The sequence below is a fragment of the Carcharhinus amblyrhynchos genome, chromosome 3, assembly GCF_965287045.1.
Source record: "Carcharhinus amblyrhynchos chromosome 3, sCarAmb.v2.hapA, whole genome shotgun sequence".
NCBI classification, from domain to species: Eukaryota; Metazoa; Chordata; class Chondrichthyes; order Carcharhiniformes; family Carcharhinidae; genus Carcharhinus; species Carcharhinus amblyrhynchos.
In genome coordinates, this window is record NC_137326.1 from 121,285,905 (window position 1) to 121,427,873 (window position 141,969).

A 141,969-nucleotide genomic window follows, 5' to 3' on the forward strand; every position below is an offset into this window, starting at 1 on the left:
CCGTGCTTGATGCAGAGTGGTGCCCTCTCAGCTAAAAGCCTCTGGCGACAGGCTAGCAATCGGTTCCAGAAAAAACTAACAAAAGAAACAATGAAAGTCTGCCTTTTGCATCACTACATGGAGGAAGAGAAACAACACAGCACCAGAACAGTTGGCAGCATATCATCTCGGGTACCCTCCAATCAATCTGGAGTTTAGAAGAATGAGGGGAGATCAAATTGAGGAAAGCAAGATGATAGGCTTTTTCCACTTAGGCTAGGAGAGAAAAAAAATAGAGGACATTGGTTAAGGGTGAAGGGGGAAAAGTTTAAAGGGAATGTCACTAATTTTCCGAGGGATGTCATTTCCCCAAGTTCATCCAAAGGAACTCACCTGCCAGCAGTGCATATTGGAAAATTTAGGACAAGATTCTTCACCACCTGCATGGACTTGGTAAACAACATTCACGCTGTCTTCACAGAAATTGTCACCCCTTCATTTGCTTGTGGTGGAAGTAGAAGCAAGAGAAGTGTACGCTATTTCTATTAGTGTATTTTCATGATTTTATAGACCTCCATAAGATCACGCCTAAATGTCCTACGCTCCAAGGGAAAAAAACGTCCCAGTCTATCCAGCCTCCCCATAGAATTCAAACAATCAAGTCCCGGTAGCATCCTAGTAAATTTTTTCTGCATTCTTTCTAGTTTATGAAATGAAGAAAACAGGAGAGAAGTGACAAATACGGCCTAGGAATTGAGCTAAAAACATCAGTCCATACTTTTTGCATATGCGTTTATGGCAGATCAGGCTCAAGGGGCTAGGTTGCTTAATCTTCTTCCTAAATTCCTATCATCAACCTTCAATTTTTCATCCATTAAATCACACAGTAAATGGGAATGGATACATTCTTACTGACCGTTCACATCTCACTGCCGTTGCAGTGAGGACTGAGAATTTGGCGCTCAGCCAAATCTCTGTTCACTGCAGCAAGATCGGAAAACCCTGCCAGATGGAAAGATAAGGAAGATCCCAGGTTTGATGTCCAAGAGTTAACTGATCACAAGAGGAGGATGAGTGCAGGTCTCAAGATTAGCCTTGGAAAGGAAGAAAGAAGCAGCTAAATCGATCTGGCAATTTCTGATGAGTTGCATAGATAGATGTTGAATGAGAATACTTGGTTGTGAAGTCCTCCACAGGTAAATAGCTGTAAATACTCACAGTGTGTATTTGCATGAACAATCATGACTTGTTGAGGTACAGGGTGCAACTACTGACTAAGGAACCATAATTGGGAAAAAGACTCGTTGAATCATAGAATCTCTACGGTGCAGAAGGAGGCTGTTTGGCACATTGAGTCTGCAGTGACCACAATCCCACCCAGACCTTATTCCATAACCCCTTACATTTACCCTGCTAATCCTCCTGACACAAAGGGGGCAATTTAGCACAGCCAATCAACCCAACCTGCACATCTTAGGAATGTGAGAGGAAACCGGAGCACCCAGAGGAAACCCACGCAGACACAAGGAGAATGTGCAAACTCCAAACAGACAGTGACCCAAGGCCAGAATTGAACCCGGGTCCCTGGCGGTGTGAGGCAGCAGCGCTAACCCACTGTGTCACCGTGCCGCTGGGATTGAACCCGGGTCCCTGGCGCTGTGAGGCAGCAGTGCTAACCACTGAAAAGTCTGTTTATATCCCACTCGCTTTTCACCTGGTAGAAAGCTTGGGGTAGGGGGTGGGGAAGGGGGGGACTTTTCCTTGTTTCTTGATTAATTGTAAACTAGTTTTTTAAAATTCAGTTGAGGATATATAAATATTTGGGCTCCAGATCTGAAGGGAGAATTTTCCTTTCTGTTTTCTATGCTAATATTATCAGTAGAGAGAAGTGGGTAAAATCAGCCAAAGCAATGCAAAACTTTAGGGAATTTTAAATATCAGCTGCCTCCAGAATAAAATGAATTACCATGAACCTTTATATAGATAAACAAATTATGCATGCTCCCTTCCACAAAATTGGCCAGAATCCCAGATCAGCTGAATGATCACAGCAAGTTTCCTCTGATTTCAGCTGGTTATGGCCATTCGAGGTGGTCCTTGGTATTTTTAGGCGCACGGGCACTAGTAGGCATATGTTTAAAGCTTTTTATAAGCATTTCATTTACTAAGAAGCAGACTCGTGTACACCAATGAAACTAGCAAATGGTTCATGATATTTAAGAGCAAAATACTGCAGATGCTGGACAACTGAGGTAAAAACAGAAAATGCTGGGTAAATTCAGCAGGTCTGGCAGTGTCTGGAGAGAGAAACAGGGTTAACATTTCAAGTCTCTACCACCGAAGAAGTCATACTGCCTCAAAACATTAACTCTATTTGTCTCTCCATAGATAAGGAGGCGATGGCCTAGTGGTATTATCGCTAGACTATTCATTCAGAAACTCAACTAACATTCTGGGATCCAACTTCAATCCCACCATGGCAGATGGTGGAATTTGAATTCACTACAAAATAAACCTGGAATTAAGAATCTATTGATGACCATGAAACCATTGTTGATTGTCAGAAAAACCCATCTGGTTCACTAATGTCCTTTAGGGAAGGAAATCTGCTGTCCTTACCTGGTCTGGCCTACATGTGACTCCAGAGCCACAGCAATGTGGTTGAGTCTTAGCTGCCCTCGGGCAACTAGGGATGGGCAGTAAATGCTGGTCAGTACCTGTCCCATGAATGAATAATAAAAAGATGCTGCCAGACCTGCTGAGCTCATCCAGCATTTTCAAAGTTTTGATTTCAGTGTATTTAAGACATTTTTCAGTCATTTAAAACCAGGTTTGTTACAGGTGGTGGACTAACTGCTCTTATTAAAGTGCTTATTTTCAGTTGCATTTATAAAAATGGAACTCTCAAATGTATTGATGAATATTTTTAAATGCAAAAGAAATTTAAAAACTATTATATTGTATTATGCTGTCCTGCACTGGATCACGGAAGATTTTATGTTTGTGATTAAGTGAATAAGCTTGCCCCAAACTTGAACCAGAACTTCATTTGGAAGAACAGCACAATTACAAGCGCTGTTTGCGTCAAGTTCCCCAACTGCATCTAAGTAGGAACTCGACCCAGTATCTCTAAAGAAAAAAACATTGCGTTCTGATCTGACCTTTCGACCTTACTTTGAACTCTGCTGATCTATATATTCAGTAACCTATTTCTGCCTTCATCATGCTGCTGTTCGAAATGTGATGACAGGAACTTTGAGCACACTTCTAATGCGTTTAAAGTCCATGTTTAAGTAATAAGGAATTCAGTCAGCTGTAGAACTGCGGCTGTAAACTTGAGGAGTTGGTACAGACTGTGAAAGGATTAGTTCCTGCTCAGGACAATGTTGACATGCTGTAAAGGTGCGGGTTGCTGCAGCCCAGCTGCAGACAATGGATGGCGGTCTCCCACTCTGCTTCTGTGTGCCTTTGGATTTTTCTCCATGATGAGACCCTCAGAGCCTTTTTTAACACCTTACCTTGTTGGACCTGCTAAAAACCTAACTGCTGAACAGGTATTTGTCTGAAAGCATGTCCAAGTGCAAAAAACAAACATGGGGGCGATTCCCCCAGCGGGGTGGGGGTGCCTATAGTGGGACTCGCGACTGCAGTGAATGTCGCCATGTTCACTGTTGATTGTATTGCTAAATCCCTAACCTTCATGATGTACCATAACTCCCAAGAGAAAAAGCTGGTCCGACAGCACAAATAGTTTCTGAATTCCGTTTTGTTGGCGTAATTTGTGTGATGCTGCAGCAGGAGATCAGGAGAAATGTTTGCTTTTACATGTTTTATATTATTTTTTGTATTCCTATGCTTCATTTTGTGTTTTTTTTTTACTTAATTTGCCACTAAACTTATTTTCTCATTCATTTTCAGGTTACTAATGCAATACTTCCAGTGTGGACATACTCTTACTTGGCAATGCTGTTCCCTGTCTTCTTGGTGACAGATTATCTAAGATATAAACCCATTATTGTTTTACAAGGACTTAGCTTTATTGTCACTTGGCTGATGCTCCTGTTTGCACAAGGGGTCCTGGCCATGCAGTTTTTAGAATTTGTCTTTGGCATTGTATCTGCCACTGAAGTGGCATATTACTCCTACATTTACAGTGTTGTTAGTTCCGACCACTATCAAAAAGTCACCAGTTACTGTCGGAGCATCACTTTAGTTGCATACACTCTGGGTTCCATTTTGGGACAAGTTTTAGTCTCTGTTTGGAATGTCCCTTATTTCTATCTGAATGTGATTTCACTGGTTTCAGTGTCTGTAGCTTTCCTTTCTTCCATTCCCTTGCCAATGCCCAAGGCAAGCATGTTTTTCCACAGGAAAGAGACTGGAAAGGTTCAAGTTCTGCCACCAACTGAAGATGTCATGCCAAAGTTTGAAAATAATCATCTCCAAAATAATCCTGATGGAGCAAACTGTTCGCAGTTACCTGCAATGTCAGATGGAAAAGTCCATGATCTGGCGAAAGCAAAAGAGCAAAAAAATGCAGTAAATGTCTTCCTTAAACTGTGGTCTGACTTCAAAGAGTGTTACTCCTCTCCACAAATCTTGTACTGGTCTATCTGGTGGGCGTTGGCCAGCTGTGGATATTATCAAGTTACAAATTACATACAAGTGCTATGGGATCACGTTGAACCATCGCAAAATGCCACAGTGTACAATGGTGGTGTTGAAGCAGTGTCGACTTTTATGAGTAAGTTCAGTTACGCTAGTTATCTAATTTACCACCAGTGATAGCAACTATGTCTGATGTCACCATAAGTGGAAAGATTGAGAGATTTTTGATGAAGTGATAAAAGACAGAATCAGTTAACATCCTATGAAACATCATAGGATGTTAACATCAGTTAGTCCCTCAGACAATCCGGCAGCAATACCAGATGAGGATTACACTGGGAGAGTGTTGGTAGAGTGTCAGTTGAGTGGCAGGTGCTATAATCCATGTCAGGAGCTCCAAGGTATTTTATGAAGTCAGCTACGCCACAAGTTTTTCAGTTTGAATTTGGCTAGGATAAACATGAGATGTTTCACTTCAGATATGGTTCAAATGACCCACTAGGGAGCTTTTATCAAAAAAATTTATTTAAGAATACAGTTAACACAAAGAAAGAAAATTAGCAATAACTTTTATCAGTTACAAACAAGAAAAAAAATGATACTGCATATACCTTAACAGCTAAATACTGTTCCAACCAAATAAATCCCATAAACAAGCACCTTTTTTGGGATTAGCACAAGAAATAAGGATGCTCATGTGATTTTGCCACTTAGTCTTTTGGTTGGAGAATTGAAACTCTGACTTCCTGGCCTTGTAACTTCCAGCAGACTTTGAGTCAAAGATAATGCCACTGCTGGCCACTGGCTTTTAGTCAGCAAACCACTGCATGAGAGAGGTAATTCTTACCTCAAGGTACTAGCTAGCAAACCACCAACAGCAAAATTCTCACTCCAGGAAGACAAGAAGGCCTGCTTCCAGCTAGCCAGCAGGATTCACAATACCAGGGAGAGAGACACAAAACCTGCCGCTTGAAAACCAAGACAGCATCTGACTCTGAACTAAACTCAAAGGAAAAGAACTCTCGTCACTTCACCTGTCAATCATGCCCTCCCCCCCACCAGCAATTCAATAGGTCATAAACACCCAGAAAGATCCAGAGTAAAAATAAACAAAACCCCATTTGAACCATTTAAGCAGCAATAAGAGGACGTCTAAGCAGTCAGGTCGGCAACAATGAAAAAAACCCAAAGCTGCTTATAACTGCAGAGAACATCATTAAAAAAACATTCTTAAAGGCATAGTAATGTCACACAGGTAAATGTCAAGTGAGTTATATCAATCTACAGAATTGAATAAGGGAAACATCCACAGTTAGCCAGTGGTAGCACACACAGCAATGGAAAACGTCACAAATCCTTTAACACCAGCAACAATCAACAATAAATCTAGAAAGGACTTCAATAATTTCAAGAAATAAGAATTCCTTGATCATTGGGTGTTTCATTGTTCTGAGTTGATTGATGAAGACTAAAATAAAGTACAGTAAGCACTAGAGTTGAGTTTGAATGAGTTCTCAAGTGGATGATTAGTTGATGACGAGTTTTTGTGGTTCTTCTACACTTCATTGTTCTATAACCCCTCCTGCTTCCACTATTTTGTCCTCTTAACTGTTAAGTACTTTAAAATGCACTTTCTGCATCTGAAAAAAAATGCTACAGAAAAATCACGCTGTTGTAGAATTCCAAGTAAAACTAAAGTAGCAGCATTATCCCATCGTATGACAAATTAGCCTGCTCAAGTCCATGTAATTAATGCAGTTATACTCGTATAATCAATATTGCATAGTTAACCAAATGTGTGACAAGAGAAGGACAAGTTCGTGGAAAAAGCATCATTAAAACATTACAAAGCTAGCCAACAGTTTTGAACTTCTGTGCAATAATTAAGCCCCATCCTAATGTAAATTGAAGATAGTCAAATCACTAATATGCGTGTTCCACTGTAGAATTTTTTGGTACTGTGCTAAGCTAATTATACGCAAGGCTCATTCTTTTTTCCATGAATGAGGCTTTATCATCTTCATAGAATCATACAGTGCAGAAAAGGCCCTTCAGTCCATCAAGTCTGCACCGACAATATCTAGCATGACAGTTTTTTTTTACTGGTTGTCCCCTCCAAAGGCAGGTCAAATTGCTTTCTCAACTTTTCTGATCAATAATGTTGCTGGTTCGATCACAGATAACACTTTGCATTGTTATTTGTAAATTACATAAAATGAAAACATGTTAATGATCATTTAAACAGTTTGATTATCTATTGCTAATTGTGTGACCTCAGAAAATTGAGTTCTTTGTTATTCTGAATCTAGGTGCTGCCACCTCCTTTGTTGTGGGCTATGTAACGCTGGATTGGGCAATCTGGGGAGAAATGGCACTGGGTATCTTTTCAACAGTGAGCAGCGCTGCTTTATTTACCATTGATCTGTCAAACAATATCTGGGCTTGTTATGCTGGTTATGTTGTGTTCAAAGCCACATACATGTTGCTGATTACCATAGCGACGTGAGTATAACCTACCCGAAAAATATTTCAAAACTGTAGTGGTGTTTTGTTTTTAAAGATAGCATTAAATCAATGAAATTTGGATCAATAAATTCTTTAGTGAATTGCCTTTTACCTATACTGACCCTAATTAATAATCTAATTAATAATCTCAAATGTCGATCCATCATTTTCCTGTATTGATTTCCTTGTTTTTTTTATTTCTGTTGCTGCAAAAAAAAACACTTCCAAAAGTAGAAACATGGCAGTTTCAAATCATAATCAAGTACATGGAAATAAGTGGACGTATTAGTGAGAGACAACATGGTTTTGTGAAGGGTAGGTCATGTCTCATGAGCTTGATTGAGTTTTTCGAGGAAGTGATGAAGGTGATTGATGAGGCTACAGCAGTGGATGTTGTCTACATGGACTTTTCAGTAAGGCCTTTGACAAGGGCCGTCATGGCAGACTGTTGCAGAAGGTGAAGTTGCCTGGGATCAGAGGTGAGCTGGCAAGGTGGATACAAAACTGGCTCAGTCAAAGAAGACGGAGGGTAGCAGTGAAGGCTGCTTTCTGATTGGAGGGCTGTGACAAGTGACGTTCCTCAGGGATCAGTGCTGGGACCTTTGCCGCTTGTAACATATACAAATGATTTGGAGGAAAATATAACTGGTTTGTTAAGTAAGTTTGTGGATGATGCAAAGGTTGGTGGATCTGCAGATAGTGATGGGGACCATCAGAGGATACCCAGGATATAAACTGATTGGAGACTTGGGCGGAGAGATGGCAGATGGAATTTAATCTGGACAAATGTGAGATAATGCATTTTGAAAGATCTAATGTAGATAGGAAATGTACAGTAAATGGCAGAGTCCTTATGAGTATTGATAGGCAAAGGGATCTGAGTGTACAGGTACACAGGTCACCTGTGGCAATGTGGGTAGAGAAGATAATCAAGAAGGCATACGGCATGCTTGCCTTCATCAGCCAAGGGATTGAGTTTAAAAAGTGGCAAGTCATGTCGCAGTTTAACCTTACTTAGGTTGCACTTAGAATATAATGTTCAATTCTGGTTGCCACACTACCAGAAGGATGTGGAGGCTTTGGAGAGGATACAGAAAAGATTTACCAGGATGTTGCCTGGTATGGAGGGCATTACCTATGAGCAGAGGTTGGAGAAACTTGGTTTGTTTTAATTGGAACCTTGGAGGTTGAGGTGTGACCTGATAGAAATCTACAAGATTATGAGAGGCATGGATAGAGTGGATAGTTAAAAGCGTTTTCCCATGGTGGAAGAGTCAATTACTAGGGGGCACAGGTTTAAGGTGCGAGGGGCAAGGCTTAAAGGAGATGTACGAAGCAGATGTTTTACACAGAGGGTGGTGGATGCCTGGAGCTTGTTGCCGGGGGACGTAGTGGAAGTGGACACGGTCGTGACATTTAAGGGGCATCTTGACAAAGACATCAGTAGGATGGGAATAGAGGAATATGGTCCCCAGAAGTGTAGGGGGTTTTAGTTAAGTGGGGCAGCATGGTCAGTGCAGGCGTGGAGGGCTGATAGGCCTATTCTTGTGCTGTCATTTTCATTGTTCTTTGTTTTTTGTTCTTTGCACAATAAATGATTTATAATTCCTGTCACAAATGGGGCATTGGCACCTGATTGTCTACTTGTTAGAACTCTAAGAAACTGATGGGCCTATCTTGGACCCTTATTACTCCACTTGCACTTAACAATGGAGATAATGTGGATGGAAAATAAAAGAATTATTATTATTTGGAGCAATATGCATGTAGGTGGTGGTATTGTGTGTCTGGGTGTAGGGTGGGTATTGTGGATGTGTACAGAGGTGGATATTGTGGGTGTGAATGTGTGTAAGGGTGGGTATGTAGTAGTAGGGTCTTGTACATTCAGGACTGAGTGCAGTATTGCCACACAGTTATGTAAGAAGGCACATAACCCAGAGCCAGGGTCAGTATATAGATGGACAGAGGTGGGTAAAGATTGTAGTCAGCTCCATACCCATTTCCTCTACTACATAGCTATGAGTTGTTAATAAAGACTTGCTGTCATTATACTCAGGAATATTACGCCTACTTCCTGGTGTCCAAACAAGATTCTTCAGATATTGTGGGTGTGGATATTTTGTGTGAGACTCTAATGGGTGGGTGTTGTGTGTATTGAGGGGGTGGGTATTTTACGTGTGTAGGGAATGTGTGTTGGTGTATGATGTGGAGTATTGGTAGTATGTACATTTGTTTCTGTGCATTTATGGGACTGATAACATGTATGTGGGGGTTGGGTACTGCATGTCAGATTTGGTATCATGTTTCTGTTGGTATGTGTGGAATGACAGGGTCTAGCCATGAGATAAGAACTGTTGGCCTCAAACAGACACCTTTACGAAGTTATCAGAAGGTGAGTCTCAGAGCTATGTCTGAGAGTATAGATGAGAATAAATCCACTTAGTGTATTGTGATACCACATGACACCATAGGATATTTTAATTTATTATTGACGTGTATTGGGATATAGTGAAAACTGTTGTTTCTTGCATGCTATACAGACAAAACATAATGTTCAAGGAGTATATAGGGGAGAAGGAAAGGAGAGGGTGAAGAACATAGTGTTACAGTCATAGGTAAGGTGCAGAGAAAGATCAACCTGATATATGGAGGTCCCCCCATTCAAAAATCTCATGGCAGCAAGGAAGAAGCTGTTCTTGAGTCGGTTGGTAACAACCTCAGATTTTTTAATCTTTTTTCCCGACAGAAGAAGGAGTACATGGGGTCCTTGATTATGCTGGCTGTTTTCCTGGGCCAGGAAGTGTAGACAGAGTCAATGGATGAGAGGCTGGTTTATGGGATGGATTGGACTACGTTCATGACCCTTTTTATTTTCTTGCTGCCTTGGTCAGAGAAGGAGCCATACCAAACTGTGATACATCCAGAAAGGATGTTTTCTATGATGCATCTGTAAAAATTGGTGAGAGTTATAGAGGACATAACGAATTTTCTTAGCCTCCTGAGAAAGTGGAGGAGTTGCTGGATTTTCTTAACAATAGTGTCAGCATGGAGGGACCAGGACAGATTGTTGATGATCTGGTCACCTAAAAACTTGAAGCTCACAATCATTTCCACTTTATCACCTTGATGTAGGCAGGGGCATGTCCTCCACTGCACTTCCTGAAGTCACTGACTATCTCCTTCATTTTATTGACATTGAGGGAGAGATCCTTGTTGTCACACCATTTCACCAGATTCTCTCTTTCCTGAACTCCATCTCGTCATTGTTTGAGATCCAACCTACTACGGTGGAGTCATCAGCAAACTTGAAAATGGAGTTGGAATGGAATTGGGCCACATAGATCTGTGCATAAGGAGTATAGTAAGGGGCTGATCACACAGTCTTGCGGAGCACCCAGTGTTGAGGATAATTGTGGAGATGTCATTGTCTATCCTTACTGATTGTAGGCTGTGGGTTAGGAAGTCTAGGATTCAGTCACAGAGGGAGGAGCCAAGCCCCAGATCATGGAGTTTGGAGATGAGTTTTGTTGAGATAATAGTGGTGAAGGCTGAGCTGTAGTCAATAAATAGAGACTGACATAAGCATCCTTGTTGTCCAGGTATTCCAGGGTTGAGTGTAAGGCCAGGGAGATGAAGTCTGCTGTGGACCTGTTGCAGCAATAAGTGAACTGTAGTGGATCCAGGCAATCTGAGAGACCGGAATTGATGCATGCCATGATTAATCTTTCGAAACAATTCATAATGATGGATGTCAGAGCCACTGGGCAATAGTCATTAAGGCACTCTGCCTGGCTTTTCTTTGGTACAGGGGTGATGGTTGTCTTCTTGAAGCAGATAGGGATCTCCAATTTCTGTAAAGAGAAACTAAAGATGGCTGCAAATACTCCCACCAGCTGGTCCTTGCAAAATCTGAGTCCTCGTCTGGGTATCCCATCCAGGAAGAAGAACCCTGAGACCCCGAAAACTTGTGCTGCCAAACAAACCTGTTGGACTTTAACCTAGTGTTGTGAGACTTCTTACTGTGCTTACCTCAGTCCACTGCTGGCATCTCCACATCATGCATTCAAACTGAACTAGTCATTTTCCAAGGGGTTAACTTTCTGCGATACCGGTTCAGCCGAGGCTTCTGGGGCAGATGAAGCCCTTTCGCTGACCTCTTGCTTAAAAGGGGCATAGAATGCGTTGAGGTAATTGCAGAGGGAAGTAATGTTGCCGGTGATTCTATACGACTCTAAATCTTGGGAAAGATTTAAAAAACAACAAAGAATGACTAAGAAAGTGATAAAGAAAGGAAAGATAGAGTATGAAGCTAAACTAGCTCTAAATATAAAAAATGATAGTATAAGTTTTTACAAATATATAAAGAAGAAGAGTGAATGTTGGACCCTTGGAGGATGAGAGGGGGCATTTAGCGGTGGGTGATGAGGAAATGGCTGAGGCTTTAAATAAGTTTTTTGTGTCGGTCTTCACGGAGGAGGACACAAATAGCTTGCCGGATATTAAAGATAGAAGAATGGTAGGAGAGGAGGTCCTTAGTGCGTTTACTAGAGAGGTAGTGCTTGATAGACTAACGGGACTGAAGGTAGACAAGTCCCCAGGACCGGATGGAATGCATCCCAGGGTTCTGAAAGAAATGGCAGAGGTGATAGCGGATGCCTTAGTAATTATTTATCAAAATTCGCTGGACTCCGGGGAAGTGCCAGAAGATTGGAAAACAGGTAATGTTACACCGCTGTTTAAAAAAGGTAGCAGACAAAAGGCAGGGAATTATAGGCTGGTTAGTTTAATGTCCGTAGTTGGAAAAATGCTTGAATCCGTCATCAAAGAAGAAATAGCGAGGTACCTAGAAAAGAACGGTTTGATCAAGCAGACGCAGCACGGATTCGTTAAGGGGAAGTCGTGTTTAACAAATTTATTGGATTTCTATGAGGATGTGATTAGTGCAGTAGACAGAGGGGAACCGGTGATTGTGGTGTTTTTAGATTTCCAAAAGGCATTTGATAAGGTGCCGCACAAAAGGTTGCTGCAAAAGGTTAGGGTGCACGGAGTTGGGGATAAGGTGTTAGTGTGGATAGAGGATTGGTTGTCTAATAGGAAGCAGAGAGTTGGAATCAATGGGTGCTATTCTGGTTGGCAGTTGGTGACTAGTGGAGTGCCGCAGGGATCAGTGCTGGGGCCTCAACTGTTTATCATTTACATAGATGATCTGAAGGAGGGGGCTGCGTGTAGGGTAACGAAATTTGCTGATGACATGAAGATGAGTGGAAAAGCAAATTGCGTGGAAGGTGCGGAAAGTTTGCAGAGCGATCTAGATAGGCTGAGCGAGTGGGCGAGGACCTGGCAGATGGAGTATAATGTTAGCAAATGTGAGGTTATCCACTTTGGTAGAAATAATAGTAGGAGGGATTATTATTTAAAAGGCGAAAAGCTGCGGCATGCTAATGGTGCAGAGGGACCTGGGGCTCCTTGTGCACGAATCGCAAAAACCCAGTCTGCAGGTGCAGCAGGTGATCAAGAAGGCGAATGGAATGTTGGCCTTTATAGCGAGGGGGATAGAATATAAAAGCAGGGAGGTCTTGCTGCAACTGTACAGGGTACTGGTGAGGCCGCAACTGGAGTACTGTGTCCAGTTTTGGTTGCCGCGTTTGCGCAAGGATATATTGGCCTTGGAGGGAGTGCAGAGAAGGTTCACCAGGCTGATACTGGAGATGAGGGGGTTAGCCTATGAAGAGAGATTGAATAGACTGGGTCTGTACTTGTTGGAGTTTAGAAGGCTGAGGGGGGATCTTATAGAGACATATAAGATAATGAAGGGGATGGATAGGCTAGAGGTAGAGAGATTCTTCCCACTTAGAAAGGATAGCAGAACTAGAGGGCACAGCCTCAAGATAAGGTGGGGGGGGGTGCAGTTTAGATCAGAGTTGAGGAGGAACTTCTTCACTCAAAGGATGGTGAGTCTCTGGAATTCTCTGCCCATTGATGTGGTAGAGGCTACCTCGCTAAATATATTTAAGTCATGGGTAGATAGGTTTCTGATAAACAAGGGAATTAAGGGTTATGGGGAGAAAGCGGGAAAGTGGAACTGATCCACTTCAGATCGGCCATGATCTTGTTGAGTGGCGGGGCAGGCTCGAGGGGCTAGATGGCCTACTCCTGCTCCTATTTCTTATGTTCTATCTTGTAGCCTGTTGTGTAGACCTTGCCACAATTAGTGGGTGTTTGTGTGGCTAGCCTGGGGTTCTAGCTTCATCTAGTATTGTCACTTGGCATCTATGATGATTCTCTGTAGATCATAACTGGATTTCTGGTATAGGTCAGGGTCACCCGATTTGAATGCTTTCAACCTGGACTTCAGCAAGCTGGGGAAATCCCTGCTCATCCATGGTTTGCAGTTGTGAAACACATAGATTTGTTTCTTTGGCACACAGTCTTCTATGCATTATTAATGAAGCCTGTTACTGTCGTCGTTCAGGCTGGTTTCACATCTTTTTTAAATTTGGAGATTGAGAATTACTTTTGCCACAATTTTGCCCTAATCCCAACATCTTTATTGAGAATTTTAAATAAAACAGTTTCAATGAGGAACTTGCCTGTGGCAATGCAAATGAGACCTGGGCCTCAAGATACCTCGTGCAATACAGAGATTACATTGAGCAGGTGGTGGGTACATGCCTTGTGCACCAAATGTTAAAATTGTCTTTTATGACCTTTGTTAAATATGAATATTTGAGTCAGTTATCAAAGTCTAACTAGTTATTGCTTCTTCATCAAGGTTCCAAATAGCAGCCAACCTGAGCATGGAGCGTTATGCACTTTTGTTTGGAGTAAATACCTTTGTAGCTCTCTTACTTCAGACCATTCTGACTATTGTTGTAGTTGATTCAAGAGGTCTCGGTTTGGATATTATCACCCAGGTGAGTTCAAGGCTAAATTCAACAGATAACTTAACATCAGTATGAGATTTCATCTAGATGATATGTTTGATTTATGGAGCGATTACTTACCATCAATTTGTTAATTCTGTTTCTAAACATTTGTGATTTATTTGGCAACCTTGGACATCTCCAAAGCCTTTGAGAGAATCTGATGCTACATACGCTTAAACACGTTAACCAAGATATTCCACTCATGTTCCCAGCCTACACTGAAATGAACAGGAGGAAAACTGCAGGCTGAGGAGCACAAAGTGGAAAATCCCAGGCATCATCATTGTATTACCACACAACAAGGTTATTTTGTGACTTCCAGGTTGCCATCAACTTGTTTGATGGCTCTGCTACAGTTTAAGGTTCTGACTTCTTTCTTATCAATTCAATAATTTTGCAGGGCTCCATTCTCCCTTCCAAGCTGTTCTTTCTCCATAAAAATCACCTCAACCCTCAACCTATCATTTAACTAATGATTCCACAATATGTGTTTCATTGTCCTTCAGGTTGCATGTGTCCAATATGTCATTGTTGCCAACTGTCCTGTGATTCGAGCATGAAGTTGCTCAGGGTCGTAGGTTCCTGCTATGAGTCTTCATGTGGCTGAACAGGCCAAGTCTCGACCTGCACATCTTTGAGCATTAGGGGCAGTCATCCCATGAGGAAATGGGATCTGGAGTGCAGGATTTGCTTCTTTTTCCAGCCTTCTCTGCTTCTGCTCTGTTTCATCATTCTACCTACACTCTAGCAGTGCAATGGTTGGATACCCTACATTTTCAGTCATGCTGAATTGCACCAAAATTTAAGATGGTTTTTGCACCAATCTTGGGAAATTGCGGCAAAATTTCCCCCAAAGTTCATCTGCCTATACCGGAATGTAAAAACCAAACTGTAGGAACATTTTCAGAGATGATATATTAAGCTCACTTTCATGTGAGGAATTTCCTTTCTTAATTACAGCTCAGCTAACATAAAGACTTGTGGACACAAGTACTCTGGTCAAAGATATTTATTTATTTTCCAAGCTTGGTCAATGTACAAGGGAGGGAGATTTGGGGCAATTCCAAATCTATTTTGAGATTACATCGCTCTCAGCACTACAATTATACAATTTTTAAAAATTATTTGCCCACCTCATGCTCACCCCAGCTGGGTATGAGCCAGTCATTATTAATATAGATTACTTACCTTGGCCAATAACATTTACCCTCTGACAGCATGGGCTCACGTGATCAGTTTGTGGATCTTAAGAGTCTCCTGATACTTTTCAGATCCTCTTATCTGGTGCAATGTTTGTCCCATTCATTTGGACTGTCAAACCTCTGGTGTGTCCTTGGTTCAATGTGTATCCTATTCATTAGGACTATCTGGCCCTTGAGAAGAGTTGCTCTTCCCTTTGCTCAGTAACTGCATTGTTCCAAAAAACGTGGTTCTTTTTACTTAACTACATCCCATCATGCCTTATGAGCATTGTTAATAACTAAGGTATATGCTTTTAATACAGAATATGTTTCCAAAAATACATGTCTAAATTCTCCAACAGTGGTTATAGGTGCCGCTATGCAAATAGTATTTTTTGGGCACTTTATAACTTCTCTATTTAGTCTGGTCTAATCTGTCTTGATCTGTTAGTCTTTTAACCCTATGTTATTCTAAATTCTCCCTTACACAAACCGAACGGAAATATAGCACCGCTAATAGGGAAAACAGAATATGGGCTTTTGGTCACTTGGCATGGCACCTTGCCCTATTGTGCTTTTTCCATCATTATACAGGACAGGATTTTCCATTGTGAAGGCCACTCCAGTTACATAGTCATCTTGAACATGTTGTGGGGTTGGGTCTGATTAACTTGGCTAAATATAGCGTATGGATCTCAGCAAGAAAAATATAACAAAAACGTTACCCTTTTACAATACGTTTTATTGTAAAAATGGCATAACTCAAATTTAAATTTCTTGGGAAAAAACTGGTATGGTTCAGCTTTTATTCCATAGTTACACTGAAAAGTTCCAGGAAATTCCAGGCCAAAGTCCAAATTAAAAGTGGGTCTTCCTTCTGAGTCAGAAGACCATGGGTTCAAAACGCCCTATATGCAAGACTTGAGCACATGATCTAGATTGACATTTCTGTGCATTACTGAAACAGAGCTGCAACATGGAGTATGCCATTGTTCAGATGAGATGTTAAACCCCGACCCTATTAATCTTTTCAGGAGGATGGGAGGTCCTATGGAAGCCTTTGAAAAAAGGATAAGGATGATGGCCAACAGTGTCTTATTAAATTACAGATTATTTCATTGCTGTTTGTGAGATGTTGTAATGTGCAAATTGACTGCAAGTCATATAAAGACTGTATTGTTACAAAAGATAATGAAGCATTAAATACGAGCAATTGAGACTTTATAATTGGCGAATGTTGGCAAAGTAATATTGAAATTTATATTGAAGGCAATTAACTTTTCAAGATCCAGGTTAACTAGCAGCAAACTGAATGCTTGGTTTTATTTTGCAGTTCCTTATCTATGGGAGCTACTTTGCAGCAATATCAGGAATTTTCTTCATCAGAGGTATTTACACTTTGATTCAACATGGGCAGAAAAGAAAGAAGAAAATGGAGTCAGAGATTATCATAGAAAACACATTAACACCTGGAAATGAGAAATGTGCAGAAGTGTTTTGAGGATTTGAAAAAGTCTGCAAATGTTAAAATTGACTTTTGTTATTATAATTCCTTGTCAGAACCTACTGGTCAGAGAGGTGGAGTATGTGCCCACCGTTATTCAATTGGCCAGAATGCATGTTTTAGAGGGATGGTAAAAGACCTCTGATCATGTGCCATGCAAACGTGGTAATGCAGCAAACCATGACATCAGAATTTTTTAAAATGATTGCGTTCTTCGTGTTACACTTATCTGACATACAATGGTGATAAGAAGAAATTTCCTCCAGTTAAATATTAGGAAGACTGATCATTTTCAGTCCCTGCTCCAAACTCAATCCCATCACTACCAACTCCATTCCTCTCTTGTCTAACAGTCTGAAATACACCCACTATTCTTAACCTTGGTATCATGTTTGAACCTGAGATGAGTTTTGTGCCATAACCAAGACCACCCACTGCTATCTCCATAACATTGCCCAACTTGGTCCTATCTCAGCTCATCCACTGCTGAAACATTCATTTGTGCCTTTTTATAGCCACAGTTGACTAATCTAATGCACTCCTGGCTGGCCTTCCTCATTCTCCTCTCCATAAACTAGATGCCATCCAAATCTATGTTGGCATGTTTTAACTTGCTCCAAGTCCTGTTTCACATTTCACCTTATGCGTACTGACCTACATTGGCTCCCAGTCAAGCAAACGCCTTGATTATAAAATTCTCACTCTTGTTTCAATTCCCTCCATAGCCTTGCCCTCCCCTCCCTCGATAATTTCCTCCACAACCTTCCAGGATCATCTAATTCTGGCCTTTTGAACATCCCAGATTTTAATTGCTTCACCCTTGGTAGCCATGCCTTCAGCAACCCTGGCCCTGAAATTACCTCCTGTTTGTTCATCTCACTTTCTTCCTTAAAGCTCATTCTCTTTGACCAAGTTTTTGTAGTTGTCTGACCTAATATCATGTGGCTCAGTTTTATATTTTATTTTAATATAAAATTTTATAATGCTTTATGAAGAGCCTTAGATTAAAGGTGCTATATAAATATAAGTTATTGTTACATATTTTCCTACTTTGTTTGATTAATCATCGTTATTATTGTAAATTATTATAACAGTGAATGCTAAAATTGTGCCTGTGATTTCCTTTATGCTGAATTCTTGCTCTTAACCATTTTAATTAAGTATGTAAGGAAATTACTGCCTCAGACTAAGAATGTAAATGTACAACAAACATAAAATACTGGAGATGCAAATGACAAAAGAATCAGATAGCATCTGTGGAGAGAGAAACAGAGTTAATGTTTCAAATCAATGACCTATTATTAGAACTGGGAAAGGTTAGAAATGTAATAGGTTTTGAGCAAGGTTAGAGGTGGGGAAAGGGGGAAAAGAACAAAAGGAAAGATCTTTGCTGTGATAGAAGGCAGAGATTAAATAACAAAATGGATATTTCTCAATATTGAAGTAGCCCATTGTGATGATACTTTGCCTTTAAGGAATGTATTTGTCATTTTTTTTGTGCAGGATCTGTTTTAATAGTCTCTTCTAACCAGTGCTGCTTGGACTGTAACTGGCAGCCTGTATTGTTACTGCAGCAGCATAATTGCTCCTAATTGCTAGAATGTTGGTTTTAATCTGAACTAATGCTGCTCTGTTGTTCTTAGTGTTTCCCTGGGGTTTTGCAGAGTAGGAGTTGATTGAATTGATTAACAGGTAAGGTTATATGACTGGGTGGAGCTGGGCTTACACAGAGAACTCAAACTTAAATGCTGCTTGAGTTGTTCGAGAGCAGTGCCTCTCTTTTCCTCTCTAAAGTCTGGAGACTGGGATCTGCTGGAGACTTCTCTGAAGTTCTGCTGTTTGACAATATATTTTTCTCTGAGATTCTACTTTATGAGAGTCAGAAGACTGGTGTTTGTCTGAATCTTTGTCCAGCTTTGTTAAAGGGCTGAAAATCCCACATCCACTTAGGCATATCTGTTTTTGGTGCTAACTTGTTCTGAAGAAGAAATTTATGTCTATGGGGATACTGCTAAATGGGAACAATAGAGATAGATAGTTGTTAAGAATTATGCTTTACCAGGTACTTTAAGTATTTTAATTGATAAAGGTAATGCTAATTCTTCTGGTCATATTCTAACTGTTCTTAAATAAAGTTTGTTTTGATAAAAGCTTCCTCATGGTCAGCTGAATAATTCCTGGAGCAAAATGCCTATTGCTCACCCTAATGCCAAAATTAAAAGGAAAAGTTGGTGTCTAGGTTAATTGCACAACCTACCTTGGAGTCTCTGATGTGGTCCCTAACACCATGTCCATATGCAGTAAGACCTGAACAACATTCAGCTTGGACTGATGAGAGTTGAGTAACATTTGAGCCACAAACATGCCAGGCAATGACCATCTCCAACAAGGCATTACCATCCCTGAATATTCCACTATCAACATCCCAAATTTTACCATTGACAGAAACTGAACTGGACCACCAGTGTCTATAAGATCAGGTTAGAGGTTAGGAATTCTGGAGCAAGTAACTCGTCTCCTGACCTCCCAAAGCCTGTCTGCCATCTACAAGGCACACGTCAGGAGTGTGACGGAAGACTTGTCAGTTTGATATTTTGTTCATCAATGATCAAGGATCAGATCATGTGACAGATAAGGAAAATGGATTAAGTTTAACATGGTAAGCACAAAAATGTAATATTTACCAAAGGTGTTGGTATACAATCATGTCATTCAGGCATTCGTTTCTGCTTCCAGAATGACTGTGGCTTGTGTCTCTCTGTGTTGCTCCACTGACCAAAGATCTTGATGGTTGGTCTTATGTCTTCTTCTTCCCAAATATGTGTGTCAAATGTTATTAGATTTACGCCTTCCTTCTGTACCCTTTTTGGCCATTGCATATGTGACTGTCCCCTAGCCCCTTTGCTCAGTGTTGCCCTGTCAGGTAAAACTCATTCAAGCAAACTGATTGGGTTAATACTACTTCATTGTCCACCCAGAATCACAAAGTGGGCCTGCATGTTCCTCATATCTTTTTAACAGGTATTTCTGATCAACCAGAAGTACCAGTTGTTTGTCCCAAGACAACACATGAAGGTTGTAATTTCACATCTGATAATAAGTTACAGTTACATTTTAACATGCACTTTAACAAACATATTCTGAATAATTATTAATCAAGTGAAAGAATTAAGATACAATAAAAGAATTAAAACAAGGTAAACACAAGAATATTAGTGATTTTAAATTAATATTTACACCTTGTGACTTGGCCTTATTACTTTATACCCCAAATAAACTGATACATCAAACGTCTTAGCCTACTCTACATCCTCGTCCCTTGCCTGGATGAGTGTAGCTCTAATGGCACTCAAGAAGCTCCATGCCATCCAGGCCAAAGCAGCCTACTTGATTGGCATGCCATGCACCACCTTAAACATTCAATCACTCCATCACAGCGCAGCAGTGTGTACCATCTGCAAGATATACTGCAGAATTCGCAAGGCATCTTCAACAGCACTTTCCAAACCGGTGGCATCCACCACTTAGGAGGATAAAGACAGTGGATGCATGGAAATACCACCAACTGTAAGTTATCCTCCAAGCCACACACCATCCTGCTTTGGAATTATATTGACATTTCGTCAGTGTTTCTGGATCAAAATCTTGGAACATCCCCCCCCACCAACAGCACTGTGGGTGCACTTGGACTCAGTAGTTTGAAAAGGTGTCTCACCACCACCTTCTCAAGGACAACAAATGCTGGCCTACCCAGCAACGTCAACATCTTACAAACAAATACATTTATATAAGGATGATAATGCAAGGCAAAAGGAGAGGGTAAGAGGACAACAAAAGAAGGAAAAGTTGGAGAATAGCAGTGTCATCAGCAATAGATGTTGCCTGAAAAAGTAGGAGAGCAGTTATGATCTAAAATTGTTAAACCTAATGTTGCATCCGGAAGGCTGTAGAGTGCCTAATTAAAAGATGATATGCCCGTTTAGCGAGCTTCACTGGAACAACGTGGGAAGTTGAGGACAGGGAGATCAGAGTGGGAATGGGATGAAAAACTAAAATGACAAGCAAACAGAAACTTGTGGTCACCTTTTCAGACTAAACAGAAGCACTCCTTCACCAATGATGGCCATTTATCCAGCTGCCTAGGCCCTAAGCTGGGATCAAGTCCTTAAAACATTCTGTCTATCTTGTTTTCCTTCCTTTAAGACATGCCTCAAAACCTAGTTCTTTGACTAAAATTGTGGTCATCTGCTCTAATACCTCCTGAGAGGGTCCAGCACCACATTTTGTTTAAAATGCCTCTAATAAGTACCTTTACATTACATCAAAGGTGCTATATAAATATAGGTTGCTTTTGTTGGGTACGTCAGGGAATTTTCTTAATCTAATTTTGTGTCTTATCTCAGCTACCCACATTGTTAGGTTTAGAAACTTTTCGTATCCAGTAAACCCCACCCTGGAGTTAGCTGTGGGCAATAGTTACACAAAAATATTTTGTACAACAGTCTTCAGACATAGATTAAATATATACTAAATTAATCATAGTCATTTCTAACCATTTTTTGATTTGTTCTTTATCTGACACTTAGGCATTTTGCTGAACCACTAATTTAAATGCATGTTTCAGTTAATATTTAATCCTTGTACTATGAACATTGATTATTGATATAAAATGCATTCATCTGGACTTCCTACTCCTCACTGCACAAAAGCCACCTCGTGGCAATTTCATCAAAGGCTTTAGGCTAAGAGCCAACTTACAAGAATTTGTTTATAGGAACAAGCCACAGCCACTGATGCTGTCAGTAGATAAATACTACAACGAACCCTTTTTTCACCTGTTCTGAGTCCATATGTACTGAATTATTTCATTGCTTAACCATAATAAAACAATGAAAGAACAGGCCTAATAGGTTGAATTGCTTTACAAGACTCATTTTGTACCACCAAGCTAATCATTATATCATATTAGCTACATTACTGCTCTTTGTACAAGTTAACCTCATTGCACCACTGAACCTCAGACTTTAACATTGGTCTCTGATATACAAAAGGAGGCCATTTGGCTGTTTGTGTCTGTGTTGGTTCTCTGCAACAGCTAGTCTCAAGCCCACTCTTTTTAGTCAAACAGTTCACAAACACAAAATACATTACAAGTACGAGATACTTCCAAATCACAGACCAGAATACAAATCACAATGATAAATTATAAAAGTAACACCTGATATAACACAATATTAACAAAAAGCAGGCCATCTTTAATACAACAGCACAAACCAACATAGCACAATAACAAACAGCTAGTGTGCATTGGGAGTTATCCACAACCAGCCTTCCAAGGTTGCAAACAATTCACAATGACTGTAAACCAGCAAGTTATAATATAAACACAGTACTGACAGCTAACACGCCATCCTTTAACCAATAACAAACAATTCCCTTTGTATAAGAATGGGATTTGTTGTTAGTTATCTACAACTTTCCAGGACTTTCCCCTGCTCGTCCCACTCCCTGCTTATTATATATTTAAATGGCTGCAGATTGCTTTAAGAGCTGATCACATGATGGTGCTGTCATTAGAGTCTTTCAGAGTCCGCTGTCAGTTTCTCTAGACAGGCAAGACCTGCTAGAATAAATCTGTTGTTATTAGTGTGAATCTATGTGTGGAAACCACAGCTTTTCTTGTTTAAAACTCATAATCCTTAACATAGTTAGGATGTCACACAAAAAGAAGACTGGCGATGAGAAAAGATCCTAAGTAGAAGACAAAATCATTGTGGGTCCTTACATTTGAATATTAGAAAGCTGGGGAGAAGCAACAATAGGATTAAGGGTTGAAGTGCCAATGAAGGAAGTCTCAAGTAAGAAAAAGCTCTCTGTGTGGTTTTATAGAGGGTTCATTTTCCAACTAAGGGAAGGATGGGATCCCAGGCAATATCTGGCATATTTGAAAAGACTGGATGCTTTACTGAACAGCTGGGGACATTTAACAAAACTACATCAAGTCAATGGTCTCTAAGGTAAAGTACTGAGAAGAAAGTAAAAAGAAATATATTGAGCGGTCATGAGTGACTAGTGCCTGCAATGTGAGAGAATTAGAATCCATGGGCATTTTCAATGAAGAAAATGGATCATGGCTCTCCTATGCAGTGTGTTTCCAGTATTTGGTATAAGCATATAAAATTGCAATGGAGTTGCTTGTATCAGCTTTTCTCAGTACATTAGGATGTAAGACTTCAAATTTGCTCCAGAACTTGGTTCATCCAGCAAAGCCAGGAACCATAACTTACAAAGACTTGACAAAAATCCTTGAAGACCATTACTCTCCAAAGCCACTGATTATTAGGGAATGATTAGGTTCCACCGAAGGAATCAAGTGGAAGTTGAAAGCATTGTTCAGCTGTTGGTAACCTTGACATTGAGAGTTTGGTGGGTCATTAGAAGGTACTCTTTGAGATTGTTTAATTTATGGTCTCCAAAATGAAGCTATCCAAAAAAGATTGTTTACCAAACATGCTTTGACTTTAAAGACAGCAGTAGAAATTGCAGTGGTGATGGAAATGGCTACCAAAGAGGCTTCACAATTTGGTGCAGGAATGATGACCCACAAGTTGGAAATTGCCCATAAGAAGTCAAAACAGCAACAAGCTTACAGGCCCTTCCAACATCTTGGCTACGATACTGAAGACTTCTGCTCCCAAATTAGTTGCACCCCTGGCCAAGCTGTTTCAGTACATTTATACATTGACATCCACCCAACAATTTGTAAAATTGCCCAGCTACAACCTGTCTAAAATAGCAACACAAATCCAATCCAGACAATTACCTCCCCCTCAGACTACTCTCAATCATAAGCAAAGTGATGGAAGGTGTTGTCAACAATGCTATCAAGTAGCATTTACTCAGCAATAACTTATTTATCAATGCACAGTTTGGGTTCCAGCAGGGCCACTTGACTCCAGACCTTTGGCTGGGTTTTGTGAGGGAGGGGGGGAACATATTCCCTGTAACCCCCCCAGTGAGCTGCCAAGTAATTGGATTGGCCAGCAGTTCTGTAGTTATAGCGGCAGCAGGATTCTGTATGGACCACAGATAGTTTGGGGGGCTCAATTTTAGAGGCTGTGGGGATGACAGGAGACTTAAAATGGGGCTATGATCATGGGGGGGTGGGGTGTGGTGCCTTGGGGAGCACAAGCATCCCTGAAGGAGGTACCCCCCTTTTCCTACCCACAGCGATCCATGAAATGAAAGCTGGACTGAATGCCTTGCCTCCATCTCCTCCTGCTGAGCCCTTTGATTTATTATTGTCACACGTATTAACATACAGTGAAAAGTATTGTTTCTGGTCCACTATACAGATAAAACATACCATTCGTAAAGAAGTGAGAGAGTGTAGAATGTAGTGTTACAGTTATAGCTAGGGTGTAGAGAAAGATCAACTTAATGCAAGGTAAGTCTATTCAAAAGTCTGACAGCAACAGGGAAGAAGCTGTTCTTGAGTTGGTTGGTATGTGACCTCAGACTTTTGTATCTTTTTCCTGAAGGGAGATGGTGGAAGAGAGAATGTCTGAGGTGCGTGGGATCCTTAATTATGCTGGCTGCTTGTCAAGACAGCAGGAAGTGTAGACAGAATCAATGGATGGGAGGCTAGTTTGCATGGTGGATTGGGCTTCATTCATGACCTTTTGTAGTCTTGGGCAGAGCAGGAGTCATACCAAGCTGTGATACAAACCAGAAAGAATGCTTTCTATGGTACATCTGTAAAAGTTGGTGAGAGTTGTAGCTGACATGCAAAATTTCCTTTCTTCTGAGAAAGTAAGAGTTGGTGGGCTTTCTTAACTATAGTGTCGGCATGGAGGGACCAGGACAGATTGTTGGTGATCTGGACACCTAAAAACTTGAAGCTCTTGACCTTTTCTACTTCATCCCCATTCATGTAGACAGGATCATGTTCTCCTTTATGCTTCCTGAAGTCCATGACAATCTCTTCCATTTTGTTGACATTGATGGAGAGATTATTGTTGCCACACCAGTTCACCAGATTCTCTATCTCTTTCCTGTACTCTGACTTGTCATTGTTTGAGATCTGACCTGTTATGATGGTGTCATCAGCAAACTTGAAAATTGAATTGGAGGGGTATTTGACCACACAGTCATAGGTGTACAAGGAGTATAATAGGGGGCTGAGAACACAGCCTTGTGGGGCACTGGTGTTGAGGATGATCGTGGAGGAGATGTTGTTGCCTGTCCTTACTGATTGTGGTCTGTGAATTAGGAAGTTCAGGATACACTGGCAGGGGTCAGTAAAATCTAGCCCCTTGGGCAAGATGAGTAACTTTATTTTGTGAAAAGAAAACCTGAAATCCTAGTTATTTACTAAAAGAATTAAGCCACAAGATTCCATGGTTTAAACAAAAGAATTCTAACTATATAATAGTATCTTAGCTAGTGCATTATACTTAAAAATCCAGAATCAATGTAAGTTAAACATAAATTGTAATTGCTCAAACTATAAGTTACACTATAAGTTACATATTAAATGACAGGTATAGTTAGGACAGATCTTACAAATTGACTTGGTAATCCATTGATCTGTCACAAAGCCCTTCGGATCTCTACCTTCCTCATGAGGAATTTCAGCTCCCTTTTTTTGTAGGATTTCACTTGATTCTCAGCTGACTACAGTGCACAACCAATCAAATTGCATGTGCACAAGCTTCACCAAAAATGACACACATCTACAGAATCTCCTCAACTCTGCTTATGGTGGTCTAGATCCACAAATGATATCTTTAAGTGTGGAAGTATCCACAGCATCTACATCTTTGCATCTCAGTTTCTGGATCTAGCCTCCATCTTTTTTAATCTACCTGTACTGCACCACTGAATGCTCTAAAACTGAGCTTTGAGAGTTCTGTGTGTCCTTTTATATGTTTCAACCAGGTTCAGTCACTCCAGAGGTTTGGTTTCCAATCTGTTTTGGTCTTTGTTTTCTTTGAGACTTTAAAGGTTAGCTTCCTTTTTCCGTTTCCCTTTTTAATAAGGGTCTAAGCAAAGAAAAAGTTTTCAAACCATGGATCCTAACACCACCTCATTACAGATTTGGTCCAAACAGTGAATGACCATCCTTGACTTTGAGGCAGCATTTGACCAAGCACAGTATCAAGGAGCTCAGGCAAAATTGGAGTCAATGGGAAAAAGAAAGACTTTCCACTGGCTGGAGTCATACGTAGCACAAGGAACATGAGAAACAGTAAGAGTACACCTTACGCACGTCAACTCTGCTCTGCCATTCAATCGCATCAGAGATGAACATCAGTTTCAACTCCACTTTTCCACTACTCCCCATATCTCTTGATTCCCTGAGAAACTAAAAATCAGTCTTAAATATACTTAACTATGAACACAATCTTCTGAAATAGAGAACTCAGGAATTTGCATCCATTTGAATGAAGAAATTTCTCCCTATCTCAGGTTAAGATGAAGATGTTTGTGATTGTTCGAGGCTTATCATTTCAGCCTCCAGGGCACTGCTGCAGGAGTTTCTCAGGGTAGTTATCCTAGACCCAACCATCTTCAGCTGCTTCATCAATTACTTTGTCCTCAACATAAGGTCAAAAGCAGAAATGTTTGCTGATGAAGTAGTTGAGGCAGGAACACTGACAACATTTAAAAGGCATTTGGACAGACACATAAGAACATAAGAAATAGGAGCAGGAGTAGGCCAACTGGCCCTTCGAGCCTGCCCCGCCATTCAATAAGATCATGGCTGATCTGTCGTGGCTCAGTTCCACATTCCCGCCCTCTCCCCATAACCCTTAATCCCCTCTCTTATCAAAAACCCATCAACCCTCTTCTTAAAAATATTTAGCGAGGCAGCTTCCACCACTTCAACAGGCAGAGAATTCCGGAGATTCACCACCCTTTGAGTGAAGAAGTTCCTCCTCAACTCCATTCTAAACCGCCCCCCCTTTATCTTGAGGCTGTGCCCCCTAGTCCTACTGTCCTTTCTAAGCGGGAAGAGTCTCTCCACCTCTATCCTATCCATCCCATTCATCATCTTATACGTCTCAATGAGATCTCCCCTCATTCTTCTAAACTCTAACGAGTACAAGCCTAGTTTATTCAGCCTCTCCTCATAGTTCAACCCCCTCAACTCCAGCATCAGCCTAGTAAACCTCCTCTGCACTCCCTCCAAGGCCAAAATATCCTTGCGTAAGTACGGCGCCCAAAACTGCACACAGTCCTCCAGCTGCGGCCTCACCAATGCCCTATACAGCCGCAGAAAGACCTCCCTACTTTTATATTCAATCCCCCTCGTTATGAAGGTCAGCATCCCATTTGCCTTCCTGACCACCTGCTGCACCTGCAAGCTGGGTTTTTGCGACTCATGCACAAGGACCCCGAGGTCCCTCTGCACCGTCGCCTGCTGCAGTTTTTCTCCACGTAAGTAATAATCCTTCTTACCATTATTCCTACCAAAGTGGACCACCTCGCACTTGCCAACATTAAATTCCATTTGCCAGTTCCTGGCCCATTCGCCCAGCCTATCTAGATCCTTCTGCAGACTCTCCACACCATCCGCACAATTTGCCTTTCCACCAATCTTGGTGTCATCAGCAAATTTCGACACCATACACTCGGTTCCCTCCTCCAGATCATCGATATAAATGGTAAGTAGCTGAGGCCCCAGCACCGACCCCTGAGGCACTCCACTAGTCACCAACCGCCAATCCGAATAGCACCCATTGACCCCCACTCTCTGCCTCCTATTTGACAACCAGTCCTCTATCCACGCTAACACCCTACCCCCAACTCCATGTCCCCGACCTTCTGCAATAACCTCTTGTGAGGTACCTTGTCAAACGCCTTCTGAAAATCAAGAAAGACCACATCCACCAGCTCTCCTCTATCCACCGCCCAAGACACATCCTCATAGAACTCAAGTAAATTTGTCAGACACGACTTCCCCTTAACGAAACCGTGCTGCGTCTGCTCTATCAAGCAATTCCCCTCAAGATGCCTCGCTATTTCCTCCTTGATGACGGATTCTAACATTTTACCTACAACAGACGTTAAACTAACCGGCCTATAATTCCCCGCCTTTTGCCTGGCACCCTTCTTAAACAACGGCGTAACATTAGCCGCTTTCCAATCTTCCGGCACTTCCCCGGAATCCAGCGACGTCTGGAAAATAATCACCAAGGCATCCACTATCACCTCCGCCATTTCTTTCAGAACCCTCGGATGCATTCCATCTGGTCCTGGGGACTTGTCCACATAGATAGAACATAGAACATTACAGCGCAGAACAGGCCCTTCGGCCCACGATGTTGTGCCGACCAGTTAAAAAGCAATGACCCTTTAACCTAAACCAAACCCTTTCCATCCATAAACCTATCCACGGATCTCTTAAACGCCCCCAAACTAGGCGCATTTACAACTGCAGGCAGGGCATTCCAATCCCTCACCACCCTCTGGGTAAAGAACCTACCCCTGACATCCGTCCTATAACTACCACCCCTTAATTTAAAGCTATGCCCCCTCGTGCTAGCTTTCTCCATCCGAGGAAAAAGGCTATCACTGTCCACCCTATCTAAGCCTCTAATCATCTTATATGTTTCAATAAGGTCCCCTCGTAGCCGCCTTCTTTCTAACAAAAACAACCTCAAATCCCTCAGTCTCTCCTCATAGGACCTCCCCTCCATACCAGGCAACATCCTGGTAAACCTCCTCTGCACCCTCTCCAAAGCCTCCACATCCTTCCTATAATGTGGGGACCAGAACTGCACACAATACTCCAAGTGCGGCCGCACCAGGGTTTTGTACAGTTGCAACATGACGCTGCGGCTCCTAAATTCAATCATAAGAACATAAGAACATAAGAAATAGGAGCAGGAGTAGGCCATCTGGCCCTTCGAGCCTGCCCCGCCATTCAATAAGATCATGGCTGATCTGTCGTGGCTCAGTTCCACTTTCCCGCCCTCTCCCCATAACCCTTAATCCCCTCTCTTATCAAAAACCCATCAACCCGCTTCTTAAAAATATTTAGCGAGGCAGCCTCCACCACTTCAACGGGCAGAGAATTCCAGAGATTCACCACCCTTTGAGTGAAGAAGTTCCTCCTCAACTCCGTTCTAAACCGCCCCCCCTTTATCTTGAGGCTGTGCCCCCTAGTCCTACTGTCTTTTTTGAGCGGGAAGAGTCTTTCCACCTCTATCCTATCCATCCCATTCATCATCTTATACGTCTCAATGAGATCTCCCCTCATTCTTCTAAACTCTAACGAGTACAAGCCTAGTTTATTCAGCCTCTCCTCATAGCTCAACCCCCTCAACTCCGGTATCAGCCTAGTAAACCTCCTCTGCACTCCCTCCAAGGCCAAAATATCCTTGCGCAGGTGCGGCGCCCAAAACTGCACACAGTACTCCAGTTGCGGCCTCACCAATGCCCTATACCAATCCCTCTACCAATAAACGCCAAGACACCGTATGCCTTCCTAACAACCCTATCTACTTGATTCCCAACTTCCAGGGATCTATGTACACATACACCTAGATCCCTCTGTTCATCCACACTAGATAGGAAAGATTTAGAGGGATATGGCCAAATGCAGACAAATGGGGTTACCTTAGATGGACTTTTTGGTCGGCATGGAGCAGGTTGGGCTGAAGAGCCTGTCTCCGTGCCCCAGAATCTGTGATTGCTCATAGTTCTGTACCATATGAGACACCTCAGATACTGAAACAATCAGTGCAGCAGAACCTGGGCAACCCTCAGGCTTAGTGGAAAGTAACATTCAAATCACAAAAGTTCAAGCAATTACCATCAGCACAAGAGGGAACCTAACTACTTCCCTTTGAAATGCTGTTACCTTTACTGAAACTGCCACCACCCTGGAGGTTACCATTGACCATAAACTTAACTGGACCACCCACATAAATACTGTGGCTACAAGAGAGTCCTATACTGGTGTTTAGGGAAAATGAAGAAGTAATCTTGTTGAACATACACCTTTATGAAGGGACTTGACATGGTAGACACAGAAAAGCTGCTTTCTCTAGCTAGGGAATTTACAGAGGCAGCAAGATGCATTGCAGCAACTCACCAAGGCTCATTCAACACCTTCCAAACCCACAACCGTCACCATCCAGAAACACCAGACTATCTGGTGCATGGGAAACACATCTGCAAATTTCCCTCCATGTCACATGTCCTCCTGACATGATGAAGTAGTACATTGCTGTTCCTTCATTGTTGCAGGGTCAAAATCCCTCCTAACAGCACCAGGGGTGTACCTGCACCAGATGAACTGCAGCGGTTCAAAAAAGATCACTACCACCTTTTCAAGACAGAAGCGGAGTCAGGCAAAGTTACAGCAGTGGAAATGAATTGTCTGTGTGATTGCTCAGATATGTGCGCTCACCTAGGGGGGAGGGGTGTTAAATATGATACCAAGGTTATAAACAGTCTGGTTTAGCTCCATAATTGCCAGGAACAGTGATGAAATGGGTAGCTAGAGAGCTGAGTTTAGAGTAAGGAACAATGACAATGATTTTGATCTTCTCAATTGGAGGAAATTTCAGCTCACCTAGAGCTAGAGGTCAGATAAGCCTACTGATATTTAAGCAGCAGTTCAGGAGCTGAGGGAGGTGGTGGTGAGATAGAGTTGGATATCATCAACGTATATCCAAAAACTAATGCTTTGTTAGGAGGCCAGGAATTTATCCAAGGGGGATACTGAGGTAATGGTGTGGGAATGGGAAGTTAAGTCATTGCAGATGATTTTCTGCTTACAATTAGATAAGTAACAATGGAACAGTGAGTGCCTGATCAGATAGAACTATTACAATATCAGCTAACATGGGAGCTAGGAATAGGATCGAGGTTGTGTGTCTCATGGATGAACTTTGAGAGGAGAAACAAGAAAAATTAGTGAAGGTTGTGAACTCGGAGTTGGGGGGGCAGGCTGGGGGTGGGCAGAGAGATGCTTGGAGGATGTTAGGCCCAATGGACAAGGAAAAATAAGGAAAGCAGCCAAGACAACTGACCACGTGGTCTCAATCTTAGTGATAAACAAATCCATGAGCTTTTTGCATTTGCTGTTGGATATGAAGGGACAAGAGACAGGGGAGAATGGTTTCAGAATATGTTTTGCAGTCAAGAAAAAATGGAGGTTATCTTTTCATTCCAGGTTGATCCTGAACAGCTTTAGCAGACAAGAGTGAGATCCGATGATGCTTTATAACATCCAGGTTACCACAAAAAAAAGATGAAATGGTAATGAATGACCAAACCCAGTTCAAGACCAATCCATTCATGTGGACCTCAGGAGGTGAAGATGGAGGCCAAAAGGGAACTTCCAAGGTGAGTATGAGCAATGGGTACCCAGGCATCAAAGGTGGAAATGGAGGTCTGATTGAATAGATGGGTAGCTGCCAAGTGACCTGTATTTTACAGGATTGTGCCATAATTGAGCCCACTTGTCTCATGCTGCATGCATCCAGGATGCTGTTTTTCTTGTAATTTGCACCTATAAATCTTAGGCCTGTGCAGTACCCACTCTCCCTCCTCCTTTCACAACTCTGGCACATCATCACCCCCTGCCAGGCTGTCACTCAGAACTTAAGAAGTGTCACCCAGACTCAAAATGTTGGCTCTACACTCTCTCTCTCGACAGATGCTGTCAGACCTGCTGAGATTTTCCAGCATTTTCTGCTTTTGTTTCAGTTTCCAACATCTGCAGCATTTTGCCCTTATTTGTCCCTTAATTTGCTCTAAAATAGTTGGCCATTCTGGCAGCTGCCGAAACATTGTGAACAAGAAGACCAGCGATTACACAAGTTGGGATTTTTAAAAGTGCAATCTCCCCCTTGCAGTAACAGATTGTGGTACAAATCCATCTGAAACACTTGACAGGTTTTGCCCGTGTGAATTTTGTTTAAACCTGGACAGACAGGGCCAAGGTGTAGAATAAGTGGCTTTCACGATGGCACAGCATTGCTGCCTCACAGCACCAGGGACCCGGGTTCGATTCCTGGCTTGGGTCACTGTCTGTGAGGAGTCTGCACATTCTCCCCATGTCTGTGTGGGTTTCCTCCGGCTGCTCCAGTTATTTTTCCCCACGGTCCAAAAGACGTGCTTGGATAGGAGCATTGGCTGTGCTAAGTTCTCCCTCAGTGTACCCGAACAGGCACTGGAGTGTGGGGATTTTCACAGTGACTTCATTGCGGTGTTAATGTAAGCCTAATTGCGACAATAAAATAACCTTTGAAAAGCGAGGAGGGCTAACTGTCTGAGCCTTGAAATTAACGTTAGAAATCGCTTTAGATAGGTTTGATTTTTTTAAAAAAGCAGCGCATCTCTATCAGAATTCTCTGGGTGACAGCGAGGGACAGGGAGGGTGAGCTGAGCGGGCCACGTCCAGGCGTGAGGCCCAGGCCGGGACCAGCTCTAGGCCGAGGCCTACTACCACCGCCTCAGCCTGCCGCCAGGGGCACTCCGGGAAACCCCGCCAGTGCGGAGCGCTCGCGACCTCCTCCCCCCCACCCCCTCGACCGTATCCATCCGCCGCGAGAAAATAGGGCGAGTGCCGTTGGGCGCCGGAGAGCGGCGGCGCTGGGCCAGAAGCGGCTGCGGCGAGGTGGGGAGAGCCGGGCTGGCGGCGGGCGGGCAGCGGCCCGCGCTGCTAGGGGCCGCCGGTGGGCTTTGAGCGGGCACCGGAAGTGGAGGTGCGGGCAGGGTATAAATAGGCGCGGGGCGCAGGCAGCGCTTCCTTTCCGTGAGGAGGTGTCGGCGGTGGCGGGCGGACGGAGAAGATGTCGTGTGGCTCTGCGGATTACAGGTTAGCGGCGGCAGTGGGTGTCATATTTCCCCCCTCCCAAATAAACCCCAATAAAATAATTCCCCCCCTCTCCCCAAACAGAATCAATAAGCCCCCCCTCCACCGCACGGGGAGGGGAGGGCCGCCGGATCAGCCCAGTCCGGTAGAGAGGGCCGGTGGTGCCGCCGCCACCGAAATGGCGGCCGTGTGAGAGCGGCCGAGGGCCGCTTCTGCCTCCGGGGCTGCGATGATGTGGAGATGCCGGCGTTGGACTGGGGTAAACAGAATAAGACGGCTGACAACACCAGGTTTAAGTCCAACCGATTTATTTGTTAGTAAACGCGCCGGGGCTGCCTCCAGGGTCGCCTCCGGCCCTGGCCTCCCCTCTACCCGAGTAGGGGAGGGGTTGATGGCGCTGGGATAGGTGTTGTTGACGTCCTGTCTCCTGGGTGGGTCGGGTTGGGTTGATGGACGGACGGGGAGAGCTGGCGGATTTGATCCGTGGAAGCGGCTTCTCCCCGCCGCCGCGGGTACGGGACACGTGGATAGGGTGGTGTCGGGGCCTGAAACTAAGACGCTGTTCATTAACAAAACTTCTTAACTTTTTTTAAAATATGTTTTTAAACTTGGGTCACATCGACATTTCCTGACCTTATTTCTTCACCCGAACCTGTTTTCATCTTTTGTTTAAGAGCCCAAATTGAGAAGGATTTTATGGCGCCTCTCTGGCAAAGGGAACGTTCTTTTGTTTGTGGCAACTTTATACTACCGCTGGTAACTTGGTGGTATTCTCCTTATAGTTAAATAAAAGAATCAGTTTTGTTAACGAAGGGATGCTTTGGAGAAAACCATTAAAGTGGAAACTGATTTGTAAGTGCAATTTAGAAATATTCTGTTTTAATTTTTTTTGCAGCTCTAAAGAACATGGCCCAGATGGAATGGACCCAGATGGTGTCATTGAAGTGAGTATCATATTCAACGTTGAGAAAACTTCAAGATTTAAATTTTATGTTTGAAGCAAGTTAAAATCAGATTCTACTTCACTGTAAACCCAGAGTGAAATGATGCTTTTCCATCTTTCGGGACTGATGTGCAATGGTGATAAACTTCTTTTACTGATCACTCATAGGCCCTCACTGAGTTCTACCTTTCAAGATAAGGGATCTGCCTGAATGGATATCTGTCTGATCATGGTCTTAGCCTTGTCTGTTAAAGTATTTTCTCTTTTTCCACCCCATCAGAGCAACTGGAATGAAATTGTTGATAACTTTGATGACATGAACCTGAAGGAGACTCTTCTTAGGGGAATTTATGCATATGGATTTGAAAAACCTTCTGCCATTCAGCAGAGGGCAATTATGCCATGCATTAAAGGTGAATGTTTAATATTATTTCTAGTGGCTTGGATTTGTTTGAGAGAGCTAGCACTACCATTATAATGTATTTTTTTGGTAATTCCCTAGATAATATCTTATGTGACTTGGTTCATCAGATCCTACTTCAGTGTAAACCTAGAGTGAAATGATGTTTTTCCATCTTTCGGGACTGATATGCAATGGTGATAAACTTTTTACTGATCACTCATGAGACCTCACTAATAGTTCTGTGCTTCAAGATAAGGGAACTGTCTGAATAGCTATATGCTTGTATGATCATGATCTCAATCATATATGTTTCTGGACTCGTGTTGTCTTTAAACATTAATACATTTAATGTACCCATTTGTCAACATTTGGGATTGTTAGTTGATAAAAGCTTGTAGGGATCGACTCCTTGAGTGTATTTTTTTTAAATTGAACAAAATTAAAGGGTCAAATGCCATTTCTATTTTGTTCAAAGTTAACTTCTGATTTCTTTGATTCAGGTTTTGATGTCATTGCCCAAGCCCAGTCTGGAACTGGCAAAACAGCCACATTTGCAATCTCGATCCTGCAACAGTTAGAGCTGGATATGAAAGAATCACAGGCCTTGGTGCTGGCTCCTACCAGAGAACTGGCACAGCAGGTACAAAATGGCCTGTCAATGAGGTTTGAGCTCTGATTATCACCTTAATACTGCAAGATCCAATTTAGATACGTTCTGGTGTTGTTGAATAGGGTCAAATGTAGTTACAACTGTCACTTGAATCTGCACTGTACTCTTTCCAATGCCCTTTATTTAAAGTTTCAGTGCCCAAACTGAATGAAATACTCAAGATGCAGTTTCACTAGCCTCCTGAAAATAAGTCAGCACTCTATTAGCCTTTTTGACTTAATGTACCTATGCCTTAATGTTTATTGACTTCTGTACCATTAGAAGCTTCTGATCAGTTTGTCACCATGAGGTTCTTTTGCTGGTCCAAAATTCAGCACTATTTGCTTCCTTTTTTTTTCAGTCATTCGTGGGACGTGGTGTTGCTGGCTGGCCAGCATTTATTGCCTGTCCCTCGTTGCCCTTGAGAAGGTGGTCCCCTTCAATCGCTGCAGCCCATGTGCTGTTAGGGAAGGAATTCCCAGATTTTGACCCAGCGACTGCAAAGGAATTGGATTTCCGTCTATCATTTAATGTTGATAAACGGTGTAAACGGATGACAAGGGAACGCAAATCGTCAATTCTTACTGTCTATTCCCTTATCTGCACCTTTCAACCAATACGTCACATCTATGTCGCAAGGTACCTCCTGCACTCTACTGCTAATATGTGTACCACCTAATGAATGCCTTTGAATAATTTATGTTGGCATATCCATGGATTCCTCATCATGTATAGAGTGATTTACTTCAATGCAAAATGTGGCTGTAAAACCTGAGCTTTGTGTAAGCAATTAAGCTACTCTTCCTTATCCATCCAGCCATCTATAAACAACAGATCAAAATACTTGCCAAATGGTAAAAAGCCAGAAACAGCAACCCAAGGAGAGTTGGAGGCTTCAGTGCATAGCTAATTAAAACATCGTGCAGAGGTACAGAAAATAAGCAAAAAGTCTAGTGGGGTGCTATACTTTCTATCTGGAGAAAGAGAAATCAGGGAGAAAGTTTACTGCAGCTGTACAAAACCCAAGTTAGACCATGCCTTTGAAAATGATACGTTGGCTTTGGAGGGAGCTTGGTATAGATTTAGAAAGTTACCTAACCTCTTAGATTAAATTGCATGAGGAAATTTGCATTCCATGGAAGATGATTAAGGCGTAGGTTGTAAAAGTTTCATGATACTATGGGAAAGTGATGGGGCAGATAGGAATTATTTTCACTGAGGGATTCTAGAACTAGAGGGCTAAAATAGCTTTAAAAATTTGAAGAGGATCTGATTGAAGTGAGATTAAGCAGTTCTTGCAGAGCCTGATACCAGTTTGGAATTCTGTTCTGCAAATGGCAATTAACATTTCAGTCAGATTTTTCTTGGTATGAAGAATAGGAAGTTAGGGCAGACTGGCATGATGTTAGAATGCAGGAATGGGCTGGGAGGAGCTAAGTGGCCTACCCCTGTTCCTATCCATGTAAATTTTAAGCAGAGGAAATGGGGAGTGCTTTTTCCATTTTTTTTTAAATGGATGCAATTCCAAGCAAATGTGGGCCAAGACTGGAAATAGATTCCACAATTCCTAGTTGAATCTTGTATCAATTGCTTTTGGCCTAATCCTAACCGGCAGTCCGCAGCTTTGTTTTCCCATTATTTGCTGGAGAAGATGGCAGCACAATGGTTAGTACTGCTGCCTCACAGCATCAGGGATCTGGGTTCAATTGCAGTCTTGGGTCACCATCTGTGTGGAGTTTGCACATTCTCCCCATGTCTGTGGGATTCCTCTGGGTGCTCTGGTTTTCTCTCTGTCCACCGATGTGCAGAGTAGGTTGGCCATGCTAAATTGACCTTAGTGTCTGGGGATTAGCAGGGTACATGTGTAGAGTTACAGAAATAGGACCTGGGTTGTGGTCAGTGCAGACTCGATGGACCAAATGGCTGCCTCCTGCACTACAGGGATTCTGTAGGTCTGATTTGTGAAAGATTGAAAGGGAAAGTGGTGGTATTGTTGGACTAGTAATCCAGAGATCTAGGGTAATGCTCATGGGACCCGAGTTCACATCTCACCGTGGCAGTTGGTGAAATTTGAATTGAGTAAAAAAAGTCTGGAATTAATAGTCTAATGATGACTTCTAATGATGATTTCCTCCCACACCCCAAAGATGTGCTCTTAGGCTGATTGGTTTACCAAATTGACACTATTCTCCCCTGAATCTGGCTAAGTTAGGGGTTCCATTCGTAGACACGCAGGGTAGAATAGGTGTAGGGTGATGCGGCGGCGTGGGTTTGTTGGGCCAAAGGGCCTGTTTCCTGTGCTGGGTTGTTCTTTGTTCTTTGATGACTATGAAACAATTGTCACTGGGGCACCATGGTGACAGTGGTTAGCACTGCTGCCTCACAGTGCCAGGGACCCAGGTTCAGTTCTCAGCTTGGATAACTGTGGAGTCTGCACGTTCTCCCTGTGTCTGGGTTTCCTCCAGGTATTCTGATTTCCTCCCAAGTCCAAAGATGGGCTGATAAGGTGCATTGGTCAAAAGCTAATTTGCCTCTAGCATCCTGGTATGCATAAGTTAGAGAGATTAGCAAATATGTGGGGTTACGGGGATTGGCTATTTAAGAGGAAGCAGAGAGTTGGAAAAAATGGGTGCTTTTCTGGTTGGCAGTTGGTGACTAGTGGCGTGCTGCAGGGATCGGTGCTGGGGCCTCAACTGTTTACCATATACATAGACAATCTGGAGGAAGGGACTGCATGTAAGTAACAATTTGTTGATGACATGAAGATGAGTGGAAAAGGGAATTGCGTGGAGGACATGGAAAGTCTGCAGAGAGATTTGGATAAGCTGAGTGGGTGAGGATCTGGCAGATGAAGTATAACTTTTCCAAATTTGGAAGAAATAATAGTAAAATGGAATATTATTTAAATGGTGAAAAATTACAACATGCCACTGTGCAGAGGGACCTGGCGGTCCTTGTGCATGAATTGCAAAAACTCAGTCTGCAGGCGATCAAGGCGGCGAATGGAATGTTAGAACATAGAACACTACAGCACAAACAGGCCCTTTGGTCCACAAGTTGTGCTGATCATATCCCTACCTACCAGGCCTATCTATAACCCTCAATCCCATTAATTCTCATGTACTCATCAGTACATGGCCTTTTATCGTGAGGGAGATAGAATATAAAAGCAGGGAGGTCTTGCTGCAACTGTACAAGGCACTGATGAGGCTGCAACTAGAGTACTGTGTGCAATTTTGGTCCCCTTATTTGCAAAAGGAAATATTGGCCTTGGAGGGAGTACAGAGAAGGTTCACCAGGTTGATACCAGAGGTGAGGGGTTAGCTTATAAGGAGAGATTGAGTCGATTGGGCCTATACTTGTTGGAGTTTAGAAGGCTGAGGGGTGATCTTATAGAGATGTATAAGATAATGAAGGGGCTAGATAGGGTAGAGGTAGAGATTCTTCACACTTAGAAAGGAAACAACTAGCAGGCACAGCCTTAAAATAAGGGGGGGGGGTGTCAGTTTAAAACAGAGTTGAGGAGGAACTTCTTTTCTCAGAGGGTAGTGAATCTCTGGAATTCTCTGCCCATTGACGTGGTGGAGGCTACCTTGTTGAATATGTTTAAGTCACAGGTACATAGATTTCTGATCAATAAGGGAATTAAGCGTTATGGGAAGCAGGCGGGTAAGTGAAACTGATCCACTTCAGATCAGCTATGATCTTACTGAATGGCAGGCTTGAGGGGCTAGATGGCCTACTGCTCCTATTTCTTCTGTTCTTACGTATGGGGATATGGCCTAGATGGGATTGTGGTCAGTGCAATCTCTGGGCCGAATGGCCGCCTTCTGCACTGTTGGGTTTCAATAATTCTGTTTGCACATAGAGTTGACTGGCGTGGATATCTTCAAGATTAGCACCAAGCTTAAGGGACTTCAAATGGGTTTCTCCCCATAAAAAATGGGAGATGGTTTACTTTTAAAGTATTGTCTTTGTTTCTCTCCCCAGAGATACAGGATTCATGCTGGCTTCTAACTTTCTGGTTTTATTCTTGGGCTACTGCTGGCCTCTGAATAATGGCAAGCTAAAATAAATGCCAAATAGTTATGCCAGGAATAAATCTTTCACTTTAATATTTCACTATCTTGCTTATTGAGTGTTTCACTTGGTAAATGTTAAATGATCAGTATTTAAGTACAGCACCAAATTAATAAATAGCAGTTTTTGTGCAATCAAGTCTATTTTAACAAAAGGGTTAAGTGAATCTATACCCTTTTTTAGATCCAGAAGGTAATCCTGGCCTTGGGGGATTACATGGGTGCTACTTGTCATGCCTGCATTGGTGGTACCAATGTACGAAGTGAGATGCAGAAACTGAACGCAGAAGCTCCCAACATTGTTGTAGGAACTCCAGGGCGAGTGTTCGACATGTTGAACAGGGGATATATATGTGAGTACTGATCTTAAGATCCAAAGCCGTTCAGACTGAAATGATTTTTCTCATCTTTTGGAACTGATCTGAAATGGAGACAAACTTCTGAACTGATCACTCTTTTATGGTTAGGTGTGCACATGTTCTTACTCAAAAAAAACTTCTAATTGGCTGCAAGGTTAGTCGGAAACTGTGATTTAGAATTCACATTGTTAGGGTCCCTTTTGTCTTAGATTGCTCTGCAGGTTTTATGTGGACATGTACCAGGTTATTAGATGCTTTTCCACAAAACACTGCTCTAACTTAGTCTAAATAATTTTTGCAGCTTCTAGGTGGATCAAGATGTTTGTTTTAGATGAAGCTGATGAAATGTTGAGTCGTGGATTCAAAGATCAAATCTACGAGATTTTTCAGAAGCTGAGCACAAACATTCAGGTATGCTTGTCTGTTTTTCAAACTAGGAAATGGCTTCTAATAGTACAGGGGTAGCAGTGAACTGCCCATGATGTTACCAACTTGCCTTCCTCTCAAAGCACTCTGCTAAAATTACAAAATTCAGGTACCCCTGTCTTTTGTAATAATGCTAGTAGAGTACACTGAGGAAGAAGAGCAAATGCACAGTGTTGCAAATGAGGCCAGGGTGGACCTCTTTCTTAATGTCCAGTATCCTTTGTCTCAAGATTCTGTGCTACAGGTTTTATGTGTATCCAGTTGGTTGGATCCTGTTGCACATTGAGGTATGGGATGAAATGAAATATTCTGGATGACGAGCGGTTAGAGAATGGGAAGTATTTGAGCTGAACGTGCAAGTATTTTTTTGGTTCGTATTCCATCCTTTGTTTTTGTATGTTTGATTGTATAGCAATGAGAGCAGTAATTTTTAAAGACGTGATTGCTGGAACAAAAAGAATCTTTACATTACAGACTGAATAATTGGGATATTCAGTTAATATTGTCAAGACTCTAATTACAGAATGGAGAGCTAACATAAATATATTTAATGAAAAATGCTGAAATGTGTGCAGAGGCAAGATTTCTAATTAAGGATTGGTGTGAGGAGCTGACTGGGAAGAACATTAAAGCACTGCTAATTTTTTTCTTTAGGTGGTTTTGTTGTCGGCTACCATGCCCAGTGATGTCTTGGAGGTCACCAAAAAGTTTATGCGTGATCCAATCCGTATCCTTGTGAAAAAAGAGGAGCTGACCCTTGAGGGTATCAAGCAGTTCTACATAAATGTGGAGAGAGAGGTGTGTTGAACAAAGTTAAAAGCCCTTTTCAGGGTTGAACTAGAAATGAAAATAGCAGTTATTGGAGGATCGATTCAAATTTAGGATTTTATTCTGACAGGAATGGAAGTTGGATACGCTGTGTGACCTGTACGAAACTCTAACAATAACGCAGGCTGTGATTTTCCTTAACACTAGGAGGAAGGTCGATTGGCTAACTGAAAAAATGCATGCAAGGGACTTCACCGTCTCTGCGTTGGTAAGGTTTCTGTAGTTCTACCTTCTGTCTTTGGTAATGATTCTCAGTTGGAGCATAGTTCTACCTTGTACCTTGCTGAAGTTGCTGTTTTTCCAATTAAGATGAACATAATCTGGTTGTTGCAATATTTTGCATAAATCGGGAATCTAAACCTGGTATCCACGGGCACTCCTGCTCTATTGAGGCAAGAGTTTTAACTGTAAAGATTGATATTGCAGAAGAACTAGTTGGAGGCACTTAGAGTAAGTGGTTTATCTGCTTTGCAGCTTTTTGCAAGATTCTTCTGTCATTGGTTAACTAATGCAAACAGTGGTCAGTTGTTGCCAGTTAAATTAGACTAGAGCAGTGCTTTTTGACAACATGATATAATACAGTATCTTTCTGTGACTTTTGTAGCATGGTGATATGGATCAGAAGGAACGTGATGTGATTATGAGGGAATTCCGTTCAGGATCTAGCCGTGTACTTATCACTACTGACTTGCTGGTAGGTAAAATTGACATGCACCAGAATCTGGCAGCTGAAAATTATATTTTCACTTATTTTGAAATTGCTGCACCAAGTTGGTAATGCCAGAAAATTCTGACATGTCAGCATGTTCCTCATGCTGCTTGGCACAGAAGTTTGCTTTTTTGTTTTAAGGCAGAAGAAAGAAAATTACTTGCTCGTCAAGATTTTGATATAAAATGTATTTCTGTAGAAATCAGATATCAACCAGTTTTATAACCAAATTTGAATATTCTCTTAAAGGCTCGTGGCATTGATGTGCAGCAGGTGTCTCTAGTTATTAACTATGACTTGCCTACAAATCGTGAGAACTATATCCACAGGTTAGTATTTTTCAAATTCATCTAAACTAAGCTTGAGTGGCTCAAACTTGTCACATTTTGTCCAGTGTGTGAGATGCAAATGTGGCATGGTCTATATTGCATTATGCAACTTTAATTTTGGGAAGGGAATGCAGAGTAAGAAAAGAGACAGCTTCACATTAGAATTTTTATAAATCCTTTTTGTTCCAGGATGTTATCTTGCACTATAGTTTGCGGTAGTTTGAATGTATAACTCGTTTTATTATTTGCACAGAATTGGTCGTGGGGGTCGCTTTGGAAGGAAAGGTGTTGCTATTAACTTTGTTACTGAAGAGGATAAAAGAATTCTTCGTGATATTGAGACATTCTACAATACAACTGTGGAAGAGATGCCTATGAATGTGGCTGACCTGATCTAATGATGGCATGAGAATTTGCATTTGCAGCTGCTGAATTATCAGACTACATGGTGCGTTGTGCTGCTTCACGAGTTGTTGAATCTCTTCTCCCATGTGCAGACAGGATCAGAAATCCAGCATTGTGATAAGTGACTTGAGGAACGCCATCCTTTTGCGGTGTTGACTGCTGGGGTGGGAAGTTTAATTCATGGGGTGTTTAAATGTATATGCCCTTCAGTGTTTTGAACGTTCTGTAGTAGCATTTCTGTTTGATATTCTTTATCACTTAATAGTTTACTTATGGACTAAAAAATTCAAGTGCTGTGTTAAATCAGCCAATTATGTCAAACTGGCATATCTACAACTATTTTAAAATGAAGCTTGCCAATCAATTGGTAAAATGTATGTGCACTTTTTTTCTAGAGTAATCTAACTACATGTATTTGTATTTAATAAAAAGTTGAGTTGTGCTGTGATCTGCACAGTTTTGGCTTCCTAGTGGATGGTTGCTAATAATTCCTTGTGTACAAATGTGAGAAATTTGGCATTAGTTTTGGGGGAAACCAGATGTTGTAACTGCATTCCTGTATTGCATCTTTATTTTTGTAACTTTGTAGTTATTTTGTTTATTGTACATGGGCTGTTCTAATTTATGCAATCTGTTGCTATCTGTCTTCCTATTCTAAATATTTATTTTTGTTTTCTTTAGAAAACAACCTACTAGGAGATTGTATAGACTCTGCTCAATAGTAAAATTCAGATCTTTCAAACCATGTTGATCTAACATGCTTCTGCAGAGAGTAAATGTATGAGGAAAAACTACTTGTAAATTTGCAATGGTGGTGCATGTTTGACCTGAGCAATATAAAATGCAGCAAACCTAAGCAAATGTATTACAGGCTTATTCCTGTGGTGCTTTCAATAAGAAACACTAATTGGAGGTTTACACTCAATAAACCTACTTTTAAAAGAGGTTTTTGTATATAAAAAAATCCACAGCTTTATATAACTTGCCTTTAATCAGTAAGATTTAAGCTATGCATGCACAGCAGTGGTTCAGTATGCAGTGGTGGCTAGTTAAAATTTGCAGTATGCTAGCCCCTGTGAGGCTAACCTTCACATTGAAAGGCAACAAGTTCTATAAAATTTGCAGGTTTAGACAAGTGATTTGGGTATGATTTCTGCATTTTCTTCTTCATATGGCTTCCAAATAATCAATACCCAGGTTGATTTGAACCCACATTGAGGTATTTATGGTAATGTTTTGTGCCTATTAGATTCTACCTAATTGCAACTTGTAAGGTGGAATTTGAGAAGTTAGCATGTAAAGCTATTAAAGTTAATTTGAACTTGAATGCTTTTCTTTGTTAGGAGGAACAAAAACTACAAAGTGGTTGTTTTGATCTGTCATTCCTCCTGAAGAGTAACTAATTTCCAACTTTCTTGCTGGTGCACAGTTGTTCAGACAGTATTAAGAATTGTTTGAGTTGCAGAAAGGGTGGTAAATATATAACTGGGCTTAATTAGGAAGAAATTTTGAACTGAACATTTGATGTATTGTGTGAGGCATATTTCCTTAGCTAATGCTGTTGCTATTTGGTAATTAATTCCATAGCCTGATGGTATGTGACAGATATTTTTGTTTGTTCAAGTCACTCCTATTGCACTGTCACTAGTTTTGTGCTGGTGTTTAAAATGTAAGATACAGCCAAACCTTGAAGGTGAATCCTATTTTGTAAACTGTTGGAAATTCCTGGTCAAATTCACTAACTCTGAATTGACCTGTGAAATAGCATCCCAGGCCCTACATGTAGTACAAAAAGGTGGTTTAATGAGTGATGTGCAGTGAGCAACGCACAGTGATTGTGTAACAGGAATTAGGATTCAGCAATCACTTTGTGCATTGTTCATTGCACATCACTCATTAAACCACCTTTTTGTACTATATATAGGGCCTGGGATGCTATTTCACAGGTCAGTTCAGAGTTGAATGAATTTGGAGGCAAAAGCCAGACTTGATGAGATAGCTTTCCTTTTGTGAGGTACATCAGTAAATTGAATGGATTTTAAGCTAACAAAATGGTGGCTTGCAGATTTACATTACTGTCATGATGGGTTTGAGCCACTGCAGTTTCTGGATTTTGATTAGTGCCTAAGTGACCATTTCCAAACAAGGTTATTTATCCTAGCTGTGATTTCTTGCCCTGTCTAGCTGGAAGTGATGTTGAAGCCTTTAAGTTGCTGTAGTATGTTCTATTGCCAGGTACCAGTTACTTTAGTTGGAACTACATTAATCATGGAACTATGGAGAGTTCTGTTACAGTCCTGATTTGCAGACATAAAAACTCTGGGGTATCCACCTGTACTTGTTAAGCTTCTAGTCTGTCTTAGTATAAGATCAGAGAATATATGAATTACAAAATTAGGCCATATACTCCTGTGCTCCTAAATCTTTGACTACATTTTTGTCTACTAAAGTAACAACATGGTTGCTCAAAGCAGCAGTTGATTGGAGCAAATGATTTAAGGGTTATTCAACTGCTTTATAGCAAAAATTCTAGCAGTTTCATAAATGAGGATGAAACTGGCCTACTCAAACAAAATTGATTACCTTACCCTCAGCCATTCATCTTACAGAGCTTGGGCCAGGACTGGGGGCTAAGAAGTGGGACAATTGGAAGAGATATAGAACTAAGATTATTGTCCATGTGCATTAATACAAAAGGACACTGCAGCTATTGTTTCAGTGCACGTTTGAAATAGAATTCAGCAGCATGTATGCAAAATAATAACTTCCAAAACAGTCAAAATTGGTTGTTTGTGCACCAAGTAGATTTGCTGAAATATTCAAGACCAACCCATAGGCTTAGAAACACTTTTATTTTGTATGAAGAATTGATTTTTTTTTTAAAAGCATTAGGAAACAACACTTGAACAAAGTGTCTTTAGATTGTAAATTTGGTGCTATTGGAATTCAATAAATGTAAAAGTAATTCTGTTCACCAGCTACCTGGTTCAAACAGTGTGTGTAAACTGTTGCATCATAACAGCAGAAAGGCTGATCAGTTGCAGGTACTCATCAGCACCATCAGCTAAGCACTTATCAACTTCCTGGAAAGGAAAGAAAAGAACCATTTTTAGAATTCTTTAAAGCTAATTAGCTACTGCCAGAGATGGACTAAGAAGTAAAATGTTAATATCAAATCCTGAAATCAGGATTGCACCCAACCACCTCAGGAATGTTGTACTTAAATATCATCAAACTGGAACAGTTCCTCCTTGCAGAAGTTCTTTAAATAGTAACAATAAATTTAAACTAAAATCAGCAATACAAGCAACATAATTCAAGATAGAAAATACAGCAAAACCACAGTTTGCAAATTTTGCAGAACCATGAGAATTGGCTGAATTCAGAAATGTGAACAAATGACAAGTTGATGGAGATCAAAGTTACTTACAGGGCAGTGATGGTCTAGTGGTACTATTGCTAGATTATTAATCCAGAAACTCAGCTAATGTTCTGGGGACCCAGGTTTGAATCCTGCCATGGCAGATGATGGAATTTGAATTCAATTAAAAATAATCTGGAATTAAGAATACTCATGACCAAGAAACTATTGTCAGGAAAAACCCATCTGGCTCACTTCAGGGAAGGAAATCTGCCATCCTTACCTGGTCTGGCTTACATGCAATTCTAGAATCACAACAACATAGCTGACTCTCAACAGTCCTTGGGCAACTAGGGATGGGCAATGTCCCATGAATGAATAACAAAGTATAAAATTACAGTAGATTTACTAGGGATGATTCGCGAATTCTCCCTCAAATAAAAACACTTCAGTCTTATTCAGCCTTGTTCTTGGAGAAAGGTGAATAGTATTGAGATGTGAAAGCAATATAATTACAAGTCCTATTCAACAGAATCAAGCTAACGTGATCACACTTCCCAATGGCTAGTGAACTACATTCTAGTATTTATTACGTAAGCATTTTAGTTGACTTGTCAAATTACAGGATTAAAAACAGGGTTTCCAGAAGTCAGGATGCCAGAAGGTCAAGAATATTCCACTGAAACAGCAGTAAGAGGTTAACACAGTTTGCTGCTTGTTTCAGTCCATACTTACTGCTAGCTTTAGCGTGATCGCTGATTTCTGTTGATCGTTAAGATCTTCTTGGTCGACAATGACATCATGTAGCTGGTTGATTAACTGTGTTGCAGCATAACCTTCATTAATCATATTCTGACAGGAAAAAACAGTGCTGGATAAACAGAAGTACTTCAATGCACCCATCACATTACAAATAGTAAACCAATTATTTTCCCTGCGTTAACTCATAATGAGATACAGTTCCGCAGGTATTACCACACCTTTATTACTTCATTCAAGTTGGCATTGGAATCTGAGCCACAGGGCATCAGAATTCTTTTTAAATGGTGGTAAATTTGGTAAATGGAGGACATAATCAAATTAAGCAAATCGTGTTCTCATGTCCCTACTCTAATTTTGACCTTTTTAGAATGTTGACTCAGGCAGCGTATTGAAGACTCGCAATTAAAGTGGCATTATTTATGGGCATGCTCAAAATGTCATTGCTGGCACACTATCACTGAGATCTATCTCCATCCTATGTCTGCAAAGCAGAAATCACTAGATATCGATGAGGAGCAAGGACCTCCAATCAATATTTTCTCACATTAGCATGCTGAAGTTATGTGGCACTGCCAATTTGGTTGTGATTAGCTAATTCAGCTTGGTACTATATCAAACAGTCTCTATCTGCCAGGCCAGCAGAAGAGCTTGAAGCACATTCAGTTAATACATAAAAATGCAGTTTAAGGATATAATGCCATAATGAACTAAGATTTGAATCCAGTCTGGATAGGTGGCATAAATGCCACTGAGACATCATAAAAATGGTTAATATGAGAAATGGAAATGATGCACATATACAGTAAGGTAAACACTGAGTTGGGTAATTTGGGGAGGGTGTATCCCATCTTTATCTGAATTTTGAATGTCTTACCTAATAACAATCAGAAAATAATTGATCACCCAATCTTCTTCACTCAAAGGGTGGTGAATCTCTGGAATTCTCTGCCCGTTGAAGTGGTGGAGGCTGCCTCGCTCAATATTTTTAAGATACGGGTTGATAGGTTTTTGATAGGCAAGGGGATTAAGGGTTATGGGGAGAGGGCGGGAATGTGGAACTGAGCCACGACAGATCAGCCATGATCTTATTGAATGGCGGGGCAGGCTCGAGGGGCTAGATGGCCTACTCCTCTTATTTCTTATGTTCTTATGTTCAATCCATTAATCTAGCCTGCCACATCCAATTTCCCTCACCATCTTCTCATTCAAAACAAAATAAGTATTTCCTGAACCGATGTCACCCAACTTGATGAGCAGAAGGCTTTGATCTAAAAATTAAAAGCTGACGAGGATGAATCCTCACTGGCTGCCTAGCTCGAGGCATTAATTCCATGCTTGGCTCAGCATTCAGGTTCAACAGGTTAGCTTGGCCTGGTCAACCTCTCCAGTACAATTTCACAACACCAGACAGATGTGTGTGCGCCCAGGAAGACACTAGGAAGAAATTTTGCCTTTGATGGGGATACTAAATGGGCAGGAGTGGGTTCACCACCTAATATACACCCACCCAATTATTCTTTCCACTGAAAATCTGGCGCTACATTTCAATGTTTTAGGCATTGACAGTTCTATCCAATGTCTTATTAATAACTGAGTCTTTCTTCTTACTTTGACGACAGTTTCCAGTTTTTCAAAAGAACTGCTGTGGCATGCAGCTAAAAGGCTGTCAATGATTTCTGATGGCACAACCTAGAAAAGACAAGAAAAAATAATTAAAATTTCTTCCCCCCCTAAAATTGTTTGTGCATGTGTGAAATTGGATGGGGCAGGAGAAAAGTGAGAACTGGATCACAAAAAAGAAATAAACAAAAACTTTAAAACTTGGAAAAAGGTTTGAACCCAACATTTTCCAAAACATGGGAGAAATTCCCTTGTCCTTTTTATTGCTGTTCTCAAGCCTATCAGTTAAGCTCAGTGGCCAATTTTTTTTTATTCCTTCAGGGAACATGAGCATCAGTGGCTGGGCCAGGCCTAGTTGCTCTTGAACTCGGTAACTTGCTTGGCCATTTCAGAGGACATTTAAGAGTCAACCACATTGCTATGGGTCTAGAGTTACGGGTAGACTAGACATTGCAAGGGTGACAGATTTCCTTCCCTAAAGGACATTAGTGAACTCCATAGGTTTTTACGACAATGGTTTCATTGTCACCTTTAGGCCTTAAATCCAGATTTTTATTAAAATCAAATTCTGATTTGAATCCAGGTCTCCAGAGCATTAACCTGGGCCTCTAGATTACCAGTTGAGTGACAATGCGACTGCGCCACTGCCTCCCCATATCTCACCTTGCAGTCAGAAGGTTGAGAGTTTCAGCTTCAGTACAGACTTCAGCACATTGACATCTCATTGCTGTACTGCATTTCAAGATGCATCATATGTAACACACCCAAATTCCCCACTGTCTTCTGGTAAGACACAAAAGATCCCATGAAATATCTCAATCATGCAGGAATAATAAAAAGCAACCTGGCAGTTTTTATGGATTTTCAGAAATTACCAGATCCATTGAATCCAATGGTGCAGCTTGCCATTGCGATTTGAACTCAGGACCTCTGGGTTACTAGCTCAGTACCATAAATACATCACGGCCCGCCACTTTCCACAAGCATGCTTATTGATTGACATGTGACTTGCACATTAAAAGAAAGGGAAGAAAACCCTTCCAGAGGGAATAACTGATAGTCAGGGAAAAACTGCTGCTTAATCTTTGTTTTAAAAGTTGTATCACCAGTCTAATGGTCAATATATGTACCACATACTAAGTTACCACAGGTGGGGTAATTAAAAGGGGCATCTTTCCTGTTGGGTGACCTGTAAATCAGAAACCGAGATTGACCCTTAATGTCTCTCACAAAGAGGACTGAGGAAAACTGGACATGTACAAAATCTTTTTGGACACCAAGATGAAAACCACATAATGGAATAACTTTCCCAGCTTCTACAAACAGTTCCTGGCCAAAACCGTAAAAGAACGAAGACAGCGATCAATGGAAAGACTTGTCAAGGCAAGAGTATATTGTTCTTGCAACAACACGACTGCCTATTGTACATTGGCAGAAAAAGCTTTCCTACCCCAGCAATTTCACTGATGATTTGTTCTGTGATGTCTTTCCCTCCCGTAAGTCTTGTTGCACACTGCAGGTAAGTTATCGCCTTTCTCAGGTCTCCTTCAGATACATTGATGAGAATAGAGATCGTCTGGAAAAAGCCAACATGATATAATAAAAACACTTGCTTTGGTGAGTTGTCCATTTTATACAACAATGAAGTTATTCCCGTTTCTTTCAACTGGTTAAGTTTCCTGTCTCACCGTGTTTTGACTCACACATCAAGGAAGTACTTGCACATTACTGCCATCTTCACAGAGTACACATGCTAACTAAATATCAACCACCAAAATTTATTGCTGGAAAGCAAACTTTTGGGACTCTTAAAAGGCTGTGATGAGTATGCAGAACCAAAGACCCAATCAGCTAAGCAAAAACAGGGCAGCATGGTGACACAGCAGTTAGCACTGCTGCTTCACAGCGCCAGGGAGCTAGGTTCAATTCCTGGTTTGGGTCGCTGTTTGTGTGGAGTTTGCGTGTTCCCCCCGTGTCTGCGTGGGTTTCCCGGGTGCTCTGGTTTCCTCCTATAATCTAAAAGATGTGCTGGTTAAATGCATTGTCCCGAACAGGTGCTGGACTGTGGCGACAAGGGAAATTTCACAGTAACTTCATTGCAGTGTTAATTTAAGCCTGACTTGTGAGTAATAAACAAACTTTAAACTTAAAAACTCATCAGTAACCCAGTGCTCTGCATAACCTGATCATTCAGCATTTTCTTAAGGGTCACTAACTTGAAATACTCTCTCAACAGATGTCATCAGGCCCTGACTAGTTCCAGTATTTTACTTTTGTGTAATTTGTATTTCCATATGTCTGCTCCAACATCCAACTCAGATCTACTTAGATATACAAGACGCTCAATCACACACCTCCACTGATCAATCTCCTTACCTCCGCACAGACCATACCTACCAATGTGCATGGACGTGTCTTTTAGAATTCCACTTTTGGGTGAATACTGCGCTCATTAAGGTGAGAAAATTCAGGGGTAAAGAATAGAACATGTTTCCACTTTTGGGTCTTAGAATCAGGATTAAGCACTCATACCTAGCTCTGAATTTCCAAACAATGTGTCCTAGCCCTAGTCTACATTTTGTGCTGTAGATTGATGAAAACAAGGCCCTATAACTACAATTCACACAGGGATATTGCAGTCAGCGGAGAGAAATCATTCATCCCAGGTGTCTAAAGCCGACTGCAAACAAGAACTTTGCCACTTAGCTCCTTCCAAACACCCAAAAAGCACATTTTGTGAATGTTGAGTCATTTTAAAGTTTATTTATCTGGGTCACAAGTAAGGCTTACCTTAACACTGCAATGAAGTTACTCTGAAAATCTTCTAGTCGCCGCATTCCGGCACTTGTGAGGGGGGATCTAATAGAGGTATATAAGATTATGAAGGGTATAGATAGAGTAAACAGTGGTAAGCTATTTCCTATGTTAGAGAGACAGTACGAGGGGCCATGGGCTTAGGGTGAGGGGGGAGAGGTATAACACGGATATTAGAGGGAGGTTTTTCCACACAGAGGGTAGTGGGGGTATGGAATGCTCTGCCAAGCAAGGTGGTGGAGGCAGGCACGCTGGAGTTGTTTAAGAGTTACTTAGACAGGCGCATGAGTGGGTTGGAGATGGAAGGATATAGGAGATTGTTTTAAATAAGGTTCATTAGCATTGGGATGTCCCTGGTAATGTATAAGGATGTGGAATGATATTAATGTTTTTCTCTTTTAATTCACAGGTTTTAAGTCGGTCCGCCTTGTTGTCCAACGAGGGGCATACACGCAATGGGTCGTACTAGGGCTGCTCTTGGATGTTCGAGAGTAGCTTAGTGCTTCATGTCGTTAGTGTGTGCTTAAACTGGACCAAATGCTGGGCAACACGACAGCTCAGTGACTATCACTGTTTGCTGTGCAGATACATGGATTTGGGCCAGTGTCTGTGGGAGTTTGCGCATTCTCCCCGTGCTTGCGTGGGTTTTCTCCGGGTGCTCCGGTTTCCTCCCACACCCCAAAGATGTGCTATTAGGCTGACTGGAGGTAATAAATTGTCCCTAAATTAGTTTCCCTCAATGAGGAATGCCATAATCACAGATAAGGGTCATGGGTGGAGGGGGGGCTGATAATGTTAAAATGGCAGCGCGGGCTCGTTGGGCCGAAGGGCCTGTTTCCCGGGCTGTTTTTGTTCTTTGTACACCAAGGGAGAATTTAGCATGGCCAATGCACCTAACTAGCATGTCTTTCGGGCTGTGGGAGGAAACTGGAACACCTGGAGGTAACCCACGCAGATACGGGGAGAGCATGTAGACTCTGCACAGTGACCCAAGCCAGGAATTGGACCCAGGTCCCTGGTGCTGTGGGGCAGCAGCGCTAGCCACTGTCTCACCCCCTCATTCACATTTCCCTAGTACTGAAACATTAATCTATAAACAGGGAATGCACATAAGTAATAGCACAGCCAATTTCAAATTTTCTACTGTAGATTAATGTAGGTTGACTGAGTTGCATTCCTCATTTTACTTAACTCTGTAGAAGTTTCAGACCAGGCGCCAAATTGTGACGACTAGGGGATCTTTACAGCAACTTCATTGCAGTGTAATGTAAGCCTATTTGTGACTAATAAATAAACTTTAAAAAATTCACTATTATTTCTGGGAGGTTTTTAGTGCTTTCCTCCATGAAGACAGACACAAAATATTTGTTTAGTTTCTCTGCCATTTCTTTATTTTCCATGATCAATTCTACCAACTCCACTTGTAACAGACCCACATTGTTTTTTTGATACCAACATAGATAATTGCTGGTTAATTAAGGAATTAACTAATTAAGAAAGCTAGCGAAGATTTGTTAAGGGAAAATTGTGCTTAATTAATTTGTTTTTTGAAGTCATAATGGAGTATTGATGAGGCCAGTGCTGTTGATATGGTGTACACGGACTTCCAAAAGGCAAGTGATACAGTGCTGTACTATAGACTTGCAAGCAATTATAGTTCACGGAATAAGAGGGATGGCAGCAACATGGATACAAAATCGGTTCAGTGACAAGAAACAGAACAGTAGTCAGAAACACAGAAGCTAGAAGCAGGAGTAGGTAGGCTATTCGGCCCTTCAAGCCTGCTCCACCATTCATTATAAATCATCAAATGCACCCACAACAGAAACATAGAGGGTGATTCTCCCACCCCACTGCACTAATTTTTAAGCGCAGTGGGCAGGGAGTTTAAAGCAATATCTGATGCACGGGATCCCCACTAGTCGTCTGGCCCCAATAGTGTCACACAATGCCAGATTTCTGATGACGTCAGCACTGTGCTGGACATAGGCATGAAGCTTCATTTCCTATGCAGGATATCATTTCCCTTCAAATTTAAACAAAATTAGCGAGCCCAGGACTAAATTCTCTGGGCCTTGATAGCCTTCTCCCCCGGCCCACTCCCTCCTCCCCACCACCACCCCCAGACCCCCAATGTCCAGGGTAAAGTGAAGTTTATTTATTAGTGTGACAAGTCAGGCTTATATTAACACTGCAATGAAGGTACTGTGAAAATCCCCTAGTCACCACACTCCAGCGCTTATTCGGGTCAATGCACCTAACTAGCATGTCATTCAGACTGTGGGAGGAAACCAGAGCATCTGGAGGAAATCCACACAGGGATAACATGCAAACTTCAAACAGACAGTGACCCAAGCCGAGAATCGAACCCGAGTCCTTGGCGCTGTGAGGCAGCAGCACTAACCACTGTGCTGCCCACGCAGGGGTCATAGGGCTGGCCAGTGATCGGGATGCTGGCAGCACTGGGTCACTGTGCATACGGTGCTGACAGATCAGCGCATGTGCAGTGGCCTGCTCCGCGCTATGCTGCTGGCCTCCCAGGTGATTTTTCCCACTGATTTTCAGTGTGATTATGTTGAGGCACTCTGCAGTGCACTGAGTGTGGGAGATTGTTTTTGAGACTGCCACTGAAAAAGACCAGCATGATTTACTCATTTTCACGTAAATTCAACATTTAGAATTTTTTTGGGTGAATCGTCCCCATAGTTAATCTTGCCTTTTGTGCTGGAGGAAGCTTTATCGTGGGGAACCCCAGGGTCAGTGTTGAGACCCCTGCCCTTCCTGTTACAAATTCATTACCTCGACATCGCTGTACAGGGTAACAATGCCAAAATTTGCAGATGGTACAAAACTTCAAAGGATTGTGAATGTAGGAAGATAGTGTAGAATTTCAAAAGGACATAGGCAAGGCCAAGTGACACATGAAATTCAATGAAGAAAAATATGAAGTGGGAAAAACATTGAAAGACAATATAAAAGGAAGATTCTGAGGGTATAGGAGCAGACAGCCCTGAGTATACATGTTCAGTAGTCATGCAAGGCACCAGGGCAGGTTGGTAGAGCAGCTAATAAAAGCATACAGTACAATTTCAGCCCCAAATGCATCCTACAATGCCAGAGACCTACTTCACTGCTGCACTGCACACTCTCCTTCTCACAGATATCCAGCAACCTTTTCTCTTGTATACTGTCTGTCAAAGGTTTAAAACGGAACTTTGAACATCGAGACGTCAGTGGTTCAATTATTCTGAAACACAAAAATGGCATGTGTTAACAAGCTGTTGCAAAAGGCTGTTCCTTAGGTGGACTTGACCTCACTCCCAAAATTAGAGGCAGCTTTTATTCTCTTTGCATTGCATGCATTGCATTGCAAAACATGTTCCACAATTCCACAGCAACAAATTAACATGGCGATATTGCTATTTTTTTTCCTTTTGACGTGCCAACTCACATTTGCATTTTTTGCACAGGTATAGGTAGAAAGTACAGTATTAATGCTGCACTGATTAAACTGTATAATTTTTAAGTTGCCACATTTACAACCATCTTTAACACAGATATTTTTACCCTGTGCTTGCCAAAATAGTGAATACAGGGGGGCAAGAAAACTCCCTGCAAAAAATTGAAAATTGAATTTAATTGCATGCCAATAAACAATGGATCAAAGGAATAGATAGGTTGAATAGGAATCACTGGTCTAACATTACTCAACCCCTCTGCTATATATTAGCTGTTAGACATGGACCATTACAACCTTCCTGTAATTGAAGATTTTTATTTTGTAAATTATAAAAGATTACCAGTGATGCTACTTATCCAACAGGTCACTTTCTCCTTTCATAAGAATAATCATCTGAGTAAATTAATCCAATACTAGAATTATTTTTTAATTACAACTTAGGGATTCAGCAAAATATAACTCAAGGAAATCACACATTGCTTAGAAGGAAAAGCATATTTAAATGAGGTAGAGGAGATACACAAAAGGTTAATAGGTAATTAAAAATGGAGTTAATTTCTAGATAGAACTGAAATACAGAAGTTTTATGTAAAACATTTACAGAATCTTGGTTAAGTTACAATTCGAGTACTCTGAAGCATTTTGGTCCCCGTATAATGAAAGTATATATAGTCAAAATACAAAACATGCCTATTAGGATGACACCAAAATTAAGAGATTATACCAAACAGTGAAGGTTGAGCAGACTAAAGTTCTTTTCTTTTGCAAAAAAGATGAATGGGGGCCTGGTAGTGGGCTTTAAGATATTGAAGGAATTTGATGGGGTAGACTTATAGATGCTTCCATTTACTGGGAGGACCAGAAATAGAGACCTAAATAATAGGACAGCCACTAATAAACTCTGTAGAGAATTCAGGAGAAACTTACTTACCCTGAGATTGGGTAGAATGTGTAACTTGATATAACAAGGAGTAGCTAAGGTGACTAGCATAGGTGTGTTTAAGAGAAAGCTAGTTAAGTAAACAAGGAAGAGAGGAATATAAGAGTATGATTGGGATAAGAATAAAGATTAGATGAAATGTGATAAGAGGAAGTTTGTGTGGGCATAAACACCAACATGAACCAGCTGGGCTACAAGGCCAATTTCTGCACATTATATGTGATGTACAATGTAAAATTGCTTATTTTTATTTATTAGTGTTGCAAGTAGGCTTACATTAACACAGCAATGAAGTTGCTATGAAAATCCCCCTAGTTGCCACCCTCCGGCACCTGTTTGGATACACTGAGGGAGAATTTAGCATAGCCAATGCACCTAACCAGCATGTCTTTAGACCGTGAGAGAAAACCGAAGCCCCTGGAGGAAACCCACACGGACATGGGCAGAACTTGCAGACGCCACACAGACAATGACCCAAGGCTGGGAATCGAACCCTGGGACCCTGGTGCTGCAAGGTAGCAGTACTGAACACTGTGCCACCCATATTACTGCAGCTAAAGATCTAGCCTAAACTGATTTAACCACACAAATACAGCAAATATATTCTGATCTGCAACACTTGTACAACATTTTAAACTGTTTTGGGACTCCTACCTGCTGATGTAGTTGCAGATAAGGCAGAAACGTGTGGTTTTTGACTCTTTTTCCATTGTTCGACGAAGAGCAGCCTGTGCAGCGTTTGTCATAGAGTCTGCTTCGTCTAAGATGATAATTTTAAAAGGTGGAGCAGTTTTTCCACTGAAAGGGAAACAGTGAAATAGTCTGAGGAAAAAACCTTCAAACTAGAACTACATTCATGAAAAGGATTACATTTCACAATGGTGCAGTGGCATTGTCACTGGACTAGTAACCCAGAGACCCAGCATAATGCTCTGGGGACCCAGGTTCATATCCCACCAGGGCAGATATTGAAATTTGAATTCAATGTACGAATTCTGAAATTAAAAGAATAATGATGACCATGAAACCATTGACGACTGTTGTAAAAACCTATCTGGTTTACCCATGTCCTTTAGGGAAAGAAATCTGCCATCCTTACCTGGTCTGGCCCATGTGTGACTCCAGATCCACAGTAATGTAGTTGACTCTTACTGTCCACTGAGCAAGTCATTCAGTTCAAGGACAATTAGGGATGGACAATAAATGGGGACCTTGGCAGCAAAGTCCACATACCATGAACTAATAAGAATAAAGGGCCCCGAATGCTATAAAGCTCTGAAGACAAATGGTCTCCTGATGAATGGAATTTTCCTTGAAAATGGAAGCTGAAGTTAATTGATCATATATATTGTACATGCCAAGCAGAATCACTGACAATCAGCACACATCAAAATGCAGCACATGCAAGACTATACAACATAAGACGTCATTAATAAACTTGCATAATTACTTTGTAATTGGTTAATTAATTTTCAGCATAGGTAAATGTGAAATAGTGCAAGCTAGTAAGAAGAAGAAGGACGTCATGTATCCAGTGGAAAAATAAAGAGTGTAACGGGGCAGGGGAGAAAATAAATCACTAATAGTGACTGAGGTTAATAACACTACTAAAATGAGTAATGTAAGAACTGGGATTAATTTCCAATGAGACAGATTGAAAAGCAAGGCAAGTTTTATTAAACTGGTGCAGAACATCTTTTAGACCAAACACAGGAACACATGTACACATTTCTGATACCCACGTTTTGGGAAAGATACATAAGCACTGGAGATGGTGCAAAGATTCAGGTGATTTCACCAGAAATGAAGATCAGGAACAACTGTATAGACCAGGACTGAAGAAAACAGGTTGAGGAATGATAAGACAGAGGTTTCTAATTTAACAAAAGGATTGATGGAGCTGGTCGAAGATCAAAACCAGAGACAGTAAATATAAGACAGTTGCTAATAATTCCAATAGGGAATTCAGGAGCAGCCCCTTCACCCACAGAGTGGTTAAAATATTGAACTCTACTAGTTGAGGCTATTAGTATTGACGCATTTAAGGGGAACTTAGAATCAAGAAGGAGAAATAAATAAAGAGATGCGCTGACCCAGTTAGATGAATGAAGTATGCTGGGAAAAGGTTCATGTGGAGCATAAAGACCATTACAGCGCAAATGGGCCGAATGTGTTATTTCTGTATTGTACATTCTATACAGTTGTTGGAAAAATAGAAACACGCAGTTTGTTCTAATCTGAAATAACAGAATCACCAATTCCCCAAAACTCTTCAGGCCTCACAGAAAAGTTGTTACTTACTCTGAGCGAGTTCCAGCTACAGTCAACTGTGCGAAATTTTTCACCTTTTCTCGTATAACCTGAATACCACGCTCATCAGAGGCATTCAGCTCAAGAATTCTCTTGCGATACAAGTCAGGCCTGCAAATGTTGCATAGAATTAATGTCAGTGCATTAGATCAGATCATGACTGTGGTGAGCCACAACCCTATGGGTTAGACGTTTCATGCAGGTTGCTACTTTTGAACAGTCAGATCCTCAATGCTTTTAAAGAACTTTAGATTTCTCTTGTTGGCAAGAGAGTAAGGCAATGGAGTCAAGTGTATCTCAACAAGTCATTAAACCACTGTCATCCCTTATATTACAAATGCAATAATATATATAAATGATTTGGAGGAAAATATAACTGGATTAATTAGTAAGTTTGCGGACGACACAAAGGTTGGGGAATTTGCAGATAGCGATGAGGACCATCAGAGGATATAGCAGAATATAAATCAGTTGGAGACCTGAGCAGAGAGGTGGCAGATGGAGTTTAATCCGGACGAGTGTGAGTTAATGCAATTTGGAAGGTCTAATACAGATAGGAAATATACAGTAAATGGCAGAACCCTTAAAAGTGTTGATAGGCAAAGGGATCTGGATGTACAGATACGCAGGTCACTGAAAGTGGCAATGCACATGGAGAAGACAGTCAAGAAGGCATACCGCATGCTTGCCTTCATCGGCCAGGGTACTGAGTTTAAAAATTGGCAAGTCATGCTGCAGCTTTACAGAACCTTAGTTAAGCTGCACTTGGAATATAGTGTTCAATTCTGGTCGCCACACTACCAGAAGGATGTGGAAGCTTTGGGAGAGGGTACAGAAAAGATTTACCAGGACGTTGCCTGGTATGGAGAGCATTAGCTATGAGGAGAGGTTGGAGAAACTTCGTTTGTTTTCACTGGAGCAACGAAGTTTGAGGGTAGACCTGATAGAAGTCTACAAGACTAAGAGAGGCATGGACAGAGTGGATAGTCAGAAGCTTTTTCCCAGGGTGGAAGAGCCAATTATAGGGGGCATAGGTTTAAGGTGCGAGGGGCAAGGTTTAAAGGAGATGTACGAGGCAGATCTTTTACAAAGAAAGTAGTGGGTGCCTGGAACTTGTTGCCGGAGAGGTAGTGGAAGTGAATACGCTAGTGACTTTTAAGGGACGTCTTGACAAATACATGAATAGGATGGGGTAGAGGGATATGGTCCCCAGAAGGGTAGGGGGTTTTAGTTAGGTCAGGCAGCATGGTCAGTGCAGGCTTGGAGGGTCAAAGGGCCTAGTCTTGTGCTGTAATTTTCTTTGTTCTTCGTCTTTTGTTCTTTGATCTCTGTTCTATACCGTTCTAAAATCATAAACCAAAATCTGACAAGTAGGCTGTATTACATAGTTTAAGTAGTGTCTGCTATCATCAGTGGACAAGGTTGTGGAAGTTATTAAGTGGGACAGTGGATGAAATTTTTGGGTACAGACATTAATTCAAGCTAATTCGACTGATACATAATTACATTCTAATTCACAATGGGGGTCTATTTTCCAATGTATGTTAAAAATATTTTTAATTAGAGGTCATTCCTTATAAGTTTTTAAAAATGACTATTATTAGAACAAATAACCTGTCTGACCCAGTTTTCCTCACAAGGATAACAGTATTTGTACCAACTCACTTAAAAAGTAATGAAAGGGGTCTCTAAATATTAATCTTAACAGGTTGATTTTTAACCTGATAGGGAATGTGTTCTTTGTTCTGATTTTTCTTTTCCAAACTGAAATCTAAAATGATCCTGTTTTATTTAGTCATGGGACATAGGTGTCACTGGCCAGGCCAGCATTTATTGTCCAGCTGTAACCACCTGAGAAAAGAAAGCCATCTTCTTGAATCACTGCAATGTGTTGATGCAGAAACAATGACAACAAGGGATTTCTAGAAATCTGATGCAGTGACAATGGAGGAATGGTAATCTATTTCCAAAGTGCACTGCTGTATGACTCGCAGGGGAACTTGCAAATGGTGATAATGCATCTGCTGCCCTTGTCCTTCTAGGTGGCAGAGGTCCTGGGTTTGTAAGGTGTTGTTGAAGGAGTGCATCTCCTTCAACAGTGCAGTGCATCTCAGATGGTACATGCTGCTGCCACTGTCCCTGGTAGTGGGGGGAGTGAATGTTTAAGATTGTGAATGGGATACCAATCAAGCAGATGCTTTGTCCTGAATGGTGACGAGCATCACAAACGTTGTCGGAGCTACACTCATCTTGGCAAGTGGGGGTTTTTTCATCACATTCCTGACTTGCACCTTACAGACAAATGAAAAGCTTGGGGTGACAGGAGGTGAGTTATCTGTGGTAGAGGTACCCTGTCTCTGATACCTTTGTACTCATTGTGATCATGTGGTGAAGTCCAGTGAGGTTTCTGGTCAATGGTGAGCTTCCTCCGCCTCCACTCCCTGCCCCAGCATTGAGGATTCAGCGATGGTAATGATTGTGATACTAGGCATTGGTAAATTGCTTTCTCTCTACAAACACAACAATCGTGAACTCTGCCCTTTTCTGACATGTTCAATGCAATCTTACCCAAAGAGTTCTCTTGCTGCAGCCAATATTGTGGAAGTTTTTCCTGTGCCAGGAGGTCCATAAAACAGCAAGTTGGGAAGCTGCAAAAGAAGGAAAAATGCTAAATGAAAATTGAAAACAAAACCATTTTATATGAGACACTCTTATTAGAACATCATCCTTTCACCTTAAATCTATCTCAAATTCCAACAGAAATGTAATGAAAGTTTTCTCTGTGTACACCTATAATTACAAGGTCAAATGCTAGGAGGTTCAAGTATCCATAATTTTACAGTCAGTCAAACCGCCCCCACCCCGCCGTGGAGTCTGTAGATTTTCCAGATGTCCGCATGGGTTTCCTCCAGGTGCTTTGGTTTCCTCCCACAGTCCAAAGATGTGCACGTCAGGTGGATTGACCATGCTAAATTCTCCCTCAGTGTACCCGAACAGGCACCGCAGTGTGGTGACTAGGGGAATTTCACAGTAACTTCATTGCAGTGTTAATGTAAGCCTTACTTGTGACGCTAATAAATAAACTTAAAACTCACATCAGCTCCTTCAAGTGACTTCTTTAGCACAGCCACAACTTCCTCTTGAAAAGCCACTTCAGACACACATTTTGGGCGACTGCAGGCAAAGGTAACATTGACAAGATGGACTTTAGGGGAAAACATGGTTCACACATTTTTTTTTTAAAACAAATTGCATCCATCTCCCAAATCACAAAATTAATTTACTCAGCAATTCGCATCCTTCCTGACACAACGAAGGTTAACACAATAGATTTTTTCAGGTGAGATGGATTCAGTCATTACTCCCTACTGAAGTTACCTCTGCAAAGACTTCCCATCTTACTTAAAAGCAATCCATTGGATTTTGGGAGAATGGGCAGATGTAAGAGGATAACGAATGCCGAACAGGAGTTTTATTTCAGATATAGAGTCAGACAGTGCAGAAAAGGCCCTTCAGCCCACCGAGTCTGCACTGACAATATCTACCGCTAAAGTTGTGTTAATCCCATTTTCCTGCACTTGTCCCATATCCTTGAATATTATACTTCAAGTGCTCATCCAAATATTTGTTGAAGGTTGTAAGGTTTCCGGCCTTGACTACCTTCCAGGCAGCGCATTCCAGATTCCCACCACCCTCTAAAGTGAAAAAGGTTTTTCTTAAATCCCCTCCGAATCTCCTGCCCCTTACCCTAAAACTATGCCCCCTCGTGACCGACCCCTCGACCAAAGGGAACAGCTGCTCCCTACACATCCAATCCAGGACCTCATAATCTGGTACGGTAAAGAGTTAACCAAAATAGAAAAGGAATTTTTTAAACATTGGACAAAATTACAGTGTTTAATTTTTCAGCATTGGTCATTATAATGTTATGATTTTCAGAATATATTTTCGCCCACCCTCCAAGATTTTCTTCTCATAAATAATATAACATTGCTGTTTTGTAAGAAGAAAATGGCAGGACATATGATGGGAGCCTGGTGATCTTCCACACAGGAGTCCTGCAGTCATGTTGAGCATACTGAGCAAATCAGGCACTTGTTCCTCTTGCGCACTGCTCCAGAAACTGCTAAGCAATTGGGAATCATCTGACTGCAAGCTGTCCACTTGCATTCAGGCCTCAAATAGTGGGTGACCCAAGAAAGGGGAAGGTGAAAAGTAAAACACTTACAAAACAAGTATTCACACACCCACACCACACCCACACAAACCCAAAAAGACCACTGAAGTGATGTGGGGAATATTCAACCCTCCAATAATGACATACTTCCATCCTTTGAGCTCAAGCACAAAAAGGACAAAGGATATTTCCTGTACAATAGAGTACAACTGGAGAGACCTGGGTAGGTGGTGCAAGCAGGTGCAATAGCAGCATCTGAGGGGCATCTAGATGAATACATGAATAGGATGGGAATGGAAGGATATGAACCTCATAAGAGCATTCGGTTTTAGTTTGGGCAGGCATAATGATCGGTACAGGCTTGGAGGGCTGAATGGCCTGTTGCTGTGCTGTACTGTTCTTTGAATGATAACAAGGAAAGAAGTTTCAAAGATCTTCTCCCTCCCTCCCCTCCCCCCGCCACCCCAAGTGGCTGCAGTAGCAGAGAAAACAGTGAGAAACCTGCACTGGGGTTCCACAACAAAAGCAACGGTTTAATTCTAGAACATAGTTGTAGCCATAGTTAAGAACTCTGCTTTGATTATCACTACAGGCAAGGGAAGCCACTTGTGAAGCTTCACCACTGACTTTCTTGGCTTGGCAAATTACAAAAAACTCAAACATATACATATGCCTGCCATTTCTAATCGTCTATGTAATTATGTGAAAAGTGGACCCTCCTGGCTGTATATGTACACTGCACAAAGCATTATCTGGAGTTAAGTTTCTTACTATTTCTCCACCCAGGGAACTGCTTTCTGTTTCTTCTGCTCGCCACTGGTTCCTGCTGCGGCCTTTTCCTTTACTGGTTTGGCACCAATAACTCCAGCACCTTTTAAAAATGCTTGCATCTTTCACCTGCAAATAAAATGGCAAATGATTAAACGTCTTTTAAAAGGGAATTAAGAAGCAAAAGAAGAATTACTTGACTGATAGTAACAACACTGTGTGACCAGGAACTGCCAACAGCATGTTTGCAGTTTACAAGGCAAAGGCAAAATACTGCGGACGCTGGAATCTGAAACAAAGACAGAAAATGCTGGAAAATCAGAGTAAATCTGACAGCATCTGTGGAAAGACACTCAAGTCAAAGTTTGAGGCAGGATACTGACTTGAAATGTTAACTGTAGTCTCACTCTATGATGCTTCAAACCTGCTGAGATTTTCCAGCATTTTCTGTTTTTCATGCAGTTTACAAGGTTAGGATGATAAATGATGGGAGATTAAACTTCAGTCCTCTTGATTGAACATAAATGATCCTTTGCTCTCTTTGTTCAGCTTGTGTCCTGGCCAACATTTATCCCTCAAGTAACATCACCAACAATAAATTAAATGGTCAACCATCTTGTTTGTGGAACCTTGTTGTGTACAACTGGGCTGCAGGTTCGGTCTAGAGGCCAACCATAACTACACTTTAAAATACACTGATTGACAGTAAAGTCCTTGCGGATGTCTGAGAATTCTTTTTTCCTTCTTCCCTCAATAATATATTATATTTTGCAACAAATAATATATTTTGCTCATTTTTACACCTTTTTCTTATTCGTTTGTGGGAAATGGGCATCGTTAGCTGACTGACATTTCCTGCCCATCCCTGGTTGCCTTTGCTCAAAGGGCAGAAGAGAATCAACCACTTTGCTTGTGGCTCTGGAGTCAGATCTAGGCCAGACCAGGTAAGGATGGCAGATTTCCTTCCCTAAACATTAGTGAACCAGATGGTTTTTCCGACAATCGATAATGATTTAATGGTCACTAGTAGATTCTGAATTCCAGATATCTTTATTGAATTCAAATTCCACCACCTGCCGTGGCAGGATTCGAACCTGGCTGGGTCTCCAGAATATTTCTGGATGAACAGTCTAGCGATAATACCGTTAGACCATCGCCTCCCCATGCCATTCTTGAATTATTTATTGAAAGCACTGTCCTGAAATCAGGCACTTGATGGTCTGTGACTACAGTTTCAGGGATGATGTACCTTCCAGTTTTCCCTCTCACATTGCATCTGGTTTGTTGGTTGCTGTAGAAAAGCATCCAGTAGTACAGTGCTTATGTATTCATCTGCCAATGTTGTGTGATTTCAAGAAGAAATTAGATATAACTCTTAGGGCTGAAGGGATCAAGAGATATTGGGGGGGGTGGGAGGGGATTCAGGATATTGAGCCTGATGATCAACTATGATGAAAATGAATGGTGAAGCAGGCTTGAAGGGCCAAATGGCCTTCTCCTACTTCTAGTTCCAATAATCCAGAGGTCTGGACTCATCATTCAGAGAGTATGAAGGTTTTGAGAATTTGAATTTAGCTTAAAAAAGGAAAATAATAAGCTTTCAAAATTAAAGAGCTTTAATTTACGCAGCATCTACCACATATCCCAAAGTACCTCACAGCTAATGAAGAACGGCAAGTGAAGTCATTGTAGGAAACACAACAGCCAATTTATGGATGGAAAAGTCCCATAAACAGCAATAGTGATAACGAGCAGTGAATCTGTGTTCTTATAAAAAGATTGAAGGATAAATGGTGGTCACTTGTTCTCCTCCACATACAGCCACAGGGTTGTCTGTGTCCACTTGACAGGGCCTTGGTTTCATAGAATATTGAAGCACAGCAGACTATTCAGCCAAACAGATTGGTGCTGGCTCCTTCAACAGCAACCAGGTCAACCCCTTCCCTGCTCTCTCCCTGCAGTTCTTTCTCCTTCAATGACTCATTAAATTCCTTTTAGAAAAGCACTACTGAATCTGTATCCACCATCTCATCACGCAATCCATTCCAAGACTTAGCCATTTATTGCATAAAAAAGTTTTACTCATGACACCTTGAGTTATTTTGTCAATCATCTTAAATTTGTAACCTTGGTTATCACCCCTTCGGCCATCAGGAACACATTCTCGCTTTTCACTCTACCCAACTATTTCATGATTTTAAACACTTCAATGAAATCTCGCTTTAGATTTCCCAGCTTTAAGGTGTCATCCAGCATCCAGCCCATCACACAAAAGGACAAGTCATTCAGGGCAGGTCATTCAGCCCATCATAGAGAATGGGCGGGACAAGCATCTCATCACAGGAAGAGGGCAGGCCATTCAGTCCATCACTCAGAGGGGGACAGGCCATTCAGTCCATCACTCAGAGGGGGACAGGCCATTCAGTCCATCACTCAGAGGGGGACAGGCCATTCAGTCCATCACTCAGAGGGGGACAGGCCATTCAGTCCATCACACAGAGGGGGACAGGCCATTCAGTCCATCACACAGAGGGGGACAGGCCATTCAGTCCATCACACAGAGGGGGACAGGCCATTCAGTCCATCACACAGAGGGGGACAGGCCATTCAGTCCATCACACAGAGGGGGACAGGCCATTCAGTCCATCACTCAGAGAGGGACAGGCCATTCCGTCCATCACACAGAGGGGGACAGGCCATTCAGTCCATCACTCAGAGAGGGACAGGCCATTCAGTCCATCACACAGAGGGGGACAGGCCATTCAGTCCATCACACAGAGAGGGACAGGCCATTCAGTCCATCACTCAGAGAGGGACAGGCCATTCAGTCCATCACACAGAGGGGGACAGGCCATTCAGTCCATCACTCAGAGAGGGACAGGCCATTCAGTCCATCACTCAGAGGGGGACAGGCCATTCTGTCCATCACACAGAGGGGGACAGGCCATTCTGCCCTATTTCCATTCACATCCCGATTTCTGACTGACCTGGAGAGGGGTTTTCCTGCCCGGGGGGATGTGCAGATATCCCGGGAGCAAAGATTATTCCGATGGCAGGCGGCACCAAGCCCCACTGCCCCTATTCCAGCTCCAATCCCTGCCGTCCCTGTCTAAACTCGCGCCAAGGCTCACTCGCATTTCCGCTTCCGGTCAGTGTGCCGAACCAATCCGTCCGGGCAGAAACCAGAAACAGACAGATTGATTCCTCCCTGACAGACCAAGTGAATCAATGGATATGGGGATTTTGGGCCAGAAATTGGATTTCATGCAGATGTGATCTTATTAAGTGACAGAACAGGCTGGAGGGGCCGAATGGCTTACTCCACTTCTATTTCTTATGTCTATCCAATTGGCCATTGTGGACTGTTTTAAGTGGACCAGTATGGTGCTTATATCCCCTTATATCCCCAGGACAAAGACAGCACTCTTAAGTACCTCTCTTCAGAGAAAAGGTGTGATTAACATGAATGGCCCAATCAACCAGATAAATGTCTTTTTTTAAAAAAAGCAAAATCATAATCATAGAACCCTGCTGTTCAGAGAGAGGCCCTTCGGCCCATCAAGTCTGCACCAAACACAATCCCACCCATATCCCAACTAATCCCTCTTACCTACATACACATCCCTGGACACTAAGGGGCAATTTCTTAGCATAGCCAATCAACCTAACCCACACATCTTTGGACCGTGGGAGGAAACCGGAGTACCCAGAGGAAACCCACGCTGACACGAGGAGAGTGTACAAACTCCACACAGACAGTGACCCGAGCCTGGAATTGAACCTAGGACCCTGGAGCTGTGGCGGCACGGTAGCACAGTGGTTAGCACTGCTGCTTCACAGCCCCAGGGTCCTGCGTTCGATTCCCGGCTCGGGTCACTGTGTGGAGCTTGCACATTCTCTTCGTGTCAGCGTGGGTTTCCTCCGGGTACTCCGGTTTCCTCCCACGGTCCAAAGATGTGCGGGTTAGGTTGATTGGCCATGCTAAGAAATTGCCCCTTAGTGTCCAAGGATGCGTAAGTTAATATGTAGTGGGTATAATATATGGGGATTGGGCCTGAGTGGGATTGTGTTTGGTGCAGACTCGATGGGCCGAAGGGCCTCTTTCTGCAGTGTAGGATTCTATGACTCTGTGAAGCAGCAGTGCTAACCACTGTGCTACCATGCCCCTACAGCTAATGTCAACAAAGGTCTGACACTGGAAAGTTCCAAAGAACAAAGGGTCCCTGGCATGTTTGTCCATAGATTTCTGAAGGCGGAAAGGCAGGTAAATAGGATGGTGAAAAAGGCATATGGCACATTAGCCTTTATCTATTGGAGTATAGATTACGAAAGCAGAGAGGTCATGATGGAGTTGCATAGAACTTTGGTGAGGCCACAACTGGAGTATTGTGTGTGGGTTCTGACCATCACATTGTAGGAAGAAGGTGAATGCACTGGAGAGGGTACAGAGGAGATTTACCAGGATGCTGCCTGGGATGAAACATTTTTTAAGTTATGAAGAAAGGTTGACTAGGCTTTGGTTGTTTTCATTGGTGCAGAGAAGGCTGAGAGGTGACCTGATTGAGGTGTTCAAGACTGTGAAGGGCATGGACAGAGTGGATAGCGAGCAGCTGTTCCCCTTAGTTGAAGGATCGGTTGTGAGGGGACACAAGTTAAAATTGAGAGGTGAGAGGTTTGTGGGGGGGGGTTTGAGGGAAAACATTTTTACTCAAAGGGTGGTGATGGTCTGGAAGGCACTGCCTGACCAGAACCATACACAGTACTCCAGTTGTGGCCTCACCAAAGTTCTATGCAACTCCATCATGACCTCTCTGCTTTCATAATCTATTTTCCGATAGATAAAGGCTAATGTGCCATATGCCTTTTTCACCATCCTATTTACCTGCCTTTCCGCCTTCGGAGATCTATGAACAAACACACGTAGGAGGGTGGTGGAGGCGGGATGCCTCACATTCTTTAAAAAGTATCTGCATGAGTACCTAACATGAAAGGCTATGGGCCATGTGCTGGCAAGTAAGTTGTTAGACGGTATTTTGAGAGACAGGATCTACAGGCATTTAGAGATGCAAGGACTGATTAGGGACAGTCAGCATGGCTTTGTGAGTGGAAAATCATGTCTCACAAATTTGATTGAGTTTTTTGAAAGGGTAACCAAGAAGGTAGATGAGGGCAGTGGAGTTGATGTTGTTTACATGGACTTTAGCAAGGCCTTTGACAAGGTACCACATGGTAGGGTACCTTGGAACCACGGATCCAGGTTGAGGTAGCTGAATGGATACAAAACTGGCTCGATGACAGAATGTGAAAATGCTGGCGTTGGACTGGGGTAAACACAGTAATAAGTCTCACAACACCAGGTTAAAGTCCAACAGGTTTATTTGGTAGCAAAGCTAGTGGCGTTTGCTAACAAATAAACCTGTTGGACTTTAACTGGTGTTGTGAGACTTCTTGATGACAGAAGGCAGAGGGTAGTTGTAGAGGATTGTTTTTCAAACTGGAGGCCTGTGACCAGCAGTGTGCTTCAGAGGCCGGTATTGGGTCCACTGTTATTTGTCATTTATATTAATGATTTGGATGGGAATATAGAAGGGATGGTTAGTAAGTTTGCAGATGACACCAAGATTGGTGGCATAGTGGACAATGAAAAAGGTTATCTCGGATTACAAGGGGATCTTGATCAATTGGGCCAATCGGCTGATGAATGGCTGATGGAGTTTAATTTAGACAAATGTGAGGTGATGCATTTTATAGATTGAACCAGGGCAGGACTTGTTGGTTAATGGTAGGGGGCTTTGGGGAGAGTTACAGAACAAAGAGATCTAGGGGTTCAGATACATAGCTCCTTGAAAATGGAATCACAGGTGGACAGAATGGGGAAAAAGGCTTAGTTTCATTGGTCAGAATATTTAATATAGGAGTTGGGATGTCTTGTTCAAATTGTAGAAGATATTGGTAAGGCCACACTTGGAATACTGTGTGCAGTTCTGGTCACCCTATTATAGGAAGGATATTGTTAAACTAGAAAGAGTGCAGAAGAGATTTACTAGGATGCTACCGGGACTTGATGGTTTGAGTTATAAGGGGAGGCGGGATAGACTGGGACTTTTTTCTCTGGAGCGCAGAAGGCTGAGGGGTGATCCTATAGACGTCTATAAAATAATGAGAGGCAAAGATCAGCTAGATAGTCAATATCTTTTCCCGAAGGTAGGGGAGCCTAAAACTAGAGGGCATAGGTTTAAGGTGAAAGGGGAGAGATACAGAAGTGTCCAGAGGGGCAATTTTTTCACACAGAGGGTGGTGAGTGTCTGGAACAAGCTGCCAGAGATAGTAGTAGAGGTGGGTGTCTTTTAAGAAGTGTTTATATAGTTACATGGATATGATAGGTATGGAGGGGTATGGGCCAAATGCGGGCAATTGGGACTAGCTTCGGGATTTAAAAAAACAGTGTGGCATGGACAAGTTGGGCCGAAGGGCCTATTTCCATGCTGTAAACCTCTATGAATCTTGGATTAGGTAGGCAGGCCAGGGCATTTCATGTATCGGTGCAGACTCAATGAGCCGAATGGCCTCTTCTCGCGGTAATAGTCTGTGATTCTGTGAAAACAGTTAACATCCTGCTGTGCCTAGTTCAAGCATGCCGCACTGCGTAGTCCCTGTCAATGGGCACCCAGGCACACTCAGGGTCACAGAAGAGAGGCAGACAAGCAAAGCGACCACCCACACTGTCTTACCCATTCTGGAGTTATGAGTGGTGGCCTGGGCCAGGAGCAGATGCACAATGACATCTTCCGAGCAGCACAGCCTCTCCAAATACCAGGTGGCAAAGCGCTGGACTAAAGTTTAATCAAATGTTGATCACAATATTTCTTAAAATAAATATCATTTCAATAATGAAAGAAGGCCACAAACATTTGTTTGCATTACCAATTAAATATGAAAATAAATTTCTGCCTGGGAACAAGTTGGACACAAGGCCTAGTTATCCAGACAATGGTACAAATGTAATGTTTGCAGCCACTGGTGAACTGTGCATGCCACAGCCTCAAAGGGTGCAGGGGAAGATCCTAAATGAATGCATGTGTAGCTTGCTTCTGCCAGCCAGCAAGACATTTCAGCATGGTGTGTTCAGGCTGAAGACCTGGGCAATGTAGTGCAGAGCCTGCAGTAGTAACCTGTGCTGGATATTCCCCCAGACAGCTGTGAAATTTCTGAGAGATGGCTCATGTTGTGAGGCAGAGGGGTCCTGAGGGGGATTCCAGGGCCCAGTGTTCAGCAATTTCATGTGTGAGGAGAGAAGGTAACATTAGATGGAATCATTCCACCCACTTCAGCCTCCTCATACTATCTGAGTCAGGAGCAAGTGCATTCCATAGCAACTCCTCAGCAATATACTAGACCTAAAATCAAGATATCTGGGCAACCAATGCCTTAAAGTTACATACAACCCACTCTACTGCCATCCAGTATGTCCCGGACTCTGATTTTTACAGCAAGGATTCTGAAGCACGATTTTTTGTGAAACTGGACCTTTAAAAGTAGATCTCTGAAAATTCAGTTGGTCAGGCATAGCTACCAGCTAAATCAGTTAATGTGACTAGTACAGTCAATGAACCCATTGTTCAGGTTGCTGAACCATCCATTGTCTAAACACTTGGGTCAGATGGCTACAAGTTTACAGGAGAGAAGCTACACGTCAACATTCTGTCCACATTTAAAATGCAGGCCCAAAGATTTGGATTTGAAAAGATGGTAGGTAGCAGTTGGTTGGTGTTCAATTTATAATGCTAATGATTCCACTGCAGCATTAACAATGATAATGCGCAGCTTTTCTCCCACCCCCTGCTCCCAAGATAAGATTGAGGAAGCAGAAGCAATCTCAGAGCAGTAAAGTAATCCACAAATAATCAGATAATAGTAATAATGGGTGAGGAGATGGCCTAATGATATAATCGCTAGACTATTAATCCAAAAGCTCAGCTAATGTTTTGGGGACCCGCATTCAAATCCCGCTATGGTTAATAGTGAAATTTGAATTCAATAAAAAAATCTAGAATTAAGAATCTACTGATGACCATGAAACCATTGCTGATTGTCAAAAAAACCCATCTGGTTCACTAATGCCCTTTAGAGAAGGAAATCTGCCAGCCTTACTTGTTCTGGCCTACATGTGACTCCAGAGCTACAGCATTGTGGTTGACTTCAACTGCCCTTTGAAATGGCCTAGCAAGTCACTTAATTGAAGGGCAACAAGAGATGGGCAATAAATGCCAGCCAGCCAGTGACTCCCATGTCCCATGAATGAATAAAAAAATTGAAAGTTGATTTTTTTTTCTGATTAGGAGCATGTTAAGAATCGAATAGCTGAACCATGTTTATCAGAAGGACCTCAATGTGATCGCCAGCTTTCGCTCGCTATAATGGTTGTAGCCAGCTACTGTTGACTGGAGCACACCTGAAGTAGGGGAAACTTATTTTCAAAAAGATATATATATCACCTAATCACCTACATTTCTATTCCTTGTCTCAATACAGAGAGCTTTTTTTTTACAAGAATGAGGGAGCGGGTGTTGACTTACAATGAAACACATCATGCTGAGTGTACAAATGGACAGGGATTTCCCCAAGATGAATAAGTTTCTATTCTTTATGATTGAATTTCGTGCGATGGTGCTCATTTTCTCTACAAATCTGAGCTTTGAATGTCATACAAACAACAACTTATATCGCAAAGATAGGGAAAGCAGTTTAACCGGGTGAAGTTCTTAGTTCTGAGATCCACAAATTCTTCCAAAGCGCTCAGCCGAATTACAGTTTCAAAGATTATCCGGGCACCTTGCATTTAAGGGATGGCCCATTTTCAGCTGGACATGGGCATTGCTGGCTGGCCAGTATTTATTGTCCATCCCTAATTGCCTTTGGAGAGCAGTTGAAAGTCTTGAGACTAACCACATTATTGCGGCTCTAGTGGAACATTGGGACATTAATGAACCAGATGGGTTTTTCCTACAATCAACAATAGTTTCATGGTCATCAGTAGATTCTTAGGGCAGGATTTTACTGGAATATCCGTCCAAGGGTCTCCAAGCCTCGCCTGTCCTTGATCCCAGGGTGGCCGTGCCAGTAAAATTCCAGCCTGAATTCCTGATATTGTTTCGTTGAATTCAAATTCCACCACCTGCCATGTTGGGATTTGAACCCAAGTCCCCAGAACTTCAGCTGAGTTTCTGGATTAATAGCCAAGCAATAATATCACTAGGCCATCACCTCCCCCTGATCTCATTTGCAAATCTTGCCCTGAGTTCAAACAAATCCCAGCCAACCTTCGGCTCACTCACTTCTTTATTCAGGTGTGAGTCATTCTGGTCCTCACTCACAGTGAACTTTGGTCATCTAACTGACATAAATGTATTAAAAAATAAGCTGGGTGCAGGAACAAAGAGGTAACTGCAAAGGGGAACCTCCTGAGCCTTTCACTGCTCATCTTTTCAAAGTCTTTAGTTGTTTTTTAACTGTAATCGTAAACTTGCTAAGTTATTTTAATTGGCATAATTATAAAACTTGGAAGAACCACAAAGAATATTTTGATTGTCAGCCTCAGGTTTTTGTTTGCTCTTTAATGCTTCTGGGGGACTTCAAAATTTCCAGGTAACCTTTCAGCATAATAAACATAACATTTCAATGTAATTTACAATTTGGAACTTCAGGAGGGATTCATATTTTGTGTTTACAGTGTTGTAAATTTAAATTTTGGAAGCAGGTTCTGCTCAAGGTGCATTTATATTGTCAAACAGGTTTACACCCAATTCCAGTTCCCATCACAGGGTCCAAATTATTCAACAAATATCCACAGTTATATTTTTCCATCATAAAATAATCAGGTCATTTATTCTGGGACATGCATTATTTCAACTATAGATACTGGCAGTGGTGGGTACTAATTGAATAGTAATTATTAACCCTAATATTCATTTCAATGAGCCATGTGAGCAAAGTTTCAAGCTTATTTATTAGTGTCACAAGTAGACTTACATCAACACTGCAATGAAGATATTGTGAAAACCCCGCAGTCACTACACTCCAGCACCTGTTCAGGCACACTGAGGGAGAATTTAGCATGACTGGTGCTCCTACCCAGCATGTTTTTTGGACTTTGTGGGAGGAAACTGGATTACCCAGAGGAAACCCACGCAGACATGGGGAAAACATGCAAACTCCGTACAGACAGTCACCCACAGCGTCAGGGAACCTGGGTCCCTAATGCCGTGAAGCAGCAGTACTAACCACTGTGCTGGCCCAAGGGAATCACCTGCAGGACATTCTAATGTGTCAGTATGGTAAGGCATTTTGCAATGGAGAGGCAGGTATATTCCAGACTAGATCTTGTCTTTGTTGATTGAGCTGCTCTTGGGATGACAGAAATCTCTCAATTGGATTCAACATCCTGGGGAGTGGGAGGTGGAATCAGCAATGATGGCCATTCCTGACCCTGTTTCTGGACAATTGAATGTCCCTCAATGTTTAGGTTGGTGTGCAAAAAATTACCTCCTGAGAAAAACACTAGTGGATTGTTTGTACTCAGGGGATGATGATATGGGAGGGTAAAATTGTACCGAGTGTTATCCACTAGTGATTTTAACATTAAAAGGAGCACAAGTTCCAGAGGAAACAATTCATTCCAAAAATCCCTGCTGAACAGACCAGAACTGAACTGGCAAAGGATATCCTCGGTCCTTCCTTAGCAATAAAAGTAAGAAGAAATTTAATAGTTACATTTTGGCAGTATTTGAATGATGACATTCAGCAGAGATTAGCCTGTAAACAAAAACCTGAATTACTGAAAATCTCAGAATCCTACAGTGGCCATAAGGAGGCCATTCAGCCCATCAAGTCTGCACAGACTGTCTGAAAGTGCATCTTACCTAGGCCTGTCCCATCCCCATAATCCCACATATTTACTGTGGCCAATCCGCCTAACCTACACATCTTTAGATACTAAGAGGCAATTTACCATGGCTAATCCACCTAATGTACACAGCTTTCAACACTAAGGGGCAGTTTAGGATGGCCAATTCATCTAACCTGCACAGCTTTGGACTGTGGGACGAAACTGTAGCACCTCGAGAAAACCCACACATTTTTCACACAGTCACTCAAGGCCAGAATTGAACCCTAGTCCCTGGCACTGTGAGGTAGCAGTGCTAACCACTGTACACTCAGAGGAAATCACCTCCAATCTATCTGGATTTACTTGACACCAAAATGATGAGGAGAGATTCAATTGCCTTCAAAGCACTGGAAACTGACACAAAGTTGGGATACTATTCTGTGAACGTTTGCTCCAGTAGTAAAATTTAGAATTTGGTAAAATTTGGCAATATGTCAATACCAGCAGATTAGTATATACAGAATTTAGAGCGTATGTGGGTAGCTTAATTGTAAATGTTGAGAAAATGAAACATAACATGGGCAGCACAATAGTTGGCACTGCTGCCTTGCAGCTCCAAGGACCTGGGTTCGATTCCCGGCCTGGGTCATTGTCCATGTGGAGTCTACATGTTCTCCCCATGTCTGCATGGGTTTCCTCTGGGTGCTCCAATTTCCTCCCACATTCCAAAAGATGTGCAGGTTAGGTTGATTGGCTATGCTAAATTGCCCCTTAATGTCCTGGGATGTGTAGGTAGAGGGCTTAGCAGGGTAAATACGTGGGGTTTTGAGGATAGGGTCTGAGTGGGATTGCTGTTGGTGTAGACTCGATGGGCCAAATGGCCTCCTTTTGCACCGTAGGATTTCTATGAACACACTTTTTAACTGAAAATTAACAAAAAAGCTTGAAAATTTAATTGTTTGCATTTGAAATGAGAACATTTGCCAGAATATGTGAGACAGTTCGAGAGATGAAGTGTTTTGAGGAAGTGTGTGGGAAGCTAATCTGGGCCTTTCAGAACACTTCTCAGTTACAAATGTAAGCGTCTCATTGTATCATGATCTTATGGTCAGACGTGTTTTCTCACTGTCTATTCTAATGTTAACTCCCTGCATGGGTACAGATCCACAGGAGGTCCAACATGTGGCCATTATTTACATTGAAGTCTTGACAGCAAGTGCCAGTATGTGTTGCCAGAGGAAGCATCATAACTGACCCTAATTCTAATTGGAGAGATGTATCCATGCATTTTGAACCGGAATCATCCAGTCACAATCAAACCCTCCGATCGATTCAAACTTTCTCTCTGATTCTCAAAAAGTGTCTACTGCAAACCAGGACTTTTAAATGATTAGAACACTACAGCACAGAAACAGGCCCTTTGGCCCCGTCGAACCATTTTTTCTGCCTAGTCCCACTGACCTGCACCTGGACCATATCCTCCACATCCCTCTCATCCATGCACCTATCCAAGTTTTACTTAAATGTTAGAAGTGAGCCCGCATTTACCACTTCATCTGGCAGCTCATTCCACACTCCCAACACAGTGTGAAGAACCTCCCCCCCTAATATTCCCATTAAATTTTTCCCCCTTCACCCTTAACCCATGTCCTCTAGTTTTTTCCTCCCCTAACCTCAGTGGAAAAAGCCTGCTTGCATTCACTCTATTTATACCCCTCTATAAAAATCTCCCCTCGTTCTTCTATGCTCCAGGGAATAAAGTCCTAACCTATTCAACCTTTCTCTGTAACTCAGTTTCTCAAGTCCGGGCAACATCTTTGTAAACCTTTTCTGCACTCTTTCAACCTTATTAAAATCCTTCCTGTAATTAGGTGACCAAAACTGCACACAATACTCTAAATTCAGCCTCACCAATGTCTTATACAACTTCACTATAACATTCCAACTCTTATACCCAATACTTCGATTTATAAAGGCCAAAGTTTCAAAAGCACTCTTTACGACCCTATCTACCTGTGACACCACATGTAGGGAATTATGAATCTGAATTCCCAGATCCCTCTTCAGCGTCCTACCAGTGCAGTAATGAAAACAAAGAATTATATCAAAGTGCAAAAATTACATTTTAATACCATGATCTTATATACAGCTCTAGTCTGCATAACAAGTATAACATTACTTTCTGTTCACACTTCAAATGTCTGAAAATATTTCTGTAATACAGTCCACCACTTTTCTGTCAATTACGTTTATAGAGCGCTGTGTAATGTTACAAGAATGCAATTGTTTTCTCCATTTGTTTAAAACATGAGAATTCCATCAAAACCTGAGGTGTACAAAAATCAAGCAAATAAAGTTACTTGTTAAACATTGAGGAAGTAACTGGACAGCATGGATAAGTTGGGCCGAAGGGCCTGTTTCCATGCTGTAAGCCTCTATAAACTGCAACAAGTCACATTGCATGTATAAGTCACCTCAAATATTTCATTTGTCAAATATTTTAAAGATATCTTTAAATTCTATTTTCACTATGATTTTGCCCTTTGGGATTCTACATGAATCTGTGTAAAGTTACCAGCAAATTTCTGCATCATTTGTTTGAAGCTTTATGTAACTCCTTTATGGTTTGTATAACAGATGGGTACATTTTCAAATAGTTAAGACAAAGATTACACTTAGCAATAAAATCTGCACTTGCAACGTGCATAACCATGGATTAAATGTTCGATTTTGTGAACTTAGTGACATTTTACCTTGATGAGCACAAAGAACAAATATTTTCTCCTGAATGATGGCCTTAAGCCAATTCTCAATCTCAACAAAGCTTCTGTACAGGACCTGGAATTGACATTTCCGTCTTACATTCCAGTCACTCTTGTAGCCTCTTTGTCAGACTGCCAATTAGGTGCTAAAAGTTGAGATTTGATTGGTGCAATGGCCTTCTAGCAGTTGGATAAGGCTCTTCCAAGACTTCCCGCAGTTAGTAGGTCATCCGCTGACCTAATCCCAGATGTTAGCAGTGAAAACGATATTCTAAGTGACATTATGGATCTCTCAGTCCCATATTTTCTTCAACTGAAAACAATTTTACACCATTCTATTCAGTTCAATCAAATGTATAATTAATGTGTGTACATTAAGCAGTATTTCTATGCACAAGGTAAATATTAAAAGACATTTTTCATCAGAAATCAAAAAAAAGAACCTAAAGGTACACTTTGCTCATTAATTGTGCATGTAGGAATGCAACCACACTGAGTATAATGAAACAAGGTAACCATCATTTCCAACTCAGCTGGCAAAGTTTATTTTTAAGTTTCAAAATTGATTCACTTACTCCATCACACGACACGATCTTTAGTACAATCAGCTCTATACAACCTACTTAATCATACCAATATACATTATAGAGAAGGGAGTGAATTGCCCAAACTGCTTTCAAAAAAGCTGGTTTGAGATCCGTCATACTGCACTACACCCCATGGTCCGGTTATCTTCAAAATAAATACTAAATGACAGTCAGTGAATTACAAGATATGCCAGTGAAGCCAGTCTTAGTGGGCTAAGATGATACCCATGAAGTCACTAAAGTGGTAGACACTCAGCTACAAAAACCATCTTCGGTGTATAAACATTGACCACCACATCCATCCAACTTGAGCTGCACTCTGACATAGCAGATTTATTTGAAGGAAGCATCACTTTATATTTACATTGATCAGCAGAAAAATTGCAAGTCATTGGTCCATTGCTAACCAACTTTAATGTAATGAAGCCCTAGAAAGAACAGCATTGTTGTGTCTAAATAATCAACTTTTTGCAATAAGGTATCAGATATCCTCCCCCCCCCCGCCCCCACACACACACATATTAATCTTTTGCTGCAACACATTCAATTTTAATTTTGTTCTCCAATTTTCCTAAAAGCATATGGCGTTCTCCCAATACTCAACTCGTCCGGCCTGTAGGTGACACATGCAGCTCCATTGATCTGAGAGATGCATAAGTTTCTCCTCTTCCCCTTACATTCTCCTCTTCTCCTTTCACCTACGCAACAACTACAACCTTTAGATACCCTGGCTTCCCATTGCAAGGCCAAAGAGAGATTAGAAAATAAGCTGCAAAAGAACCAATGATTTTATAGAAAGGTCTGGAGTTTCCATTTGACTGTGTTAACCTTTCACTGCAATTCGCTCAAATATCACAAAACTTTAAGTGCAAATTAAATTTCCCCAATTATTTTATTTGTGTCACAAATAGGCTTACATTAACACTGCAATGAAGTTACTGTGAAAATCCCCTAGTCATCACACTTTGGCGCCTGTGAGGAGCAGTGAGGTACAGTGAGGAGGAATTGGTACAGTGAGGAGGAATTTAGCATGGTCAATACACCTATCCAGAACATCTTGCGGACTGAGAAGGGAAACCGGTGCACTTGGAGGAAACCCACACAGACACAGGGAGAACGTGGAGGCTCCACACAGACAGTGAGCCAAGCTGGGAATTGAACCTGGGCCCCTGGTACTGTGAGGCAGCAGTACTAACCACTGTGCCACCTCTTCTGTGCTAGTAGGCTGGTCCAGCCCACAGAACTGAGATGCCTCCAGTTTGAATGAATCATCCATATGAATATCTGCTAATTGTGCATTCTGCACTCTCTCGTTTTTTTCTCTACGAACGGTATGTTTTGTCTGAATAGCGTGCAAGAAACAATACTTTTCACTGTATACCAATACATGTGACAATATTGAATCAAATCAAAGGTTATCAACTTTCAAGGAAGCTCTTAAATTTAAACTGGTCCTTTGTTTTGCAAGGATACTAAACGGGATATTTTAAGAAGCTTTTGTATAAATTTTTTAACTAAAAAACTGACCATTTTAACCAGAAATTTTTTTTTGTGAATTGCAGTTACTCGAAATGCAGGTTAACCACAGGTGATGGATAGATTAAACGCTCAGTTTCTGTGATGAATCCATTTTCTGCTACACTGATCAAATTACACCTGGTTACTTTTTAAGTAGATCAAGGATATTTTTTAGGTTTCAAAACAGTTTTTAAAAAGCTGCCCAGTTGAGCTGGCACATGGCAGGTGTTTGTGTTTGGTGACATACAATTGAGTTTGGATGGAAAATGGGAAGAAGTAAAAAAAAAACACATCTGAAATCTAGTTTGATTTTGGCCACTATTTGTACATGGATTACCAATCACAGCCATAGTGGAAACTCTGTCTTTAGCTGATTTACTTTTCAGGCATTGGGGCACAGACTGTTCTTTTACAGTTCTCCATTTACAGTCACAGTTCACAATCTGTGGTTTATAGTGTTTACGCTTGTGACCGGCTGGGATTTAGGATGCGCTCTTCCATTGTTCTCAGCTGTTATATAATGTGCTACCGTCAGCAAAATTAAAAATCAATAGAAAATCCTCCACTCTTTTAAATTAAGCCATCATGGATTATCTGGTAGTCATAGAGGCTTGTCGGGATTTACATGGAACCATCCACAGGAACATCCTCCAAATAATAAACAAAAGAAATGCATATACTTTCCCACACTTCTAAAATTCTACAGATACAGCCACAGAATCAAGTTGAAATGATGTCGTTTAATACTCATACCCCTGATACCACAGCAATTCATTGTTCTGTTTGTGTTTTGCAAGATGCCACATGAGGTCACTGTCACTTGCAAATCTCAACATGCACATCTCACATTTGTATGGAAGGGCTGCAGCATGGCTCATGTCTATGTGCGCTCGGAGGCTTGCAATTTGCTCAGTAGAGTAATCACAGTACTGACACAAGTAGATCTCCTGAGATGAGTGCAAGTTCAAATGTTTGTTATATTCCACCGTGTTGCAAAACCCTTTCCCACAATCGTCACACACATACGGAAAGAACCGTGCATGCTCAATTGCCACATGTCGGTTAACATTACCGTACAGCCGGCTTCTGTAGCCACACGACTGACAGATAAAGAAATTTCTCTCCCGGTCGAAGCTCACTTTACTCATAAAGCCTGCTGGTCCCGCAAGTCCATCCTCAGCGCTGTCGTTCATCTCCATCAGGCTGTATGCATGTTCAGCAAGAACGTGGCTGTGCAGTTCAGCAGCATCGTCTGTGCCGTACTCACAAAACTGGCAGAGGTACTGCTCATCGCCATCATGTTGCTGCAGGTGAAGGTGGAGCTCACTGGTGCTGCAGAAGTGGATGTTGCACTGCTCACACCAGTACAGATACTCAGTGCTGTGGACGTCGGCCACGTGTAACTCAAGCTCCTTCGGGTTCTCAGCGCTGTAGCTGCACAGTTGACAGGCATTGGGTTCTTCTGTCTCATGAACCTGCAAGTGCTTGTGGAGCAGATTGTACGTTAGAAATTCACGTTTACAAACTGGACAGATGTTGGGCAGAGTGTCTGTGTGCCTGAGAATAACATGCTGCTTCAGCTCTAGCGGGTACTTGCTGTTGAAGTCACAGTGCTCGCAGCTGTAGAGCCCATCACAAGACTGTTTTCGCAGAGGCCACTTATGTTGATAAAGAACTGTCAAGCAAGGAGATTTCGCCCGTCTCTCCGAGCCATCACTAACTGAACTTTCCGTTGTATCGTCTTGGTGTTTAATAGAGGCTGAAACTTCTTGACCAGGATGGCACGTATTAAATTTGCTCTCCTGGTCATTAAAAGGGCTCCAGTTATCAAACCCACACTGCCTCTTGCTAGTTCCTTTCAAAACAGAGTTTATTGGTCTCACTGTCAGGCAAAGGTCTGGAAAGAGAAAGTAACTTTAAAAAAATACATTGATACATTTAAACTACTCTTAAAATATTTATAGGATCAATCTTGAACTACCATATTTTCTTCTCTCCTAGCTTCTGGTCATGGGGGTGTGGGATAAAGATAAAGTTCAAACACAAATGGAAATCACAGTTTCAAAGAAGGGACTTGAATATTGGACTTGAAACATTAACTCTGTTTCTCTTTTTACGGGTTGTGCCAGATCTGATTTTTCCAGCAATTATTGTTTTGGTTACTGAAAGTCATGTGGTTTGGATAATAACAGTTGATCTAAAACAATACTTCTGCTCCTGAATAGCAAGATGCAAACTTAATCCCCACCACCCATCCCCCAATCCAGGCTAAGAATGGTCATTTGGATAAGGATGTAGTGAGCTACCAGCAACGTTGGAACTATACCACCAGTGCTTTAAGGAGAAGGTAAGGGGAGAAAAACGTGGGGGAAGAGAGAACGGGAGCAAATCAACAGAAAAAAGAAAGTAATCTACAAGGAGGTTTCTTTGAATTTATAGGACGGGATAACATTATTATCACTTGGTCCTCCCAAAAATATTGCAGTTAAGAAACAATCCAGTTTAAAAAAATCAATTCAGACCACCAACATTTGAGGGATAAATATTACGTTTAGTGACTGAGTGCTTAATTTCAACCTGGCTGCAAGGGGATCAGGGCTGCCATCTAAATATCCAAGGATATATGTCCTATCAGAAGGACAGGCAGATGGGCAAAGAGGGCAGGGTTGCATTGTTAGTAAGGAATGAAGTTAAATCGATAGCAAGAAGCAATATAGGATCAGAAGGCATAGAATCTCTGTGGGTAGAGTTGAGGAATCACAAAGGTAAAAAGACCCTGATCATACAGGTCCCCTAGCAGTAGTCAGGATGTGTAGCAGAAAATAAATCAGGAGACAGAAAAGGCATATAAAAAAGGCAATATTATAATAATCATGGGGGACTTCAATATGCAAGTGGACTGGGAAGATCAGGTAGATACTGGATTCCAAGAAAAGGAATTTGTGGAATGTCTAAGAGATGGTTTTTTTTTGGAGCAGCTTGTGACAGAGCCTACTAGAGAACTGGCAATTCTGGATTTGGTGATGTGTAATGAGGCAGACTTGATTGGGAACTTAAGGTGAAGGAATCCTTAGGGAGCAGTGACCACAATATGATAGAATTTACCCTGCAGTTTGAGGGGGAGAAGCTGGAATCAGATGTAATGGTATTACAATTAAATGAAGTTAAATGAAGCTGGCCAATGTTGACTGGAAAGGGAGGAACAGCAATGGCAGGGGTTTGAGAGTTACTTGGGAGGCACAATAGAAATTCATCCCAAGGAGGAGAAAACACGCTAAGGGAAGGACGAGGCATCCATGGCTGATGAGGGAAGTCAAGGACAGTATAAAAGCAAAAGAAAAAGCATACAAAGTGGCAAGGATTAGTGAGAAGCTAGAGGATTGGGAAGCCTTTAAATGTGAGCAGAGGACAACTAAAAAGCAATAAGGGGGGAGAAGATGAAATATGAGTGCAAGCTAGCTAGTTATATAAAAGAAGATAGGAAGAGTTTTTTTCAATATATAAAAGGTAAGAGAGGCAAAAGTAGCCTTGGACCACTGGAAAATGAGGCTGGAGAAGTAATAATAGGAAACAAAGCAATGGCAGAGGAATTGAATAATTACTTTGCATCAGTCGGTGGAAGACACTAGTGGGATGCCAGAGCTCCAGGAGAATCAGGGGGCACAGGTGAGTGAAGTGGCCATCACTAAGGTGAAAGTTCTGGGGAAACTGAAAGGTCTGAAGGTGGATAAATCACCTAGACTGGATGGACTACACCACAGGGTTTTAAAAAAGACAGCTGATGAAATTGTGGAGGCATTGGTCATGATCTTTCAGGAGTCACTGGAGGCAGGGAGGGTCCCAAAGGATTGGAAAGTAGCTTATGTAACAATGCTGTTTAAGAACAGATGGGTGCAGCAGACGGGAAATTACAAGCCAGTTGGCCTGACTTCGGTCATTAGCAAGATGAAGCCCCGTTCTTAAAGATGAGATTGCAGAGTACTCGGAAATGCATGATAAAGTAGGACTGAGTCAGCACGGCTTCATCAAGTGGAGATCATATCTGACAAATCTGTTAGAGTTCTTTGGGGAGATAAGAAGGACGTTAGATAAAGGAGGACCAGTCATAGTCATAGGGGTTTACAGCATGGAAACAGGCCCTTCAGCCCAACTTGTCCATGCCACCCTTTCTTTTTTAAAACCCCTAAGCTAATCCCAATTGCCTGCACTTGGTCCATATCCCTGTATACCCACTGTACCCATGTAACTATCTAAATGCTTTTTAAAAGACAAAATTGTACCTGCCTCTACTACCACCTCTGGCAGCTTGTTCCAGACACTCACCACCCTCTGCGTGAAGAAATTGCCCTTCTGGACACTTTTGTACCTCTCCCCTCTCACCTTAAACCTATGACCTCTAGTTTTAGACTTCCCTACCTTTAGGAAAAGATATTGATCTATGCCCCTCATTATTTTATAGATCTCTATTACATCACCCCTTAGCCTCTTATGCTCCAGAGAAAAATGTCCCAGTCTATCCAGCCTCTCCTTATAACTCAATCCATCAAGTCCCAGTAGCATCCTAGCAAATCTTTTCTGTTCTCTTTCCAGTTTAATAATATCCTTTCTATAATAGGATGACCAGAATTGCTCACAGTATTCCAAATGTGACCTTACCAATGATTTGTACAACTTCAACAAGATATTCCAACTCCTGTATTCAGTGTTCTGATCAATGAAACCAAGTATGCTGAACGCCTTCTTCACCACTCTGTCCACCTGTGATTCCACTTTCAAGGAGCTATGAACATGTATCCCTAGATCTCTTTATTCTGTAAATCTCCCCAACGTCCCACCATTAACTGACTAAGTCCTGCCCTAGTTCAATCTACCAAAATGCATCACCTCGCATTTGTCTAAATTAAACTCCATCTCCCATTCGTCAGGCTCAGTTGATCAAGATCCAGTTGAATCCAAGATAACTTTCTTCACTGTCCACTATGCCACCAATCTTGGTGTCATTGGCAAACTTACTAACCATGCCTGCTATATTCTCATCCAAATCATTAATATAAATGATAAATAACAGTGGACCCAGCACTGATCCCTAAGGCACACCACTGGTCACAGGCCTCCAGTTTGAAAAACAATGCTTTACAACCACCCTCTGGCTTCTGTCAAAACACCGGCATCTCCGCATTCTGTCAAGAAGCCAATCTTGTATCCAGTTAGATACCTCACCCTAGACCCAGTAAGATTTAACCTTATGCAACAACCGACCATGTGGCACCTTGTCAACGGCTTTGCTAAAGTCCATGTAGACAACATCAACTGCACTGCCCTCATCTACCTTCTTGGTTACCCCTTCAAAAAACTCAATCAAATTTTGAAACATGATTTTCCACTCACAAAGCTACGCTGATTGTCCCTAATCAGTCCTTGTGTCTCTAAATGCCTCTAGATCCTGTCTCTCAAAATATCTTCCAACAATTTGATTTATTTAGATTTCCAAAAGGCCTTTGACAAGGTGCGGCATGGGAGACTGTTAAATAAGTTAAGAGCGCATGGTGTTAAGGGTAGGATCCTGGCATGGATAGAGGATTGGCTGACTGGCAGAAGGCAGAGAGTGGGAATAAAGGGGTCTTTTTCAGGATAGCAGCCGGTGACTAGTGGCGTGCCTCAGGGTTTGGTGCTAGGGCTACAACTTTTCACTCTATACGTTAAGGGACTGAAGGCATTGTTGCTAAATTTGCAAATGATACAAAGTTATGTAGAGGGGCAGTTAGTATTGAGGAAGCAGGAAGCAGAAGGACTTGGACAGGTTAGGAGAGTGGGCAAAAAAGTGGCAGATGGAATACAATGTGGAAAAGTGTGAAGTTATGCACTTTGGAAGAAGGAATGGAGACATAGACTACTTTTGAAATGGGGAAATGCTTAGGAAATCAGAAGCACAAAAGGACTTGGGAGTCCTTGTTCAAGATTCTCTTAAGGTTAACGTGCAGGTTCAGTCGGTAGTTAGGAAGGCAAATGTAATGTTAGCATTCATATTGAGAAGGCTAGAATACAAGGGCTGAGATGTACTTTTGAGGCTGTATAAGGCTTTGGTCAGGCCCCATTTGGAGTACTGTGAGCAGTTTTGGGCCCCATCTAAGGAAGGATGTGCTGGCCTTGAAAAGGGTTCACAGGAGGATCACAAGAATGATCCCAGGAATGAAGAGCTTGTCATATGAGGAACAGTTGAGGACTCTGGGTCTGTACTTGGAGTTTAGAAGGATGAGGGGGGATCTTATTGAAATTTACAGGATACTGCAAGGCCTGGATACAGTGAATGTAGATAGGATGTTTCCACTAGCAGGAAAAACTAGAATCAGTGGGCACAACCTCAGGCTAAAGGGACGATCCTTTAAAACTGAGAAAAGGAGGAATTTCTTCAACCAGAGAGTGGTGAATCTGTGGAACTCTTTGTTGCAGAAGGCGGTGGAGGCCAGGTCATTGACTGTCTTTAAGACAGAGATAGATAGGTTCTTGATTAATAAGGGAATCAGCGGTTATGGGAAAAGGCACGAGAATAGGGATGAGAAAAACATCAGCTATAATTGAATGGTGGAGCAGACCCGATGGGCTGAATGGCCTAATTCTGCTCCTATATCTTTTGATCTTAACCTTAGTGGATAAACACAAGGTAATACTTACAAATACAAGCATTCTTTGTAAACAAATTTCACTAACCTTGTGAATCGCTTGAGTTGTTACAGTGTTCAGGACTGTTTTCTTCCTCATCTTCAACTGTGGAATCGGACCCTATAAGGCGACAAAGACACTTAGAGGATGAATCTCACCATAAAATTTCAGGGAACCATTCTATGATTGCATGGGAAAGAGACAGACTAACAAATCTCTTCCTTGTCTTTGCTTTCCTGTAGGAAGGGCACACACGTGGGTCAATGCTTCTGCCACTTGCTAAAGTAGCAGTTCTCCGTGTGAACCTGGATGGGACTAGAAGAGTACCCCAGACTTGCTCGAAATATTAGTCATTCCCCATAGTAAGTAAATATATCTACTCATAAGGCTCTATCAATGCCACTGGCTGCAAGAGGAATGCAAGATCAAATTGGATGGCTTCCTGAAATGATTGATTTTTCATGAACTTCCTGACCTCCATTTACCTATAGTGCACAGTATTTGCATTCAGCACTACCAATGAGGTAGTGGGCAATGCAAAAGGCACATTGACACAAAAGTGTGAAGACACGTACCAACCAACTCAAGAACAGCATTTTCCCTGCTGCCATTGGGGTAACACAGTGGCACAGTGGTTAGAACATAGAACATTACAGCGCGGAACAGGCCCTTCGGCCCACAATGTTGCGCCGACCAGTCTTATTTTTTAAAAAAAAACATTGACCCACTAATCTAAACCAATCCCTTTTCGTCCATAAACCTATCCACCAATCTCTTAAACGCCCCCAAACTAGGCGCATTTACAACTGCAGCAGGCAGGGCATTCCAGTCCCTCACCACCCTCTGGGTAAAGAACCTGCCCCTGACATCCGTCCTATAACTACCCCCCCTTAATTTAAAGCCATGCCCCCTCGTGCTAGATTTCTCCATCCGAGGAAACAGGCTATCACCATCCACCCTATCTAAACCTCTAATCATCTTATATGTTTCTATAAGATCCCCTCTTAGCCGCCTTCTTTCCAGTGAAAACAACCCCAAATCCCTCAGTCTCTCCTCATAGGACCTCCCCTGCATACCAGGCAACATCCTGGTAAACCTCCTCTGCACCAACTCCAAAGCCTCCACATCCTTCCTGTAATGTGGGGACCAGAACTGCACACAGTACTCCAAGTGCGGCCGCACCAGAGTTGTGTACAGTTGCAACATAACGCTGCGACTCCTAAATTCAATCCCCCTACCAATAAACGCCAAGACACCGTACGCCTTCATAACAACCTTATCTACTTGATTCCCAACTTTCAGGGATCTATTTACACATACACCTAGATCCCTCTGCTCCTCCACTCTATTCAAAGTCCTCCCGTTAGCCCTATACTCAACACATCTGTTATTCCTACCGAAATGGATTACCTCACACTTCTCCGCATTAAACTCCATCCGCCACCTCGCGGCCCAGCTCTGCAACCTGTCCAAGTCACCCTGCAAACTTCGACACCCTTCCTCACAATCTACCACACCTCCGACTTTGGTGTCATCAGCAAACTTACTAATCCACCCAACTATACCCTCATCCAGATCATTAATAAAGATTACGAACAGCAGTGGCCCCAAAACAGATCCCTGAGGCACACCACTCGTAACCGAACTCCATGATGAATAATTACCATCAACCACCACCCTCTGTCTCCTATCTGCTAACCAATTCCTGATCCAAGTACCTAAATTACCACCAATCCCATACATCTGCATTTTCTGCAGAAGCATACCATGGTGAACCTTATCAAACGCCTTACTAAAATCCATATATACCACATCTACTGCCTTACCCCTATCCACCTCTTTGGTCACCTTCTCAAAGAACTCAATAAGGTTAGTAAGGCACGACCTTCCCGCTACAAAACCATGCTGACTATCTCTAATCAATTCATTACTCTCCAAATAACTATAAATCCTATCCCTAATAATTCTTTCTAAAACCTTGCCCACTACAGAAGTAAGACTCACTGGTCTATAATTCCCAGGGAAGTCTCTGCTCCCCTTCTTAAACAATGGGACAACATTCGCTGTCCTCCAATCTTCCGGTACTATACCAGAGACCAACGACGACCTGAAGATCAGAGCCAGTGGCTCTGCAATCACCTCTCTTGCCTCCCATAGAATCCTAGGGTAAATCCCGTCTGGACCAGGGGACTTATCTATTTTCAACCCATCTAGAATATCCAACACATCCTCTGTATCAACTACAATACTTTCTATTTTACACCCCTTCACCCCAGTGACCTCCTCAGCTACATTCATATCGTCCTGCGTGAACACCGAAGAGAAATAATGGTTCAATGCCTCTCCAATCTCTTCCGGTTCCACACACAACTTCCCCCTACTGTCTGTAACTGGCCCTAATCTTGCCCTGACCAACCTTCTATTCTTGACATACCTATAGAACGCCTTAGGATTCTCCTTAATCCTATCAGCCAAAGTCATCTCATGCCCTCTTCTAGCCCTTCTTAACTCCCTCTTCAACTCCCTCCTAGCCAATCTAAAGCTTTCTACTGCACTACCCGAGCCCTCAAGCCTCATCCGAACATAAGCCTCCTCTTCTTCCTAACCAACAAATCAACTTTTTTTGTGCACCACGGTTCCCTAGCCCTACCAATTCCTCCTTGCCTGACAGGGACATACCTATCACAGACCCACAGTAGCTGCTCCTTGAAAAAACTCCACATTTCAGACGTTCCTAGTCCCTGTAATCTCCTAGTCCAACCAATGCTTCCTAATTCTCTCCTAATGGCCTCATAATTACCCTTCCCCCAGCTAAAACTACTGACCCGAGGTTCATGCCTATCCCTTTCCATCACTAAGGTGAACGTAACCGAATTGTGGTCACTATCACCAAAAAGCACACCAACTTCCAAGTCTAGCACCTGGTCTGGCTCATTTCCCAGCACCAAGTCCAATATAGCCTCACCTCTAGTTGGCCTATCTACATATTGAGTTAAAAAACCTTCCTGCACACTTTGAACAAAAACTGACCCCTCTAACGAGCTAGAGCTATAGCTATTCCAATCAATGTTAGTAAAGTTAAAATCCCCCATAACAATTACCCTATTACTTTCACTCCTAACCAGGATCGTCTCTGCAATCCTTTCCTCAACCTCTCTAGAACTTTTTGGAGGTCTATAAAAGACTCCCAACAGGGTGACCTCTCCTCTCCTATTTCTAATTTCTGCCCATACTACCTCAACAGACAAATCCTCATTAAACTTCCTCTCTGACACTGTGATATAGCACTGCTGCCTCACAGCGCCAGGGACCAAGGATCAATTGCCGGCTGGGGTCCGGGTCTGTGTGTAGGGTCTGCACATTCTCCTTGTGTCTGCATGGGTTTCCTCCAGGTGTTCCGGTTTCCTCCCACAGTCTGAAAGACGTGCTGGTTAGGTGCACTGACTATGTTAAATTCTCCCTCAGTGTATCTGAACAGGGTCAGAGTGTGGTGACTTGTCTTTCTGGATTTTCAGAAGGCGTTTGACAAAGTACCTCACAAAAGGTTATTGCAGAAGGTCGAGGGACATGGAGTTGGCGGTAGGGTGTTAGCGTGGATAGAGGATTGGTTGTCAAATAGGAGGCAGAGAGTGGGGGTCAACGGGTGCTATTCGGATTGGCGGATGGTGACTAGTGGAGTGCCCCAGGGGTCGGTGCTGGGGCCTCAGCTTTTTACCATTTATAAAGATGATCTGGAGGAGGGAACCGAGTGTAGGGTGTCGAAATTTGCTGATGACACCAAGATTGGGGGAACGGCAAATTGTGCGGAGGGTGTGGAGAGTCTGCAGAAGGATCTAGATAGGCTGGGCGAATGGGCCAGGAAATGGCAAATGGAATTTAATGTTGGCAAGTGTGAGGTGGTCCACTTTGGTAGGAAGAATGGTAGGAAGGACTATTACTTACGTGGCGAAAAACTGCAGCAGGCGACGGTGCAGAGGGACCTCGGGGTCCTTGTGCATGAGTCGCAAAAACCCAGCTTGCAGGTGCAGCAGGTGGTCAGGAAGGCAAATGGGATGCTGGCCTTCATAGCGAGGGGGATTGAATATAAAAGTAGGGAGGTCTTGCTGCAGCTGTATAGGGCATTGGTGAGGCCGCAGCTGGAGTACTGTGTGCAGTTTTGGGCGCCGTACCTGCGCAAAGATATTTTGGCCTTGGAGGGAGTGCAGAGGAGGTTTACTAGGCTGATACCGGAGTTGAGGGGGTTGAGCTATGAGGAGAGGCTGAATAAACTAGGCTTGTACTCGTTGGAGTTTAGAAGAATGAGGGGAGATCTCATTGAGACGTATAAGATGATGAATGGGATGGATAGGATAGAGGTGGAGAGACTCTTCCCGCTCAAAAAAGACAGTAGGACTAGGGGGCACAGCCTCAAGATAAAGGGGGGGCGGTTTAGAACGGAGTTGAGGAGGAACTTCTTCACTCAAAGGGTGGTGAATCTCTGGAATTCTCTGCCCGTTGAAGTGGTGGAGGCTGCCTCGCTAAATATTTTTAAGACGCGGGTTGATGGGTTTTTGATAAGAGAGGGGATTAAGGGTTATGGGGAGAGGGCGGGAAGGTAGAACTGAGCCACGACAGATCAGCCATGATCTTATTGAATGGCGGGGCAGGCTCGAAGGGCTAGATGGCCTACTCCTGCTCCTATTTCTTATGTTCCTATGACTAGGGGATTTTCACAGTAACTTCATTGCAGTGTTAATGTAAGCCTACTTATGACAAATAAATTAACTATCAGACGTTTGAATGGACCTACCTCCGTTAAGCTGATCTCTCTCTACACCCTAGCTATGACTGTAACACTACATTCTGCACTCTCTCCTTTCCTTCTCAATGTACGGTGTGCTTTGTCTGTTTAGTGTGCAAGAAAACAATACTTTTCAATGTAAACTAATATGAAATCAAAGATAGCATACGAATATGAGTGGAAAGCTGGCACAATAGTTAGCATTGCTACCTCACAGCACCAGGGATCTGGGTTCGATTCCCAGCTTGGGGCCACATGCTCCCCATGTCTCTGTGGGTTTCCTTTGGGTGCTCCGATTTCCTCCCACAATCTGAAAAACATGCTAATTAGGTGCATTGGCCATGCTAAATTCTCTGTCAATGTACCCAAACAGGCACCGGAGTGTGGCAATTAAGAGATTTTCACAGTAAATTCTTTGCAGTATTAATGTAGGCAAAGCAATACTAACCTCTACAAATCATTGATTAGGTTGCAGCACAGTTCTGACCATCAGGGCCATTAAAAACATGCAGAAATGATTCATTTAGCTTTCACTATGAACAAAGAACACACTTGAGCACATAGTACTGGCTATTGCTTCTAGTGCAGTAGTTGGGGACTGCTGCATTGTTGGTGGTACCATCTTTTGGATAAGATATTAAACTGATGACCCGCACCATCTGTCATCACAGGTGGAACGGCAGATGGTACAATATTGTCTTAATAGTGGAAGAGGAATCTTGTGTTACCCAAATGCAAGCAAAAATGGAAAAATCCAAAGAGCAGACATGAATGCAAGAATTCAAGTAACCAATTAAAAATGCATGCCTGTCCAGTTACCTGGTAAGTATTTGATCCCTGCCCTGTTGCCTGGTTAGTTTTATGCCCCTGCCCAGTTATGTGGTCAGTTTTATACCCCTGCCCAGTTGTGTGGTCAGTTTTATACCCCTGCCCAGTTGTGTGGTCAGTTTTATACCCCTGCCCAGTTGTGTGGTCAGTTTTATACCCCTGCCCAGTTGTGTGGTCAGTTTTATACCCCTGCCCAGTTGTGTGGTCAGTTTTATACCCCTGCCCAGTTGTGTGGTCAGTTTTATACCCCTGCCCAGTTGTGTGGTCAGTTTTATACCCCTGCCCAGCTGTGTGGTCAGTTTTATACCCCTGCCCAGCTGTGTGGTCAGTTTTATACCCCTGCCCTCTTACGTGGTCAGTTTTATACCCCTGCCCGCTTACGTGGTCAGTTTTATACCCCTGCCCGCTTACGTGGTCAGTTTTATACCCCTGCCCGCTTACGTGGTCAGTTTTATACCCCTGCCCGCTTACGTGGTCAGTTTTATACCCTTGCCCGCTTACGTGGTCAGTTTTATACCCCTGCCCGCTTACGTGGTCAGTTTTATACCCCTGCCCGCTTACGTGGTCAGTTTTATACCCCTGCCCGCTTACGTGGTCAGTTTTATACCCCTGCCCGCTTACGTGGTCAGTTTTATACCCCTGCCCGCTTACGTGGTCAGTTTTATACCCCTGCCCGCTTACGTGGTCAGTTTTATACCCCTGCCCGGTTATGTGGTCAACATTAGAGCCCTGTCCAGTTATGTATGTTGACCAGTTTCTGTGTAACTCTGTTTAAAGGCTCCTCCCTCTTTTCTACAGCACTCTGTCTTTATTACCTGAGTAACGCGAGGGGTTTAGGCTTTTCCTCCTCTTCCTTTTGCCATTCCCACTCATGGTGGCCCTAGCCCGGGCCTGGCCCCAGCTGGAAGGAGTCTTTCGGCCCGGACCCTGCGGCCTAAAGCTGACGGTGCGGCGGCCCGGCCTCTCTGCCCGTGAATGGAGCAGCAGGAAAGGCCCAATCTCCACCCCGGGATCGGACAGCCGGCACTCGGCCTGCCAGGCACCCCTCCCCCCCCGGGCCCGCTCCCTCTGCTGCTTTGATTCACGCTTCACTCGCTCACAAATGGAGACGCTCCCTAAACCGGGTGACGTCAACGCCGCTTCCCTGCCGGGTATCCGCTGCGCGCGCAGAGGGAGCGTCCCCATTTTCCAACCCAGATTCGAAACGCCGAAGGCTTCACCCGCATGCCCTGGCCACTGGGCATGGTCATTTTGTGCACAAAGTTCACAAAAGCCAGCCCCCGTTTGATTTTTGATTTGGCTTATTCCTGTCTGCATCTAATGTGATACAGTGAAAAGTATTGTTTCTTGCACACTATATAGACAAAGCATACCGTTCATAGAGTACATAGGGGAGAAGGAAAGGAGAGGGTGCAGGATATAGTGTTGCAGTCATAGCTAGGGTGTAGAGAAAGATCAACTTAATATAAAATAGATCCAATCAAAAATCTGATGGCAGCAGCTGTTCCTGAATTGTTTGGTGCAGGCAGCATGATGGCACAGCACTTAGCACAAAAAAGATTTTTCTTTTTGCTCTTGGCATTATAGTTGTTGTACACTGCAATAGTGTTTCTGTGTAATTTCTGTGGTTTATAGTTTGTAAAGGTTATATTCGGTACTAACAAGGAGCAGGAAAGAAGGGCCTTAGAAAATTGGATGTAAACTGAAACAAAACACCTTTCAAAAGTTTAATTTAAAGGGGTAAGATATGACAGGAGAGCTCCAAACGGTGGTTTGCTCCATGTGGCAGGCTGGGGACAGTTCCAGTCCCCTGGGTCAGCATGTGTGTAGGAAGTGTCTCCAGCTACAGCTCCTGGAAACTCGCGTTTCAGAGCTGGCGTCGCGGCTGGAGACATTGTGGAGCATCCGCGAGTCAGAGAGTATCGTGGACAGCACATATAGACAGGTGGTCACACCGTAGGCTCACACTCGCAGGCAGGAAGGGAATGAGTGACCACCAGACAGAGCAAGAGTGATAGGCAGGTAGTGCAGGAATCTCCTGTGGTAATTCCCCTGCAAAACAGATATACAGGTTGAGGGGAATGACCTCTCTAGGGAAAGCAGCAGCAGCCAAACTTGTTGTACCACATTTGGTTCTGCTGCAGAGGGGAGGGGTAAAAAAGAGTGCCAGTGCAATAGTTATAGGGGATTCAATTGTAAGGGGAATAAACAGGTGTTTTTGTGGCTGCAAACAAGACTCCAGAATCGTATGTTGCCTCCCTGGTGCTAGAGTCAAGGATGTTTCGGAACAGCTGCAGAACATTCTGAAGAGTGAGGGCGAACAGCCAGTGGTTGTAGTACACGTTGGTACAAATGACAGAGGTAAAAGAAGGGATGAGGTCCTAAAAGCAGAATACAGGGAGCTAGGAAGAAAGTTAAGAAATCAGATCTCAAAGGTAATGATCTCAGGATTACTACCGGTGCCATGTGCTAGAAATGATAGGATATATTGGATAAATACGTGGCTGGAGAGATGGTGTCGGGGGAGGGTTTCAGATGCCTGGGGCATTGAGACTGGTTCTGGGGGAGGTGGGACCTGTACATCTGGGCAGGACTGGGACTGACATCCTAAGGGGAGTGTTTGCGAGAGAGGTTGGAGACGGTTTAAACGAATATGCCAGGGGAATGAGAACCTATGTAAGGAGTCTGAGAAGGAAGGAGCAAGGACGAATGTGGGGAGAAGGTTCCAACTACATCAAAAATCAGGAAAAAAGTTAACAGGAAGGGGAATTCAGGAGATGTTATTAATGGAAGTGAGTTCAAAAAGAAGATATAAAAACTAGCATACGAGCACTTTATCTGAATGTTCGTAGCATTTGAAGCAAGGTAAATTGACAGCACAAATGATTACGAACGAGAATGAGTTGGTGGCCATTATGGAGACATGGTTGCAGGATGGTCATGACTAGAAGTTAAATATTCAGAGGTATCAGAACTATTTGGAGGGACTGATCGGAAGGTAAGGGAGGCAGTGTAGCTCTGATATTTAAGGATGACATCAGAGCAGTCGTGAGAGGTGACATAGGTTCTATGGAAAAAAAGTTGAATCTATTTGGGTGGAAATTAGAAATAGTAAGGAGAAAAAGTCACTGATAGGCGTAGTCTATAGGCCACCAAATACTAACATCATGATGAGGCAAGAAATAAACAAAGAAATAACTGATGCATGTAAAAATAGTACAGCAATTATCATGGGGGATTTTAATCTACATATCAATTGGTCAAACTAGGTCAGTCAAGGCCGTCTTAAGGAGGAGTTCATAGAACATGTCCACGATAGCTTCTTTGAACAGTATGTAATGGAACCTATGAGGGAGTGTTAGCGCAAGCGGGCAAAACGACCACTATGGACTCAGGGTGAAGTTCAATAACGGCAGAGGGACCCGGGGGTCCTTGTGCCCGAGTCGCAAAAACCCAGTCTGCAGGTGCAGCAGGTGATCAAGAAGGCGAATGGGATGCTGGCCTTTATAGCAAGGGGGATAGAATATAAAAGCAGGGAGGTCTTGCTGCAACTGTACAGGGTACTGGTGAGGCTGCAGCTGGAGTACTGTGTGCAGTTTTGGTCACCGCACTTGCGCAAGGATATATTGGCCTTGGAGGGAGTGCAGAGGAGGTTCACTAGGCTGATACCGGAGATGAGAGGGTTGGACTATGAAGAGAGACTAAATAGACTGGGTCTGTACTCGTTGGAGTTTAGAAGGATGAGGGGGGATCTTACAGAGACATATAAGATAATGAAAGGGATGGATAGGGTAGAGGTAGAGAGATTCTTCCAGCTTAGAAAGGATAGCAGGACTAGAGGGCACAGCCTCAAGATAAGTTGGGGGGCAGTTTAGATCAGAGTTGAGGAGGAACGTCTTCACTCAAAGGGTGGTGAATCTCTGGAATTCTCTGCCCGTTGAAGTGGTGGAGGCTACCTCGCTAAATATATTTAAGTCATGGGTAGATAGGTTTTTGATAGACAAGGGATTTAAGGGTTATGGGGAGAAAGCGGGAAAGTGGAACTGATCCACTTCAGATTAGCCATGATCTATCTTATTGAATGGCGGGGCAGGCTCGAAAGACTAGATGGCCTACTCCAGCTCCTATTTCTTATGTTCTTACGTTCTTATATAGGTGTTTTTCTGGTTAGCTATCAGTGACTAGTGGTGTGTCCCAGAGATCAGTGTTGGGACCACAATTGTTTACGATTAACATAGATGATTTGGAGTTGGGGACCCAATGTTGTCTGTCAAAATTCACAGATAGCAATAAGATAAGCCACAGAGCAAAGTGTGCAGGAATGCTGAAAGTCTGCAAAGAGATATAGCTAGTCTATGTGAGTGGGCAAGGGTCTGATAGATGGAGTACAATGTTGGTAAATGTGAAGTCATCCATTTTGGTAGGAATAAAAGTAAAATGGACTATTATTTAAATGGTAAAAAATTGCAACATGCTGCTGTGCAGAGGGTGTCCTTGTGCAAGAATCACAAGGTGTTGGTTTGCAGGTACAGCTGGTAGTTGAGAATAGAATCATAGAATCCCTACAGTGCAAAAGGAGGCCATTCATCCCATCAAGTCTGCACTGACCACAATCCCACTCAGGCTCCACCCCCACAACCCCACACATCCACCCTAGTCAAATGGAATTTTGTCCTTCATTGTTACAGGGATGGAGTTTAAAAACAGCGACGTTATGTTGCAGCTGTATAAGGTGCTGGTGAAAACTGTACATAGATATGTACAGTTTTGGTCTCCTTACTTGAGAAAGGATATACTGGCACTGAAGAGAGTGAAGGGGAGATTCATTAGCTTGATTCCAGAGTTGAGAGGGTTGGTTATGAGGAGAGACTGAGTAGACTGGGGCTATACTCATTGGAATTCAGAAGAACTGAGTTTGTGTCTTTATATGCCCTGTTTGTGAACTGAAATCCCACTCACCTGGTGAAGGAGCAGCGCTCCAAAAGCTAGTGGCTTGTGCTAGCAAATAAATTTGTTGGACTTTGACCTGGTGTTGTGAGATTTCTTACTAACTTAATATGCACAGCCTTTGTATTCAGATTAAGAAAATGTGGCAGCCAGCTCTCAAAGAACTTAATGGGGAGCTTACCCTCAGCTCCTTCTGGTAAACTGACAGACCAGATATTTTTCCTTCAGCCTTGGTTCTCCAGGAGTTTTGACGTACCATGCAGCTGCCATTCCAAGGATTACAAGTGAGCCTCAACCGAGGAAGTTGCATTTTCAACAGTAAGGATTTTCTCCTCCGCTTCATCAAACCTTTTGCCGGTATTCTGCAGTTGTATAGCTTGAGCATTGGTATTCTGTGCTAACAGACCAAGTTCCTTATCAATGACCTTAGTGATATTAGCAATCATCCACAGTAATACCTTCAAGAATGATGGATTGAGAGCTTATTTATGGATTAAATCACTATGTTGAGGAGTTGGCTCCATCCCATTACTTCTGATTGCTCTCTTTTACCAACAATTTTCTTCATATTTCTTGGCATTTTATCAAAGTTTAGCCAGAAATCTTCCAAGGACATAATATGGAGCTCTCTGTCCCAGATTAGATAAGTAAGAGCTGCGTAAGTATGATGAAGGAAAGGATTAAAGGATGAGTAGTGGCGGAGCTCATGGAAACACAGCTATCCCTGTGATTGCATCATGAGACCCCCACCCTCACCCCACCCCTGTCCATTGACCTGACCATGCTCTTTATTTGGGAAAGGACTTTAGACTTGTAACAGGTCATAGAATAGAATACCTACAGTGCAGGAGGAGACTGATTCTCCAATAGAGCATCCTATCCTTTCCCATAACTCCACATATTTACCCCACTAATCCCCCTAACCTACACATGTTGCGACACTCGGGCAATTTAGCACGGCCATTCCGCCTAACCGATACATCTTTGGGAATGTGGGAGGAAGCCGGAGCACCCAGAAGAATCCCATGCAGTTGCAGGGAGAATTGTCACATTGGTGAGAGAGCCATGTTTGTTTCTTGCTTTGTAAAACAGCAAAAATCAGTTCTGTAGAGACAGAAGAGATTATTAGAAAGCCATTGAACTAGCTGCAGTAAACTAAGCAGTTAAGATAATAAACAGCAATAGCTTGAAAGTGGGAGAAGGACTCTCCACAACTTGTTCTGACTTCAAGTTCACTTGAGGACTAACCTCCCAGAAATGTGACTTCAAGAAGACTCGCAACTCACTGAGAAACCTCTGCCTACAAAGCCCTCACTTCAATAAAAGTATCAACTCATCTACAAAACTATAGGCCTGCCACAAAAGAGAGCAGGAGACATTGGACAATTATACATTGCAATCGTATTATTTATTCTTCATATGTACCTAACATGTTTGAGTGAGTGAGTAAACCTCTGGCGCAAGTATGGGATAATAAATAGCCTTCTTTATTTTAAAATAAAAAAGCTTGCTGCTGGAATTATTTAAATTCAGATAGTCATTCAGAGTAAGAAAATACACACACCTCACATAGAAAACACATTGAGCACGGGCTCTAAGAAAACAGAGCAATTTTGTTCATGACAGCAGGGCATTTGTAATAAATGTTCAGAGGCAGAAATCCCTTCACCAAAATCCACTTTATTTACAATTCCAGCAGCAGTACACAGAGTGCTATCGGTCAGCAGTCTTGATTGGCCAATCAATTGACTCCTTAATCAGACAGTTCATATTCCAATAGGCCAACCTCAATGGCCTGATTGAAGTCGTTACAATATTAAATATACACTATGCTACAGCACAAAAGATAATTTATTTGGAATCACAAGCTCTAATTTTCTTCAGCGTTCAGTGGTCTGCTGTGAAAGAAATGCAAAATGCATCTTATAGACCTCGAGGTTTTTAAAATTGGGAGCAGTACATTCATTTCTTCGTGCAACACCTTTCGCCAGAGCACAGAAACTTTCTGAAAACATTATGAAGGCCATGCATCATCTATTCATGAGATCCGACTGTTTTCAAGATCCCAAGAATGTCCTCTTTGTCGGCAAATTGAAAAGGAAACTGGACCTTTTAAGTTTGGTGTATAACCAGACTTGATTCTTCTAGAAGTCACTGATCCATTAATTCATTGCATTACTTCTTTTTCTGTAAAACACATTAGATTATCCAGTGAGTTTTTTTTCTTACAATTCCTCCCTTCTCACCCTGAAGACATTGGCTTCTTACTGAGGTAAGGTTCCATGGGTACCCATTACCCTTCAGCACAATGTCATTACTCATGGATCAAGTTTGCAGTGAATGATGGGATACTATTAAAAACATCCCGCAAAATGTCCTGAGCTAACTTTCACACGAGGGCGTCAGGATATCATTCGAGAAAACAAACATTGGTCACTTTTTCTTTTTTGACCCAAGGGTTCGCTGGTATCCTGATTGTAGGAAAATAAAAACTCGTTCAGCTTAATTATCCAGGCCCATTTTGGGGTCACTGCAATATTTAAAATAAACTATTGCGCAATACTCAAATCTATGTGCTTTGTTCGTAAATCAGCAATTAATCAAATTACTTTGTAAAAGTTTGAATTGAGTTTGTGCTGCAGTAGGTGGCAGTCTTCTCCATGAAGTGATGGTCTAAAGGCGATCTACAGATTTGCAGTTTCCATTTCTGATAATCATTCATATTCCCTGGTTCCAAATTCACAGGGCTGATTTTCACAAGGGGGCATATCCAAAGTGTAAATATTGCTTTTGCTTTTACCATTTGAAGTTGATGATAGTTCTATTAATATATACATGATTAAGCAGTTTCTACAACTTGTTATGAAATATTCAGCACATATTAAATGAATTTAATCTTGGTCATGGAGTTGACGAATGTGTCTGATTTCAGTCTTGAGGTGAAGGAGGTCAACTCCTGAGGCCCACTCACTAGCACATTCCCAACCTGCCTCATTCTTAGAATGCTCTTTCTGAGGGACGGTGCAGACTCAATGGGCTGAATGGCATCCTTCTTTACTGCAGGGATTTAATGGTATGCATAGGCAGTTGCCAATTATTTGATCAGACCTTGCTGCAAGCCCAGAAAGCCCATTCTTCCTGCTGCTCCAGTGTGTCATGCCCGCCCTGGACTATATTGATGCTCTCAGACAGAAGTTTACCTGTATGATTCTCCTTTGTTTAACGTATTTGGGATATTTTGTTCTTTTTATCTTAAGCTCACTAACACTGGGTCTAAATTGAAATGCGATCTTCTTGCCCTGTTACGCAGTGTGGCTTACCTTCTTTATCTTTTTCGCTTTCTTGAGCTTTTTGGAGTTTTTCAAAATGTTGCAAAAGGTATCCTCACTCATTTGGGCTGTCACTTTGATATTTAAACTGGGCAACTTTGCTGGAGAGAGGGAAAAAAAAATCAGAGGTCATTCACCCAGGGAGCGTATTGGCCATTCCATGCATTTAACTTCAGATTACTAGATAGGAGGAAGGCTGATTCACAATATCATCCGACAATATTCCCTTCTGTTTTATTGGTGAGAACTGTATTATGATCTGTCAGAATGTTACGCATGTGAAGTTCCACAGGGCATAAGTGTTAACCACTAACAAATCCAATCTTGCAGGAACACCGAAGTAGCATTAATAGACTAACCCAGCCATTCTTCATAGAATCACACAGGAGGAGACACTGGAGGGGACGTACCACCCCCTAGACCTCAGCAGCATGTACTGCAGTGATGGAGACGGCCTGCTATTGGCTTGTGGTGGCATCTTTCCGTCCCGCTGCCTGCAATGGGGTTTCCCATTGTTTGCACTGTCCATTGTTGCTAGGGAAACTATAGTGAGGGTGAGGGGTCATCGTTGGTAGGGCCAGAAGATCCCCCTGGAGGGAATGGTTGGGAAATCCTGCTCTATTTGCCCATCATGTCTGTACTGGCTCCTTGTAGGAGCAATGTCATTAGTCTCGTACCCATGCCCTTTCCCATGGTACCATAAATTTCTCCCTTTCAAGTTACATTACACCTGTTTCCACCACTTTTTCTTCTAATACATTCTAGATCATAAGCACCTTGGGACATTTCATTATATAAATTCAAATTGGTCTAGTAATAACTCATTGCATAAGAAAATACTTCAGATTTGTTTGCTAACTATCTTAAATCTGAGTGCTCTGATTCCCAAGCCTCTTGCCAGCAGAAACAGTTTCACATTATCTCCTCTTATTAAAATCCCGCAATCTTGAATGCATTTCTTAAATCTCCCCTTAATCTTCCCTGCACCAGAGAGATCAACACACCCAGACTTTCATGGGTTCAGGACACTTGGAAGGCCTAATCAGACAGCTACTAAAAACCCAGTTGATGTTAAATGCCAAGGTATTCCAAATCCTGGAAAAGGAACCCGGAATGCCTGTTCCTAACTTTTTTTTGCAATCCGCTATAGTGTGAGGAATGGTGTGGCACATTGGTTAGCACTGCTACCTCACAGCACCCAGGTTTGATTGTGGCCTTGGGTGACTGTCTGCATGGAGTATGCACATTCTCCCCCTGTCTGTTTGGGTTTCCTCCAGGTGCTCCTGTTTCCTCCCACAGTCCAGTGATGCGCAGGTTAGGTGTATTGGCTATGCTAAATTGTCCCTGAGTGTCCAAAGATGTATAGGTTAGGGGGATTAGCCATGAGAAACATGTAGGGTTATGGGGATAGGGTGGTGTTGGGCCTGGGTAAGATGCTTTTTTGGAGAGTTGGTGCAGATTCAATGGGCCAAATGGCCTCCTTCAGCACTGCAGGGCTTCTATGGTTCTTTGTGAAGCGCAGTGAGGAAGGTTTATGTCTTGTAATAATTAAACTAAATAAATGTTTATTAGGCAATCAAACACAGGACAAGAAAAGCAACAAGAAAACCATACACTTAACTACAATAATGATACAATACTGTCAAATTGACCCAGTTCCAAAACTTCCTATTTCCCAAACAACAAAGACCTCAGTCTTTGGTCATCCTAACCAATTCCCAGTTAAAAATAGTCTGCTCTCTCTTAATCATACAGTTATCAGAACACACTCCCAATTATTAGATTCCTTAACGTTTATTTCATCACAACTTCTTGGCAGTGTCTGAATGGATGCAGAAATCCCACTCTCCATTTGTGGAAAACCCCATTATTGCCAGCTGGGGAAGGGGTGGGGGGTGAATCACTCTGGTTCAAAATCTGCTGGGCCATTTTAAATGACTGCTGAGTTCAGACATTTTCACTGCCCAAGAGCCTTAACCCACAGGGTGGGAACTATGGTTTTATGGAGGAGTCGCAAGTAATTATGAAGAGTGATTTAAGTCCTGCTCAAGTGTCATAACACTAACCCACAGCACTTTCAGGAATGTGCTTCCATTTCTTAATTTTTACCCAACAGGCAGCCAGCAACAAAGAATTTAAAGAAATCTTGCAGCTAATATCTATCAGACATCTGGAAGAAATCACACTTCTGTGGTTCCAGTTCAGAACTTAGGCCACAAGCATCCTCCTCGCTCTCCTGTAAATATTGGAGGTAGCCATGATGTGGAGATGCCGGTGTTGGACTGAAATAGGCACAAAAAGAAGTCTCACAACAGCAGGTTAAAGTCCAACAGGTTTATTTGGTAGCATAAGCTTTCAGAGCGCTGCTCCTTCATCAGTGTGTCTGACTTTGGTTGGGTTTCCAGGGCTACAGGAAACCTGACAGGTGAAAGGAGCCAATGTAGGCAGATCCATAATGGAAGTGCATTTATAGCAATAGAAATGTTTCCACCCTCCACTGGCCCAACAAGCTTACTCGGAGCGCTGCTCCTTCATTAGCACTCACCTGATAAAGGAGGAGTGCTCCAAAAGCTTGTGCCACCAAATAAACTGCAATTTGGTATGGCTCCTGCTCTGACCAAGACCACAAAGAACTACAAAAGATCGTGAATGTAGCCCAATCTATCACACAAACCAGCCTCCCATCCATTGATTCTGTCTACACTTCCCGCTGCCTCAGCAAAGCAGCCAGCATAATTAAAGACTCCATGCACCCCAAACATTCTCTTTTCCACCTTCTTCTGTCGGGAAAAAAGTCTGAGGTCACGTACCAACGGACTCAAGAACAGCTTCTTCCTTGCTGCTGTCAGACTTTTGAATGGACTTACCTTGCCTTAAGTTGATCTTTCTCTATACCCTGGCTACGACTGTGTCACAACATTCTGCAGTCTCTTGTTTCCTTCTCTATGAATGGTATGCTTTGTCTGTATAACGTGCAAGAAATAATACTTTTTACTGTATGTTAATAAATGTGACAATAATAAATCAGATCAAAGCCTGCTGGATTTTAACCTGGTGTTGAGAGACTTCTTACTGTAAATATTGGAGCCAATGTTCCAAATGCTCCCCTCCTTTACTGTAATGAAAGATGTAGAGAATTGTTAAGTTTTTGATAAATTGATTAGCCAATAGCACGCATTTTGAAAATACCTTCTTTTCTTTCCTTTAAGGCATTGAGTATCGCCTTTCCACACAGCTCACCGAGGCAATTGTCATCTAAATCCAGTTCAGTCAAATCATCTGAAAACTTGATCAACCTGTGAGAAACATTCCGTTTAAAAGACACAGTTGAAAAGATGATAAATAGGATGGTTCAGTTCTGAATTTATCACAAAAGGAAATGAGACATGCTGGCCCATTGTGTGTTGTAGTACAACAATGAAAGGAATCCTTCCTCTCTTTGTTAGTAAAATATTCATGGACTGTAAGTTGCCCCAAGGTGGGTTCACTGTGACACATCAAACCAGCTACCACTCTGCTGAATGGGAACTACTACCTACCGTGAGCAAATCTATAGGTGGGATTTTACAGCCTCACTTGTCCTGAAATCGTAAATCCTGCCCGAGGTCAACGGACTTTTCCATGGTCCACCCCTCGCTCATTCTGATTCCTGTGGTGGGCAGAATGGGAAAATTCCAGCCTATATCTTTGGATTTTTGTCTGTGTGTGTTTGGGTTGGTACCTGAGGAAGTTACCCATGGTTAACTGGATATTGTAACATTTATAGCACAGACTGTCCCATTTTAAAACATCAGGGTGGCATGGTGGCACAGTGGTTAGCACTGCTGCCTCACGGCACCAGGGACCTGGGTGCAAGTCCAGCCTCAGATCACCGTCTGTGTGAAGTTTGCATGTTCTCCACATGTCTGCGTGGGTTTCCTCCAGATGCTCTGGTTTCCTCCCACAGTCCAAAAATGTGCAGGTTAGGTTGATTGGCCATGCTAAATTGACCCCTGATGTCAAGGGATTAGCAGGGTAAATATATGGGATTACAGGGCTAGGGCTTGGGTGGGATTATAGTCGGTGCAGACTCGATGGGCCAAATGGCCTTCTTTCTGTACTGTAGGGATTCTATGATTCTATTCAGATGCTGTCTCAGGACAGGGCCAGAACCCTGTTAGGTCACAGAGCAGTTACAGATGCAAACTATACAGCAGTTTGTGGCCAATGATCAGGAATCTGTGGTGAACAGCTTCTAGTTAAGAGCTGAAGAGATGACAACTGAACTGCTATCACCCTCGCAAAGGGTCGTGGGTGTCTGGAATTCACTACCCGAGTTAGTGATGGAGGCGGAGACCCTAAATTCTTTTAAAAAGTACTTGGATCTTCACCTTAAGTGCTGTACACTATAGGGCTGTGGACCAGGTGCAGGGAGGTGGGATTGGAAAGGGCACCTAGGTGTCCTTAGACTGGCATGGACAAGATGAGCTGAATAGCCTCCTTCTGTGTGCTGTAACTTTCCTATGGTTCTACTAGCTGGGTCTCAGTGTAAACCATTGGGAGCAGAAGAGGGACAGAATGTCACTGGCTCCATGCTGCAGTGGATCTGGAGATCAGGAAAGTCCCAGAAGCTCTTGGTAGCTCCATGCTGCTGAGTGCTGGGGTTCAGCGAAGTCCAGGAGCAGCCATTGCTCAGTGGAGCTGGATGTTGGGGGCTCACAACAGCTCAGAAGCAGTGGCATTCTGCTAAGAGCAGCCAGAAAACTTGGACCATTCTGTTGATTATATGCTGGGATGCAGCTTTATGAATCCAGTGGGATGCAGTGTCATGAGAAGGTTGAGTAACCAGGAGGCAAGCAGTCACAAGGCAGTCTGAGCTGGAACAGCTATGGAGGGAAATTAGAGGCCATATCCTTGAAAGAGGGGAGCGGAAATCCCTTGTGAGGAACAGTAAGAAGTCTCACAACATCAAGTTAAAGTCCAACAGGTTGATTTGGAATCACAAGCTTTCAGAGCGCTGCTCCTTCATCAGGTGATGACTCTGAAAGTTTATGATTCTAAATAAACTTGCTGGACTTTAACCTAGTGTTGTGAGACTTCTTACTGTGCCCACCCCAGTCCAACGCTGGCATCTCCACATCATTCCCCGTAAGGAAGGCAGAGGTTTTTGTGGCTCATAATGATCACTAACATCTGGATGGGTTGCTGAAAAATTCATGGATTCTGTTGGTTGTATCTCCCATTTGACATTCTCTGGTGTGCTCAACCACAGTTGATCTCTTACTTCATGTTAACCTCATGTTAATTCTGGATGTTAGAATATAAGATAGATAGTGTTGACTTTGCTTTGTTGACTTTTGGACCTTTTAAAATGATGGAGTCTTGGGATTTTATTATCTTAATAAGCAACCAGGATTTCAAATTTCATTTACTTCACAACAAACATTAGTGGTCCCTAATTGATCATAACAAAATTTGGGGATCTCATCCAGGATCGTAACAAACTTGTGGAGTCTGGTCTGGGATCATAACAAAATTGAGAGTTCTTTATGACAGGGGCTTAGCTGCTCCTTCTGAGGCTGGATCCTGAACTTCCTAACGCACAGATCACAATCAGTAAGGACAGCAACAACACCTCCTCAAACAATCATCAACACCGGTGCCCCACAAGGCGGTGTCTTCAGCTCCTTACAATACTCTTTATATACCTATGAGTGTGTGGTCAAATTCCCCTCCAACTCAATTTTCAAGTTTGCTGGCGACACCATTGTAGTGGGTTAGATTTCAAACTATGATGAGACACAGTACAGGAATGAGATAGAGAATCTGGTGAGCTGGTGTTATGATAATCTTTCCCTCAATATCAACAAAATGAAAGAGTCAGTCATTGATTTCAGGAAGCACAGTGGAGAACATGCTCCTGTCTGCATCAATGGGGATAAAGTAGAAATGGTCGAGAGCTTTAAGTTTTTAGGTGTCCAGATCACCAACAACCTGTCCTGATCCCTCCATGCTGACGCTATAGTTAAGAAAGCCCACCAACACCTCTACTTTCTCAGAAGACTAAGGAAATTTGGCATGTTCGCTACAACTCTCAGCGATCTTTACTGATGCACCATAGAAAGCATCCTTTCTGGTTGTATCACAGCTTGGTATGGCTCCTGCTCTGCCCAAGACTACAAGAAATTACAAAAGGTCATGAACGAAGTCCAGTCCACCATGCAAACCAGCCTCCCACCCACTGACGCTGTTTACACTTCCTGCTGCCTTGGAAAAGGAGCCAGCATAATTAAGGATACCATGCACCCTGGCCATATTCTCTTCCATCTGGAAAGAGATACAAAAGTCTGAGGACATGTACCAACTGACTCAAGAAGAGTTTCTTCCCTGCTGCTGTCAGACTTTTGAATGGCCCTACCTTTCATTAAGTTGATCCTTCTGCAGCACTTCAGGTGTACATTCAAGTGCCTGTTTTAATTTGTTGGGTGTTTCACTGCAATCACCAATTTGGGCAGTGAATTCCAGATCATAGAATCCCAACAGGTCCTGTACACATGCAGCATAATCCCATGGCTCTTAAACTCAAACCCCCTCCTAATAAACGCTAACGCACTATAGGCCTTCTTCACGGCTCTATCCACTTGAGTGGCAACCTTCAGAGATCTGTGGATATTTGGATGATGTAATTGGATGAAACTATGGAAGAAGTGTGAAGATGAGGGTTCCACATTTGAAGTACCAGCAGGAAGAATGTGAACCCTTTCAGAAGGCTCAAACGCATCTTTTAAAAAGTTGATTTATTAGTCACAAGCAGGCTTACACTCACACTGCAATGGAGTTACTGTGAAAAGCCCCTAGTCGCCATACTCCGGCGCCTGTTAGGGTACACCGAGGGAGAATTTAGCAATGCACTTAACCAGCATGTCTTTCAGACTGTGGGAGAAAACTGGAGCACCCGGAGGAAACCCACGCAGACACTGGGAGAATTGCAGACAGTGACCCGAACCAGGAATCGAACTCGGATCCCTGATGCTGTGAGGCAGCAGTGCTAATTACTGTGTCACCCCCTCTCAGCTAAATTGTGAGTAAAAGGAGCAAAACTTCCTCCATACATGCTTATTCATGTGGTGTTGATCAAGATGAAGAAACGGCCATACCTGGTCTGTAGGAAATGATTGACGAAGATAATTAAAGCCGATTGCCAATCAGAAATACAAGATTTCTTCTACCAACTTAAAGGATCTGGAAAAGGCATGTTTTTATCAACAGAGCAGATGAATAAGATCCCCCCCCTCCATCCCTTTTGCCAGATTCTTCTCCATAAAACTTGGGAAAGCTATGTGAAAGTCATTGTCTCATATAGCGTGATTAGTGTGTGGCAATATGTGGAGAAGCGATGCCTCGGAGTATTGGTGCGGTTCAGGGAGGAAGTTTGAAAAACCGTGGCTCAAAATAGAAATAAAAGCTGGTCAAGATGTTTCTGGTGAACATTTCAATGTATTTTCACTACATTTGACCATTAACCATGAAAACATTATGGAGAAACCAGGTAATTGTTGATGCCTCGTCCAGAGCTTCAAAAAAAAGAATGTGGGAGGAAAAGCAGATTCTGAAGGTCTTGCTAATCCTACAGTTTATAATCTTGAAAATGTGAAATGTGTAATTGTAAAGTGTGGAAAGGTTACCCACACGGTCTGTAATTAGCCATTTGTTGAGAACTTGCTGTTTTTCAAAGCTATTGTGTAGAAACGTTCACAGTAGTGAAGCTTTCTTTCCCCAAGGGGAGGATTGAGAGGAAATCTAGATTTTTGCCTGTGTTTTTTTTGGTGGGTTGGAATCTGTGGGAGGTGCCCTTGGTCAATTGGTTATTGTAATATTAAGGTGCACATAAGTTTCAATACATGAGATCCCGCCTCAGAGTAGGGGCAGAACCCTGTTGGGAGATACTCAAAGATCAGTTCAGGTGCCCACAGATGCCAACCCACAATTCATTCATCCCAAGCTTTGATGGCTCAGTGATAAACATCCAAAGAGATCAACAATGAAAACATTGAAACACAGAAATTAGATAAATGTTCAAAAAGATGCACGATAAACACACTGACATTTCAGAGTTAAAACAGGGGTTGAATACTCCTTAATTAATTAACACATCCAGTCAGATTGCACAACAGTTTTTAAGATACTTACTGACACAACATTTCTACAAACATCATTGGACCTATTTTGCCTTGGCTCCCTCTCCCGTCAATGGCGTTATCTGCGAGGTGCAATTTGAATAACAAGGGAGCGATCTGGGGGGCTTGCTTCTTACGTTTCCCTTCAAACATTGAGAAAAAACATTGTGAAGACCAGATCATGTTTCACGCATCTTTATTGCAATATATCATATAAAACACTCCTCACACTCTTCGATGTGGGCTACACAGGAGAAGTTCAAACCATCTGGCCTGCTGGCATCCTTTCTGTGCTCCCCACATGTCTCTTGGCTAGGCTTGGTATGTGTCAGGAGCCACCAGAATTCCTGTCCCCACCCACTGCTCGTTACACAATATTAACAAGCCACCATAAGCACTGGAATAGCATTCATAAGTCCCAGTCTAATGTAAATCAGACCTGGCCTTCAAAGTAGGTCAGGCTTCACGTCACTGATACCTCGGAATAAAGTTTATTCCAATGCGGTCTGCCACGTAGAATCAAACGCGGAAAATGAATTGTGACATCTTGACTAATTAAACCTCAGGCAGTGACCCATGAAAGTAGGATTTAAGATTTGGGCAACTAATCTGTTTTCTTTTTCTGAAAATCTGTGTTGGAACTGGAACGTCTATTTATTTTTGCCACAGAAATTTTGTGGTATTTTCCCTCGGTCAAAATCTTGTTTATCTGTCTCATTTATATTTGCAAGTACTTACTCATTTTGATTCGAGTTGGTGGTGCCCTTCCCCCGACCCCAGCCCGACTCCAAGTGGAACTAGGAAAATAAATCTCGTCGATCAGGCATCCTGTTGCTCTCAAGGGTCAGGACTCCAGGTAAGTAAAGTTGGTCCCATTAGATTAAACATTGTATTCCATACAACGAATAATCGCTGATGTCTATGTTGCTCTTTTACAAGTGATAACTTGGCTTGATATTTTTGAGACATTACAATAATCCCTAGCGAAACCTCAAAATTTGCATCCTAATTCCCTGTTTTCAGCTTTTGGTTGGTTTAATACTGTGATTATTGTCTCTTTAAGAGCAACACAGCAGCAGAGGGTCACCTGGCTTGAGGGGCAAATTGGGACTGAGAGTGGGTAATTCCCCCAAGGTGGTGAAGCCCTCTCTTGTGCTGAAGGTATCTGGAAGATTTGTAGGAGAAACAGACTTGGGCAGCTGGTTGTCGGGGTTGGGGGGGGGGGGGGGATGTTGGGTGGTGGTGCCAGCCTGCCTTTATGCAGTTATTACTAATTAATAAATACCCTTCATGATTCTGGCAAAGTCTGAGAGTGTGCAAAATGAAATCTGTAATGAGGATGGGATAGATTATGTGGTAATATAATCAGGGCCCAGTTTTAAGGCTGATTAAATTGGATATCCTAAATTAAAGAATTGGGCATATTAAAATCAAACAATCAAACCTCAGGCAGGCCAGACTTGACGAAAATCAAATATACAAAATCACAGGAATACATCTGGCCTGGTCCATCAATCGCCCATCAAGGATCATTGCACTCGACTAAAATAAAGAATTGCTCATTTAAAACAGAAATGAGGCAAAGTTTTTTTTTGTTCAGAGGGTCTTGAGTCTCTGGAACTCTCTTCCTGAAAATGTTGTGGAAGCAGAGTCTTTGGATAGGTTTAATGCAGAAGTGGATGGTTTCTTGGTAAACAAAAGGCTGATAGATTATTGAGGATAGGTGGGATGCAGATTTGAGGTTACTATCAGATCAGCCATGGAGCAGGCTCAAGGGGCTGAATGGCCTACTCCTGCTCCATGTTCATTTGTTGGAACATGTACACACACTGATGTGCTGCATGACCTCTTTTGTTTGCAAACAAATATTTCATGTTACACAAGGGTAGACTTGAATCTCCATGGCAAAGTATGGTTAGAACATAAGAACATAAGAAATAGGAGCAGGAGTAGGCCATCTAACCCTTCGAGTCTGCCCCGCCATTCAATAAGATCATGGCTGATCTGTCGTGGCTCAGTTCCACATTTCCGCCCTCTCCCCATAACCCTTAATCCCCTTGCCTATCAAAAACCTATCAACCCGCGTCTTAAAAATATTTAGCGAGGCAGCGTCCACCACCTCAACGGGCAGAGAATTCCAGAGATTCACCACCCTTTGAGTGAAGAAGTTCCTCCTCAACTCCGTTCTAAACCGCCCCCCCCCCCTTTATCTTGAGGCTGTGCCCCCTAGTCCTACTGTCCTTTCTGAGCGGGAAGAGTCTCTCCACCTCTATCCTATCCATCCCATTCATCATCTTATATGTCTCAATGAGATCTCTCCTCATTCTTCTAAACTCTAACGAGTACAAGCCCAGTTTACTCAGCCTCTCCTCATAGTTCAACCCCCTCAACTCCGGTATCAGCCTAGTAAACCTCCTCTGCACTCCCTCCAAGGCCAAAATATCCTTGCATAAGTGCGGCGACCAAAACTGGACACAGTACTCCAGCTGCGGCCTCACCCTAAACAGCTGCAGCAAGACCTCCCTACTTTTATATTCAATCCCCCTCACTATGAAGGCCAGCATCCCATTTGCCTTCCTGACCACCTGCTGCACCTGCAGGCTGGGTTTTTGCGACTCATGCACAAGGACCCCGAGGTTAACAAAGGTTTTGGTTAACAAAGAAAAGTACACAGACACCATCTACTATCCAAACGCGGCACAGTAGCACAGTGGTTAGCACTGCTGCTTCACAGCTCTAGGGTCCTGGGTTCGATTCCCAGCTCGGGTCACTGTCTGTGTGGAGTTTGCACATTCTCCTCATGTCTGTGTGGGTTTCTACCAGGTACTCTGGTTTCCTCCCACAGTCCAAAAGATGTGCGGGTTAGGTTGATTGGCCGCGCCAAGAAATTGCTCCTTAGTGTCCAGGGATGCGTAGGTTAGAGGGATTAGTGGGTAAAATATATGGGGGTGGGATTGTGTTCGGTGCAGACTTGATGAGCTGAAGGGCCTCTTTCTGCACTGTAGAGTTCTATGATTTAAATAGGCTGGAAGAATTGGAAAAAAGCAAATTCCTTCCTCTAATTCCAGCATATTCTCAATATTCTCTTAGCTCCTGAGCCAAACATTTGTGAAAACACAAGAACTAACCCAAGAAATCTGCTTTTCCATAAGTAACAAACCACTCCAGTTTGGATCACATGTCAGTCTGAATTCAGAACAGTTAACAAAGCCCCTCCCCCCCCCACCCCAGCCAATAAACCTTAACCATTAGGACTGAGAGAGTCAGGAATTCTCAAAGTATAAAACCTACCCAACAGCTTGATTCAGTAGATATCGGAAACTCAACTTGAACTGCTATGTCTGTTCATGGGAGTGATATTAACTCTTAGTCTACCCTATTAATCTGGATCTTTGCCATAAAATTCACAACCTGGATCATAAGAACATAAGAATTAGCCTCCACGCCATAAGAATTAGTGTGGGTAGAGGATTGGTTGTCTAATAGGAGGCAGAGAGTTGGTATCAATGGGTGCTATTCTGATTGGCGGTTGGTGACTAGCGGAGTGCCGCAGGGATCGGTGCTGGGGCCTCAGCTATATACCATTTATATAGATGATCCGGAGGAGGGCCCTGAATGTAGGGTAACGAAATTTGCTGATGACACAAAGATGAGTGGAAAAGCAAATTGTGCGGAGGGTGTGGAAAGTCTGCAGAGAGATCTGGATAGGCTGAGTGAGTGGGCGAGGACCTGGCAGATGGAGTACAATGTTAGCAAGTGTGAGGTTATCCACTTTGGCAGAAATAATAGTAGGAGGGATTACTATTTAAAGGGTGAAAAGCTGCAGCATTCCACGGTGCAGAGGGACCTGGGGGTCCTTGTGCATGAGTCGCAAAAACCCAGTCTGCAGGTGCAGCAGGTGATCAAGAAGGCGAATGGGATGCTGGCCTTTTTAGCAAGGGGGATAGAATCTAAAAGCAGGGAGGTCTTGCTGCAACTGTACAGGGCACTGGTGAGGCTGCAGCTGGAGTACTGTGTGCAGTTTTGGTCGCCGCACTTGCGCAAGGATATTTTGGCCTTGGAGAGAGTGCAGAGGAGGTTCACTAGGCTGATACCGGAGATGAGGGGGTTAGACTATGAAGAGAGACTGAATAAACTGGGTCTGTACTCGTTGGAGTTTAGAAGGATGAGGGGGGAATCTTATAGAGACGTATAAGATAATGAAGGGGATGGATAGGGTAGAGGTAGAGAGATTCTTCCCGCTCAGAAAGGACAGCAGGACTAGAGGGCACAGCCTCAAGATAAGGGGGGGGCAGTTTAGAACGGAGTTGAGGAGGAACTTCTTCACTCAAAGGGTGGTGAATCTCTGGAATTCTCTGCCTGCTGAAGTGGTGGAGGCTACCTCGCTAAATATATTTAAGTCATGGGTAGATAGGTTTTTGACAGACAAGGAAATTAAGGGTTATGGGGAGAAAGCAGGAAAGTGGAACTGATCCACTTCAGATCAGCCATGATCTTATTGAACGGCGGGGCAGGCTCGAAGGGCTAGATGGCCTACTGCTGCTCCTATTTCTTATGTTCTTATGTTCCTATGGAGGATTATAGCAAAATGTACAAAAATCAAACATCAGTTCATGGTGCTTTTATTTAAAATATTCTAGTCCAATTAAACAGCTCTCGTAAAGTTTTTTTTTAGCTTCAGAGGGAAAGCAAGACATGGGAATAGTCTGAAAGTCACAGATGGGGTGATACCACTGGCATGAATTAGATGAAGCCACAGCATAGCTACAACTTGAAATCAGCATTCCTATGATAGATCCAAACAAAGCAGAAATTCATGGTTCTCTGTCGATTTTCGTGCAGAGAAATGTGGCAGAGAAAAGGTACCCGGGAGGCATGGTGCCACAGTGGTTAGCACTGCTGCCTCACAGCACCAGGGACCCAGGTCCAATTCCGGCCTTGGATGACTGTCTGAGTGGAGTTTGTACGTTCTCCCCATGTCTATGTGGGTTTCCTCCCACAGTCCAAAAGATGTGGGGGTTGGGTTGACTGACCATATTCAATTGACCCTTAGCATCAGGGGGCTGAGCAGGGTAAATATATGGGGTTACAGGGATAGGGCCTGGGTGGGATTGCTGTAGGTGCAGGCTCGATGGGCCGAATGGCCTCTTTTTGCACCGCAGGGATTCTATGACTGTCTTGCTATCAGAAACACAGCTGCTTGTACTTCAGCAATAGGCATAGAGCCATTTTATACGTCCGCCAAGTTAGTGATCTGCAAGATGCTTGCAGAGCAAGTTAAAACAACCAAACTGTGAATGTGATGGGTTCAAAATTATTCTAATTGCTGAAGGAAGCATTCATCATATTTCTGTTAAATTGGAATCTCTTTCAAAGTTCATCCAAACAAAAATATATTAAATGCAAACAAAAACCGTACACAAGAGATTTATTTTCTCCTGCTTTTTATTTATTATTTCCTCTTGTTCATCTGTCTTTCATAAAGACTTGGCTCAGTTAAACCCTCTGATCCTGAAGATCAGGTTACGTTTTAGGCTTTACAAGTTTTTGTGAACTGCTGGAAATCTCTGTTCTCACTGGCAAAGGCCCAAGATGGAACGTAGGAATGTACACAGCAACCTATATTTATATAGTACCTTTAACATAATAATGTTGAGCACTTTCCATATTTTGGCAGCCTCCTTTCTCAAAAGGCCACCATTGATGAGGAGGTCCAATACCAGATCACTTGTGCCAGTTTAGCCTTCCATTGCAGCGAATGCTTGACATCTCACAAGTCAATGCAAGTCTCAGAATCATAGAGACCCTACAATGTAGAAAGAGGATATTCGGCTCATCGAGTCTGCACCGACTCTCTGAAAGAGAATCCCACCCATGCACCCCCCCTCCCATTACGCTGCCCACTTCCCTGGTTAATCCACCTAACCTACCCATCTTTGGACATAAAGGGGCAATTTAGCATGACCATATTAACTATCATCACCCATATTGCAGTGAGAACTGGAGATCAATTTTACAGCCGAGTGGATTATCCATGCCCACCCAACTGAAAAGTCCACTGGCAGTGTGCCAACCAGATTCCCATGTCCGCCCATGGATCCTAACCGCTCACTGTGTGAAGATGTTTTGCCTCATATTATTATTGCTTATTTTGTTAATTACTAGAAATCTGTGGTCTCTTGTTCTCAATCTTTTCACAAGTAGGAATAGCTTCTCTCTGTATTCTGTCCAAACCGCTTATGTTTTTTTAATAGCGCTACAAAACCTCCTCACCGCCTTCTTTTCGTCAAGGAAAACAGTCCTAACCTCAGCAATGAAATTCCTCATTCTCACAACCATTTTCATGTAGCTTTTCTGCACTGTCGCCAATGCTTTTGCATCCTTCGTGAAGTGCAGTGCCCAGAATAAGGCACAATACTCCAGCTGAGGCAAAACTAGTGATTCATAAAAGTTCAACATAATTGCCTTGCTCTTGTACTCTATGTCCCTATTAAGGAAACTCAGAATGCTGTTTGCTTGATTGACTGCTCTCTCAACCTATCTTGCCACCTTCAATTATCGATGCGCATGTACACCCTCTGCTCTTGCACCACTTTTAGAGAGTTATACCCTTTATTTTATATTGTCCCTCCATGAGCTTGTACCACAATGAATCACTTCACATTTCTCTGCATTGAACTTCATCTGCCACCTGTCCACCCATTCTGCCAACTTGTCAACGTGCTTTTGAGGCTCTAAACTATCCTCCTCATAGTTCACAATGCTTCTGAGTTTTGCAGCATCTTCAAACTTTTAAATTGTGCTCTATACACCAAGATCTAGGTCATTAATGTAATGTTAGGAAAAGCAAAGGTCCCAATACTGACTCCTGAACACTCTACTACAACCTTCCTCCAGCATGTAAAACATCCGTTTAACCATTACGCTCTTGTTTCCTGTCACTCAGCCAATTTTGTATCCATGGTGCTACTGTCCTTTTTATTCCACAAGCTATAGCGTTCCTCACAAGTCTGTTGTGTGGCACTTTATCAATTGCCTTTTGGAATTCCATGCCCACCATATCAACAGCGTTGCCTTCATTAAACCCCTCTTCAAAAACGTTACTTCTTTAAAAACACCCTAAACATGATTCTTCCCGAAGAATTCCATGCTGACTTTCCTTAATTAACCCGCATTTGTCCATGTGACTATTGACTTTGTTCCAATGTATTGTTTCCAGAAGTTCCTCCACCACCAAAGTTATGCTGATTGGTCTGGAGTTGTTGGACTTAACATTGCACTCTTTTTTGAACAGTGGGATGTTTGCCATTCTCCAGTTCTCTGGCATCAAACCTGGATCAGCTGTGATGAAGGGTCATCCAGACTCGAAACATTGGCTCTATTCTGTCTCCACAGATGCTGTCAGACCTGCTGAATTTCTCCAGCATTTTCTGTCAGAGTTATTAGTTGTTTGGAATATATTGGCCAATCCTTACATCCATTCATAGCCAATCACCTAGCTGGCCACAGAATAGTGTTATTTTATACAGTAGCGCAAGGTTCAGTGTATTTTAATGTAACTACCTTCATGTGGCCATATATGGAATAAGTTTTGTTTTATTGACTTTGTGATAGTACAACAAACACAATTCTGCTTGTGTTATTAATGTTGTTGAAAGGCAGCAGTATTTTGTCTGGTTGGTTTTAAATAATTATAGAATCCCTACAGTGCAGAAGGAGACCATTCAGCCTATCGAGTCTACACCGACAACAATCACTCCCAGGCCCTATCCCCATAACCTCATGTATTTATTCCACTAATCCCTCTAACCTACGCATCCCGGGGAAATTTAGCATGGCCAATGCACATCTTTGGTCAGCGACAGGAATTCATTTGGGGATTCACGTTAAGCAAGGTGATCTAAGATGTGGATAAAGTGGCACATTCAACACACACAATAACTTGCTGCAATGCAAGGTTCTAGAAATGATAATGGTATTGATTGACAAATGCCCAATGCATTCCCATATCATGTCCACCTCAGGCAAAATAGCAATCAGAGAAGTTGCAGAGAAAAATGCTGAACATTTATCCACTGATTTTGATCACAGTAATTTTCAGGTATGGTGTAGCAATGTGATGTCTGAAATAGCTTTCCCTTTGACTGAAACCTTAGGTAAACCTGCTCACATTACCTGGCGGGACATGTTAATGACCGTAACAAACATTTGTAAATTTGAGGAGGCACTAATAGGCACCTTTTAAAAGTTTTACACGTAAAAATGCATTTAATTTACGAGAAACTGATTCTTTAAAGAAAAAGTCAATAAACTTAATACAAGCTTAAGTATTGTTATTTTCTGTGATACTCAGAGGTGGAGGTCTAAACGCTCTGTTAAAAACACTTCTAATGGAGTGGCACAGTGGTTAGCACTGCTGCCTTACAGCACCAGGGACCCAGGTTCGATTCCCACATGGGTCACTGTCTGTGCGGAGTCTGCATGTTCTCCCCATGTCTGCATGGGTTTCCTCCAGGTGCTCTGGCTTCTTTCCACAGTCTGAAAGCTGTGCTGGTTAGGTGCATTGGTTAAGTTCTCCCTCAGTGTACCCAAGCAGGCGCCAGAGTGTGGCAACTAGGGGATTTTCACAGTGACTTCATTGTAGTGTTAATATAAGCCTAATTGTGACATGAATAAATAAACTCCTTTGTGTCAAACCCATTTTCAGCTGTATTAGTAAAACAGTCCCAGGATACCACTCTTAAATATACTAATGAATATTTTTAACAATTATTCCCCAAAGTTGGAATGTCAGAAAGCCAAATGCTGTTTGTGATATTAGTATACCTTTAAGAAATATTTCTTTTTTAAAATCATGCTTTCTGTAGCTAAGCAATTTTGGATTTTTTTTTCATTGTTGCCGGGCTGTCTGCTAGAAGCTGTTTTATTGCTGCTTCAATGGTTTGAATGGGGTTTTGTTTATTTTTAGTCTGGACCTCAGGTACTATCTGCAATTTGTTTTATGACCCTGCATTGTTAGGGGGAAGACTGGGTGGTAGGTCATGCTTTTTGGACAGTTTTCTTTCTTCATAGTGAATTCAAGATTTCACTTTCAGTTTTAGGGCGGCTAGCTGTTGGTTTAGTTAGAAGCTGTCCTGATTGTCATTTGGAAAGCTACGTTTCTATCTCTCCCTTGTTAAGGGAATTCCGTCGGATAACTGGAAGCAAAGTTTCTGGCCTTCCTGAAGTGAAAATTCTGCTGTTGGTGGTTCGCTAGCTAATATCTAGAGTCTCTCTCTCTCTGGTGTTTTGGAAGTTGTTTGGACTTATGTGCGTGTGTCTGAAGAGAACTGCGGCATCCAACTCTAAGTTCCAGCATCACATGAGCATTTGTATTTGCTGAGTTAAACTTGTGGAAAGTGTTTTAAAGGAACTTGTTTGGTTGAAATGGTGTTTATCTGTTAAGGTTTATACAGTATCATAGTTGTTTCTTTTCTTGTTTGTAAATTGGTAAAGGTTATTGCTAATCTTCTTCCATATATTAACTGTATTCTTAAATAAACTTTGTTTGATAAAAGCTCCCTAGTGGGTCAATTGAATCATACCTGAAGTTTTTGCTCACCCTAGCCAAATTCAAATTGCGAAACTTATGATCCAGGCAGATTTCATAAAACACTTTGAAGTTTCTGACCTGAACTATAACATACTCCACTCAGACAAGTAATCGTCACAATTGATTTGTGTAGGGTAATGTTATTTGCATGCCATTAGGTATTGCTTAACTCTTGAATGAAGTGGGCATTCTGTTCTTCTCTACACTGTTATTCTTGACATCAGGTGTTCTTAAATGTATGCACAAAATATTAGAACAAAGAACAATAGAACATAGAAACCTGCCCTTTGGCCCACCAAACTGTGCCGATTACCTTATCCTATCTAGACTAACTGCCTATATCCCTTTATTGCCCGCCTGTTCATGGTCTACCCAGATTAGTCTTGAACGTCACTAATGGATCTGCCTCAACCACCTCACTTGACAGTGCCTTCCCAAGCCCCCACCACCCTCCTTCTCCCATACATCTCTGTTGAGCCTTCCCCCCCTTACTTTGAACTTGTTCCCCCTTGTAATTGTTATTTCTGCCCTGGGAAAAAACTTCCAACTGTTCACCTTATCTATGCCCCTCATAATTTTATAAACTCCTATCAGGTTGCCCCTCAGCCTCCATCTTTTCAGGGAGAACAAACCCAATTTATTCAATCTCTCCTCATAGCTAATATCCTCCATACCAGGCACCATCCTGGTAAATCTTTCTGTACTCCCACCAAAGCCCCCACATCCTTCTGGTGGTGTGAAATTGGACACAGTATTCCAAATGTATCCTAACCAGCATTTTATAACTGTAACATAATTTGTCAACTTTTGTACTATATGTCCCAGCCGATGAAGTCAAACATGCCATATGCTTTCTTCATCACCTTTTCCACCTGTGCTGTCACTTTCAAGGATCTGTGGACCTGTACTCCCAGAATTCTGTGTCTATGCTCTTGATGGTTCTGTCATTTATTTCCAAGCTCTCACCTGAATTAGATCTACCAAAATGCATCATCTCACATTAGTCTGGATTAAATTCCATCTGCCATTTCTCCACCCAATTTTGCAGCCTGTCAATATCCTGCTGTATTCTCTGACAATCACTATCCACAACTCCGCCAACCTTAGTATGGTCTGCAAACTAGCTAATCAGATCAGCTATGTTTTCTTCCAAGTCATTTATGTATATTACAAACAACAGAGGTCCCAGCACTGATCCCTGTGGAATACTACTAGTTACAGGCCTCCATTCAGAAAAACACCCTTCCACTGCTACCCTCTGTCTTCTATGGCTAAGCCAAAGGAGGATTCTTTCTTTATATGCTAACTGTATACTTAAATAAACTTTATTAGGATGATTACCTTTCCTTTTTTTCTTTGATGCAGTGATGTTGCTTTTCATGACGCCCTCACCATCAATGGCAGCATTGTGCCCGAGGTCCTGGTTCAATGTGACTGACTTCAAATCAGATAAAGCAGAAGGAAACTCTAAACAATGAACAAACCGATTACAATTAAACATTGCGGGAACCATTGGAAACAAAACAAAAACAACTGCTATTGAATTCTAAAAACACTGATTTCCAGGAGGTAACTCCTGTCCTAGTTCATCATCATCAGAATCTCTACAGTACAGGAGGAAGCCACTTGGCCCAGTCTACAATGACCATAGACCCTATTCCCGTAACTCCATATATTTATCCTACTAATCTCCCTGGCACTAAGGGGCAATTCAGCACCAAACCAATCAACTTAACTTGCCAATCTTTGGACTGTGGAGGAAACCTATGCAGACAAGGAGAGAATGTGCAAACTCCACACAGAGAGGCTGGAATTGAACCCAGGTTCCTGACGCTGTGAGGCAGCAATGCTAACTGCTGTGCCAGCCAAGTTATATACTTAAGGAACTTTGACAAAATCATGAGCCGCATACATGGTATATTTGTAAGTAGCTGGACTATAAACAGTCACTTGGCACAGAATTCGAATCCTTCTGAAAAGAGAGACAAGCTGCTGAAGCTTTTCATCTTGTACTCATCAGGACAAATGCAAGAATGCCAAATTTCAAACAATCACAACAATTTCTACTACATGATGGTGCTGATTGCTTGGTGCCAACACTGACTGACTCAGACATTGCCATGAAGAAAGTAAGAGGCAATTGTAGGCTGCCCAATCTCCTGGGTAATTAAACAAAAAAGTGCAAGGCTTGTATCTATTCCTCCCATTCGTAGAGGATGGATTCCTCTAACCAATTTAAGACAATCATTCCAATTTGTAACGTGACTCATCTATACTTGAAATACATTCGTAACTGTCAGCGCGGTAGCACAGTGGTTAGCAATGCTGCTTTATAGAGCCAAGGACCTGGATTCGATTCCCAGCTTGGGTTACTGACTGTAGAATTTACATGTTCTCCCCACGTCTGTGTGGGTTTCCTCCAGGTGCTCTGGTTTCCTCCCACATTCTGAAAGACATACTGGTTAGGTGCATTCACCTGAAAAGGTGCCAGACTGTGGCGACTAGGGGAATTTCAGAATAACTTCACTGCAGTATTAATGTAAGCCTTAATAATAAATAAACTTTACTTTACAGGGACCCGTTCTCTTCAAACAAAGTTACTATGTTCAAACCTTCCACTTTTTTTGAATTACCTGAGAGCTTGATGAGCATTGTTTTCTCCATGACAACACCTTGGCCAGAGTCAACTTGCCTACTAATCAGGACCCTTTTCTCCTACAGTACAAACTGTAGCAATTATTTGAAATTTGGCATTCTGGCATTTGTTGCGGTGAGTGCAAGACAAGAAACTTTGGCAGTATGTCTCTCTTTTCAAGAATAGATGCAATATATATTTGCTGATTTACATGTTTCTTGCATGTTGTTGCATTTCATTCCCAATATATTGTAACCACTGATTGCACAATAAATGGCAGTCTGAGATAAGAGATAACCATTAGGATGAATTTAAAATCTTAAACTAATCATAAATCAATACCATTTTTTAAAATCCTATTCTGGAATAACACTGCTAAATCTGTTATACAAAACCTTTGAATACAAGATGGAATGATTTCAACGAGGTCCATGGCATTGGCCTCTTGGAGTATAAGCTCCCTGATTGAAGTCATAATTGCCTGTCCAATTAGGGAGCCTCACCCATCCATTGAGGACTGTAGGGGGAACTGACAGTCTGGATTTTCAATTTGTCCCTGAAACACTCTAAGTTTGGAATAGAGTTTGTAAATAAATGGAATCTGGTGAAGGGACACCAGCCTCTGAGGTGTTATTTCACAAAGCACTTGCAAAAAACTTTTCCTTTCGTATTATTTTTATCCCAGTAAATTTGGAAAGACTCCATTCTTTTGTGCATGTTCAGAATTACAGATGATAGGCATAGCTGTGACCTCTGTTTTAGTCTTGAATTTTCCCATGGTGGACACATCCAGACAATGTGTGCATACCTCCCACCCACCTAATTGGAGGCTTCAAAGGCTCATTGGCACTCCAAAAATGAGCACTGTGAAGTCAGATTGCTAAGTCACTGTTTCTTTCTTTCAGTTAATTCATAGAGCTTGTAGAATATAAAAATCCACTCTGACATTTCAGCAATATAGAAACGGCAAATAGGGAAATAGTTACCTTGGCTTTGAGACAGGGCAAAACTTTACAGCCCCTGCCAACAGTGGGATTTTCCAGTCATACCGAAGTCAGTCGACTTTTGAGTGGTTTGCTGCATTTTCTGGCCCCACCCCCGCCTTTAAGGCTGTGAAATTCCAATAAAATAGAAGTTCCTACAAGTATTAATAACCTCTTTGTATAAGCTTTCCTTTCAGTTTCCATCATTCATATTTGAGAGATAGAACAATGTTTGGTCTTTCGTTCATTTTTTTTGATTCAGTAGTTAATTATCCCTTTTCCCAAGTGATAGTTTACAATCAATAGCTCTGTTTCCCTGTGTAAGACAGTTACATAATATCCTACTGCACCTTCTAGGAAGTGTTTTGATGGATCCTCCACAGAATCTAAAGATGCACCAAATTTCTTCTTGGCCATATTTACTGCATAATCTGCGATAAGCTTGATAAGCTCACAAGCTCCTTCACATTGCAAGTTGTTGCCATCCAAAAACAGATCTCTGCAATAAGGATAGTTATAATTTATCTCACATGACCAATTTACTATCTCATTGAACTAAATTACTTTATGTTATAAGTCAATAATTATACAATATCCATGTTTATATTGTAAACAGTTCTATAAAAAGAGTCCCTGCCTGAACGACATATATACTTCAAACCTAGCTTTCCAATTGCACCCGTGTCACAGTATAAATGAGCTGCAGATTCCAACCAATGTCTGCATTTTGGTAGTAAGAGAATGGAGAGAGAATATCAAATGAGGGGTATAATTCTTAAGGGGCTGCAGGAGCCCCTTGGGTTTGTATTTGCATAGATCATTGAAGGTGCAGGATAGGTGGAGAGAGCAGAATCATATAGTATTCTGGGTTTTATTAATAGGGGCACAGAGTACAAGAGCAAGGAGTGGAAAGTCTGCAGAAGGATCTAGATAGGCTGGGCGAATGGGCCAGGAACTGGCAAATGGAATTTAATGTTAGCAAGCGTGAAGTTGTCCACTTTGGTAGGAATAATGATAGGAAGGACTATTACTTACATGGCGAAAAACTGCAGCAGGCGACGGTGCACAGGGACCTCGGGGTCCTTGTGCATGAGTCGCAAAAACCCAGCTTGCAGGTGCAGCAGGTGGTCAGGAAGGCAAATGGGATGCTGGCCTTCATAACGAGGGGGATTGAATATAAAAGTAGGGAGGTCTTGCTGCAACTGTACAGGGCACTGGTGAGGCCGCAGCTGGAGTAATGTGTGCAGTTTTGGTCGCTGCACTTACGCAAGGATATTTTGGCCTTGGAGGGAGTGCAGGGGAGGTTTACTAGGCTGATACCGGAGTTGAGGGGGTTGGACTATGAGGAGAGGCTGAATAAACTAGGCTTGTACTCGTTAGAGTTTAGAAGAATGAGGGGAGATCTCATTGAGACATATAAGATGATGAATGGGATGGATAGGATAGAGGTGGAGAGGCTCTTCCCGCTCAGAAAGGACAGTAGAACTAGAGGGCATAGTCTCAAGTTAAGGGGAGGGCAATTTAGAACAGAGTTGAGGAGGAACTTCTTCACTCAAAGGGTGGTGAATCTCTGGAATTCTCTGCCCATTGAAGCCATGACAGATCAGCCATGATCTTATTGAATGGCAGGGCAGGCTCGAAGGGCTAGATGGCCTACTCCTGCTCCTATTTCTTATGTTCTTATGTTCTTAAGGAGGCTATGCAGACTGGTGCAAGACATTTGTTAGATCTCAGTTGGAGCACCTTGTAGAGTCTGAGTGCCATACTGCAGGAAGGATACAAATGCATTGGAGAGCATTCAGAAGAGGTTCACAAGAATGGTTGCAGGGATGAGAAACCTCAATTATGGGAATAGATTGAAGAGGTTGGGACTATTCTCCTCGGAATGAAGAAGGGCAAGAGGAGATTTGATAGAGAGGTTCAAAATCATGAGGGTCTGCACAGATAGGGAGAAATTGTTCCCTTTCATAAAAGGACTGAAAACAAGAATGCACAGATTCAAAGTGAGTTGCAAAGGAAGCAAAGTTGATGAAAGCAAAAACTTTTTCAAACGAGTGGTGGAAGCAGGTTCAATTTAGGCATTAGCTGATTATTTGAATAGAAACAACATGAAAGGATATGGGGAAAAGGCAAAGGCACTAAGTCATAATGTGTATTTGGAAAGCTGGTGCAGACACGATGGGCTGAATGGCCTCCTTCTGCACCATAACACTTGTGTGATTTTGCATATTGTGCCCAAAGCAACAGTTACAATTCTGTTACTGTGATTTATAAATCACTTGTGGCACCAAAGTGAAGGTCCAGAAGGCACACAACACCCAGAATAGTTTAAATTACCTAATGGCAGTTTTGGCGACAAGATTTCCCAACAAGGATCCACTCAGGGGTCCCAGGTTACAGTAGCACATGCTGAGTGTTAACAGCTGACCGTTGTCCTTCAGTCCATGGCAGAGGCCTTCGAGCCCTTCATCAAGCAGCCTGACAATAATAAACTTGTTATTAATTTAATTAGACAGCAAACATATTTGTATGAACATTTGATTGTCAGAGGAAACAAGTGAACGTTCCGAATAGTAAATTTCATTTAATTTGACTTAAATAAATCCAGAAACAAAAATTAAGTTGAGAATAAACATTCTTCTTAATTTGCAAGCAAGTTTTATATTAAGGATCAAAATACTCCAGATTAATAACTACACTCAAATATGTACATTATAAGATGGGTTAGATAAGAGGGTCGCTTAGCCCATTCATCCTCAATATTCTATAAGAATATTATCTTTAAGAAGAATATCTTTCTATTAAGCACTAACCATTCCTTGACTGAATTTGGTGTTTTTAGCCTCAAGTCATATAACATCGCTCGGGAGATATCAGTTACAAGACAGTATTTTTAATTATCAGTTTATTCTTAGGCTGGATATATTGGACTAGAACAGTAATAGCCCCAAATCATTGTTAATAAATCAAACCCAGGAATTCAAGAGGAGCTTCTTCACCAAGAGGGTGGTTAGAATGTGGAACTTGCTACCAGTAGTTCAGGTGAATAGCAAAGATACATTCAAGGGGAAGATAGATAAGTATGCGAGGGAGAAAGGTACAGAGAGGTATGATTAGGTTTATTGAACCGGGGCGGGGGGGGGGGTGGTGGGTTGGTGGCTCCAGGACCATAAATACCAGAATGGGCCTTTTCAACCAAATGGTTTATTCCTGTGATAATTATTACAGATACACTTTGTAATAAATCAAACTTATTTCTGAAATGTATTGTTCAGCCACATTTCTGAGAATAATGATTAAATAGCTCTTGGAGCAGATAGTCCCATCTTTGAAGATGATTAATTGTGACCAAAATGAATGGTGGAGTAGGCTCGAAGGGCCAAATGGCCTATTCCATCTACTAATTTCTATATTTCTGTATAATAGAATAATAAATTGCATTTTATTTTAAAATCTCTCCAAGTGGTGAGAGTTGAAGTTAAAAGGAAAGTAATGCTTATTTATTAGTCACAAGTAGGCTTACATCAACACTGCAATGAAATTACTGTGAAAATTCCCTAATCACCTATTCGGGTACACGGAGGAAGAATTTAGCTTAGCCAATGTATCTAATCAGCATGTCTTTCTGACAGTGGGAGGAAACTGGAGCACCCAGAGGAAACCCACGCAGACACGGGGAGAATATGTAGGGCCTTTATAGACAGCAAGCCAGGCTGGGAATCAAACCCGGGATCCTGGCAGTGCTAACCACTGTGCCACCATGCTGCCCTCCTGGGATGGTAAGATAGCTTCAAGTTTGAAGCTATTATTGTTTAGTATTAACCAACAGATAACAATGTATGAAGTTAATGGTCACATAAAGAATGCCTTCAGCCATAACTCTTAGCTATTTCTTCATCTACATAAATGAGCTGGTATTTGCAGTGGTCCTAAGTGGTTCAATCATAGAAACCCTACAGTGCAAAAAGAGACCATTTAGCCTATCAAGTCTGCATCGACCACAATCCCACCCGGGCCCAACCCTCATATCCCTATACACTTACCCACTAATCCCTCTAACCTATGCATCTCAGGACACTAAGGGGCAATTTCAGCATGGCCAATCAACCTAAGCTGCACATCTTTGGACTGTGGGAGGAAACCGGAGCACCCGGAGGAAATCCATGTAGACACAAGGAGAATGTGCAAACTCCACACAGGCAGTGACCCAAGCCAAGATCGAACCCAGGTCCCTGGCGCTGTGAAGCAGCAGTGCTAACCACTGTGCTACCATGCCACCCAATGGCACTTGGAATAATGTCATTCATGTTTTCACAGATGAGCTGTTTCCATCCACCTTGCCTAATTCATGCCAAAGGCTATGAACATCTTCAAGGAGGGTATTGAAGCAGACAGTGAATCCTCAGGTAATGGTGAAATCAATACTAGTCACCAGAAATTTGCAGGGAGCAGAATCTACATCACACTGGCAGGAGGTTAAGAGATAAAAACACTTCAATAATCATTCTTGGAAATATGCAGAACAAACTGCAAGGTTTTACAACAAGCCAAGAACACATTACCTAATGATGCCCTTTCATATCCTCACCACCCACCTAGGGCCAGTTGAATGACAGTATGTACTGAACCAGACAATTAGCAATGATTATACCTACATGGTGAACTGAGATACATACCAATAGGGTCACATTGCACATCTGGATTATGTATCTGGCCTTGGTACAACTGAAAGATTTCATAATCTTCTTACCAGACAGGCATGAAACTAATATAAATCTTCTGCAAGTTGTATCAAAATATTGTCACTTAGCGTTATCAGACAGCCTACCTGCAAAGGTTGCAAGCGTAACAACTAACTTCCCTGCCTGCAAAGGTTGCAAGTGTAACAACTAACTTCCCTGCCTGCAAAGGTTGCAAGCGTACACTGACTTCCCTGCCTGCAAAGGTTGCAAGTGTAACAACTTATCTGCAGCAGCTAAACATCCATTCAGCTAATAGGAGAGCACTGGTGCCAATACATCTAATTGGCTATCTCTTTAACTGAATCTGGCTCAGAAAAATTATTTTGGACTGCTCTTGCTCTTAAGATCGCCATTGACTTCAGCTCATCTTAATTTCTCCCACTGATTTTGTTACTGTGGTTATGTGATCCACTTAGGCTCTTCAATTACTTTTGTTAAAACATGGATGGATGACCTTCCTCCAACTTCTCATCCTGTATGAAGCATCTCTACTCAGCTGAACTGGTCAGGGTGTGAGGAGACAGATAACTCACCGGGATGAGTCATCTTAGCGGGGGCCTCCAATGAGCACAGGGGCCTGAACAGAGGCACAGCCCTCCCTCCCATTTTGATTCATTGTATGCTGGTCCCACAAACAATAAGGTAGATTGAAATAAGTGGGTAGTGAAAACTCACAAGCAATAAAATACATGAATATTGCAAGTTGAGAGGCTACTTCTTTAGCCTTGGATTCAAGGGATTAGTTACCTCAGAGGACAGGGGAAGGAGCCTGTGCACTATTTGTTTTATTGGTTTATGCCAATATCCCTCATGACCAGTGGATGGGCTGCTCAATGTGTGACAGGGGAAATTTAGGGTAAGTGAGATTCTTAACATTGAACTCCATCCTGTTTGGTAGTCTCGCAGTTCCAGCAAAGATCAAACACCACTCCAGCTCATTGTATCTGTTCAAATGGATAAACACTCTCCACTGGAGCTGGGGGTGGTGAATCTTCTTGCAGCTAGTAATGAGAGTGTGTTAGCCTACTTGTTGTGGGCTGATGACATGCTTTCCTCTCCAACGGCTCGGGCAAATAAGTACTGAGCAGGGAAGTCAGGGATATATGACCAGTCCTGTGCCTAGTGGTCTAATGTAACATTCCACGTGTTTCTGAACTCAACCTCATGTAAACGGGCAAGATGACGGTCACATTTAAGAACCAGTCCTGATATCATGAGACTTTTTCAAATTATCACAATGAAATAAATGGAAATATTTAATGTTTAAACAAAATTACTCAGGCTTATCTTACCAACAATTTTATGATCTGTACACCATTTACTTACTCATTATAATCCAGAACAATGCAAGTCAATGCACTGAAACTAACAGCCTTCCCAAGCCTTTCTATTGACCATGTATCGATTCCACAATCCAATAGCTCTATTTTGGAAAATGGATATGATGTTCGCCCGCAGAGTTCCAAAACTATTGCCTGTATAATCAAAATTAACCGGGAAAAGCTGTTAACAATTACTCTAAAATGTTATTTGAAGCTCAGAGGCTAGTCAGTCTTCTTGTAATTTTATGCACTTGGCTTACGAAAACATGAAGGTTTCAGAATTCCCACAACATACCTGACCTAGGAATATTTTAATGTATTTAAAAGCATGAATATAAGATAAAGGATTCCTTTTAAGTTTAAAAAGATCAATAATTAATGCAAACACATGAAAGTGACAGGCATGGAAAGAACATCTGCTTTACTAAACCTGGCATGATGGCAAGACTACCATGATGACACTTCCTAATCTTTCTGGCATAATGTCATCTCTTGATAAGAGGCAAAAATTATGAAAAATAAAACCACACTAGAAAGTTTCTCTCTGTTCCTTTTGATGATCTGAATCAGTCCAGGAGATACACAACATATTCGTCATCTGCAAATCCGTTTACCTTGAAATGATAGAATCATCGACACAGTCAAGACCCAGCTCACGATTAGATCAATTTAGAGTTTTTCTTCTAACCTTAAACAAAATTAAGCATCTACTAACTTTTAATATAAAGGAGGCTTAGTCCCCTTTCCTTGAGCTTTTTTGGAGCATGTGGCATTCATGGCCAACAACTGTATTTTCAACTCAACAACTTCACTGTGAAACCAGCTACAATGAAATGTGTGAGAGTCAGAATGAAATCAGAAATTTACAATAAAGAAAATCAGAACTGCAGACCCAGCAAATAACATTCTTTTTGTTAACGAGCTGCTAGGGGCAGTAGAAGAGGAGGGTAAAATTTTGTCTTTTAAAAAGTATTTAGACAGTTACATGGGTAAAATGGGTATAGTGGGATATGGGCCAAATGCAGACAATTGGAGCTAACTTAGTGATTTTTTAAAAAAAAGAGTGGCATGGAAATGTTGGGCCGAAGGGTCTGTTTCCATGCTGTAAACCTCTATGACTATTTGGACATTCCCCCACCACCAAATCAAGAATTGCACGAGCCAGTGGAGAACATGTGGACTTTAACAACACCAACCACTCTAAAAACATAGAAGACGTGCAAAGACAGACAAATGATTTTCTAGATATAGAGGAAAGTTTGCTTTGATCACAATCGGCATAAAAACTCAGACTATGAGAATTATTGTTTCCCCATTCACTCTGGTGCAAATGCAACTGGACAGCCAACTGTGAATCCCATCACATCCTATCTGAGCCAAGACAAAGCTGATTGCCTTAGGTACATTTTGAAGTTAGTTTAACACGCTACAGGACGGAAGAAGATAAATCACTTAAGTATCTGGAAATATCTTTTACCTCTGAATCTCAAATCTCTGAAGCGCATTTGATAAGTGAAATTGAAATGATCTTGGCTGTACTGGAATAAATATGGTTCTCTCGATGGATTATTGGTAATCAATATTAACAATTTTATTGTTAAATAATGCAAGCTGAATTCTAGATTGAATGACACCACTAGTTTTTGTGACATAGGATGGGTAGATATGCCGTTACCATCGTCTTATCTGACTTTGTCTACAATTAGGGTGATTAACAGCACAGTTTGCAACCAAAAGCAACATCACAGCCTGGGTTTTGGCACCATTGAGATATAACCAAACCTTTCTCCCTCTGTGAATGGAAGATCATTTGTCTTTTTTTGCATTTCTTGTATATTTTCATTAATATGAAGCATGTGTCATCTGCAAAGTCATCAGGTACTCGACTGGTCCACACAGGGCCTGATTTGATGCTGGCAGAGTATCTCAATAATCATAACTGCAAAAACATACTGGGGATATTAGTAGCCTTGCCTGTCACATTGAACCAATCTATTATCTGTTTCAACTACATACTCTACCACGTAATACAGAATCTCAATGATACTAATTGCTTTCTTAAGCAATCCAAACGCTTTTTGGGAAGTGGTGACGTTTTGCCAATGCAATCAAGAGCTTTTTCAAAGCCAATGATATTCAGTACATCTCTGATAACTTTGCTTTGCTCATTGTATTTAAAAGAGCAAAGATCAAGTCAATGGAAGATCTGTTCTTGCCTTTCTGGAGTCTATCAACAATGCTCATCCTGACTCTGTTGAGAACAATGTTACAGGAAGGTTTGCTAGGACAGGGGCAATGAAAATCTGGCAAAATACTCCTGAAGCTAGGTCAGATCAAAACTGCAATTGATAGATTTTGTTAGGCTAGGGGATTAAAGGACATGGAACGAAACTGGGAATATGGAATTAAGATCCAGGTCAACTATGATTGGACAGCAGAAAGACTGGAGAGGCTGTGTAGCCTAATCCCATTGCTATGAGAATAATATCACCTCCAACAAACAATCCTGTGCTTTCTCTTTGTAAGCTTGACAATTATTCCCTTAGTCCAAACTTTTGTTGTTTTTTTCCATTCCAGTGAATGTAATCAGATTTTCACCTCCAGATTCCTTGAGTAATTTTGCACAACTCTGTGTGTGACTTGTTCTTTGTTAGCTGTGACTGATTCAGTACCATGTTAATTTTTTTAAAACTAAATTTCAGAAGAATTAGCTATTTACTTTCATGCATGAGTTGATCTTGCAAAATTAAACACAAGCTACACAAGTGCTGGGCAATGACCATCTCCAACATGTGAAAATCTAACCATCTACCCTTGACATTTAATGGTGTTACCATTGCTGAATCCCCCAGTATCAGCATCAAGGGGATTACCACTGAACTGGATCAGACATATAAATATTGTGGCTACCAGAGCAGCTCAGAAGCTGCAGTGAAGAACTCACCTCCTGACTCCCCAAGAGGTTACCCACTATGTACATAGAATCCTACAGTGCAGAAGGAGGCCATTCGGCCCATCAAGTCTGCACCGACCATAATCCCACCCAGGCCGTATCCCCACAACTCGATGCATTTACCCTACCTAGTCACTTTGACACATAGAGTCAATTTAGCATGGCCAATCCACCTAACCTGCACATCTCTGGACTGTGGGAGGAAACTGGAGCACCCAGGTGAAACGACGCAGACACAGGAAGAACGTTCAAACTCCACACAGTCACCCAAGCCGAGAATCGAACCCAAGTCTCTGGTGTTGTGAGGCTGCAGTGCTAACCACTGTGCCACCATGCCACCGTAATGGCACTGATCAGGAATGTGTATACTGTCCACTTGCTCAGATTGTGCAGCTCCTATAACAATCAAAAAGCTCAACACTGTCCAAGACAAAGCAGCCCACTTTATCGACCACCCATTCACCAGCTTAAACATTCACTCCCTCCAACCTAGATGCATGGTGGCAGCAGTGTGTACCAACCACAACTCACTAAGGCTCCTCTAACATAACTTTCCAATCCCGCAGTCAATGTCATCTAGAAAGATAAGGACAGCAGATGCATCTGAACACCACTACCTGAAAGTCCCACATCATTCCTAACTTGCGGCTATAGCACTGTTTCCCCCATCTTCACATGGTCAGAATTCGTACATTTTGGCCTAAATTACTGATAAAACTGTGAAAGGTAAACACTTCTTCAAATCATTTTTGAGAATTATTACAGGCAATGATGGTGATATTGGTGGAAGTTCATGCCTTATTGAATCATTTGGTAATAACTATCCCCATCCCAGGGGCATTACAGTGGTTAGAACTGCTGCTTCAGAGCACCAAGGATCAGGGTTCGATTCCTGACTTGGGTTACTATCTGTGTGGACTTTCACATTCTCACCTTGTCTGTGTGGGTTTCCTCCAGGTGCTCTGGTTTCCTACCACAGTCTAAAAGATGTGACAGTCAGATGCATTGACCATGCTAAATTCTCCTTCAGTGTACCCGAACAGGCACTGGAGTGAGGTGCCTAAGGGATTTTCACAGTGATCTCATTGCAGTGTTAATATAAACCTTCTTGTGACACCAAGAAATAAACTTTAAACTTACTCCACCAACACTGACAGGTGGGAAATCTAGAGTAGAGCAAGAAGATTTTTTGCCCTGTCAGGAGATAATTAAAAGATTAAGAACCAAATTTTCCAGTCCCACATGCCCCAAGACAGGAAATTCCTGCCCGAGGTCAACGAACCTTTCAACGGTCCATCAAATTTTCCATCCTACCCGCAAGAATTGCTGTGGCAGGCGGGACTGGAAAATTCACCCTTAAATTTTCTTTAAAAATAAAAAACATACCAAGACTTCCCTCAATGCCAAGATCACACTGTTCAGTATCCAGTCACACCTATGATGCTGTTACCTCCATGTCTATCGAATTAATATGTATTCTCCCCACCAAGCCCCCACAAACCAGTGTCTTCAATACATTGGCGAATAATAGTTTGTGTTGTGGAGGTTATCTTTGTGAAAATAGTAGTGCTTGTAGGTAGGTGATTGATTATTTTTACTCTTCTGCATTAAGTATAATTGGGAAAGACTGGGCTCGTTGGGCCGAAGGGCCTGTTTCCTGTGCTGTGTTGTTCTTTGTTCTTTGAAAGTGGGTGTGAGGGGCCAGGAGGAGTTATCATCTTGGGAGCAGTGCCCCTGGTGTTCATAGGGAGCTCCCAAATGATAGCCCTGACCTTCTTTCCCGCCTTTCAAGCCAAGTTTTAAAGTTTATTTGTTAGTCACAAGTAGGCTTACATTAACATTGCAATGAAGTTATGGTGAAAATCCCCTAATTGCCACACTCCAGTGCCTGTTCGGGTACACTGAGGGAGAAATGAGCATGGCCAATGCATCTAACTTTCAGACTATGGGAGGTAACTGAAGCATTTGGAGGAAACCTGAGCATTTGGAGGAAACCCAGACAGCCACGGGGAGAACGTGCAGACTCCACACAGACAGTGACCCAGACCAGGAATCGAACCCAGGTCCCCGGTGCTGTGAGGCAGCAGTGCTAACTATGGTGGTTAGCACTGCTGCCACTCCCATCTGCGGGCCCATGTCAACTGTCTCATGGCAAGGGCAGCATATTATTGGCATCAATTGGCTTGGTAACAAACTCAATTGACCCACTAATTATTTATTTAAAATGGCACTGGGGGACAGCTCAAGGTAAGACGGGAAGGTAGTGGGCTTGTCATCCCTCCTAATTTACATGCCGCCTCCCACCCCCCCACCGTGAAAACACACCTGGCCCGGGGGGAGGGAGGTGGTGTAAAATCCAGCATATGATCTACAAAGGCTGAAACAGCCGTTAATATGAATAAGGTTACTTACTAAATTTGCTACATCTTGGTTGTTAAGAGCAATGTGCCAGACACACAATTCTTTTCCGTACATGTAACGTTCATCTCTGATTGTCATCAGCAATGGTTTCAGCTGTACTGGTGGCAAATCATTGGCAGCTGTCTCAGGGGGTGCAAGTATGAACTAGAAAGTGAGCAGAAAGAATCATACAACAACATCCACTACTCCAGCTAACACTTAACCCAAATTTCACTTACATTAATGTAAAGCATAAGAACATAAGAACATAAGAAATAGGAGCAGGAGTAGGCCATCTAGCCCTTCGAGCCTGCCCCGCCATTCAATAAGATCATGGCTGATCTGTCGTGGCTCAGCTCCACTTTCCCGCCCTCTCCCCATAACCCTTAATCCCCTTGCCTATCAAAAACCTATCAACCCACGTCTTAAATATATTTAGCGAGGCAGCCTCCACCACTTCAACGGGCAGAGAATTCCAGAGATTCACCACCCTTTGAGTGAAGAAGTTCCCCCTCAACTCCGTTCTAAACCGCCCCCCCTTTATCTTGAGGCTGTGCCCCCTAGTCCTACTGTCCTTTCTGAGCAGGAAGAGCCTCTCCACCTCTATCCTATCCATCCCATTCATCATCTTATATGTCTCAATGAGATCTCCCCTCATTCTTCTAAACTCTAACGAGTACAAGCCTAGTTTATTCAGCCTCTCCTCATAGCTCAACCCCCTCAACTCCAGCATCAGCCTAGTAAACCTCCTCTGCACTCCCTCCAAGGCCAAAATATCCTTGCGTAAGTGCGGCGACCAAAACTGCACACAGTACTCCAGCTGTGGCCTCACCAGTGCCCTGTACAGTTGCAACAAGACCTCCCTACTTTTATATTCAATCCCCCTCGCTATGAAGGCCAGCATCCCATTAGCCTTCCTGACCACCTGCTGCACCTGCAGGCTGGGTTTTTGCGACTCATGCACAAGGACCCCGAGGTCCCTCTGCACTGTCGCATGCTGCAGTTTTTCGCCATGTAAGTAATAGTCCTTCCTACCATTATTCCTACCAAAGTGGACAACTTCACACTTGCCAACATTAAATTCCATTTGCCAGTTCCTGGCCCATTCGCCCAGCCTATCTAGATCCTTCTGTAGACTCTCCACACTCTCCACACAATTTGGCGTTCCACCAATCTTGGTGTCATCAGCAAATTTCGACACCATACACTCGGATCCCTCCTCCAGATCATCTATATAAATGGTAAATAGCTGAGGCCCCAGCACCGACCCCTGGGGCACTCCACTAGTCACCAACCGCCAATCCGAATAGGACCCATTGACCCCCACTCTCTGCCTCCTATTTGACAGCCAATCCTCTATCCACGCTAACACCCTACCCCCAACTCCATGCCCCCTTACCTTCTGCAATAACCTCTTGTGCGGCACCTTATCAAACGCCTTCTGAAAATCAAGAAACACCACATCCACCGGCTCTCCTCTATCCACTGCCCTCGACACATCCTCATAGAACTCCAATAAATTCGTCAGACACGACTTCCCCTTAACGAAACCATGCTGTGTCTGCTCTATCAAACAATTCTCCTCAAGATGCCTCGCTATTCTCGCCTTGATCACGGATTTTAAATTTGCCTGCAAAGGCAAATTTAATTAAGCAAAACATTTTTTTGTCATCTACTTTTATCTTCTTACAATTAACCTTTTTTCCCTCGATGCTCATTTTGAATATATTTCAAGAAAACATTTGGGCAGCACAGTGGCACAGTGGTTGGCACTGTTGCCTCACGGCGCCAGGGACCCAGAGTTGATTTCTGGCTTGGGTCATCGCCTATGGATAAAGGCGACCTTCTGGTCAAACTGGGTTGTCTACCAGACATAGGGGAACCTTAACCCCTTATTTGGGAGGGAGGTGTGTGTCCTACGTGCCCCAGCACCTACAGATGTGGTCATTGCAGACACACCCAGAGACTGATGTGGCAGCACCCGATTGGACTTTATCGATCAGGGTGATCAAGTCCTGATTGATTGATAGGCAATGGCCAAAAGGGCCGTGAAACCCAATGGGGCATAAAGGATGCCACGCAACCAAGAATCCCCCTCTCTCTGACCCCACAAACAAGCTACATCAACAGTGACCATCGCCAGCAACAACCAGCACGACAAAAACCACCACACCCGAGAAGGCTGGGAGCAAGGGGAGGGTGGCCCTTGGGTACTGCTAGTCTGGCCCCCTGGCAGTCCCCAGCAGACAGTGCCAGGGGTGCTGTCCAAAGGGTAGGAAAGGGGACTCCACTGCCAGTCTGTAGGTGATCAGTGAGGTGGGGGGTTGGGGGTGGGGGGGAGATAGTGGTGATGCATGCGATATTTCCGGGAATGGTGGGGCTCATGGTTGACTGCAGGACCCCGCAATAGTGGGGGGTGGGGCTGAGTTAAGGCCAGCTGCTGCTTAGAGGCCTGACAGGTCTCCCTCTCTCAGACCTGTCAGGCCTCTGCTGGTTGCCATTGCACATGTGTAGCCACAGAGATCTGAACATGTGCAATGGTGCTCTCTGCTGTTACAGCAGGCTTGCTGGCAATTTAAGCCCCACCCACACTTGCCTGCACTGAATGGATAATAATTTTATAAAATGGAGCCAGTGATATGAATGGGACATTAGGGAAGTTGTCTTGGACCTTACCATTAAGATAGCTGTGCTCTATGGAAATATACAAGGCCCGCTATGGTAACCAAAATGAATGGCAGTGCCATTCTAACTTGGGTAGATTGCAAGGTAATAAATTAATCAGCTCCTATATATTTGAAAGTTTTGAGCCCTTCTCTCCATCTCAAGAGGATCTCCTTGATTTAGAATCCCTAAAGTACGGAAAGAGGCCATTCAGCCCATCGAGTCTGTACCAGCCACAATCCCACCTATGGGTCAGAAATTCTCCTGTTTTCCTGCCTACCCTGGACTTGTAATTGTTTTGGTGAGATTGACCCCTACATCGTTTTGAAGGATTACATAGTACAATGAATAAATGGCAAGGACTACAAAAGACCATTGCTGACAACATTTTAAAATGCTGGTTTGTATAGGTGCCATGATAGCACAGTGGTTAGCACCGCTGCCTCTCAGTGCTAGGGATCCGGGTTCAATTCCAGCCTTGGGTGAATGTCTGTGTAGAGTTTGCACTTTCTCCCCATGTTTGTGTGGGTTTCCTCCCACAATCCAAAGATGTGCAGATTAGGTTGATTGGCCATTCTAAAATTGACCCTAGCGTCAGGTGGATTAGCAGGGGTAAATGTATGGGATTACGCGAATAGGAGCTGGGTAGGATTGTGGTCAGTACAGATTTGATGGGCCAAATGGTCTCCTTCTGTACTGTAGGAATTCTAAATCCAGAAGTTCCCCTTGAGATGGAGAGAATTGCTCAAAACTTTCAAATATGTAGGAGCTGATTAATTTATCAACTTGCCTTGCAAACTACCCAAGTTAGAATGTTAGTGCCATTCATTTTGGTTACCATAGCTGGCCATATACATTTCCATAGAACACAGCCATCTTATTGGTAAGGTCCAAGACAACTTGTCTAATGTCGTATTCATATCACTGGCTCTATTTTATAAAATTGTGAATGAATTCTTCCCATTGGTTGTTTAAAAATCTTGATGCTATTTCAGGCTTTTGCCATTGCTATGGAATGGACTTATTGGGTAACAAGAGCATTTTCTAGTTGGATGTGGAAACCTCTGGGTTTCTGCTACAAATATATCTCCTGCACAAAGGCAGACCTGCTGGATAAAGGCAGTAAGTTTACATTTAATTAAAATATTTGAGGTGGTTCTCCAACTCAGAAGCAAAGAGACATCCCTTCTGGCGCAGTTTGAGTTACTTTGGGTGTAGACACTTGGTACTTCGCTTGTACAGGTGTCGGAAATTGATGAACAAAGCAGTATGGTAACCACACAAGAAGTAGGAGAAAATGAATGAGATGTTGACCGGGTTGGGCAGTAGAATACTACATCTTCCTGCGATAATGAAACATAGAAAATAGGTACAGGAATAGGCCATTTGGCCCTTTGAGCTTGCACCACCATTCAACATGATCATGGCTGTTCATACATTTTCAGTATCACACTCCTGCTTTCTCTCCATACCCCTTGGTCCCTTTAGCCACAAGGGCCATGGCCAGCTCCCTCTTGAACATATTTAATGAACTGGCTCCAACAGCTTTCTGTGGTAGAGAATTCCACAGGTTTGCAATTCTGAGTGAAGAAGTTTTTCCTCATCTCAATCCTGAATGGCTTACCCTTCATTCTTAGGCACAAGAAGGAAATACTTGACTAGCATTTTTTTAAAATAGAAATATTCATTGCCATCTTCATTTTTGTGTGGTTGTTTACAGTAATTACTGCAGCCTCAAAAACCAGTGAATTAAATGTTACAAGTGACCCATTTTTGGTTTCCTGTCACATAGAAGACTTTACGTAAGATTTTCCCAGTTCTTTGTTATAAAAAGAACACCCTCTGGGCTTCAGTTCTGCCATATGTTTTGCATTTTACTCAAGGTTTGGAAAACAAGTAGATGTTTTGTTTCCAGACGCACTGAACATGTCAAGCATTGTTACATATACCAACTTTCTGCATTCAAACATTGGAATTTGCTGTGCAGCCAAATTTACATATGCAACATGTTCTGCTGCTCTGTTACATCAAGGTTGATCTGTGTCTCACCGTCACCTTGGTCCCATAGCATTTTGTACCTTTGCATCACAAAAAAAAATCCATCAATCCCAATTTTGAAATGTTTAATTGATCCAGCCTCAACCCTTAGGAGAAGGGAACAAAAGGGGGAGTTTTCCAGAGGGGGTGACAAATAAATACAGGAACAAGGGTACATGATGTTGTTATTTTAATGATATAATACCTTGGGCTTATTTACTGTAGAAAATGCAAGGCATCAATCACTCATACGGGATTGGGGAAACCTGTTATGGATTCACTTATTAAGACTAGGCACATGAAAACAGTGAAACATAGCTCTGATGTTTTTAAGTTTATGCCTCTGTGCATGTGTTCTTCTCAAAGAAGAAGTGAAACAAAGACTGGATCACATGACATTTCCCTTTTAGTGTTGTCAAACTGATATCCCTTAAAGGCATATTACAAGAAGAGATTGACCATTAACTTCCATTCGCTATTGTAAAACCACAGCAGTATGAAGGTTTTCTATGAAGGATAGGAGAATCGTAGAATCATTACAGTGCCACCCAGGCCCTATCCCCATAACCCCATGTATTTACCCTGATACTAAGCGGCGAACTAACCCACACATCTTTGTGTGGGATGAAATCGGAGCACCCAGAGGAAACCCACGCAGACAAGGAGAGGACATGCAAACTCCACACAGACAGACAATCACCTGCAGCTGGACTTGAACCCGGTCCCTGGCGCTGTGAGCCAGCAGTGCTAACCACTCTGCCACCCCAAGAGATGTTGAGGTTCAACATTTCCTGTGGAGTCCCTTCATGCTAACTTTGCAATATATAGTATGCCCCATTAGTCATGTTGTCAAGTCATATTTTAGTAATCAACCCCGCAAAAGTTAAATATCTTATGGGATATAAGACACTGTCTCCATTTAAGAATTTCCCTGCTTTGCTAGGGTAGGTACAATTGGCAATTAAGTTCTATACTCTTTGCTCCACATCCTGAGGATAAGACAGCAGTTGAAACAAATGGTAGTTTTGTGAAAAATATAGCTCCAAGATGGTTTTGGGGGCAAATTGGACTGAGAAATGGGATTACCTCTGTGGCCCTTGCCAACTAGTATCCCTCCCAACATCAAGTTGATTGGAAAGAACCCGGCCTAGACCAAACAGTCAACTGCAGCAGTGCAAAGAGGTTAATTTGTTTTATGTGTGAGATTTCCCTGCAGATTTAAGGTGCAAGGGGCAAGGCTCAAAAGGAAATGTATGAGGCAAGGTTTTTTTTACATAGAGGGTGATGGGTGCTTGGAACTCACTGCTGTGGGAGATAGTGGAAGCAGACATGATAGTGACTTATATGGGCCGTCTGGACAAATACATGAATAGGATGGGAATAGAGGGATACAGTCCCCGGAAGGGTAGGGAGTTTTAGTTCAGTCGGGCACCATGGTCGGTGCAGGCTTAGAGGGCTGAAGGGTTTGTTCCCGTGCTGTAATTTTCTTTGTTCTTTGCATTTCTTTTCTGCAAGAGTTCAGTCACAATTTCACCAGAGAAAGTCAGAGATTTCAAACTCGATTTCTTCCAAGAGAGAATCCTTTCAAACTAAATCTTAAAAGGACTGGTTAAAGTAAGTGACTGTTAGTAATTTAAAGTGTGTTTTACAGTGCCAGAAATTATGGTGGATGGGTGGGGATATGTGTGTGTGTGTGTATGCGTGTATGTATGTTACTGCATGTTTGGGGAATGGGTGTTTGTTGTATTTATATAACAGATAAACGTCTGTCCTTTTTTAAACTTGAGTTTACAAGAAATCGTGTTTGTGTCTGTTCTTTAACATTGCAGCACAATAAGAATGAAAATATTCCTTTTCAAAATTACATCATGTGGCAGTCAGTGAAGAGATGAGGAAAAGGGGCAAAAGTTATTCCACCACCCCTCCCCGTCTGTAATGATTCTAATTTTCAAGTATGAGGGTAATGTACCCAAAGCTTATGAACATTTTTATCCCTAAATCTCCATGATACGAAATGTCCACAATGCACATTTCCCCAAACATTCACAGCTCCTAAATGTGGCAGGACAGTGCAATTGAAGACAAAGAGGATTTTCATTCATGGACATAGGCATCGCTGGCTGGCCAGCATTTATTGCCCATCCCTAGTTGCCCTTGAGAAGGTGATGGTGAGCTCCCTTCTTGTCAGGTGATGAACCTTCCAGGAATACATTCAACTCAACTCTGTAATACTGCCTACCTTCATTCACTTGTTCCCCATCAACTACTCAGATTTATACTCAGAACATCCAAAATCTCCAAATTAGCGAGTGACACAAAACTGTGTGGGAGGGTGAGCTGTGAGGAGGGTGCAGAGATAGTTCTGTGAGATTTGGACAGGCTGAATGAGTGGGCAAATGCTCAAAAGGGCCGAATGGCCTACTCCTGCTCTATTTTCTATGTTTCTATCCCTCCCAGAATAGTCTCTTTCTCCTCAATCACTCACTACCCCAAAATTTTCATCTGCCAACCTGAATTCTCAGTATCCCGCATCCTCCTTACACAAAATTCCAATCTCCTAAATACTCTCCATCCCCTCAACTGCACATTGGCCCTCCGTGATTCTTTAGTACACATTCTTACACTCAAATTGCATCACAATCCCAAATCGTTATTACTTTCTTCCAAACACCTTCTATACTTATTCCAAACAACTCAATTTCTCCACCTGTTGAGCATCTCGTACACAGCTTTCCAAGTTTTTGAAAACACAGCATCACTCTTGGAAGCAACATACTCACTCACACTGTAGGCTTTAGAACACTATCCTTGGGAAATACCATCGGTGCGATTCTCCGAGCTTGCTGCACTGCTCTAGGAGAAGCAGCCAGAAATCAAGAGCTGAATTCAATATGCCAATCTGAATTTTATTATCGTTCCCGGGCCTGGGACTGAAGTTTCTGCTAACATCTCCGCTCCAGCGGGCTTAACACTGCTACCCACTAACAGCGAACAAGCAGCCGACCCTGCTGGAGTGAAGAGAGGACAGTGAGGCCCCCCCCAGGAGGTCGGGGGTAAGGCCAAACGGGCCACCTAAAATGGCAATTTGTAAAGTACTCCAGGACAATTGGGCAAGTTCTAAAACAGCAGGCTGCAGCCTAAAAGATAAACAGGCTGTAGCTCAGGTGACTAAATAGACAGGATATGGGCCATCTCCAGGATGAAGGGGACCTTTTGGTCAAACTGGGTTGTCTACCAGACATAGGGGCACCTTAACCCCTTATTTGGGAGGGAGGTGTGCGTCCTACGTGCCCCAGCACCTACAGACGTGGTCATTGCAGACACACCCAGAGACTGATGTGGCAGCACCCGATTGGACTTTATCGATCAGAGTGATCAAGTCCTGATTGATCGATAGGCAATGGCCAAAAGGGGCGTGAAAACCAATGGGGCATAAAGGATGCCACGCAACCAAGAATCCCTCTCTCTCTGACCCCACAAACAAGCTACATCAACAGTGACCATCGCCAGCAACAACCAGCATGACAAAAGCCACCACACCTGAGAAGGAAGGAAGACCAGAGTAAGAGCGTCAGAACAGACACGCAGAGGACTACAGAGACCAGGCACGTATAAAGGCCAGTATCTGCCTGGATACTTGCCAGTCACACAAAGTTAAGTCAAGGTTAGTATTGGACTTGAACTTTAGTATTTCTGTGAGATAACTTATTGTTGGTTGGGTGGGTGATTATTGATTGTGTGTTTAAATAAACATTGTTGTGCTAACAAGAAGGCTACTTGTAATTCTTTGTCCACCGTATAAGGGTTAAAACAGATTGTGCGGCAGACAAAACAGGGGGCAATGCCAGCCTGGCCCTCTCAGTGCCAAGAGGATAGGGCAAGAGAGGGGCTGCCCCTCTGCATTCAGGATCGCGAGCAGAGGGAGGGAGGACAGCGATTGGGGCTGCCAGGAGGGGGAATTAAAATCTGGAAATCGAGGCTGGCCAGGGCATAGGGCATTAGGGCTTGCCCGAGGTGGTCTGGGAAACCAATGATCAGGAGAATTGGGGGGGGGGGGGGGGGGGGGGTGGTGGTGGTGGTGGTGGTGGTGTTCAGGAGGCCACTGATCGGAAGGCCGGCAATGCGGGGCCACTGTGCATGGACTGATCTCGGTGCTCACAGATCGGTGTGTGTGCAGTGGCCCGTTCAGTGCTATGCTACTGGCCTCTCCAGTGGGAATAGGGCCCACCCACTGATTTTAAGAGGGAGTCACGCTGGGGCATTCTGTGATCAGAACGTGGGCGACTCTAAAACTCCTGCTTAAAAAAAAGATTGGCAGGAGTTACTTCCATTTTCACGCGAATTGGGGATTTGGAATTTCTTTGGGAGAATCTTGGCCCTCTATCCTAAAACTTGTCATTAACAGCCTTATAGATCAGCTGATGTTAGATTTTAAAAAATGTACGCCAACACTCCGTTATTACATAAAAAACTAAATACTGCTGACAGCACAAATTTGAAATAAGCTGTGTTAACACCGGGAAGACTCAGCAGGTCAGGCAGATTCTGACATGAAAGCAAAGAAAATAAACAATTCAGGTTGAATTTTCTGGACCTGCTAAGATTGCAACAAAGATGGACAGGCCCTGAAAATATTGGTGTTGGCCCCACGACAATTTCCCAAGCCCATTTCCAACGCCAGTCAAGGTGAGTTCGGATCAGTAGAGTTACCTGCCTCCACAAGGCAGGTAGCCAATTAGACTCATTAAGAGCCCTGTTAATGAAGAATAAAGGAGGTTGGCTGGGGTTTTCCAGTCAATCTCCAGTTTTCTGACAGGACGGTCGGGCAGCTTGACTGCCTGAAGGAGGGCAATCAATGGCAGGCTGGGTTTGGCAGTGTTTCAGGCAGGACAGGTCCTCCCAGGCCTACCTGGGTAGTAGGGGGGGGGGGGCAGACAAAAGGTTGCCCTGCAGAGGGATTCACCCCCAGCCCCCTAACCTGTCTTCCACTTTGGCTGCCTTTTCTCTCTTTAATGACATTGTTTTAACAAGTTGGTGAGAAGGTGCCTCCAAGGCCTCCTTGTTAAAGTGCCCTCTGACTTATCATCTATTTGAGGCTGTTTGCTCTGTTGAAGCTGGAAGGTCTCTGATTGGCCCTCTATCCTGGAAAGCCCACTTACCACCCTTAATTGGGACCTTCCCTGTTGCCCCAATCAAAATCTAACTCTTGTTCCTTGAGTGTGGGTTCAGAACCTGAAATAAGTCCCTACTCCCATTACCTATCTCCAAAAGGAAATTCCACACCTTCAGCTCTTATGACCCTTCATGTGAGGAAGGGTCACAATATTTGAAACTGTAACTATTTTAACTTTCCCTGCAGATGCTATTATTTTTTTGTCTGACTTCAGATAGCATACTTGATAAAACAATCTTAAACTGCTATGTACATCTCAACCGCAGCCACAAACCAGCAGGGATATTGGAGTCTCCAGAGCTTCCTGACTAATAAGGAGATTGTAAAATAACAAAGTTACCTTGGTTAGGATTTCTTCATTTTCAATGCATTTCTGCAGGTTTTGTACAAGCATTGAACTGACTGCACTGAAAGCCTGAGCACAATGCCGCTCGTAATGTTTCAAAAACTTCTGAACGATGGCTGAAGCGTCTTGTTGCTTTCCCTTCTTATTCTTCTTCTTCTTCAGTTTCCCCATCTTCCTTGTTCCTCCCAAGGCTGCACTGTGAAGCAACACAAGAGGAACAACTTACTGCTTGATTCAGCTAAGTGTACTTTACTCGTCTGAAATTAAAACCATTTCAATGTGACAGGTATAATGAATACCATGAAAACTAGCTTAGTTTATCTTAGTGGCAAAAGAAATCAGTCCTGATAAAGTGTGTATAGCAGTTAAAGCAGACAAGTTTAATGTCTGCAAATTAAAAAGGGAGCAATTACCAAACTAAACCATTTACTTCTGTCGCACCTTGATTTATTTCTCCTTTGATTTAATTCCCCTGGTTTTTCACAACACCCAGTGATGGTATCTTCGTTGAACACAATACCACTTTTCCTTAGAGCTACTGTTAACAGTCACAAAGCTGTGCCGCATGATTAGGTTTTATATCACTCTACCCTGGAAACAGACATAAACACAGTAAGAAGTCTGACAACACCAGGTTCATAAACACAGAGCACAGCCAATACTGTACAATGAATTTTCACATGCTAGGAGAATTCAACGTAAACTGATTAACATTTTTGGTATGTCTCTTGGACTCGCTACATAAATAATAGGTAAACCCCCAGAACAATTTAATTTTGACTGTAGC

At 42.5% G+C, this 141,969-nt stretch overlaps 5 protein-coding genes and 4 non-coding genes across 9 annotated transcripts; 6 read left to right on the plus strand and 3 right to left on the minus strand.

The window, feature by feature from the left end:
- Positions 1-3,307: 3,307 nt before the first annotated feature.
- LOC145341079 (thiamine transporter 2-like) lies at positions 3,308-18,856 on the plus strand. The gene is made up of 5 exons (XM_080185900.1): positions 3,308-3,533; positions 3,898-4,723; positions 6,897-7,089; positions 13,865-14,006; positions 16,533-18,856. Exons 1-5 carry the CDS (start codon positions 3,363-3,365, stop codon positions 16,698-16,700), a joined length of 1,500 nt encoding a protein of 499 aa, XP_080042026.1. The 5' UTR covers positions 3,308-3,362; the 3' UTR covers positions 16,701-18,856.
- A 13,575-nt stretch (positions 18,857-32,431) lies between these two features.
- Positions 32,432-42,616, plus strand: eif4a2 (eukaryotic translation initiation factor 4A2). The gene is made up of 11 exons (XM_080185902.1): positions 32,432-32,544; positions 33,437-33,485; positions 33,765-33,897; positions 34,388-34,527; positions 38,800-38,968; positions 39,276-39,385; positions 40,055-40,198; positions 40,299-40,436; positions 40,833-40,922; positions 41,187-41,266; positions 41,520-42,616. The coding sequence occupies exons 1-11, from the start codon at positions 32,519-32,521 to the stop codon at positions 41,662-41,664; spliced, it is 1,224 nt and encodes a 407-aa protein (XP_080042028.1). The 5' UTR covers positions 32,432-32,518; the 3' UTR covers positions 41,665-42,616.
- Positions 33,578-33,648, plus strand: LOC145341652 (small nucleolar RNA SNORD2). The gene has a single exon (XR_013886417.1). It is a non-coding gene; the product is annotated as a small nucleolar RNA SNORD2 (small nucleolar RNA).
- LOC145341651 (small nucleolar RNA SNORD2) lies at positions 34,038-34,106 on the plus strand. The gene has a single exon (XR_013886416.1). It is a non-coding gene; the product is annotated as a small nucleolar RNA SNORD2 (small nucleolar RNA).
- LOC145341654 (small nucleolar RNA SNORD2) lies at positions 39,002-39,070 on the plus strand. The gene has a single exon (XR_013886419.1). It is a non-coding gene; the product is annotated as a small nucleolar RNA SNORD2 (small nucleolar RNA).
- Positions 39,469-39,646, plus strand: LOC145341650 (small nucleolar RNA SNORA81). Its single transcript, XR_013886415.1, has one exon. It is a non-coding gene; the product is annotated as a small nucleolar RNA SNORA81 (small nucleolar RNA).
- Positions 42,617-43,453: 837 nt separating the features above from the next.
- Positions 43,454-65,018, minus strand: rfc4 (replication factor C (activator 1) 4). Its single transcript, XM_080185903.1, has 11 exons — positions 64,871-65,018; positions 61,887-62,012; positions 60,034-60,112; positions 59,507-59,586; positions 56,930-57,049; positions 55,283-55,426; positions 53,355-53,475; positions 48,865-48,990; positions 47,403-47,483; positions 45,768-45,884; positions 43,454-44,754 (listed from the first exon to the last, which is right to left on the minus strand). The coding sequence occupies exons 2-11, from the start codon at positions 62,003-62,005 to the stop codon at positions 44,659-44,661; spliced, it is 1,083 nt and encodes a 360-aa protein (XP_080042029.1). The 5' UTR covers positions 62,006-62,012; positions 64,871-65,018; the 3' UTR covers positions 43,454-44,658.
- A 9,887-nt stretch (positions 65,019-74,905) lies between these two features.
- LOC145341082 (zinc finger protein 639-like) lies at positions 74,906-90,973 on the minus strand. Its single transcript, XM_080185904.1, has 3 exons — positions 90,719-90,973; positions 84,344-84,415; positions 74,906-79,532 (listed from the first exon to the last, which is right to left on the minus strand). The coding sequence occupies exons 1-3, from the start codon at positions 90,774-90,776 to the stop codon at positions 78,376-78,378; spliced, it is 1,287 nt and encodes a 428-aa protein (XP_080042030.1). The 5' UTR covers positions 90,777-90,973; the 3' UTR covers positions 74,906-78,375.
- Positions 90,974-96,343: 5,370 nt separating this feature from the next.
- LOC145341261 (uncharacterized) lies at positions 96,344-141,756 on the minus strand. Its single transcript, XM_080186187.1, has 12 exons — positions 141,624-141,756; positions 141,177-141,378; positions 130,975-131,127; positions 129,703-129,756; positions 125,614-125,762; positions 121,883-122,023; positions 119,896-120,044; positions 117,269-117,394; positions 106,349-106,478; positions 101,369-101,475; positions 98,171-98,280; positions 96,344-97,037 (listed from the first exon to the last, which is right to left on the minus strand). Exons 2-12 carry the CDS (start codon positions 141,351-141,353, stop codon positions 97,026-97,028), a joined length of 1,308 nt encoding a protein of 435 aa, XP_080042313.1. The 5' UTR covers positions 141,354-141,378; positions 141,624-141,756; the 3' UTR covers positions 96,344-97,025.
- Positions 141,757-141,969: the final 213 nt, after the last annotated feature.

Coding starts and splice junctions, on each gene's coding strand:
- LOC145341079 (XM_080185900.1), top strand. CDS start 3,363: ATGTTGACATGCTGTAAAGGTGCGGGTTGCTGCAGCCCAGCTGCAGAC. Junction 4,724..6,896: donor AGCAGTGTCGACTTTTATGA/GTAAGTTCAGTT, acceptor TTCTGAATCTAG/GTGCTGCCACCTCCTTTGTT. Junction 14,007..16,532: donor GTTTGGATATTATCACCCAG/GTGAGTTCAAGG, acceptor TTTATTTTGCAG/TTCCTTATCTATGGGAGCTA.
- eif4a2 (XM_080185902.1), top strand. CDS start 32,519: ATGTCGTGTGGCTCTGCGGATTACAG. Junction 33,898..34,387: donor AATTATGCCATGCATTAAAG/GTGAATGTTTAA, acceptor TCTTTGATTCAG/GTTTTGATGTCATTGCCCAA. Junction 38,969..39,275: donor GTTGAACAGGGGATATATAT/GTGAGTACTGAT, acceptor TAATTTTTGCAG/CTTCTAGGTGGATCAAGATG.
- rfc4 (XM_080185903.1), bottom strand. CDS start 62,005: ATGCAAGCATTTTTAAAAGGTGCTGGAGTTATTGGTGCCAAACCAGTA. Junction 60,113..61,886: donor GTTCCCTGGGTGGAGAAATA/GTAAGAAACTTA, acceptor CTTTGCCTGCAG/TCGCCCAAAATGTGTGTCTG. Junction 59,587..60,033: donor AGTCACTTGAAGGAGCTGAT/GTGAGTTTTAAG, acceptor CTTCTTTTGCAG/CTTCCCAACTTGCTGTTTTA.
- LOC145341082 (XM_080185904.1), bottom strand. CDS start 90,776: ATGAGTGGGAATGGCAAAAGGAAGAGGAGGAAAAGCCTAAACCCCTCG. Junction 84,416..90,718: donor AAACCCCTCGCGTTACTCAG/GTAATAAAGACA, acceptor GTCGCCTTATAG/GGTCCGATTCCACAGTTGAA. Junction 79,533..84,343: donor CAACTCAAGCGATTCACAAG/GTTAGTGAAATT, acceptor TTCTCTTTCCAG/ACCTTTGCCTGACAGTGAGA.
- LOC145341261 (XM_080186187.1), bottom strand. CDS start 141,353: ATGGGGAAACTGAAGAAGAAGAAGAATAAGAAGGGAAAGCAACAAGAC. Junction 117,395..119,895: donor ATCAAAACACTTCCTAGAAG/GTGCAGTAGGAT, acceptor TTCATTGTTTAG/AGTTTCCTTCTGCTTTATCT. Junction 98,281..101,368: donor CTTAAAGGAAAGAAAAGAAG/GTATTTTCAAAA, acceptor CCCTCTCTCCAG/CAAAGTTGCCCAGTTTAAAT.